A 138,693-nucleotide genomic window follows, 5' to 3' on the forward strand; every position below is an offset into this window, starting at 1 on the left:
GTGTGGGGAGCCAGGCCTAGAGTAACAGGGGTACTGCAGATCAGAAATGGTACATCTGTAGAAAAGGGACGCTTACACTACATGTGCTTGTAACCAGTGTTATTTGCCCCACCTTCATGTGCATCAAATAAACATCAAAGTTTCTTACTTTACTGAGTGGACAAAAAGCTGCTTCAGCAGGTCTTATGCTTTAATATCTTTTGATACCCACATGCAGGCGAATCATAGTATCTCTGCACCATTGTTAGTACAGGTGTTGCAAACATCAGCTGCAGATTTTGTTCTGATTCTGGGGAGGGACTCACAGGGAAAGAACAGCAAAGGATCCCAAGTGGAGAGGGAGGAGATGGGGGATGCCTTGTCAATCACAACTGGGGACAAGTTCCCTCTATTTGTTGCACAGGCCAGTGGTGCAGCAAAAGGCCCTCAGAGATGGGTGTCCCGCTGTCACTGACTCACAGGCCCTGTGGTCTCTTGGCTCTGTATGGTACCTGGGAGGAACTCCTCTTCAATGTGACAGCCCTTCTCAGGGGTCCTCTCTCTCTCTCTCTCTCTCTCTCTCTCTCGGGGTGGGGTTGGGGGGTAAACCCTGGGCTCCACCACCTCCTGGAACTGCACTTCTCTGAGCCCGCAGCACACCTGTCTCTCGTTGTGGGACCCCTCCGGAAGTCCGCTCGCTCTGGACTCTCACGGGCGTCACAGTCTGGGTGCTCTTGAACTTCTCTGGAAGAAGCTTCGCCAGGACTCTGGTGCAGCGTGACTCCCCTCGGGACACATTGTCCAGGGCAAGAAGGCTCCTCGGCTTCGTCACTTCCTGGCTCCAGCCTCAGAGCATTCAGCATCCTCCGTTCACACTGTGAGCTCCCCACAGCGGGTACACCTGGATGGGATGCCTGGGGAAGCCTTACACGCCCCCAAAGGGCCATGCACCCCCACTTCACAGTCAGCAGCAACTCTCAGCCCATGTTGTAAAGGTTTATTAGTTGACAGGAATACAGCATAGAACAGAGCTTGCTAGCACACGAATCAGGAACTTTCAGCAAAGTCCATCTTGAGCGGATACAGGACCTGGTGCTCTGGACTCCCCCTGACGAGTCCCAAACCTGGAGACTGAGACCATTTTCCACCAGCCCAGCCTCTGACCCCCTGTAGCCCCTCCTCTGTCCTTTGTCCCTTTCCCAGACAAAAAGTCACCTGATCTCTTTGTTCCCAACACCTTGCAGTGGGGGTGGCCATTGGTTGCTAGGTTACAGGGTGTCAGCCATTCTCTGTGCCTACGGTACTTATACCTGCCCTCTAGGAGACTCTGCAGACTCACGCACTCTTATTGCACCACCTACATATTTAAGCAAGACATAGGGGAAACTGAGGCGCACACATACTATTCAGAGAAAACATTAAGAACATTCCCACTTCATCACACCCACAGCATTCAAAGTGTTGTGCTTGTACGGGCTTGGGCATAGCTTCCCAAAGCTCCTGAGAGATTTAAGATTAGAAGGATAACTGCCAGGGTTCTCTGACTGGGCATCACAGGATGAGGGCAACTACTCTGAGGAGAATCCCCAGGGATTGTTACCTGCAATACATTAAGGCAGAAGAAGGGAGTGGGGGGGAGAGAAGGAGGAGGAGGGAACATTTGGGAACGGTTGATTGTGGGCAGGCTGTGGGGGGAGGGGGGAAGGGAATTTTCCACCCTGCACCTCTCCCTTCTCTAATCCCTTTTCATTCTTCCCTTCTTCTGTTCCTCCTCCAACTTCTCTTCTGCTCCCTTTTTCTTTCCCCCTTCTTCCTTTCCCCATTTTCTTTCTCTACTTCTTCCCCTTTCTTTCCCTATCTCTATTTTTTTTCTTTATCATTGTCACAGTTCAAGTAACTGCATCTGAATCCCCCTTCTATGGTCCAGCAAGAGCACCCACTCTAGGCTTCCGGCTCCCCAAGCCATCACCACTTTTGAGTGGAGACTTGCGTCTCACTCCCTTCTGACTGGGGTATTTCCAGGCTGCACAGACCCCTGACTATGCTGTGATATCCCAGCAAGAGATTTTGCCTAAGTAGGTCTGCTTACTCTTATTAGTCTCTGAAGAAAATTCCCCACCTTTTATAAGGTACCACACTGCACTTCCTATGTCAGCCTATTTTATTAAAGTAAAAGCCCTACTGAGAAGACATCTTAAAAACAATAAACCTACATGCATGTTAATAAGCTTACTAGAGATCACCCCAACTGTAAACTCTGGCAGGAACAGTCCTTCAACCCCACCCTCCCCAGGTTTCTGTTTGGTTTCATGTTTGTCACAGCTTCAGCTCAGAACAAGCTCCAGTCTTATGGGACCTCTGTAGGTTTTTTTCTCCTGCTGATAATAGCTCACTTTAATTGATCACTCTCCTTATAGTGTGTGTGGCAACACCCATTTTTTCATGTTCTCTGTGTATATATATATATATCTTCCTACTGTATTTTCCACTGCGTGCATCCAATGAAGTGGGTTTTAGCCCACAAAAGCTTATGCTCAAATAAATTTGTTAGTCTCTAAGGTGCCACAAGTTCTCCTCGTTCTTTTTGCTGATACAGACTAACACGGCTACCACTCTGAAACCTGTCAGTAGGCTCAGTCCCTCCAACCCTTCCCAAAGGATTGAGGCCTTCTGTGGACCAGAGCTTCTGCCTGTTGGCTGGAACAAGACAAAGGCCCTGAGCTATTACCCCAAATCTTTCTTTGTTTGGTCCCTGAAGAATCCAGTTTGAACCAGTGGTGCAAGCAGAAATAATTTCTTGCCGGTGCACTGCACTCATGGGAGGGACACAAAGTGGGGGGGGGCATGTGACCCCCCCCATGTGACTCTGCCCCAGCCCGGGGCCCCTGCACTCCCTCATCCCCTCACCATGAAACATATTCATTCCACGTTGCTGGGGAGGGGCTCTGTCCTCTTCCCACTGCGCCGCAGACTTCTGCTGTACAGACCCCAGATAGGAGGACTCAGGAGACGCAGCTGCACTGAAGGGCTGGGGGGCGGTAGAGCCGCACCCGTGGAGCTGCCAGTGTGGGGCTGCCCCAGCGGCCCCACGTTCTGCTCCTTTCGCCGCTGTGGTGGCTGGGAGATCAGGGCTCTGCGGAACCACAGCGGCGAAAGGAGCAGAAGAACGTGGGGCTGCCGGCAGCTCCTCTGGTGCGGCTACTGTACCACCCCAACCCCAGCCCCAGCCCTTCCACGCAGCTGCGTCGCCTGAGTTGTTCTGCCTGGGGTCTGTAGAGCAGCCACGCCGGAGGACAGGACTGTGGGGGGGGGGGGTCCCGGAAGTGCAGCAGGGAAAGGAGCAGAATGTGGGGCCGTCAGGCAGCCCCACGCTGGCAGCCCCTCCCACGCGACTTTACCACCCCCAGCCCTGCACCCCCACCCTGCCCTGTCCTCCGGTGGCATGGCAGCAAAGAAATAAAAGGCGATGCAATTAGGGTTACCATGTCCCAAGAGGCTGCATGTCCAGAGGAAGCACATCTCTTACCTCCATGCCTCTTACTACGCAGTTCTGGCCCTGCCATCCTGGAACCCTGTGTCCCCCACCATCTGTAGATAACTGAAGGGTATAAACACCAAGGAGGTAGAGGTAGTCTGTTGGTGGGGACTTAAGGGAGCATAAGAAGCCGTGATGGGAAGGACTGAGCAAAAAGGAAATTTCAGCTGGATACACACTTATTAGTTATTTGTACTATGCTATAAAGGCCTGATTCTCCGCTGCTTACAGCTTGTATAGTTATTTACACCGTTGCAAAGTGGGAGTAAAATGCTATGAGGTGAGAATGGCAGCTTTTTATATTCACTGTCCTTATTTTGCACAAGTGTAAGTGGCTACCTACGCGGTAGAGAATCAGGCCCATAGAAGTGCTACATTCATGCATTTGTTTTCCTAATGCTGAGACCTGTTGCATTGTGCCTCAGCTCACTGCTGAAAGAAATGCAGGTGTATTTAATGCTGGGATTAGACAAAAGGCTAGAATTTGGGCTCAAATCTATGCCCGTTATCCATTTAGTGTCACTAGAGAGCTACAGAAAGCTGGTTTATAGAACCTGCTGGGAATTAATTGTGCATAAGTGATTCCCATGGCAACACACAGCTAGTGTAGATAACTCTTCCCCATCCTCTCTTGCCCTATTCAGAAGAAATGAGTCCACTAGGTTCTGGTGATCCTCACTTATGAAGCCTCTTGGGGGCTGCTATTCTAGCCCAAGTTAGATCAGCTCTGTGGCTGCTTTAACTTGGAATGTCAGTTGCCTTCATGCTCAGGATGGGTGGAAAACTACCTATTCCTCCCTCTTCTCAGATGCAGAGAGCATAGGCACGTGTGAGGTTCTGTCCCAATATGTGCATTACATGACATGTTCATGTATGGCTTGGTGCTTCAGACAGTGGAATTTTAAATCCTATGGTGCATTTCAAAACACAAAAACTTTGCCCCAAGAATTGAGTCTAGTTAGAGAGATTAAGGCAGAGGGCAAACTCTTCTGCTGTATACAACTGTTCCCCTCTTTCCTAAACTAAATCATCAAAACTGAACAATAGTACAGCATTTCTTCAAGGACAGTACGCTGCTCACAAGCTGGGAAAAAGAACTTGTAAAACGATGGGTAACAGCACCATCTGGTGATTCCTGCCATAACAGCAATCATTTTAAAAGCATGCATTAAATAGGTGCTGCTCTGACGGTGCACCTCCACCTCCTCCGCCTGTGCACTACGGCCTACTCTGCAAATCTGGGAATCTAAAATGAGGCACTTAAACAGGTGGTCTGATTTTTCTGAGCTGTTGTGTACCCACCGCACACATTGAAATCAGTAGTAATTGTGGTTGCCCAGCACCTCTAAAAATTGGGCCACTTTTATTTTCCACTGAATGCATCCGATGAAGTCAGCTGTCGCTCACGAAAGCTTATGCTCAAATAAATTGGTTAGTCTCTAAGGTGCCACAAGTCCTCCTTTTCTTTTATTGAAGTTGTTAGAGACTTAAGTACTGAACTTTAAGCACCCATGTGTGAAAACTTTAGCCTGTGTCTTGAACTGTTCTGTCAATACCATTCTGGGAGGGACCATGTTCTCATCTACAATAGGTATTTAGTACCCAGGCATGCTCTGGGTGCTAAATAAGGTAAAATTGAGAATATAAGTGAACATACATTTTACCGAAGTCTTAGGAGACCATGGACACCCAAAACAAGTAAAATCAGAATGTGGTAAAAATGGGAAACATACAATATCTTATCAACAGACTGAGTTACAAAAGAATGTTAGAAGATTATTTTAAACGGGAATTTGTCAAACTGGAGCTTAGTTTATGTAATTATTTTCATTCTTTTTTTACTATGTGCAAGAAAAATCTCTTATCTGATTTGTAGTTGAGGTGCAGGAGGTTCTGTTATGGGTTGGTTTATACCTTCTGCTCTCCCCTTACTTCTACCCTAACTATCTCTCAGAACATGTGCATATTTCCTCAGTGATTGATTTGGTTTCACAATCTGTCTTGTGTCTGAACATCAAAAATAGAGAAAGAACACCAGGGCCAGCCCTAGACTTTTTCACAAAATAACCTTCTTGCTTTGAAAATGGTGTTTGATGTCTTCTGGCTGATTTTCCGAAAAGCCCTGGAAAAATATTTTTAAAAATGAATATTTCAAACAATCAATTAAAAAAAAACATTTTGCTAAAGTACTTGCACAAACTAAATGTAGATTGTGCACTGATCAACACCCTAAAAGTGACTTAGGTGAAAGTGGCATTGAAGGAAAAATAATGCTAGATTTGTGACTTTAACATACTTTCATTCCTCACTTTCTGCGTTCGGTTTTATTTTCAGATACATACCCAATGTCAGTATTACAGTCATACATTGGAATCCCATGAGTTTAGTGGGTCATGGCTATTAAACATACCAAGATTTTTTCCATTTGTGAAATGAGCCTTAAAAAGCTGCAGAGTCAAAAGAGATGTACATTTCCTCTGGAAAAAAACAACAAGGAGTCCTTGTGGCACCTTAGAGACTAACAAAGTCTAACAGCTAACACGGCAACCACTCTGATTTCGTCTGGAGACCGTCCTATTTTGGGCTGAAAAGCTCTTTGCCTAAGCCTTGCAAGGTGCTGCATATCATCACCATTCACTGACTTCTGTGAGAGCTGGGAGTGCTCAGCCCTATGGATTGGGACCTTTCCTGGATAAAACTTGATCTTAATCCAAATGAGCCAGGTTTTGGATATCAGAGTTCAGGACTTCAGACTTTACTATGGTTGATATTCCAGAAATGTTTGCTAATCTTCTGGCGTTTGCCGGGAAATGAAAGTACTCATATCAAACAGAAATGCAACCCTTACCCAGTACAAAGTAAGAAATAGTCCAGTAAGATTAAGAATGCCCTTGCAGCTGGAGATAAAAATAACTGAGCCCAATGAGAGCTATTGGAAGTGGCATCATTAACAGCACTAGAACAAGATTATGGATATATAGAATCTGAAGACTCATGGCTTAGCAGGCCAGTGGATTGCCATTCTTTATCAAAAATAAATGAAATGCTCACCAGCCTGAATGGGCCAGTGAGCACAATCTTGGATTTATCTGTATTTCATTGGATACTTTTGAATTCTACCTCCTTTCTTCATCAATGTGGATAACAACACCGTCCTGCCTGTCACTCAGGCCTGAAACCTGGTAGTCATTTCTGACTCGGATCTCTCTCTAAGTCCTTGCAACCAGGCTATGTCTTGCTGATTCTCTCTGCATAACAGATATGGCCTTTCTTATTTATCCACACAGCTAAGACTCTCCTTCAGGCTCTCATCTCCTTGCTGGCCTTCACAGATACAATCTTGGTCTTCATATCCATTCAAAATGCTGCTGCAAAGATCACTTTGCCCATGTCACCCCTCTCTTTGCATCCTTCCACTAGCTCCCCCTTCTCTAGCACACCGAACATCAGCTACTTTGTCTTCACTTTCAAGGCCCTTCACAGTCTATCCCCACTTTACTTACCTCCTTTTTACTATTGAGCTGTCAGTGTTTACCTCCGATTAGGCCATGATATCAGCCTCCATCACCCACCTATTAAACTTTCTAACAAGCTCCTTCATGCTGCCTCTCACACTTGGGAGGCACTCCCTGTAAACATCCCCAAAGCTACCTCGTTATTCACCTTCAAATCCCTCCTTAAACCTCTCCTTTGCTGGGATGCCTACAAAAAACTTGACAATGGTTAGGCTGATGGTGGGCTGAGCTCGCTGCCTGTCATGCCAACCAATATTGTCTCATTGTTTTCTTGTACTCCCCCCTCCGTCTGTATCCCTATGTCTTTTACTTAAATTGTAAGCTCTGTGGGTCAGAGACCATCTTTTTGTTCTGTTTCTACAGTCCCTTGCACAATGGAGTACTGGCCTATGACCAGGGCTCTTAGGCACTGTGATAATAGAAAGAGATCATAAGACTGTCAAAGATATTAGCATTTATAACCGCTGAAGATGTATACATGTGCCCCATGTGGGACTTGCTTCAGAAGTTTCTGTGCGTCAAGAAACCATGCCTGCAATTTTCAAGGGGATGTCAGAGATATATTGTTTGAAGGACAACATGGTTTTGTATGGATCAATTTCAGAAGAACGTTAAAGGTAATATGTATGCTGAAGTATCACGGCTTTACTGTGAAACATGAACACAGTATTGCCAATACCAAATGTGCAAAAATCAGTCAGACAGCAAAATCATGAGTAGCTTAATAATCATGAGGTTTAAAAAAAACCACGTTCGTTTCCTTTGTCTTTTGGTTTATGGTCCTCTGAGGTGCACTTGATGTATATGTTCAAGCTTTTCTCTACGATGATGAGGGCTAGTAACTTACTTTCTCTTTCTATAAAACAAAAGCTCAGATTCTCCTGAAATAACATGACTCCAGGAACTGGCACCTTCAGAAAAAACATGAAACAGTGTGACCTGCAATAAAAATCATGCGCTGGCAACACGCTGAAAATGCCAGTTAAGTGCATGCTTGCTAGCGTTAATGGAGTCCACGTAATCACACGGGGGGCAATGAACCTCAAATGTGACTTTACTAAAAACCAGTGAGGAAACACCTAGGTCTTGTGATAATGAGAAACTACACTCCACCTTGAGTTTCTGTAAATATTATTCCACGTTACTCTTCCAGAAAGGCAGAGCTATTAGCTTTTAAAGACAAAAACACAATCAGCAAAACACCAAGATTGAACTGTTACTCACACCTGGATCCCCCCACACTAAGCCCCTCCACACTTGGATTCTGCCAAGCTGAGTCTGCCTGCCCGACATCTGGATTGGAGTTGGGGGCAGGGCTGGGCACTTCCTTTTCCCTGTTATATAATTCCTCACTACCAGGCAGCCAGCATTGCAACAGCCTGGTTTGTGCTAGTTTTTTCATAGATTCACAGATACTAAGGTCAGAAGGGACCATTATGATCATCTAGTCCGACCTCCTGAACAACACAGGCCACAGAGTCTCACCCACCCACTCCTGCGAAAAACCTCTCACCTATGTCTGAGCTATTGAAGTCCTCAAATCGTGGTTTAAAGACTTCAAGGAGCAGAGAATCCTCCAGCAAGTGACCCATGCCCCATGCTACAGAGGAAGGCGAAAAACCTCCAGGGCCTCTTCCAATCTGCCCTGGAGGAAAATTCCTTCCCGACCCCAAATATGGCAATCAGCTAAACCCTGAGCATGTGGGCAAAATTCACCAGCCAGATACCCAGGAAAGAATTCTCTGTAGTAACTCAGATCCCACCCCATCTAACATCCCATCACAGGCCATTGTGCCTATTTACCACAAATAGTTAAAGATCAATTAATTGCCAAAATCATGTTATCCCATCATACCATCTCCTCCATAAGCTTATCGAGTTTAATCTTAAAGCCAGATAGGTCTTCTGCCCCCACTGCTTCCCTTGGAAGGCTATTCCAAAACTTCACTCCTCTGATGGTTAGAAACCTTCATCTAATTTCAAGTCTAAACTTCCCAATGACCAGTTTATATCCATTTGTTCTTGTGTCCACATTGGTACTGAGCTTAAATAATTCCTCTCCCTCTCTATTTATCCCTCTGATATATTTATAGAGAGCAATCATATCGCCCCTCAACCTTCCTTTAGTTAGGCTAAACAAGCCAAGCTCCTTGAGTTTCCTTTCATGAGAGAGTTTTTTCATTCCTTGGATCATCCTAGTAGCCCTTCTCTGTACCTGTTTCAGTTTTAATTCATCCTTCTTAAACATGGGAGTCCAGAACTGCACACAGTATTCCAGCTGAGGTCTCACCAGTGCCTTGTATATCGGTACTAAAACCTCCTTATCTCTACAGGAAATACCTCGCCTGATGCATCCCAAGACCACATTAGCTTTTTTTCACGGCCATATCATATTCAATCAGGTCAGACAGGATATGGCCCACGAGTGAAGCTTTTCTGGTGCATCTTGTCAAATCTATAAATCTGGGGTATGCGGAAGTCATAAAGCATTAGCTAATCCTGTTGAAACAGGGACTTTATTTAGGGACAGCTGACTACCCTTTGTATTCAGCCACCCTGTGCCCTGAAAGAATACTGCACTATCCCTATATACCCTGCAGAAAATCTGGTTACATCTGCACTGAATTATAAATCCAATCTGTGGGACCCAGGCTTGTGGACTCAGTGATTCCAAGCCTGCACTTGAGCATCCATGCTCCACTGCAAACCGGGGTTTATAATTGCTGGACCCAGGTCTCCCAGCTGTGCTAACTCATCCACACTGCACTACACAGACCTTCTGACTCAGGTCTGCAAGTAGAACTGCGCCCACACTGCAAAATGACAGGGCTTGGACCCAAGTCACAGCAGGACTCAGGGCACATCTTCGCTACTGCACTAAATTGACTCTAAGCGCTGAGCACTATTTAAATTTTTCGTGGTGGTTTGATGAAAAAGGGATTCATAACAGAGGCAATAATCATAGTTCAAACGTCACTCCTTTTTGGTGACTCTTCACACTGGATTGTCTCTTTTCCTTATGCAAGCAGCCTACAGACGCCCCTGGGACCTCTCCTCTGACCACATTGTTGCTACTTATGGCCCAATTCCAAGAATGTCGGTTATACAGTTTGTTTTTGTTTACCGTGTTTTATAAATTCTTAGCCCGAATAGAAAATGTGGGTGTCAGTCTGAAGTTGCTCAGAAATGTGCTGTGGTGCAAATGCTGTCACTCACATTAACTCCTGTAGCAAACACTTGTTAAAATACCCTGGAAGCTGAGGGAAAAGTTCCTGAAGCTGTGAAAGAGATGATTGGTTCAAATCTCACCTCCTGATGGATGTTTAGATTCCCAAGCAACTGACTAAGGTAATCAACCCCACTCTGGAAGGCAGGTGGAGAAGAGCTGTTGAACTCCCCCCCTCGTCTCCTTCCCCTCCCACCCACATAAATAAACAGAAAATTGAAGAACTTTCATGACATCATTGCAGGCACAAAACTTGGCTTTCTAAAAGGACAAACCCAATGCTATCCACTGCACCCCACTGCCTTTCAGAGTGACTAAACCCATTTGGTTCATCCTATCTCTACTCCCTCTCCCAAGGGTTCCTAGGCTCTACTGTAATATAATGCAAAACTTCAGTTTACATGTGCTGTATTGGTGTAAAGATGTTAAACAAGTAACTTATTCCATTTTCAAAGACAGATCTCCATCTTCCCTTTTGAGGTGTGTTAGAATGATCTCAGTAACATCGATTTAGCAGATGAATTTATAATGAGTTTAAGACTACTACATGACTTCTAGAATTGCCACAATTCCACAATTCCCCCAGCACCCTTAGTTCCAGCACCTATGAATTCCAGGTCAGAGCCATGAAATGCATGCAAAACTGTCATGTGGTGACATCCCTCTGCTGGCCTCCCCCGAGTGTCTACTTCACTGGAAAATTTCATTTGGCTTCAGTTGGCAGCTATGTTTTGGAACAAATGAAAAGGTCTGATGTACTGGTTCCTTGGGGTCCCAGACCTCCAACTGAAGCCAACACACCCCAACAAAACAAATTCAAGGAGTAAGGCAGTTCAGAAAAACAGTTTCCACTGAACTTTTATTTTTCTTTTCTGAAAAACCAAACATTTCACCTACATATTTTGGTCAAAACTATAAATATTCTGATTTGGATATGTTGCCACAATGCCTCATGTAAATTGTAGTTTAGTTCCAGGTTCCCATTCTTTTCTACAGGCCAGACTATATCTCCCACATGCACTGTGGCCAGGGCCTCCAACCACACACAGCCTTCGCTCTCCAAAAGGGAAGTTTTGGTGCATCATGGGAGATGTAGTCTGGTCACAGAGTAGAATGGTGATACGAGGCAGCTGAATTAAAACTCACATGAGATAGTGTGGCAATTTTTTTTTTCCTGAAATACTTCAGTATTTGATTTTTCTCCCAAAAATTTAATTTTTCCACAGTGTAATCCCCCCACTTTCCAACCAGGTCTAGCTCTGACACAGTCCTTTTTGGTGTTTCTACTGAGTGTCTCTGAAAACCCATACCTATCTCCCTGATGCTGGTCCTCTCAGGAGCTATTCCAAGTTGAGATGGTCTCCTGCCTGATAGGAGTCCAGATTTATTTCTACATGCACTAATCTGCAGTACTTTCTCCAAAGTATTTTCAGTCTGAAAATCTTTCTTTAAATTCCTCAGTGACAATGAGCCTCTTCCCTCCACACACCCTTCCACCTTCCACTCAGGAGCAACGTACTCGTTTGCCAAAATTCCCCCAAGATTCTAGTAATGAGACAGCACTCTCCCTTCTGCTGTGCAGTTGTTCTTTTACTCAATGAAAAAGACACTCAAGAATATTCAATGTCTTCTAATTTAATGTTTTTGTTAGGAACCAAAATAAAAATTGATGCAAAGCAAAAATGACAACTTAATCTTCATCTCTGCTGCCACTCAGGATGTGAAGGGCTTGGAAAGTCTGTGTGTCAAAGTAATTAATTCTGTACTGGGACTGCACAGAGTAGATTATTTGCAATTATTGAAAAGGATGGTTAAATCAGCATCTCTGTGGTTTTTATATGCCTGGTCTGTGACTCATTCCACCACAAAACTTGCAAAGTATATTCAGTATCCGAAGAATGTCAAGCAAGGAATTTGTCAGCAGATAGGAGGTTTCAGTGTTCGCCATGCATTCCTGGTATGACACTTTACTTTTCCTCCTTCCCAAACAATTTTAAATGTGGGATGGCAGAGTGAAGGAGTGACAGCTAAGAGGAGACTAGGGCAATCTGAGCTGAGCCACTTGGGCACCACAAGAGGCTCTGTGCAGGCAGGATCAGGGTCTTGGGTTTAAGTTAGCCCCACTGTAATTCATAGGTTCATTTGTGTTGGATGAGAATGTTTACTAGGATATTTACTCTGTCTCTGTCAACATCATGGTAGGATTGGTTTTTATCATCGCTAAACAATTCTTGATAGACAGGTGGCTAGCCAATAAACTGATGAATTGGAGGAAGCTAGGAAAAGAGCAATAAAGAAGAATGTGGTGGGATATATTTTTAAGGGTTGTCTTCTGGTCAGCCCCTTTGTGACGTCAACAAAGCTCAAATGGCTAGCAAACAATTGTACATCTACAAACGATACAATTTCACTTACAAGAACAATTCTGGGGTTTGGAGATTATTTTTTTCATCCTCGATTTCCCCCATAGAAATACTGATTCCACAAATGTGATTTAATCGTTTGGTTTTTTTGCAAGTTTAAAGGCTAAATTTTGGCTGGAACTGCATGGGCGTGACAGAAGTAAAGAGGGTGGAGAGGTATCCTCAATCCCAATCCCTAGCCACCTGTGTTGTTGGGGAGAGAGTAGATATCACAGCACTGACGGTAGCATCAGGCTTCCCAAAAGGGTCTTTGGTTCCATTCCCCTGCTATGCCAGCTGTCAGACCAAGGCCACCCTGAGTTATCTGAGAAGAAGGCGTGTTGCACCGAGCAAAAAGATGTAGCACTGGCCATTCTGGCATGCTCTACCTCTCCCCCGGATAGAGGTATTCCACCCTATGACCCTGATCCGTTGGTGTCAAAGGGCTTTGGGCAGACTATAAGGCTGGCAGAATGCCTCCACAACTTGTTACTTCATTAAAGCCTCTCCACACCTTAGGAGTGCAGGCTGTGAGATTCAAAACCACCATATAAACCAACATGTACTGCAAGAATTTTAATTAATGGCGGGATGTCCATTATGATATACACAGATGAGGTTTCCCTTTGCTGTTATAAGCTTTAACAAGTAAAAAGGCTTCAGAAGCAGGAAACTATTAACTGTTCTTCACTACTCTTCAGATTTTGGCATAGGACACAAAGCCCCATAGCATTGCATGAGACATGGAGAATGACTATTGTTTGGTAAATGAAATCAGCAGCCTTAGTTTTGTGGCAGTAGAGGTGGAGTGCGTAGCAATATCCTTCAGTAAAGGGCCAAACACAATAACATTTTCTCACAGAAAAATGTTAACCTGGAGTTAAAGCTGGTGACATCTACTCCTAAACAACACAAATATTAAGACTGTGTTTACTTTAATGCCTAATATAACGGAGACTGACCTTGGCTGGGGACTCCAGGCTCTACCGTGATATAAATAACATACCTTAGGCCTTTTCTACACCTAAAACTTAAGTTGACCTAGCTACATACCTCAGGGCTGGGAAAAACTTCCCATCCCTTGAGTGCCATAGTTAGATTGACCTAATCCCCACCATAGATGCAGGGAGGAGGAGAACAGAAGGATTTTTTTCCATCTACCTACCTACCACCTCTCTAAGAGGTGGCTTACCTGCACCAATGGAAAAACCCCTTCCGTCGATGTAGGAAGTGTCTCCATTACGGTGCTACAGCTGCAGAGCCATAGCTGTGCTGCTGTAGTGTAGACATGTCCTTAGGCTCTTTAACAACAACAACCAAAAGGTTTCCCACTATTGCTACTGCCAGTGCAGCTTCATTGCCAGTAGCAATGGTGGGAGTGTAGACTGGTGATGTGGTACAATGCCAACAGCATAACTTTACCTGGTGTATGCCTGCACTTCATGCTGAGGGGGTGATTCCCGGCTCAAGAAGACGTTCCCACACAAGCTCTGAGCTAGCACACTGAAAATAGAGCATAGCTACAGCCGCACAATCAGCAGGATGGCTAGGCACTTGCACCACCATGGCTATGCTCTATGTGTAGTGTTCAAGCTCACTCACAGCTAGGGCAGGTATGGCTCCTTGGTCTGGGATTCGCAGCCCGAGCTTGAAGCGTAGACGTACCCTTAGAATAGATTGAGATGGCGGAGTGACTGTAATACCAGAGGCCAGTCTCCACTAGCGATTCCAGTGTTACTAGAGGTGACACGTGGGGGCGGAGGGTGTGTAGGGTCACGTGCCCCCCCCAGATTTGATGCTTTTCTTGTACTGAGCGTGCTCAGTAACACTGCTGAAGCCGGCTGCCCTCACTCTGCCCACACCACTATCATCAGGCACGGGTCGTCTCTGAGAGTTATTACCAATGGTGGAAGCAAAAGTCGAGAATTTTAAGAAAGAAAATCTAGTTTAGAAAAGACCTAAAATACAGATAACCCTGAGTTAGTAGGAAGACTGGTTTAGTATTTGAAGCAGTGGATTAAGACACAAGAGATATGAGTGGTTCATTCCTGGCTTGGTCACAAGCACTCTGCGTGGCTTTGGGCAAGTCACATAATCTCTCTGTGATCCAGCTCCCCATCTGGAACATGCAGATATTAGTCATTACTTTTCCCTACCCCTCTTTCTCAAGGGCATCGTTTCAGGATAATTTGAGGATGGGGGGCAAAAATAGATGAATGACTGCCGATGGGTGGCACAAAGGGGGAAGAGCATGTGTGATTACATCCCATTGCAATTGACTGCATTCTGTAGGGTTAGATCATAAAAGAATGATGTACTGTACTTTTATATGTTTGAAGAAAACTTTATAATTGATTATATAGTTTGGGAAATTAGATTATATTAGCCTGCAAAGTCTGTGGTGGAGAGGGGCAAAAAGTGGAAGACCTAATGGAGCATGTAGACCTATGAAAAGTTTGTGGGAGTGGGGTGGGGCTCAAACCAAGACAGGGTGGGTCTGCTGGGGCAACTGCCCCCTTTGCATCATGGCAACTGAGGCCACCGCTTTGTCTCTTGTCTATTTAGTTTTGAAGCTCTTTACAGCAAAGAGTGTCTTATGCGTGTTGTATGGTGCTTAGCACTGTGGGATGCTGATATCAGTTGAGGTCTGTAATACAAATAAATACTCATAATGGGTAATATTCTGTCACCGATTTTTAGAAGTCACTTCTTCATTCATATTATTTAAATCAGTACATACACATGCAAGTACAAATAAGAAATACAAGCTAGCAGATTTCGGTATGAGGTTGGAGTAGGAAGTTCCAGCTCCAGGGCATGCTCTCCAGCTTTACAGAAGCCAGTTACTGTTCACAGTATTGTCTTCCTCCTGCAAGGATTAACATATTGGCCATACTGTGTCAGACTAATGGTCTATGTAGCCCAGTATCCTGTCTTCTGACAGTGGCCAGTGCCAGGTGCTTCACAGGGGATGAACACAACAGAGAAATTACTGCGTGATCCATTCCCTGTTGTCCAGTCCCAGCTTCTGGCAAACAGAGGCTAGAGACACCGAGAGCATGGGGTTGCATCCCTGACCATTTTAGCTAATAGCCATTGATGGACCTGTCGTCCAGGAACTTCTCATTCTTTTCTGAACCCAGCTATACTTTTGACCTTCATGACATTCCCTGGCAATGAGTTCTGCAGGTTGACTGTGCTTTGTGTGAAGAAGTACTTTTGTCTGGTTTTTAAACATGCTGCCTATTAATTTCATTGAGTGACCCCTACTGGTTGTGCTTTTATGTGAAAGGATAAATAACACTCACTTTCTCCACACCAGTCATGATTTTATAGACCTCCATCATATCCCACCCTTAGTCATCTTTTTTTCCAAGCAGAACAGTTCCAGTCTTTTAAATCTCTCCTCATATGGAAGCTGTTTGATACCCTTCTCTGTACCTTTTCCAACTCTAATATATCTTTTTGGGGGATGGGATGACCAGAAATACTGGCCGTATACAAGGTATGGGCATACCATGGATTTATATAATGGCATTATGATATTTACTGTCTTACTATCTGTCCCTTTCCTACTGGTTCCTAATATTCTGTTTGCTTTTTTGACAGCTGCTGCACATCGAGTGGATGTGTTCAGAGAACTATCCACAATAACTTCAAGATCTCTCTCTTGAGTGATAACAGCTAATTTAGATCTCATCATTTTGTATGTATAATTGGAATTATGTTTTCCAATGTGCATTATTTGCACTTATCAATCTTGAATTTCATCTGTCATTCTCTTGCCCAGTCACCCAGTTTAGTAAGATCCTTTTGTAACTCTTCACAATCTTTGGACTTAAGTATCTTGAGTAATTTTGTATTGTTTGCAAATTTTGCCACCTCACCGTCTACCCTTTTTCCAGATCATTTATGAATATGTTGAACAGCACTCATCCCACTACAGATCCCTGGGAGACCCCACTATTTACTTCTCTCCATTATGAAAATTGATCACTTATTCCTACACTTTGTGTCCTGTCTTTTAACCAGTTACTGATCTATGAGAGGACTTTGCTTAAGAGCCTTTGGTAAGAGACCTTGTCAAAGGTTTTCTGAAAGTCCAGGTACACTATATGCACTGGATCTCCCTTGTCCACATGTTTGTTGGCCTCCTCAAAGAATTCTAAGAGATTGGTGAGGCATGATTTCCCTTTACAAAAGCTGTGCTGTCTCTTCTCCAACAAATGGTGTTCATCTACATTTCTGATACTTCTGTTCTTTACTATAGTTTCAACCAATTTGCCTGGTACTGAAGTTATGCTTACTGGCCTGTAAGTTGCCAGGATTGCCTCTGGAGCCTTTTTAAAAAATTGGTGTCACATTAGCTATCCTCCAGTCATCAGGTGTCCAGAAGCTTATATAAGTGGTAGGTTATATACCACGCTTAGGAGTTCTACAATTTCACATTTGAGTTCTTTGAGAAATCTTCGGTGAATACCATCTGCTCCTGGTGACCTATTATTGTTAAATTTATCAGTTTGTTCCAAAACCACCTCTACTGACGCCTCAATCTGGAACAGTTACTCAGATTTCTAGCATACGTTTCTGTGAGAAGGTAAAGCAGCAGGGCTAAAGGGAGTCCAGCCTATCAAATGACTGTAGGGGATATATAAGGAAGAGGAAGTTGGGTCTAGGGGAAAAGAGGGGAAGAGTATGCCCTTTTTTCTTCTGGCTGGTGGAGGAAAGGGACTTGGGTGTGAAACAGCCTACCAGCCTAAAGTTCCCCCAGAATTCTCTGAAGCTTCACTTAATGGGAATTTAAAACCCAATCAGCAAGGAAGCAATGGTAGAACAATCCCTGCTGCATTACTAAGATGCCATGGGAGCCAGAGGACAAAGGATCCATCTGGCTCAACCCCTCCATCCCCTCCACATGTTCCACTGAGATAATCATTCCCAACATTTGCATGGGGCAGAAATCTGAAGGCCCAAAAGTCCAATGTATGGAGTTTTTACAAGAAAAATACCTGTGTAATGGGACAACTAAACACATTGCTTTGGTGATAATGTGCATTGTTGTTCTCTCCTTCTGCACTTTCACTGAAATGTGTTCTGTGTAATACAGTCACCTGCTAATCAAAACCTGCTCTGCAATAATGAACTATTGTGTCAGCTGTAAAGGTCACAACATATTGCTCTCTTGCACAATAATTTAGTGTCTTTTCGCAGGTCACTGACATGGCTTTTCTTGCCATTTGCTTCTTCTGTTTTCTTAAGAAGAACAACTGTACTTCATTAAAATATTTAGTCTGCATTCCCTACTGGCACTTGTACAAATATGACTTCAACATCTGCTTCAAGCCTCCCTGGCCTCCTATCTGAGTCTCCTTTTTATTTTTGTGATACCCAAAGGCCTTATTATATTCCCACAGAAGCCAATGGACATGTTACCATTGACTTCAACGGAGATTGGATTAGAGTCTTCTTGAGTTTTGTCATATTTCCATTACAAATTGTTTTCTGGTTTCTAATTTGTCCATTTCAAACTGTACTGAGCTGGAGCTTGGCATGTACAGACCCTTGGCAACGCTATACTTAAATTAGTTCTGATGTTTTTCATTTATAGATGGGCCAAGAAACGGTAAAGAGCCAGTGTGTGTTAAATCCTTGTTTGTATAACTCAAGAGACAAGTACCTTAGTTTTTAATAAAATTACGCAGTCTGCTTCTACTGTGGTTGGATCACTTTAGTGATTTTTTAAAAATGAGGCATTATCTACATCCCATCATATTAAAAGCCCAGAGGTAAGTGGGGAAGTGGGATACCCGGGAGGAAACACAAGGAGCAGGGTACAAGACAGGAGGCCTCCTGATTCATACTGAGAAAGTACGGCAATCAGCTAGTTTTCTTAAGTGCATGTACATGAATGCAAGAAGCCTGGGAAATAAACAGGAAGAATTGGAAGTCCTGGCACAATCAAGGATCTATGATATGATTTAGAATAACAGAGACTTGACGGGGTAACTCACATGACTGGAGCACTGTCATGGATGGGTATAAACTGTTCAGGAAAGACTGGTATGGGAGAGAAGGTGGAGGAGTTGCACTGTATGTAAGAAAGCAGTATGATTGCTCAGAACTCCCGTTTGAAACTGGAGAAAAGCCTGTTGAGAGTCTTTGGGTTAAGTTTAGAGGCGAGAGCAACAACGGAGATGCCGTGGTGGGCATGTGCTATAGACCACCGGATCAGAAGGATGAGGTAGACGAGGCCTTCTTTGGACAACTAACTGAAGTCTCCAGATCACAGGCCCTGGTTCTAATGGGGAACGTCAATCTCCCTGACATGTGCTGGGAGAGCAATACAGCAGTGCACAGACAATCCAGGAAGTTTTTGGAGAGTGTTGGGGACAACTTCCTGGTGCAAGTGCTGGAGGAAACAACTAGGGATGGTGCTCTTCTTGACCTGCTGCTCACAAACAGGGAAGAATTGGTAGGGGAAATAGAAGTGGGTGGCAACCTAGGCAGCAGTGACCATGAGGTGGTTGAGTTCAGGATCCTGAAAAAAGGAAGAAAGGAAAGTAGCAAAATATGGACCCTGGACTTCAGAAAAGCAGACCTAGACTCATTTAGGGAACTGATGGACAGGATCCCCTGGGAGGCTAATATGAGGGGGAAAGGAGTCCAGGAGAGCTGGCTGTATTTTAAAGAAGCCTTATTGAGGGAGCAGGAACAAACCATCCCGAAGTGAAGAAAGAATAGCAAATATGGCAGGCGACCAGCTTGGCTTAACAGTGAAATCTTTGGTGAGCTTAAACTCAAAAAGGAAGCTTACAAGAAGTGGAAATTTGGACAGATGACTAGGGAGGAGTATAAAAATATTGCTAGGGCATGCAGGGGGTAATCAGGAAGGCCAAGGCACAATTGGAGTTGCAGCTATTAAGGGATGTGACGGGTAACAAGAAGGGTTTCTCCAGATATGTGAGCAACAAGAAGAAGGTCAGGGAAAGTGTGGGACCCTTAATGAATGGGGGAGGCAACATAGTGACAGATGATGTGGAAAAAGCTGAAATACTCAATGCTTTTTTTGCCTCGGTCTTCACAGACAAGGTCAGCTCACAGACTGCTGCACTGGACAGCACAGCATGGGGAGGAGGTGATCAGCCCTCAGTGGTGAAAGAACTGGTTAAGGACTATTTAGAAAAGCTGAACATGCACTAGTCCATGGGTCCAGATCTAATGCATCTGAGGGTGCTAAGGGGGTTGGCTGATGTGATTGCAGAGCCATTGGCCATTATCTTTGAAAACACGTGGCGATCCGGGGAGGTCCTGGACGATTGGAAAAAGGCAAATATAGTGCCCATCTTTAAAAAAGGAAAAAAGAGGACCCGGGGAACTACAGACTGGTCAGCCTCACTTCAGTCCCCAGTAAAATCATGGAACAGGTCCTCAGGGAATCCATTTTGAAGCACTTGGCGGAGAGGAAGATGATCAGGAACAGTCAACATGGATTCACCAAGGGCAAGTCATGCCTGACCAACCTAATTGCCTTCAAAAATGAGATAACTGGCTCTGTGGATATGGGGAAAGTGGTGGATGTGATACATCTTGACTTTAGCAAAACTTTTGATATGGTCTCCCACAGTATTCTTGCCAGAAGTTAAAAAAGTATGGATTGGATGAATGGACTATAAGGTGGATAGAAAGCTGGCTAGATTGTGGGGCTCAACGGGTAGTGATCAACGGCTCGATGTCTAATTGGCAGCCAGTATCAAGCAGAGTGCCCAGGGATCGGTCCTGGGGCTGGTTTTGTTCAACATCTTTATTAATGATCTGGATGATGGGATTAATTTCACCCTCAGCAAGTTCGCAGATGACATTAAGCTGTGGGGAGAGGTAGATATGATAGAGGGTAGGGATAGGGTCCAGAGTGACCTAGACAAATTGCAGGTTTCAGAGTAGCAGCCGTGTTTGTCTGTATCCGCAAAAAGAAAAGGAGTTCTTGTGTCACCTTAGAGACTAACAAATTTATTTGAGCATAAGCTTTCGTGAGCTACAGCTCACTTCATCAGATGCATTCCAAATTGGAGGATTGGGCCAAAAGAAATCTGATGAGGTTCAACAAGGACAAGTGCGGAGTTCTGCACTTAGGAAGGAAGAATCCCATGCACTTCTACAAGCTGGGGACCGACTGGCTAAGCAGCAGTTCTGCAGAAAAGGACCTGGGGATTACAGTGGACGAGAAGCTGGATATGAGTCAGCAGTGTGCCCTTGTTGCCAAGAAGGCCAATGACATATTGGGCTATATTAGTAGAAGCATTGCAAGCAGATCTAGAGACGTGATTATTCCCCTCTATTCAGCACTGGTGAGGCCACACCTGGAGTATTGCGTCCAGTTTTGGTCCCATCACTACAGAAGGGATGTGGACAAATTGGAGAGAGTACAGTGGAGGGCAATGAAAATTATTAGGGGGCTGGGGCACATGACTTACAAGGAGAGGCTGAGGGAACTGGGGTTATTTCGTCTGCAGAAGAGAAGAATGAGGGGGGATTTGATAGCAGCCTTCAATTTCACTTGACGGGTGGTGAAGCACTGGAATGGGTTAATTAGGGAGGTGGTGGAATCTCCATCCTTCTAGGTTTTTAAGGCCCGGCTTGACAAAGCCTTCGCTGGAATGATTTCCGTTGCGGGTTGGTCTTGCTTTAAGCTGGGGGTTGGACTAGATGACCTCCTGAGGTCTCTTCCAACCCTAATCTTCTATGACTCTATGATTCTAAAAACCAAAATATGTTTCACCATTTCATTCTGTAGATTCTGCACCCTCAAATTACACAGGGTTTCTTTGATGGCAATGGGAGTATTATACTGCAAAATATGAGACCAGTCAGTGCATAGTTTACATGAAAAAATACTATCCAAAATAAGGACCAACAGAGACTTGTTGCCAGCTTGCAGTGCCACCCATCCCCTATGGCAGTGCAGCTTCATGATCTATCTCCCACAGTGGCTGTATGGTAGCAGTTCTGGAGGGGACTACGACCTAGATAGTTGCTGGGCTCTACTCCTTCCTGCCCCAGGCCAATGCCTATGAAGATTCCAGCTCCCCAAGTTTTTCTGTGGAAGAGCTTCTGTAGGATGAGAAGAAACCAATGCTCCTCCCTTTCTGTTTGTCCATGCTAGTTTCTGATGATTGTGGCTCGGGTCAAAGAAGGCCTATTCATCATTATCCAGGAATGGGCTAACATTCAAGGACTTTAATTCATATATAAATTGTAGATGGAAAATTCCTATTAGGTCCCATCTAGTCCATCTTCAGAGACAGGGGTGTTTCCTACAGCATACTCTCTAGGGCTTGTCTGCCCTTGATGCAAATGATTCAAGTGATGGGTCTTTCTCCGTTCCCACCAATAATCGGGGTTCCCAGGTTGCACTACACTGGCTGAAAATCACTCTATTTCAGATAATGTTGGTGAGTGTTATACAGTGAAAAAAATTACATTAATAATGCAATTAGATGAGCAGCTCTGTCACTTCAGATGTGCATATTATGTATCAGGCTCAGATTTTTTCTACTGTGAAACAATATTTCCTCCCTGCTCAAACTTGACTAAGAAAATTACATCAGAAAAGAAGTGAATTATGTAAAGATATGTCCTGGCCATCTGACAATCTCATCATCTTCCCACTAGGCACAGTGCCAACGTTATCACAGAACAGAACTCAGGCTAATATGAGTCATCTGATAACCTCCTCATTGTTCATTGACCTCAACCTTGGACCAAAATAAACATACATTAAATGACAAACCTATACTTGGCGCACGCTCACTCGCTCATGTCTCTGAAGCTCTGAACAGTGTAGCAGACTCAATAGCTTCACTGTGTTTCTATCCTGTTGTTGTGGGTTATGGAATGGGAGCGGAGTCACACAATATTCTTGCTGCTTGTTCTTTAGCTTGGGTCTGATTCTGCTTTCACTGCAGTTCTATGCTGCTGTAACTCCCCTGAAGTCAATGGAGCTGCTCTTGATTGACACAGGCGTAAGTGAGAGCAGGAGTCAGGCCCACTTTGTCCATTCCTGTGGTGTAACAGACATTTCAAATCTATTCTTTCTCTGAAGGCAGCATACCTCTCTTCCACACTGTCTACTTATAGTTCCCCCAGCCATTAGTAATGGATGCAAAGAGCATTGTAATTCATATACAGGATTGTAGAGTACAATTAAACTCCAGGGTCAAATGGCACATGTACCTTGGTGATCTCCAAGATGAGCATGTGTAACTCATGGCAGAGTGTGTGTGTGTTATGGATTTCCCTCTCCTCCCACTCTACCTGATGCACAGAGGATATAAGTCTCTTATGACTCTTTAGGTAGGGCAGTATCAGCTCATGCTTTTAGCTCTGGAGGTCTCTGGTTCAATCCTTAGTGTGTCGGCCAAGATGGTGGCTGTCGCATGTGAAGGGAGCCTGAGTACAGTCCATAGATTAAAGCACAGGACTGGGATGAAGGAGACCAGAGAGCTATTTTTTAGCTCTGACACTGATGTGCTGTGTGTTCTTGGGCATGTTACCTAAATGCTGCCTTTCCCCCGCCCCCCCCTCCATACATAAAACAGGGATGAGATTTACCAAGGGCAAGATCTTGAAGATCTTGAATGCTCAGCCTGAGATAATTTAAAGGGCCCTGATTTTCAAAAATTGCTGAGAATTTACCCTCTCAAGATCACTGGCCATCTTTCAAAGCCTTGGTCTACATCTGATTGAATTATTCATTGTAGATAAACTCATTAATTTAGCTCCTTTTGTTTTGGGATTCACTTGCAAACTGATCCTGACTTCTTTGAGTGAATTCATTATTTGTAACTATTCACTGAATTATTTGTGAACTAGTGTCATCCCATGGAGTGTTCATGAACTGTTCACTCTGACTTTCACTATTCACCATTTATGCTTTGTGATTGATCACCTATGTCACATGGCACTGTTTCTGCTCATGGACTGGATGACTGAAACTTTTTAAGCAGAGTAATAGTGACTGAGGAATAGTGAATAACACACTGTCTGGTATGAATTTTTGGATAAATAAACAGGCAGAGTTCAAATTATTATGAACAATGAATTAATATGACTAAGACTAGTAGTTACTGTAATAATAATTACTGTGTGAAGAAGGCCACATAAAAATATACATAGATGGATATTTGCAAATTGCTTTTTGCATGACTTGAGCAGCTCTAATATTTATCTGATTCTTTGGCATGGTTGGAAGATTAATCCATCAGTGTTTCCAAAGTGCTTTCAGAGTCTTAGAGAGAAGATGCTATTGAAATGCAAAGTAGTGGTAGTATATTATTTCTGGAACATTTTTTCCAGAAAATGTTTGCAGACTGTCCCAGCAAACTTGCAATGCTGAGTCCAACTTTCTTGAGCATAAAGGACACATGGTATTGGAGAGAAAATGGATATGTTCAGGGAATCATACTTCCAGCCCACTCACTTTATTTGTGCCTCCTGAACTGTGTTGGGAAATGAGCCTTATTTGTGAAACTTACTGCACATCTTATTCCACACGCAGTTTGAGAGATTCATCCGCAAGTCACTTTGCCAATAATGTACAAATTCTCAATTTCTTAGGGTGGGATCACAAGTTCATTGAAGTCAATGGAGCAACTCTTATTAACTTCTGGTTTTGGATCAGGCTCTTGAGCTTAAATTTAGAAAAGTAACTAGTGATTCTGAGTGCCTTAACTTTTGAGTCCCCAAATAAAGACAACTCGAAGGGGCCTGATCTTTAGAAGTGGTAAACACTCACACTCTGAAAATCAGGCCTCTAAGCGTGAGACAAAAAGTGAGACAAGCAAAATCACTTTTGAAAATGTCCATTAGGCCTTAATGCAAAAGGCTTTCCCAACCTACTCCCCGCCCCCTCCACACACACACACACACACAATTCCCTGGAAATAAACTCTCTCTCTGGGATTTATATGTGTGTAAGATTATGACCATAGTGCCTCAGATAGAAATTCTGAAGGAAAAGAAATTCAGCACTTTGATTTTGCTCATTAGACATTAAAACACATCCTAACAAACCAATGAGACAGGTGGGTAATCCTTACTTCTTGTAAACCCTTAATTAATTCCCTGGTACAGTTCTTCTTTTTCAGTTAATGACAATCAGTTGGGGCCTGAGGAGAAAGCCCTTCATAATGATTCTTGCTTTCTCCTCCCCATCCCTGTGTCTGATTTGCTAGATTAGTTTGTTTAATCTCATTTATTTTGTGCTAATCACTGCGGTATTTAGGCACCAAATGCCAAATTTACAAAGGTATATAGGTACCTAGATGAATTTTCAAAAGCACCTAGGAAGATTAAGTGCCTCACTCCCATTGACTTCAAGAATTTCACTCTGGGTATTGCTAGCTACAGTGTCCCTGTCAAACATAGCTGATGGGGAGCATTGGAGTGAGAGAGAGCCAGGGTCCAATCAACTGAGGACATTAAATGGATGTAAATCTAAATTGTTCTGCTTGCCCAAGTTGGTCTACGTGAACAGCCTAGCCCATCTCATCTCACTTCTAATCTAACCCAGGGATCAAATTCTGCACACAGTTACACCCACCCAACCCCATTGATGTCACGGGAGTTTGCTGAAGTGCAATTTAGGCAGATTTTTATTTGTTATCCTAATGTAACATTGGCTTCTGTGGAGTTTTGCCAGATTTACACTGGTGTAACAGAGCATAGTTTGGCCCTAAATATTTTGAATGTACCCATCGACATAGTGTCTAGATGCTGAGTTAGACAGAAAACCATCTTAGAAGAAAACCAAGCAAATACTTTTTTGCTGGAGGCTTTGATTCCTTTACATTCCTATTTGTAAGAAGCTGGGGACCAGAGCTGCCACAGATCTTTTAAAAGATGGTATAAACCAAGAAAAGAGTCATCTCTGTGATGGATTTGGGTCTGATATGATTTTAACTAGAGCTGGTCAGGAACTTTGCACTGGAATAATTTTCTGATTGGAAAAAGGTCTTTTCATAAAATTGACAATAGCCTTCCAGGCAGACAGAAGTCATTTCAAGTTTCCTTATAGGAAGAGTGAATTTTTTTGGTAAAATTGAAATTTTCCTATGGAAAAGGCCCATTTCACTTTGTGCCTGCCTGGAGAACGTGAAATTGACAAGAGCCCCACAGGCAGGCAGCCTGCATGGGCAGGGAGGCAGAAATACTGAGAAGAGCTCAGCCTCTGGCAGCCTGCTTGGAAGGCTTTTATCAATTTCCCTTTCTCCCTTCAGGCAGGAAGTGAAACTAACAAGAGTCTTCCGGTGAGTATCTGGCAAGCCAAAAAACTCCATTTCAGTTATCCCAAAATTGAATTTTGGTGGAAATCCCTTACTGTGCTCAGGATGGAAAATGTTTTAAAAGTTTGAAATTGTTTGTGGAAAGGGATTTCCATTTTCCAGGCTGCTCTCATGTTAACCTTACAAGATATGATTTTGGCAGGTACATGGAGGACTCCAGAGAACGCCACAGACTAGAGTCACCCAGATAGGTACCCCCAAAGTAACTACCTTAGTATCATTATGAAGCAGAGCACACAGAAAACCCTGGGGTAATGAATCTGGGAGTGGTGTTTCTCAGGGATATGATTTGGTCAGGTCTATAAGGCCAGATGATTTCACCAGCAGGGAGCAGTCCATGTAGGGTGATACAGCAAAGCCTCACCAATAAGGCTGGTCACTGTCAACTGGCTCCACCCATGGTCTTCTGTATAATTTAGGAATAAACTGCAGATGGGCCTTCCCTTACACAAGTAAATGGAATGGCAGCTGCTATCTCTAAAACAATCAGTAACTTATCTCTAAAACAATCAGACTTACAGATAACATTGGAGAAACATCAGTAGCAAAACAATTTGAGTGGTAGTGATGTTCTTTTAATAAATCAGGGAAACCAATGAGTCCACCAGAAGGTAAATGAATGATTTGTCATATGAGCATGTGAAGAAGATTAGAAAGAGAACATTCCAGTTTCAGAAGATGGAAACCTGCCAGAAGCACATATCAAGAGGGTTATAAGAAGTGATTGCTTTTCTGAAAGAAGCCTGGCTTCCATTCTCTTTCATTGATGGACAATTAAGCATGTATTGTGGATGATATAGAATGTCAGAGTTGTTAATAGGAAAGTTTCATATCTTTAAAAGTTTCTAAGAGGGGTGATAAATGAATGTCAGCCTTTGTTAGTTCATTTTAGTGTTTTAAATTTTTGGATAAAGCAAAGATTCTGCTCTCTCTCTATGTATTTGGTGCAACCCCATTGAATGCCTACATAGTCTCAACTATGTATCTTTTGTTGCAAAAGAATCCTTGCAACAAAGCCCGTTGCCAACTATGCCCACATATCTATTCAGGGGACACCATCACAGGGCCTAATCACATCAGCCACGCTATCAGAGGCTCGTTCACCTGCACATCCACCAATGTGATATATGCCATCATGTGCCAGCAATGCCCCTCTGCCATGTACATTGGTCAAACTGGACAGTCTCTACGTAAAAGAATAAATGGACACAAATCAGATGTCAAGAATTATAACATTCATAAACCAGTCGGAGAACACTTCAATCTCTCTGGTCACGCGATTACAGACATGAAAGTTGCGATATTACAACAAAAAAACTTCAAAACCAGACTCCAGCGAGAGACTGTTGAACTGGAATTCATTTGCAAATTGGATACAATTAACTTAGGCTTGAATAGAGACTGGGAGTGGCTAAGTCATTATGCAAGGTAACCTATTTCCCCTTGTTTTTTCCTACCTCCCCCCCCCCCCCCCACGTTCTTGTTAAACCCTGGATTTGTGCTGGAAATGGCCCACCTTGATTATCATACACATTGTAAGGAGAGTGATCACTTTAGATAAGCTATTACCAACAGGAGAGTGGGGTGGGGGGAGAGAAAACCTTTTGTAGTGGTAAACACCCATTTTTTCATGCTTTGTGTGCATAAAAAGATCTTCTATACTTTCCACAGTATGCATCCAATGAAGTGAGCTGTAGCTCACAAAAGCTTATGCTCAAATAAATTGGTTAGTCTCTAAGGTGCCACAAGTACTCCTTTTCTTTTTGCGAATACAGACTAACATGGCTGTTACTCTGAAACCAACCAAATGTATAATGTCATCAAAAGAAGATATTCCATTAGTTTGACAGGATCTATTTTCCATAAACTCATGTTGATTTTTATTAATTACATTAATAATGAACTAAAGGACGGTAATCAAGTTAGGAGCCTAGGCTCCTCAAACAATGAATGGGGAGAGATCGGCACCTAGGAATATGATCCACAAAAGCCAGCACACTTGGCAGGGAGATGCCTAAGATAGCAAATGGCAGACGCCAACCAGAGTGGTGTGTACTGTGTCCCACCTCTCTCAAAGAGAGAGGTGCCTTAGTTTGTGCTACTCAGAGGCACCTATCTCTGCTAGTGATCCATGACCTGAGGGAAAATGAAGGAGTGGCCACCTATGTGGTGTGCAGACCTGAAATAAAACAGCCAGGGGTGGTGGTGGGGCTCCCTCCATCTCTCCTGTTGAAGCTGTTCCACTTTAATTAAACAAAGGGAAATTTAAAAGTTGGGCCAGTGAAAGACTCTACCGCCTAGCTGAAAGGTGGCAGAGCCATGTTCAAATCTCTTCTCCCCATCAAGAGGTGGGGTTGAAGTGGGGTTCTCCCACATAGTAGGTGAGTACCCAAGCCACTAGGTTAAGGGTTATACGGTGGAAGTAGCTGCTGCAGCATCTTGCCTGAGGGGCCTGTTCTGGCAGCCATGTTCAGAGGTCACCTACCAGATTGGGCCCCTGCATGTGGTTTAGGCAGCTGAATGCCTGTCTCTCCCAGTGTGTATACAGCTATGGGTTTAGGTGTCTGGACACCAATCATGAGGCAGTAGTGCACATGCTCAGGTGCTGGGATGCCTCGTGTGATGCTGCAGTGCACATGTCCACAGGAAAAAACATAGGTGCCTACAGGGTTTGGTGGCAGCCATTGGGGAATTTTATGGGTTGCAGTGGTGCCTAAAAATGGGACTTTAGGTACTGAAGTACCTTTGTGGATCCCATCCTAGATGTCCACATGGTTTAATTTTTGCCCACAAAATTGTATCTGCTAATTTGTGCCTGCAGAAACGATGCCTGTTTGAGGGCCCTTTCAATATTTGGCTGTTTAAATTCAGTAATGCATTATATTCCACCTTAAGTGATATTCACTGCATTTCATCTTTATTGGATCTTCTTTAACTATTTATATAGCAGCTTCTGTACTAAAAGACTGATGAGAATTTCACATCTATCAATCACCTGGTTAAGGAATCGTTCACCCCCTTACCACTGTCTTAGTACATCCCCATTAAGTGTAATTTATGCTTATATGATTTCAATGGGACTACTCAAATGAGTAAAGTCTGGATGTTTAGGCCCACTTGTAATTGAGTGTAATAATTTTCCCTGGGAGAAGTCCTGATCCTGTGAAACTGCTAAAAACATGTTTAGCTTTTGTTTCTTTTAAAAAGTTGAGAGACTTTTTGTAGCATCTTTAGATGCCTGAATAGTGTTATAGTCAGGTAGGCTTGCTATTTTTCAGGTCACATAAAATTTCCCACTGTGGTTTTGATTACACAGATTTGCTAGTCAGACTATGGCTATGTCTACACCACAGCCTATGTTGCCATAACTTATCAGCGACATAAATTACACCTACGTGAGCTCTTGTGTGCACAGCACTATATTGACAGGAGAGTTTGAGGGTGGGTTTTTTTATTTTTTAAGGTTCAGATCATTCCCCAAATCTGGGGTGGTTGAATTCATGGTTTTACTAAAGGCTTATATATACTGTATTCTACAAACAAAATTTGGAAGTTCAGTTTTCCAGTTATTTATTAGGAAAACATGATACTGGACCCATGTTTAGGCCTGAAAGGTAGTTTCCATTAAAAGCCCCTTTGTTTTTGAAAAATGTAAATCTAAGGCCTAATCCTGCTCTCATTGAAGTCCATGGCAAAACTTCATTTGCTTTGTAGCAGCAGTTTCAAGTGTCGCTAAAGAGATTTGCTATGGGAGAGGTGATATGTATTTTTCATAAAAAGCAATAAAATATGTATTCCTTTTAGTGCCTTAGAGTACTGTAAAAAAAAAAACAACCTTTGTTAAAGCTGCATTATTTAACTACACAGCTATTTTATTACACAGTATTAAAAATATGAATCTTACTTTCTGATTTTTTTTCCCCCAAGGACAGATTTCTTTTTAATAGTTTTCATGTTTATTGCAATGTTATTTCACAGCAAAAATTCTGCCTTGAGAAAGCAAATAAAATCCACCATTTTGATTAAATGAACATTAAAAAATCATGTTAACCCAAGTTCTCTGTCAAAACCTTTTATGAAACCGCCGTTGTATGAAACAGGAGTTTGCAGGGTTGATCAGAATAAATGGCGCCACAAAAATCTGGGCCCAATTCTGCAAACATTTATGCATATGAATAATTTTGCTTCTCTTGTGTAGTTGCACTGACTTCAGTGAGACTACTCAAAATGAGTTAAGTCACCTGTATAACTGTTTGCTGAATCTTAGTTATTACAATAAGATTTTTCATGAATGCAGAATTGGGCACACCTGTTTGTAGGGTTGTTCATGGGTGCTGAGCTCTGCACCCCAAGGCCCTAGTCCTGCAAAATGCTTACATATGAGCTTAACTTTATACATGACTCACTGAGCTCAATGAGAAACTCGTAGTGTAGACCAGGCCTCAGTAATGAAGCTAATCATGTGTGGTTGCAGGATTGGGGCTTTAGCCCTGAGGCCCCAGTCCTGCAAAGACTAACACACAGGCTTAATTTTTTTGTACGTGTATTCCCCTTGTGTTCAGTGGGGCAACTCATGTCCCTAGAGTTAAGCATGGTTGTAAGTCTTTGCAGAGGATTGGGGCCTTAAGCACTGATCCTGCAACCATACAGTACATGTGATTTAAGTCTTTGCAGGTTTTTTAGTGTTTTCACGGGGGGGAAAAGGCAGGGAAACATTTATTTTACAAAGAAAACACAATTTACGTGATTCTTGCAAACCACTATAAGGGAGGAGGTTAGATCTCATTTGAATTGACAGACTTATTGTACTCCTTTTAAGGAACATTACAGCTGGGGTATCTCTGCTTTCTTTAATGGTCTTTTAAGGAGTTTTTAAAAATTGGGCTTATGGCCTTTTTTGCTTTGTTCCCCTTTACTGAAGGGCCCATCTGTGCAACTAATGCTTTGTTTGGCATCCAGTAAGAGCTCATTGGATGTAAATGGAGTAGACCTCTCTGATGGGAGGTATGTCCTGGATGGAGTGGAATTCACTACCGAGAGTTGCACAAAGAGCTCAGCACTTGGTTTCATCGAGCATTAGGCGCCAAACCAAATCTCTGTGGTTTGATGCTTGCAGGAGAATGAGAAGAGAGTGAGCTTTTCTTGCTTTTGCCACTAATGAAACCCCCTCTCCCCAGGGCCGGCTCTACCTTTTTTGCCGCCCCAAGCGGCGAAAGAAAATGCCGCCGAAGAGGGAGCTGGAGGAGCTGCTGCAGGCCTGCCGCCGAGCAGAAAATGGGAGGAGGACCTGCCGCAGGCGTACCGCCCTTTCCCGTTTGCCACCCCAGGCACCTGCTGGCTAGGCTGGTGCCTAGAGCCGGCCCTGCCTCTCCCAGCAGCAACTAGCAAGTTTTGTTCATTGCGTCAGGTGGCTTGTGTCTCAGGTGGGTATTTGTACACCTGTGTTGGCAGCACATCTCTGTAAGAGGGGCTTTGGCTAGTAAAGTATCCTCTGATCTTGGGAAACTTTATCAAAAGACTGTACCTGATCCACTCTTTCAAATTAAGCTGGCAATAGTTCCACTTTGACGCTAACATGGATACAAAGCCTTTGGGCCATGCCTTAAAACTCTGATTTCCCTCCCTCCCCACAGAAACGTTTCAGAGAAAAACAATAGGATTGCAATGTATACACAGGATAGATATAACATTTGGCCCTGTATTAATCTCTCTGATTAATTTTATTCTTAATTTTATTCAATGTTGTTCTGAATTTGGAGGACAATTGTGGAGTCTGTGGCAATGAAACTGTGGTGCCTTTGTTTTCTATGTACTGCCCCTTTAAATGTGAGCAGTGTCAGGCAGCCATGTTAGCAGTCAGGGTGGCTGTAACTGATTATTGTGGAGATAAATATGCTGTTCTCCCACCATGGAGACTTTGATTTTGCTTTCTCTTGCTCTCCCTCCTCCCGCTTTAATCTAAACTGGATTGAAAGCATATGGTTGCTCTTAGGGTATGAAAAACCATAACAGCTGTAGATGGTGTTTCTTTTGGGTGCTTGTTCCTGGCAGATGGTCCACCCTTGTCCTGCAAAATGATCCTTACACGTTTAAACCCTTACACCCATGCAGAGTCCCAATGGTTTTGGTCAGGTTCCATCGGGGGAGAAGGGACCTGCCCACACAGACCATTTTGCAGGGTCGGCACTTTAATTTGGTTCGGGTGACTTCAAACTCAAAAGCTGTCTTAGCGTTCCAATGATGAGCAGAGTGAGTCAAAGAATTTGGAGGAGAGAGAGAAGAGAAAAGAGATTCCCACGTTGCAAGTCTTTATAGGGTAGCCATGTCAGGAGGGATGTACCAATGTATTACAGTCTGCACGAGGAATCCCTACTCTGTAATGCTACTGTTGCCTTCCAGGGGACCTGCTGAAGCGGTGCCCTAAATTGTTTCTTTATATTATATAAACACAGCATGAAACCCTTTCAGTTAACAGGCAGGTGTGTGGGGGAGGAGGCGGGAGGCAGCCTTGATGTAGGGCTGTGGAGTGCAAAATGAACTGATGAGCTGGGGGCCCATCAACATTAATTGGAATTTTGGTGTCTGGGGAGAAGCTGTAAGCTCGCCGCAGCATCAGGCACTACATAATAAAAACTTGTGCAATCTGATTTTAGCTGGCACTTCTAGCAAGAGCACCTGTAGTGAGGGCTGACATTGCATTCCTCACTAAAGGTCTGTGAGAGCTGACAGCACTGTCACTGTCACACATGCATTGCAGGGAGAGAATACAGACCCAAACACACGAGAGAATCCTTTTTATAAAAGCCTCATGATTTGGGGGCCGTTTTGAACCTTTGGGGTTGGCAGGATTGGGGGAGGGCAATTAGGAGCTGGGGATGAGGGAAGATGAGTGATATGGGGGAAAAACAGGATCCTGTGGTTGAATGGGCAGAAACTGAGGAATAGGGTAGGCATTTGGGAGTGGGGAGGAGTTGGGAAGGATATGAGCAGGGGCGACGGGCAGCAGTTGGGTTGAGGGGTCAGAGGTAGGAGCTGGGAAAGGGGGTATAGGAGTGGAATGGGTTAGGGGGGCAGGGCAGAAGGTCCAGCCACTCAGCACACTCCTCTACAGGCCCTGGAATTTAACCCATTATTCCTGAGTCTCCACATTCCTTTGCTGTCTAACAAATACCTATGAAACCTACTGGCAAAGGATGTCTCTCTAACCTCCTCTAGTGGCAGGTGCACATAAAAGAGAACTCCCTTCTATTGCTAGCAGTGACTGTTTGTTTGTTCAGGCGCTAGGGGACTGTGCGGTGGATCCAAAGATCCCAACCTGGCTGCTGACCCATATGTAGGGCCCTTAGTTTTCAGTTTTTATTTTATTTTTCCTGGGAATTTGTCAGTGTTTATTACCAGAACAATAAAAACAGGTGAAAATCAGTGCAAAAACTATTAATTTTTCTGAGTAAATAGCAAGGTTTGTTTTGGTAGATGGAAAGATGGGGGGCGGGGGGGAGTATTCAGTAGATTAATGCTTTGAGTTCCATTCATCAATGTGGTTTGCTGCAGAACTAAAATAGATCTCACAACACAATGCCACCTCTGAGTTTAAGAAAACAATATTTCTCTAATCCCCAAATAAAACTTTTCATTTGAATAAACAGTTTACTGTTGTAGACTTAGAACTATTAGCCCATAAATATTTACATTTAATAATTGGGCCACTCCATTTGCAGTGCATACACTCAACTTCATCCTTTTCTCCTCTTTTTGTAAAACTTTCGAATACTTCCTTGTGTTCTGAAACATATTCTGATACAGATTTTTTGTGTTCTTCCCATTTTAGTGTGTCAAATCTTTAAACCGTTATCTGCTAACAGCTTGAAATGTGTATGTGGTGAGTGTGAGATTCATCAGTACATTCAGATGCGCATGCACTACAGAGCTTGCATGCATGCTTGTTTTGTTTATTGTGTGCATCTTCTAGACCAGTGTTTCCCAAACTTGGGACGCCGCTTGTTCAGGGAAAACCCCTGGTGGGCCGGACCAGTTTGTTTACCTGCCATGTCCGCAGGTTCGGCTGATCGCGGCTCCCACTGGCCGCTGTTCACTGTGCCCGGCCAATGGGGATGCGGGAAGTGGCATGGGCCGAGGGACGTACTGGCCGCCACTTCCCGCAGCCCCCATTGGCCGGGCACAGCGGCCAGTGGGAGCCGCAATAGGCTGAACCTGCGGACACGGCAGGTAAACAACCTGGACTGGCCTGCCGGGGCTTTCCCTGCACAAGCGGCGGAACAAGTTTGGGGAACACTGGTCTAGACTAACACACAGCCTTACTTCAACAAACAGCTTTGCATATACACACAGACTAATGTAGTATCAGAATACATTGCATGAGACAGATGTATTTTTCCTAATAAAACAAGTTATTTTTTATATATTTGAATGATACAAAAGTAGGATGAAAATCAGAAAAAAACTGAAAAATGCTTTTTGTAAAACCCAGAAATTTTTTTGGTAAAAATCAGTTTAAATTGAAAATGAAAGGGCTTACCCAGTTGTGATGCTGATATGGTTCCATAGGATGGAATTTTCTTTTTTTTTCATCTTTTAAGTTTTATAAATATGTAGGCAGTTACATACAAAGAAACTACATTAAGGTTCCAAAGTCAGGGTGTAGCAGGGTGGTGACCCTGCTCCGGTGTGGAAGGGGTTAAAAACAGCCCTGGGAAAGGGCTACCTCGGGGAGCCAATCAGGAGCAGGCTTGAGGCTGCAAATCAGGATGGGGCTGGGAATATAAGAAGGCCTAAGGGATGAGCTGGGTCAGAGTCTTTCTCTCTCTCCACAGCTAGAGAAGGACCTAGCTGCTGGGGAATATGGTACCTGGAGTTGCGCTGCTCCAGCCTATCAAGGCCCCAGCCTGGGGAGTTGCCAAAGGCCTATGCAGGTACTGGGGCTGGGAGGTGCAGCCCAGGGTTAGGCAGAGGCAGCTGGTCCAACCTCCTTGTCAATGATGAGTGGCCAGGACAGACTGCAGTTTGCCTCAGTGAAGGGGGGCTAGATGATGATTGCTAGTAGCCACTGAGGCAAGGTGAGCATAGAGGGTTGGGGGTTCACCTGGGAGGGGAGACCCAGAGTATGCTGGGGTACTGCTGGGGCAGAACCCTGAGGTAAAGGGGCACCAGGGTCTGGGAGGGACATGGGGGGCCTAAGGCAGGTGAGACATCGGCCACCAGGAGGTGCTCTGGAGCTGGAGTTGAGCTAATTCCCAAGATGACCAGCAAGAGGCAACACACCAGTGAGTCTTTGCGCTGCTACACAAGGGCACAGAATTAAGGTTATCTCTGCAAACTTTCATTCCTATCCTCTCCCCGACCCTGTTATATGTATACATTCTGATTACGTCTTTAGGTACGTGGTCACATACTATCTTTCTATACGACCCCTGCCTCATTCAGTGCACAGGTTGGACAATGCTCTGGGAATCAGTCAGGGGTGAAGAAGGCTGTTGTCTGTGACATATGATGTAGTAGCTACCACACCCTCCATAGTTAACATTGCAGCTGAGTTTCTGTGTAATGTGATGACAGACTGCATTGTAAAGCATGCTGTTGTGGAGAAACTATTCTCTGCATGTTCTAACTATTTTGAAATTAAAATCGGAGCCTTGATGTTGCAGTGACATAGTTTTTGCATATAAGCATTTTTTGCTTAAAAAAACAAAACAAAAAACAACTTCCCCTTGTTTTAGTAATCATTTTATACGCCAACAGACCAGCGAACAGAAGGCTATAGCTGTGGCACACCAGTTAACGTTTCCAGCGAACTTGCAAGGTAGACCAGTCTTCCATTACTTCTACAAACATGTAACAACATTTCAGGGGGGAAGAAAGAAATATCCTACTGCTAGTAAACCATACTGCATTTTGATCTGTTAACTTAAGGCTGTAGGCCTTAAAATATCTGTCTAGTAATTGCTACAATATCTCATCAAAAGGAGGGAACAACATGATTCCCTTCCATTACTCACAATATAGATTCCTTCAAATTCACATCTTGAAAGAAACCAATATTTCGATCTCTTGAAATAAGGCTAAGTGTTATGAACATTCTTTTGCTCTGTGAGGCTCATAGCTATGCTTGAACCCTGATGTTTGGGGAATGGTCAGAGGATTGAGGGGTGCTGAAAGACCTATGCCTTATGAAAGGACCTAATTTTCAGAGGTGGCTGCGCAGCAATTCCTGAAATTCAGGACCATTTAAGGTGTTTCTATTCTATATAGGTTCTCATACCATGCTCCTCCTCATAGTCTCTGAGCACCTTCCAGTAGTGCATTAAGCATGACTTCACATCTGCCACGTTTGTTCTCTCATCCTTCCCCACTACCTCCTACCCCAGAGGAAGAAGCATGCAGAATGTCTTCTTTTGGTAGGAATTTTGTTAAACAGACCATTTGCTATCTTCTTATACTAGAGAAGGCAAGATCAAAGAAATGCACCTTGCACTTGTATCAGAAGTGGTGAGATTTATAATGGTCCGCAGTTCCTGGGGGAGTTTATTCCACAGTCTGCAGACCACCCCTGCAGAAAGTTCTGTCTCCCATGCAGATAAGCTTTGCTCTTATTGTTGGGAGTTCCATTGTGCCAGAGGAGTGCACCTGTCAACCGTGGGCTTTATCCCAGAGCTTTAAGCAATTTTTCAGATATCTTGAGCCCAGGTCATGGAGCGCTTTGAAGATCAGGACCCACACCTTGAACTAGATTCAAAATTCAATGGGAAGCCAGTTTAGAGAGTGGAGGACAGGTGTGCTGTGTTCATGGTAGCCTGTGCTGTTGAGGAAATGTGTTCCAATGTTTTGTACTGATTGGTATTTCCTAAGTGCTGAAGGCTTCATGCCCAGATGTATGGCATTGCTGCAGTCCAGCTAAGAGGTGATGAAGCCATGAATAACTGAGGCCAGGTCTTTGTTTGCCAGAATGGAATGGAGTTTCCTCACCAACTGGAGATGGTAGAAAGTATTATTTGTGGCTGGTGCTATGTGGGAGCTCAACATCGGTGAGGAATCCAAGAGTTCTCCTAGACTACAGACTGAATTAACCAATTGCGGATGTGAACTTTCAATCAAAGATGACTGCACCGTGACTGCAAACTCCTCAGAAATACTTTTCTTTGCCCACCAGCATCACCTCTATTTTTGCTCAAGTTTAGCTTTAGCCAGTTGTTTTTCATCCATGACCTCATCCCATCACAGCGCTGGGCCAACTTGATGGTAGTGGCATGGTCATATGGTGTTGGACAGGTAGAGCTGTATATCACCTGCATACTGCTGGCACTTCAGTCCATGTCTTCTGGCCAGTTCACCTAGTGATTGGATGTAAATATTGAAAAGGCCCAGAGAGAGAATTGATCCTTATGGAAACCCACAAATGAGGGGTCAAGCGGTGGAGGTGCAGTTTCCAGTTGCTACTATTTGGGTGCATCTGTCCAGAAAAGACTCAAACCATTAAACATAAGAACGGCCAAACTGAGTCAGACCAATGGTCCATCTAGCCCAGTATCCTGTCTTCTGACAGTGGCCAATGCTTCAGAGGAAACTAACAGTACAGGGCAATTGTCAAGTGGTCCATCCCTTGTCATCCAGTCCTAGGTTCTGGCAGTCAGAGGCTTAGGGACACCCAGAGCATGGGTTTGCATACCTGATCATCTTGGCTAAAAGCCAATTGAGGGGCCTATCCTCCATGAACTTATGTAATGCTTTTTTGAGCCCAGTATTAGTTTTGGACTTCACAACATCCCCTGGCAATGAGTTCCACAGGTTGACTATGTGTTGCGTGAAAAAATACTTTCTTTTGTTTTAAACCTGCTGCCTATTAATTTCATTGGATGACTCCTGGTTCTTGTGGTGTTTGAAGGAGTAAGTAACACTTCCCTATTCACTTTCTCCTCACCATTCATGACTTTATAGACCTCTATCATCCCCCCCTCCCCATAATCATACCTTCTAAGGTGAACAGTCCCAATCTTAATCTCTCCTCATACAGAAGCTGTTCCATACCCTTAATCATTTTTGTTGCCCTTCTTTGTACCTTTTCCAATTCTATTTTTTTGTTTTGGAATGGAGTGACCAGAAATATTGGCAGTATTCATGGTGTGGGCATACCGTGGATTTATAGAATGGCAGTATGACATTTATTTTTATCTATCTCTTTCCTAATGATTCCTAACATTCGGCTAGACTTTTGGACTGAGTGGATGTTCTCAGAGAACTATCTACAACTCCAAGATCTTTCTTGAGTGGTAACAGCTAATTTTGACCCCATCATTTTATGTCTATTTGGGATTCTGTTTTCCAATATGCATTACTTTGCATTTATCAACATTGAATTTCATCTGTCATTTTCTTGTCCAGTCACCCAGTTTTGTGAGATCCCTTTGTAACTCTTTGCAATTAGCTTTGGACTTAATTATCCTGAGTAATTTTAGTATCGTCTGCAAATTTTGCCACCACACTATTTACAACCTTTTTCCACATCACTTATGAATGTTAAACAGCACTGGTCCCACTACTGATCCTTGGGGGACCCCACTATTTGCCTCTCTCCACTGTGAAAACTGACCATTTATTCCTACCCTTTGTTTCCTGTCTTTTAACTAGGTACTGATCCATGAGAGGACCTTCTCTCTTATCCCATGACTGCTTGCTGAAGAGCCTTTGGTGAGGGACCTTGTCAAGACTTTCTGAAAGTTTTTAAGTAGATTATATCCACTGGATCACCCTTGTCCACACCTTTGTTGACCCTCTCAGAGAATTCTAATAGATTGGTGAGACATGATTTCCCTTTACAAAAGCCATGTTGACTCTTCCCCAGCAAATCGTGTTCATCTGTGTCTGATAATTCTGTTCTTTACTATAGCTTCAACCAATTTGCCTGAAACTGAGGTTAGGCTAACTGATCTGTAATTGCCAGGATCACCTCTGGAACCTTTTTTAAAAATTGGTGTCACATTAGCTATCCTAGTCGTCAGGTGTACAGAAGCTTATTTAGGTGATAGGTTACATAGCACAACTAGTTCTGCAATTTCACATGAATTCCTTCAGAACTCTTGGGTTACTACCATCTGGTCCTGGTGACTTATTACTGTTAATTTTTATTTGTTCCATAAGCTCCTCTACTGACACTTCAGTTTGGGACAGTTCCTCAGATTTGTTACCTAAAAGAGTGACTCGGGTGTGGAAATCTCCCTCTCATCCTCTGCAGTGAAGACTCATGAAAAGAATTAATTTAGCTTCTCTGCAATGGTCTTGTCTTCCTTGAGTGGTCTTTTAACACCTCAATTGTCCAGTGGCCCAGCTGATTGTTCAGCAGGCTTCCTGCTTCTGTTGTACTTCAAAAATTTGTTTGCTGTTAGGTTTTGTGGGTTTTTTTAGTTGCTCTTCAAATTGTGTTTTGCCTGCCTAATTATACTTTGACTTTCCAGGGTTTGTAGTTCTTTCTATTTTCCTCAGTAGGATTTGATTTCCATTTATTAAAGGAAGCCTGTTTACCTCTAACTGCCTATTTTATTCTGTTTAGCCGTGGTGGCATTTTGGTCCTCTTACAATTTTTTTTTAAAAAATTGGGATATACATTTAATTTGAGCCTCTGTTGCGGTGGCTTTAAAAAACTTGTCCTGTACCTTGCAGGCATTTCATTCTTGAGACTGTTCCTTTAATTTCCATTTAACTAGCTTCCTCATTTTTGTGTAGTTTTCATTTTTGAAGTTAAATGCTACTGTTGAGGGCATCTTTGGTATATTCCCTCCCCCAAGGAATGTTAAATTTAATTGCATTATGGTTGTTACTGAGTGGTTCAGCTATAGTCACCTCTTGGACCAGAGCCTGTGTGCCACTTAGGACTAAGTCAAGAATTGTCTCTCCCCTTGTGGGTTCCAGGACTAGCTGGTACAAGAATCAGTCATTAATAGTGTCTAGAAATTTTATCTCTGCATCCCATCCTGAGGTGATATGTACTACCCAGTCACTATGTATAGTTTTAGCACATTACCCTGGACTCCTGCCAACTCTCTCCAATGAGACAGCAAAACCTCATGGTCAACAGTATCCAAATACTGCAGGCTGAGAATGGATGTCTGCCCTCTATCCATTGACAGGAGATGATCATCCATCAGTGCCACTAAAGTGCTAACATTCCCTGTCCTAGCCTAAATCCAGATTGTTCTGGGTCTAGGACAGTTGCTTCAGTTAGATGAGCTTGTAGTCAGCTTTTGGCTAGCTTCTCTATGAGCTTGCTCAGGAATGACAGGTTTGACACTTGGCAATAATTGGTTAGGACTGAAGTATCTAGAGTGGGTTTGTTCAATGTAGGTCAGGACTATTGCATGTTTGGAGGAGGAAGGAAGATTCCTTCTCTGAATAAGGTGTTTGCTATTTTGGCCAGGAGTGACTCTTTCTTTTTTTTTCACAGCCATTAAGGGCGTTGGTTGGATTCACAAGTCTTGGATCAGGATTCCTCTAGGGTGTCCAGAACTTCTTGATGAGTGAATGTATTCAGCTCATGGAATGCAAGTGAGCTGTCAGTTGGTGAGTGCAGATGAAGCAGATCCATCCTGTTTGAGAAGGCTCCCTGAATGTGCATGGTCTTTTCAGCCAAGTAGGATAATAGTTCTTCACAGTGGTAGGCACTCGGCTCTGATGCAAGTTGTGGGCATTTAAGATTGATTAAGCATTTATCACTCTGGATAGTTCCTCGGTGGGATTTGGCAGCCTGAGTGGAGGCTGATAGGAAGGTTCTCTTGGCCAGTATAGTTGTCATGCTGTCTAGAGTGGCTCACAACTGTGAGTGCCAATTTCAGGTCAGACCATCAGAAAGCAGGGCAGATACCTCAACTTGGTGGTATATTCTATAATTAGATTTCACCAAGGCAATAACAAATGTGAACTCCTGGATCACTGTTAGTCTTACCATGGGGTCACAGGCAGTCCCCTTAGGCTCTCCAGCCTACCTTGCCATCCAGACAAACTGGACTTTGTATTAATGATCCCTTATGCCAAATATCGCATTACATTAGGCTACTCCCAACCCCAGAGGGTCAGTCACTTACCCCAGGTCAATGGATACTCTCAATCTCACACCAAAGAGAATGCTGGCAGCCAGTTTCTCTAGCAAACTAACTAAAAGTTTATTAGCTAAAGAAAAAAATGATTTATTGAGAGGTTAAAGCAGATAAAATACATTAACAGGCGAGATAAAGATCGTAAGTCCAAAATGATAGCAGAGGTGTGGTGATCTGCTAGTTTTCCATAAGTAATTTCAGGGTTACACAAAATAAACTTTGGGGATCTGTGTCCACTTGTTCAGTATTCCACCCTGTTAGAATTCAAAACCGTTCAGTGAGACGGGATCAACCTCTGTTTTCCAGGGAAGACAGCTATAAGAATGAATCCAATTTGGCAAGTGTCTATTACAGCATGGGTGTTTCCTCTCTCGACTAAACGCAGACTGGGTCTGTGGATTTCCCGTTGTCGAACACAATGACCCCATGCTTTGAGGTTAGTATGCTTCTTCATTTACAGATCCAAGGCTCCAGTCCCATTTGGTGGGCAATCCAATTACAGAGATATACACAATGCATTTAGTTACAGCAATCCAAACAATCTTTCATTAGTTTTCATGCAGTTTACACATCAAGTAAATTCTCATTAACATACACTTTTTGATCTAGGATTAATTAAGTACAGGGATATACATAATGTAAGGCAATAGCAACCAACAGATAAATTTAGTGTAAATGTAATTACTGAAGCATATGCCATATAAATGTAATACGATAACATCCTCCTTTGTTCTTTTCTAACAGGTGAATTGGCCTATACCTACTGGACTACTTAACATTTCTTTGCCATTCAAATACAAGAGAATTGGCCCATGGCTTTGATTTGAGCTGGTCTGTCAGCATCACACTGAGCTGGCCTGTCTGAGTTACAATCCAGTGAAGTGAGCTGTAGCTCACGAAAGCTTATGCTCAAATTTGTTAGTCTCTAAGGTGCCACAAGTACTCCTTTTTCTTTTTGCGAATAGTTTTTAAGGAATTCATTATATTTCATCCAGTCAGAATCAGCCTTTGTTTTCTGCCATCAGTGCTCATATAATTTAGGATGACCAGACATCCCATTTTTAAAGGGACAGTCCTGTATTTGACCTGCAGGTGTCCTGACTTTTTCATGAAAACGGGCAAATTGTCCCGTATTTTCTGTCTTCACACCCATCAGTACTGGCGGGTCCTGCTGCTGGCTGCCCACCAGCAGTGATTTGGGGGTGGGGGTGTCCAGTGGGTAAGAATGGGGGTGGATGTGCAAAGCTGGTGGTGGGACAAAGATGCAGAGCCCAGGGCCAGCTGCTCCCCCTGTGATCCATCAGCACAGCCCCCATTGTGTGCTAGTTCTTGATCAGCAGAGCCCCGCCCCCTGCCCCGTTTCTGGCTGGCACTTGCTGAGCATTGCGAGCTGCAGAGGCCAGTGTATACGGGCAGACACCAGGCAGCGGCCGGTTACATGTCACCTCTGCTGCCCACCCATCGGCCCTTTATGTGCTCCCCCTCTTGCTGTCCTCTCCCTGCTTTGTCCCTTTGCCCCCACCCCGAGCCCCGCTGCTCCTCCGTATCCCCTCCAGTGAGGCACGTCCCGCTCCCAGCACTGTGTGGAGAACCAGCCCCTGGTCGGAGTGCTCAGCTCACCAACAGCTGTCTGGCAGGCTTCTTCCTTTCCCCACTGCCTCTGGCTGGGCCCGCACCCCAGGAAAGTCCAAGGCCCTCTGGCCCGGGGCCCTGGTCAGGAGTAGCAAAGCCCTCCACAGTGCTGCATGAGGAAGCCTATCCACCTCTTAGTTAAGCTCTGGAGTGGTGGGGGAGGAAAGCGATTTTCAGCCTGTTTGCACCCCAAACCTGCAGGCTCCACAGCAGTTCTTCACTTATCCCCACCCACACTCTCCACCCCCCGGCCTGGGTCCTTTGCCAAGGAGACATGGGGCTGTTCTGTCCCCTAGGCACCCTCCCCTGCTGTGCCAGTGTTCTCACAGTGTTCGCTGAAGCCTCTTGTCAGGGTTCCTTCTCCACTCTGAACTCTAGGGTACAGATGTGGGGACTCACATGAAAGACCCCATAATTTTTACCAGCTTAGGTTAAAAACTTCCCCAAGGTACAAATCCTTCCTTGTCCTTGGATAGGTACTGTTGCCACCACCAAGTGAGTTAAACAAAAATTCAGGAAAAGGACCACTTGGAGTTCCTGTTTCCCTGAAATATCCCCCCAAGCCCTTCACCCCCTTTCCTGGGGAGGCTTGAGAATAATCTACCAACCAGATAGGTAAACAAGGTGAGCAGAAACCAGCCCCTTGTTTTTTTAGGACCCTAAAAACCAATCAGGTTCTTAACAACAGAATTTTATTATAAAATTCAAAAAGAAGCACCTCTGTAAAATCAGGATGGAAGGTAATTTTACAGGGTAATCAAATTCAAAACACAGAGTATTCCCCTCTAGGCAAAACTTTAAAGTTACAAAAAACAGGGATAAACCTCCCTTTTAGCACAGGGAAAATTCCCAAGCCAAAGCAAAAGATACTCTAACGCATTTCCTTGCTGTTATTTACTATTTCTGTAAGTTTAGATGATCATTCAGTAGAAGCTAGATTACTTGTTTGTCCCCCAAGAGAACACACACACAAAGCCAAAGCAAAACCCTTCCCCCCACAGATTTGAAAGTATCTTCTCCCCTTATTGGTCCTTTTGGTCAGGTGCCAACCAGGTTATCTGAGCTTCTTAACCCTTTACAGGTAAAGGAGGGATTTTATGCTACTCTTAGCTGTATGTTTATGACACCCCTGGAGTCAGATTCCCTGGGCCCTGGTGCACAATGCATCCTTAGGGCTTAACCCCTTCCTGCCCACGCTGTAAGAGACAGGAGGCAGCTAGGTTATGTCGGTGGCCAGCAGCAGCCTGGAAGTACTAGCTGCTTTTCAACACTGTGTGCAGGCAGGAATGGGCAAGCTGCCTGCATGGTGAAAGGGGACAAAGAGATGAGCTCTGCAAAGATAGGGGTCAGGTCACCCCTTCCCCGCTCCTTCTCCCCTGTGGCTGGAAGCAGCTCCTGTCCCTTCCTTCCCACACAGTGCTGAAAGGCTGCTGCTGGCCACATTCTGATGTGAACCCTGGCAGAAAACTGGAATCTGAGGGGTGGGAGCATGTGACCCTGTTTGCCCCCCGTGTGTTGCCTCAGGAAGACACAGTGCCAGGTACCAAAAGAGGTGAGTCTGTCCCAGGGGCCCAGCCAGGCATGCTGGGCAGAGAGGACCGGGCAGGGTGAGTCAGGTTGGTTGGTCGCCCCCCTGTGTGAGACAGGAGTACAGGTGTGTGCGTGACCTCTCCCTAGATCTGGGGGGCAGGTAGGGTGGGTGGGTGTGTGTGTGTGTCACCCCTCCCTGTGTGAACCCTAAAGCCTTAAAGATAAGAAGGTAAATTAAAAGAATCCAACTATGCACTATTTCTTTTTGAGAGGGGTCAGTCAACTTGATGTTAGTTTGAACATCTGTACTGCATAGTTCTGATTGATTGCTGTTGAACTTGCTTGAATACAAGTAATTTTACCAAGTGTCCCATAATCAGCATAGGGAAATTTTGGTCACCCTACTCAAATTTCCATCCCGTCTCTCTTCATCCAGCGTCAAAAACCTGAGAAGATCTGTGTGGGCAAGGGGAAGGAAGGGGTTGTTTGAGGGCCAGCATGTCCATGGCCCAGGCCACTGTAAGGCCTCAACTCCTTATCCTGTGAGTGGGGTGCTGTTGTCCTTTAGCAGGCTTTGGAGTTAATATCCATGAGCCTTCATGGTCAAATTGGGATAATTGATCTTGTTGCCTGAGGTCTCGCACTGCTTTAATGAGGTAATAGCCTGTCCAAAACAGTGGCTGGTTGTAATTCCTCTATCTTGATACTAGGCAGAAGATATGGTTCAGGGTATGACCAGCTGTGTGGGTTGGACCAGACATTTCAAGTTGGGCATCCAAAGTCACTAGTCACATTTGAAACTCTTGGCTTTGGGGGCCATTGTAGGGCACTGGGCTGGAGCCATAGTGTTTAGTTCACAGTGACAATGTTGAAACTCTGGTACATGAAAGCTTCACAATTTTCTGAGGACAACTTGGATTAGATGGAGCCATGGACTCTGTCAGCATCTCAAAGGGGAATTTGGACAGAGATTTTCAGTTTAGTGACCACTCAGGGCATTTCTGTATTAGGAAAATTTTGACCTGTAAATTTTCTGACACAGCTCCATCAGTGGTAGTAATGGTGGAAGCTGTAATGTGGACAAGGTGCAAGCATCTTTATATGGGGTCATCAAATACCTGTGGTCTATTTTACCTTATACCATCCACTGTTTCTAGCACCGGTGGAGCTGCACTGATTGAGAATTTTATATATGATTTACACACACACACCCCAATTCAGAGAGCTCCAGACAGAACCAGAATTGGAACCAAGGGCTAATTCTTCACTGTCTACATTGTGTATGGTTATTTAGGTGTGTGGAAAAGTCAGGTCAGAATGGTTGTATATTACACCCACTTTGCCCAGGAGTAAAAAGAAAATGGGAAATCTGGCCACTAGTTTTTAGTGCCACTTCAGGCTGGTGCTCTGGTGAGTGGAGGCTGTTTACTAGTGGTCCAGGCTGGATCCTGTAGCTGCTTTTCGGGGGTGGGGTGGGGAACTGGTGTTACGGCTGAAAGCATGAGCTAATTTTTGCTTCCCATCTCAATTTAGCACTCCCCACTTCCCAGCAGTCATAAATCCACAGATGGGAGGGGTCAAGTTGGCTGTAACTGAGTTCTGTGTGTAAATGGAAGAGACTGACCCTTTTCTAACCTGGCCATTTTCCCAGCTAGCAAACTTTTCGGTGGCTGTTACTGCTTTTAGGCCATCTGGATTAATTTTACATGTGAAATATTTTGGCTCCTTGTGGGTGAATTTCACCTTGGTGCAGAATAAAAGCTAAAGTCTATATGCACTTAAACCCTGCATTAAGACTTGAAGCAGGGCTTATATTTGGTGCACAGTGCATTAAAGATTTGGCAGACATGAGTGCTGGTAAGATTCTTCTTTTCATTACCTGGTGCCAGTCACCTGATGCAGGGCAGGATTACAAAAGATCATAGGGCAAGGAGCTGTATCCACTGACTACTGTTAGGCAAAGCACCCGCAACTTAGGGTGAAATTCACCCCATGTGTGCATGCATAGTTGCCAGCGGCCCTGGTTTGGCAGGGGGCACTTCTGAGAGCTTGTAGTCCTGCCTAAGGATCTATGTAGCCTTTTAAAAAACTAAACAGCTGTTTTCCTGGCTGCTCAGTAGCTCCCTCTTCTGTCCCCTGCCAACTTCTTCTCTCAGCTCTAGGCAGCCAGCTGCCACCTCCAGCCCTTGCTAAGATGAGCCCAGCTCCAGAAGCAGTTGCAGGGGTGTGGGGGACTTGCTATATTGGGAGACAGCTATCTGCAGTTCAGAGAAGAAGCCACTAGGGGCCAGAGGAGAGGGCTGCTCAGCAGCCGGAAGAGGTACCTTAATATGGGCACAGAGGCCAATCCTAGGACAGAAAGGGAAAGCAGGAGGAAAGAAAACAACCCAGGAAGGATGAGAAGAGGAAAGTGGAGTTGTAGAACTATATTTCAGTCTCTGTCTTCATTATTTAGACTAGGGCCAGTTCTCCTTTTACCTAATATCCCTTTATGCAACTCTCATAGTGAAAAAGCCTCCTCAAAATACTCCCATGGAAGAGTGCTCCCTCAATGGCACAGAGTCCCACTTCTAGCCTCCAGTGAAGGGGAGCAGTCAGGTGTGAGCTGGGGGTTGGAACTGGGAGGGAGGGAGAAGTGCTAGAGTAGTATGCTGGCTATTCTCCCTTTGCCCAAGACCACAGAAGGCCAGGGAAGGTAGAGCTTAAGTTAGAGCAAGCTGAATGCTGCTCTAATTGAGGCCAGGGCCAAGCTTGCCTCAAAACAGGGGGTGTTCAAACCCAGTTTCACTCCCTTTCTCCAACCATTCTTGTGTCAAGCATAGGAGTGGACTGATTAAGAATCAGGGTCCCTTTTGAGGCTACCGAATTGTCTCAAGGGTGAGTGAGATACCTGTCCACTAGAACTGTACTGCGCTCCATTAGTCCATTCCACACAGACTGTTGAACCCCTGTCCTGTACTAGTGACTTTTGATCCCTACTGACCTGAGTCTGAGTCAACCCACCAGCCTTAGAGGTGAACGGCTGTGTATCCAGTTGCAAACTGCAGGAGCCTGCCTATCCTTCCCAAAAGAATTAAAAAAAAAAAAATCCTGACTGGGTAATGACATGAATGAATAAATCATAATAATGATGATTCAAGTAACCATATGAATGAATAATTCATCGTAAGATTTGAAAAATGAATCATAGTAAATTGCTTTTTACCATCACAAGATAAATGATTTTTTTTAAAAGGATCTATTTTTTGGGGGTCATGTGATGCATAAATTGCCTAATTTTGCATGATGTAAACAGTAACGGCAGCCCCTTGTGCATAGAAAACAAGAGGAGGGAAAAAACTACGGAAAGTTAAAATAATTTAATAGCTGATTCTCATCTCCTTTCTGAAGACAGAAACAGGAAGAAGAAAAGGAGTACTTGGGGCACCTTAGAGACTAACCAATTTATTTGAGCATAAGCTTTCGTGAGCTACAGCTTGCTTCTTGGTTAGTCTCTAAGGTGCCCCAAGTACTCATTTTCTTTTTGCGAATACAGACTAACACGGCTGTTACTCTAGAACCAGGAAGAGCAGCAAACAACTGGTCAGAAATGTTCCAGGCGTTAACAAAAAAGAATTTTGCCAGGTAACTAGACTGGAAAGGGAGAGAGGTCAGGGAATGCTTTGCTTCTACACTGTATGCTGTTTAGGGATGGTGTGGGCTGAGGAGATGGCTGGAAGCCAACAAAGGCATCAGATGCTACAACGATAAAAGCCTAGATAATAATACATAGCACTGGTAAAGTACTCTTCATCAAATGACCAAATGGTTCTTTGCAAGGAGGGGAAGGAGCATTAGCCCCTTTTACAGACGGAGAAACTGAGCCACAGTGAGATTAAGTGATAGCAGGAGCTGGTAAGAGATGTTAAGACCAGAAAAGGACTGTTAGTGTTAAATCATCTAGTGTGCTCTCCTGTAGTACACAGGACACAACATTTCACTCGGTTACCCCGACTGAGCTCAGGTCTCCTGACTCCCCGTAGATTACCCAAGTAATTTCCATTCACAAAGCCGGTTTCCTAAAGGGTAACACATTTTGTTCTTTTTACTATATGTGATCAGATCATACATATAAAGTGAGGCTCTGGAGGCTGTTTAAAACCAGCCTGTGACTTCCTCAAGGTCAGATAGTCATGAGCAAAAAAAGGGAGCACGCTCCAGGTCTCCTGGAGCCGCGTTTCCCAGCCCTGAACACTGGATCATGCTGCCTTGTTTTCTGTCGTTCGCCAGGGCTTAGGTTAACAAAACTGTTTTCATTTCGAGTAGGGGGAGCTGCTAGCTCCAGAGCAAGTCCCTGAGTTGGAAGCATCTGGCTGCAAAGCAATTCGCGTGGGGGAAGGTCATGCATCCATCCGTTGGGATGGGAGGGCTGTAGCGAACTACACCTTCCTGCTGGGAGCTCGTAGGGCCGCTGGTGGGGAGGGTAGTGCGGACACAGATTTCCCCCCCCTCTCCCCTCGGGAGTTTACTGTTGCTGCATCCTCCGGCTGGGTGGGAGGGGGGTATGGGGAGTAAGGCGGAGGCAGGCACCAGTCTCCGCTCCACGCCTAGCTGTGTGTGTAGGGAGTAGAGAGGACGGAGCTCGAGGAGCTGCGGCAGCAGCGAGAGGCCAGGGCGAGGGGCAGGCGCCCAGACACCCAGCCGGTGCCCGGCGAGGAGAAGCGGGGCGCAGCCCGCGCTGCAGCGAGAGAGCGAGAGCCAGGCACCGCCAGAGGCTGAGCCGGTGCGCGGAAGGAGCAACAGGCGGAGGGGAGGCGGGGCCGGGCAGGAAGGACAGACTGAGCGGCCCCGGTCCCCCGAGAGGCGCGAGGGACAGACAGACCTAGATCCCCCGCCCCGGAGAAGAGAGAAACTGGCAAGCGGGAGCGACAGACACACCCCGGCTCCTGAAGGAGAGGGAAGGACAGCCAGCGAGCCGGCCTCCGGGAGGTGAAACAGGGACAGCCGGACAGACCGCTAGCTCCAGCCCCCAGCGTGGGGAAGGGCGGACAGACAGACGCAGACCCCAGCAGCAGCGGGTAGAGGGACAGACGGACCCAGACCCCAGTCGGGGGGGAAGGGAGGACAGACGGACCCAGACCCCAGTCGGGGGGGGAAGGGAGGACAGACAGACCCAGACCCCAGTCGGGGGCGAAGGGAGGACAGACGGACCCAGACCCCAGTCGGGAGAGCGGAGGACAGACGGACCCAGACCCCAGTCGGGGGGGAAGGGAGGACAGACGGACCCAGACCCCAGTCGGGAGAGCGGAGGACAGACGGACCCAGACCCCAGTCGGGGGGGAAGGGAGGACAGACGGACCCAGACCCCAGTCGGGAGAGCGGAGGACTGACAGACCCAGACCCCAGCGGGGGGAGGGGAGGACAGACAGACCCAGACCCCAGGCAGCAGCAGCGGGTGGAGGGAGCGCGCAGCTTGCTCTGGGCAGAGCCGCAGACCCAGGGCTGCCCCGCCACCTCCCCGCCGGGCCCGGCTCCCCTGGCCGGGCAGTGCAGCTGGCATGAGGGCGGAGGAGCCCCTGTCTCTCGCAGGGGCCGGGGGCGGCTGCGGAGAGGCGGAGGCGGCCGGGGAGGAGCGGAGCGGCAGCGGCAGTTGCTGCAGCAGCGAGCGCCTGGTGATCAACATCTCCGGGCTGCGCTTCGAGACCCAGCTGCGGACCCTGTCGCTCTTCCCGGACACGCTGCTGGGCGACCCGAGCCGCCGGGTGCGCTTCTTCGACCCGCTGCGCAACGAGTACTTCTTCGATCGGAACCGGCCCAGCTTCGACGCCATCCTCTATTACTACCAGTCCGGGGGCCGGCTCCGCAGGCCGGTCCATGTGCCCCTGGACGTCTTCATGGAGGAGATCCGCTTCTACCAGCTGGGCGAGGAGGCCATCGAGACTTTCCGGGAGGACGAGGGCTTCATCCAGGAGGAGGAGAAGCCCCTGCCTCAGCAGCACTTCCAGCGCCAGGTGTGGCTCCTTTTCGAGTACCCGGAGAGCTCTGGGCCGGCCCGGGGCATCGCCATCGTCTCGGTGCTGGTGATCCTCATCTCCATAGTCATCTTCTGCCTGGAGACCCTGCCCGAGTTCCGCCAGGAGAGCAAGGGCGCACCGCCGGGCTTTGCGGAGGGCGCGCACCGGGAGGACGGGCAGTTCTTGCTTCCTGAGCAGCCAAATGGCACCCCGTCCCCGATGCACCCCTCTCCCAGGGCAAGCCCCTTCTTCACTGACCCCTTCTTCCTCATCGAGACCCTCTGCATCATCTGGTTCTCCTTCGAGCTGCTGGTGCGCTTCTTCGCCTGCCCCAGCAAGCCCGAGTTCTCCAGGAACATCATGAACATCATCGACATCGTGGCCATCATCCCCTACTTCATCACCCTGGGCACCGAGCTGGCTCAGGAGCAGCAGCAAAAACAGCAGCCTAGGAACAACATTAACAACAACGGGGGCCAGCAGCAAGCCATGTCCCTGGCCATCCTCAGGGTCATCCGCCTGGTCAGGGTCTTCAGGATCTTCAAGCTCTCCAGACACTCCAAGGGGCTGCAGATCCTGGGGAAAACCCTCCAGGCGAGCATGAGGGAGCTTGGTCTCCTCATCTTTTTCCTTTTCATCGGTGTGATCCTCTTCTCTAGCGCCGTGTATTTTGCTGAGACTGATGACCCAGAATCGTTGTTCACCAGTATCCCAGATGCTTTCTGGTGGGCAGTAGTGACCATGACCACTGTGGGCTATGGGGACATGTACCCTATGACAATCGGGGGCAAGATCGTGGGCTCCTTGTGTGCCATCGCTGGCGTGCTGACCATAGCCCTGCCCGTACCTGTCATCGTGTCCAACTTCAACTACTTCTACCACCGAGAAACTGAGCAGGAGGAGCAGTGCCAGTACACCCATGTCACCTGTGGCCAGCAGCAATCTCCTTTCTCAGCGCCTAAAAAGAGGGACAGTAATCAGTCCCTCAGTAAATTAGAATTTCTGGAGGCAGAAGATTTAGAATCTATGAAATATCCCAACTTCATTCCAACCAGCAACCCGGGCTACAGAGGGAAGAAAATGCTGACAGAAGTGTGATCAGCTTCTCTAACAGGGTGTGGAATAAGACTGGACTTTTACAGTTCTTCTACCCTCGCCCCATTCTCCTGGATCCCAAATGCATAGCCACAAGCTGCTGCACATTCTCTCTCCCAGTAGTAGCTGCATATGTTCAAGACAAAACACCAAACTGCGAATTGTGATGCCGAAAACAAATTGCTTGTGATTTGGACACTCCTGTCCTTGATTGCTATGTCTCATTAGCTTGTGCAATTGGACATTCTTTTGCCTTACTCTATAGACCAAGGGAGCCCACCTGTTGTCCCCTTCCCCTTCCATTTTATTTTTGGCATGGAGTGGAGCTTTATTCCAGTTGTAACTCTGAAGACTAATTATTCTAGTACATCGACAAAAGAAAAGCCCAGGCCACGTTTGTTGCTAAAAGATCAGGCAGGGAATAGATCAAATGGGCTACTAAGAGCTGTCTCAAGCTGTGGCGGTGAATTCCTGTGCTGGTGCAGTGACCTTGGTTGGGGGATCAGTCATGCCTGCCTTGCGGTTGCCTTGGGAGAATGGAAATGTTGGATCCAGCATTGCATTGTGTTCTGCAGATGTAGGGAAAGTCAACGAGTGCCCTACCTCTGACACTTTCCCCTGGGTTTGCACTGCAGTACACATGTAAGGGCCTGTTTGTTATAAGATTTTCAGATCTAAAAGCACTTTAATTTTTAACTAATTGCGACGATAGAAGTTGTGACCAATATTCGCCATCTGTGGCATGGCAGAAACAGTTGTTTTTTTAAATTTATAGTAATTATTTTCTTATTCTTTGTGTTTTGAACAAATTTCACCTTTGTTTCCATCGGTGCCCTAGTGTTAATTAGCATTTATCATAGCAACACCATCTTTGTGCCTGTAAGTGACTTCCTATGCAAGGCACGTTTGGGCTAATTCCTTTGTCTTCCGACACGTACCACATAAGTGTTTTAATGAAATGTACTTTATGCTACAAGTATCCAGTTCTGTACTTAGAACCATGGGAGCCGTTGACTTCACTGGGGTGTGTCGTTCTGAATTTAAGGGCTTGTATAGATTAGGGAGATTTGCAATGGTGTAGTTACACTGCTGCAGACCCCTGGTGTAGACCACTGCGTCAGTGCAAAATGGGGCTTACATTGGTATGACCAACCCACCGGGGTCAGTCACCCCAGTATAGCTATGTCATTGCCACCAGTGCAAATTTCCCTAATCTATCTAGATAAACTCTAAAGGCATAACTGGGATCTTTTGAATGAGGACCAAGACCTAAAGGCCTAATCTTGGAAAGATGCTGCTGTCTTAACAAGAAATACCCAAAATGTAAGTTTAGATGGAAGGTGCACCAAGATCATTCACATACTCCAGGTTCTTATGAGAGCACCATTTGTCAGCAGTGCAAAAGGCACACGCCGGTCTGAAGCATTATGCTTATCAGTGAGCACATTTTACATCTCAAGGTGCATCTACTGCATCTCAGATCATCTCACTATTTAAAATAACTCTGCCTTTTTTCTGATTTTTAAAAAAAATTGCTCAACACCTTTCCGTGTTGGAGAGCAAGTGGGGAGGAAAGGGAAATTGATGGTTAAGCCTCGACAGACTTTATCATGGTCTTTCCTCATTTAAGCCCTGATCCTGCACTGAGAACTGCATGGGCAAACCTCAACACTTTTGTGCTCACCCTGAGTCCCACTGACTTCAAAGGGGCTCTGTATTGGGTGCAGTGATCTCTCTGCACAGTTCTTAGTGGAGGATCAAAGCATTAGGCCTTGATCCTTCTCCTACTGAAGTCAGTAGCAAAAACTACCGTGGATTTCCATGGTGCAAGATCAGGTCCTTAGGCCTGATTGTGAGATGTGATGAGTACTATCAAATCCCATTGAAACTGATGGTAGCTGATAGTTCAGCACAAAGCTATTTTGTTTGGTTGTATTTCAGGAAGACTGTTTTACATAATGAATTATTATGATTTTTTTTTCTATGGCGGAGACTGTTTGTGCTTAGACTCTTTGTGATACCAGCAGGTGTGCAGTAGCTCTGCTGAATGGCCTTTTTGAGAGACACCGCTTGAGGTATCCAGGGCACTGCTGTCTCTCAGCACAATGCCTGTGCTATTTTGGGGGTTGTTTTTATGTACGTGTATTCTAGCTGCTAAAAGTTTCCCTAAACTGAGATATAAAAAACTCAGATTAAACAAAAGTTCAGGAGGAGAGACAAGACATACTGTTATCTGCTTCAGAAGCTTAAATTCCTTAGCCCATTTCTTCCCTGGGTCCTGACACCGGCATCATTGATTGGCAGAAACCCTTGTCTTCTAAGACATTTAGATTCAGACCAAATTGCTGGCAGGGACAATCTCCATAACCTAACTCCAGCACGAAGGTGTGGTCCAGGTGTCCTAGAATTGTTTGTTTAAGGGATGCTCTCTACTTAAATGTGGGGCTTTTGTGGTGTGTGTAGGTTTTATGGTCAATAGAAATATCTCTACAAAACAAAGAAACATGCTAGTGAAAGCAGTCTGCTGCAAACAACTCCCTGCAGTGTTTGCCACCCAGACTTTTCAACACTGAGAAGAACTTGCAGATGAAACTGTCTATGAAAAATATGTGAAATTGACTTTATGGATTTCCTTTGCCATAACTGAGAGGCAAAAAGGAAACAAGGATCCAAATATGCAAACTTTAGGCACCCAAAATCAATATTTTAAGCACTTTAGTGAACGTGGGCTGATTTTTCAGGGTTGTTGAGCATTTGCAATTATTGTGGGTGCTCAGCACTTCTCAGCAGAGGGCCACTTTTATTTAGGAATTATGGGTGGGAGTTAAGAAAATCCCCGAGTGATTTAGCTGCACACATCCCACTGGCTTTCAATAGAACTTGTGCTCTCACATCACTTAGAGTGGGATTTTTGAAAACACCTAAGTTCCTGACTTTAGGCATTCATTTGGGATATAAGAGGCTGTTTTGCTATCTATCTAGCTATTTTCCTTCTTAAGTCAGAGCACATCTTTGTGAAGCATTTGTGGAAACTAGGAATCTCTAGGGACTTGTTTCCATAACAACCTCACAGACTGTTTCTCTGTAGCCAAAGTCACAAGGTACAAGCAAAAACACTGGCTAAATATTCCAAGTTCCCAGACACAAACATCCCATTATTACAGCTGTTTGGAAAAGGCTATAGTGTGGGGGGTGGGGGTAGGAGTGATGGGGGGGGGGCGGTTGGGTTCCCTGTGCTTGCCAAAGAAGTCTGCTCCCCACCCAAACACATCAAGCTCAAGACTGATTCGTGTTGCAAATATTTGAAGGCAACATTTGAAAGCAGACAATACAGCAAATAGGAAGACATTCAGTCTGTATATCTTTGCAAACAGAGAGGTCGGTAGCCATGGAAGGGCATCCTGAGGCTGTCAGTCCAATGGCTGGAGGGACAAAAGGCCTGTGAATTTGAAATCAACTGGATGCCCCATGACAGGAACCCTGAAACCTAAAGCCGTGAATTAAATAAGAATCACAAATATTTCAATTCTCAGCAGAAAAAGAATCTTGCTGTTGAAGAGACTATTGATTCTTTCCAAGCCCTTTTGCTGAAGAGAATACTGTAGCCCTGGCTATTTCCCTAAGGGATATTTTGTACAAAATCAAGCCAAGGCAGAGTGTCTGGAGGAGGGGTGGAAGAATTCTAATGACAATTTTTTTTTTTTTTTTGGCCTCCTTTTGCCCTGCAGCAGTTTGGAAATGCCCAAAGGATTGTCTTGTAATGTTCCAAAGACATTGCATTCTTGGGAGCTAATGCACAGACACCCCCCTGAGATGAAAATTTTATTTCTTTCGTATTGAAAGTGTTGCAACTCAGGCTTTTCAAGCATTTTCCCCTGTGCCCTGCTCTTTGAGTGTCTACAGCTGAAGAAGATTTGCTGCTGCTGTGGTGGTGAAAGTGAATTGACTGGAAGCTTCTGCCAGGGGCCCATCAGTTTAATGTAGAAAGATTCCTGTGGCAACAAAGAAGAGTGAGTCAAAGGAAATTCAGTGCAGCAAGAAGCAGGGCAGGGGGGAAAGTGTCTCTCCAGTGTGCTGGACGGAACACAGAGTCCTCCCCAAAAGGAAAGGTGCAGAAACAGCTACCTCACCTGCTGTTGCAGAAGAAGTCGGTAAGATTTTTCCCTTTCCATCTATGAAATTAACCCCTGATTTCTTTGCAGTTAAAGAGAATGATTTTCCAATTAAGATTTGAAGCCTGCTGGGAGAATCTTATCCTAGGTGAAGAGAGAGAGAGAGAGAGATTATAGAATACAAAAATAAACTATGGGACAGATCCTCAGCTGGTGTAAATTGTCATAACTCCATTAACTTCAGTGCAGCTACACTGATTTGCACCTGAATCTGTCCCTATCTTTTTAATCAAGGAAAAAATATTCTTTGTTTAAAATGTAGGATTCCCCCTACCCCAAACCTATAGTATAAATGCTCTGTTTACATCAGGGAAATAATGTGTGGTTTGCAACAGGTGTCAGCCACCAGTTTCCCACAGGCCCTCTTCTCAGTTACACTTATGTAAATCTGAAGCAATTCCATTGCATTCAGTGGAATCTCCCCAGATTTAAACTGGCATGAATAAGAAAAGAATTATTAATACAATGCCAGAAATGTGCCTGACAGTTTACAACCAAGTTAAAGACAGTGGAACAGCTTCTGATCTCAGTTACATCAGTGTAAATCCAGAGAAACTCTGTTTACACTACTGTAACTGTGATCAGATTCTGATCTCTGTCCTTTCTCTTAGGAGTTTACAGTCTAAGGTCTGTATCTAGGAAACACTTATGTATGTGTTTGACTTTACACATGAGAGAAATCCCCTGAAAGTCAAAGTTAAGCATGGAAGCAGGTGTTTGCAGGATCATGGCTTAAGGTCCTGATCCTGTGACATAATGAACACCTCCCAGAGTGTGCTGTGTACCCTCATCTACTGCCAAAGTCAATGTGAGATGAAGCCATTTCCAGGAGGAGCTCAGTCCTGTGAAGGATTATGTACTAAATTAAATTGACACGACTAAGGGAAAGTAACAAACATGGGAGAGGTCATGGGGAAGGTGTACAATGGCTCCAGCAGTAAGGTCATGCCCTTGCTTTTGTGATCCAGGCACACATCTTGACAGTTATGTAAGGCTTGGCTGTACTTTGAATTTTGCTTGTTTGTTTCAAAGGCCATACTGGGGTTTGTTAGGTGGGCAGAAGGGCCTGGATGTTTTAGGTCAGTCTTTTTTTTTTTTTTTTTTTAACAATTTTGTGAACAAATAACCATGATGTTAACTGTGGGTTTAGAATTGCTATGACACAAGCATTTTGCTGGTTCCTGCAGGTTAAAGGGAATGTCCACATCTTCTCTAGTCTGAGTTAGAGAAGGGGAAGAAATAGATTTAGCTTTGCTAAATGTGCTTTTTTGGGGGGTGATTTCTGAGGAGAGATTTGGGCACACATGTTTCCATGAACAACTTAGCTTACTTAAGCAGCCAGAGGCAATGGTGTCTAGTGGTTAGAAAACAGGACTGACGGCGAGAGGAGATCTCTGTTCTTGCCCCAACTGCCACTGAATTGTAGCATGGCCTTGAGCAAGTCACTTCACCAATTTTCTCCTGTTTCCTCATCTGTTAAATGGGCATAAAGTCCTGTGTGAAGACAGCTAAAAAGTACCAGAGATACACAAAACACTTATTATTATGGCCCACATGCATTTCAAGATTCTGCTGTCACCCCAGTTTTGTACAGGTGTAATTTCACTGATTTAAATTAAATTACTCCTGATTTAACTGGGTGTGAGAGGAGAATCAGGCCCAATATCTCTTTAAGCTTAGCTGTTATTTTCTATGCATAAACTTATGCAGGGTTCTAAACACAAGTATTTAGAATACAGCTCCTTAGCTGGTGTGAATCAGCACAGCAGCTATGCTGATTTTCACCAGCTGAGGATCTGGTCCTTAGAGTACAGCTTGGCTAATTCTCTTACATGCTCAGCAGAGAAATGAAATGGCATTTTACAAGAAAATTGCTACATCAGCGTCTCCTCTTGCTGCTTTTCAATGTGTCTGTTGTTTTCAATTAGCGTGATGGCATCCATTTTCAGGAAACAGAGACTGGGCCAGATGCTGCACTCACCTTACACTGGTACAGTTTTGGAATAATTCCTCTGAATGTTAGTGAAATTACTCCAGATTTACACCAATGTAACTGAAAGCAGAATCTGACCCAGGATCTTTTCCTCTGAACAAATGCCGCTGTGCTTTTTGTACGGAGCAGCTTTCCAATGCTTCACCTGCAGCATAGGGGTGCCTCACACCAGTCAAACTTAGGGCCATGTTGTACTCTGAACTCGGCTACACCCTGACCCCTTCCATTGAAATCACAGCTCATAGTTTAACTGAGGGCAGAATTTGGTCTGTTCTGGGCAATGCAGTGTTATCAGGTGCCCTGGTCTTATTTTTTTTTTTTCAGGATGGAATAATAATGGCCAGTCCTGATCCTCCAGATTGCCTTAAAATCTTTCCCATTGCCATTTTCACTAGCTTCAATCTCTCCTGCTCTGCTCAGTTTGCATTTCCTGAGACAGCAGTACCCCTCTGAGGCATCACGTTGCCCATATTCTCAAATTCATTATTGAGAACACAACCCACATGGAGAATTTCCATACAAAATGTCTGATCATGCCATCCGTTTTGGGCAAAACTCCTATTGACTTCAACAGGTGTTTTGTGGGCAGAAATTAGGTCAGGATCTGGAGCAAAGGGAATATGACCCCAAGCTTAGCACAGTTGGTTGGGTAGCAGGGAAAGTAGGTCACTGATCTGATACCCCAACATTGGATGTCAGGGACCAGACCAGCTAGGACCAGCTGCTGGCCTGCTCCCTCACTAACTTCGCTACTAGGCAACCAGGCTCTGCCTCTCTGGTTTTTGATTCTGATCGACTCTCCAGTTCTGGCATTTGGCTTCTGTCCCTCTGGCACTGACCCTCAGCTCATTTCCTGAACTCTGCCCACCCTGGATCCAACTCTAACCAGTAGGACAAACTCTTGTTTCCCCCCTAGGCATGACTGCCCAAGGCCCGATTGGCTACAGTGGAGAATAATTGTAACTATACTGTGTCAAATTAACTCCTGCTGTAACTCCACTGACTTCAGGAAGAATTTGGAGTGTCGAAGCATTGCTTAGTATGTTGCCTTTCTGCTTTAGTTCGAGTCACAGTAAGAAGTGGCTCTGATGAGTTTTTGGTGTTTGATCCCTTGAGGGACATACGTACATGCCATAGAAATTAGATGTGGGAAAAGGCCTATTAATTTCCACCTGGTCCATCAGTCTGAAGGAGCCAATGCAGGACTGTTCCCTACATTTTACCAAGCAAACACAGAACGCTTTGTTACTCTCTAAGGGCACATTCCTGCTCCCACTGACTTCATTCATGCAGGATAATCTTATTGTTAAGGCTAAGATTTAATTATGGGTATTTTTAGTAAAAGTCATGGACAGGTCACGGGCAGTAAACAAAAATTCATGGCCCGTGAGCTGTCAGTGACTTGTACTACATACCCTTGACTAAATCTTGGGTGTCCTGGAGGGGGGACTTCGGGGCACCTCTGAGGCTGGGTGCGGCCCTGGGGTGCCACTGGTGCTCTGAGGTGGAAGGTGGCCCAGGGGCTCAGTTGTTGTTCGAGCGGTGGGGGGGCATGCGCAGCTGGGGACCGCTGCTGGTGCTCCGGGGGTGTGTGGCCCGAGACAGCCTCGGGGGTGAGGGGCGGCCCGAGACAACCACTGGTGCTCGGTCGGGGATGGGAGGCGGATGGCCTGAGACTGCTGCTGGTGCTCCGTGAAGGGGGTGGGAGGGCTGCTCAAGACTGTTGCTGCTGGAGGTGGGGCAGGGGAAACACGGGGTGGCCTTAGAGTGCCCCAGCAGTGGCCAGTGTGGCTGGCCCGGGAGTCAGTTGTGCTGGCCGCTGCAGAAGTCACAGAGGTCCCGGAAAGTCACAGAATCCGTGACCTCTGTGACAGACTCACAGCCTTACTTGTTGTCCTTTCCATTGCTCTTTCCTTCTCTTACCTTACCTCAGGGTTGTTGTTTCCTCTGGTTTGTTTTTATCTTCATGTATTGTCCAGTCTTGCAACCCTTATTACCAGGTGTAGTTTCTACTAATTTGAGCAATCCCATTGGATTTAAGGGGTGCAGCATCTTGTATGTCTTTCTAAAAGAGATGTTCCAGCTCAACCAGATATATATGGGCTTGATGCAGAAATTAATGGTGATAGGTGAAATTCTGTGGCTTCTATGTGTTAAGCAAGAGGTCCGACTAGATGATCATAATGGGTCCCTCTGAGCTTAAAATCTGTGAATCTATATTCTCTCCCAAACACCCTTCTGTGGCACAGAGAGGATGCAGCCATGACTCCTTCTGCTTTCTGCCCTCCCCACCTCCTTTGGGACAGTGTGATCCTGTGGGCAGGTAACAAAGCAATCCCCTAAGCTCAGAGAGCGCCCTTCTGCCCACCACTAACGTAGACTATGTGAACTGTGGGAGGCTCCTTTCTCCTGACCTTACCCCAGCTCTATGTACCCACGTAAGAGCTGGGAGGAATTTAGTCCTTTGTCTGTAAAAGGATATGCTCCTTGCAGCTCATTTGCACTCCCTGTTTGATCCTGCGGTGAAGCCATCACCTTGTGTTTGGGTCTGGAGTGGCTTGCGAGAACTTGTTACATTTTTAAATTTTGCGAATGAGAAACTTAAACAAAATCCTTTTCAGGCTGATCACATCAATATACATCCCAATTCAGGGAAGCCCTTAAGCACATGCTGAAGTTCCACTGGAGTGAACAGGATTTAGCACATAAATCTAATTGAGTTCAATGGGACTGAAGCACGTGCTTAAAGTTGAGCAGGTGCTTAAGAGTGGTCCTGAATGGGGGCCATAAGCAGCACTTATAGTTCTATAGCACTTATAGGATAGTTCTGCTATAACAATTATTTAGACAGCCAAGGAATGTGGTTCTTCCAAACATATACTAGGAAAATGGTATTGAATTTATTTCTGGTCCTGTTCTTGCTCCCATCGACATCAGTGGAAGCAGGAGCAAATGTGGGTGTAATTCTTAATTTTTATTTGTATCTCAGGAGCACATAGGAGCCCCAAACATGGACAAAAATCCCATTGTGCTAGGCACTCTCCAAACACAGAACAAAAAGATGTTTTGAATTTTATTGAAACAAAACATTTCAATTGACCTGAAACATTGTTTTTTTAATTTCATTTTTGTAAAAAAGTTTGGTTTCTGCATCCCAGTTTGGGACCATTCGCCAGCCCTCCTCCACCCCCACTCCTCCAATCTTGAAATTTTGTACAGGCTGGAAAATCCATTTTTCAACCAGCTCTAGTTATAACTGTTTGTCCATGACAACAACCAGAGTAGCCCCTGGATGTCTCCGTCTTCCTCACACATCACCATGACATTCTAATGGTCTGAGATGGATGAAGTGGTAGGGGAGGTGGCTGGATGTGGGCGGTGAAGGACAAACTCTGAGTATGACTGCAGAGAATTTGTACATTCTGATGCTGTCTCATTCTTGGCCACAGCTCCTGTAAAATCCATACTGAGTAAGAAGGCTGGTTAATTAATCCAGACTGCTTTGCAGTGCAGTGTGCCTTAATGGAATATATAATGCCCATGAATTCTGTAGGCTCCCTGTCTTCACTCAGCAGGTGATCTTTCAGCATTTTGCTAGTAATGTGTGTTAACAAGAAGGGTTTTTTTTGAAAAATACAGTCCCAATGATTTCCTGGTTGTTACAGGGGAAAGGATCGTGCCTCTAGTAGGAAAGGTGGCATTTGTCGTGCTATTCAGTCTCCCACTACTGTTTATCTCCTGTAAAAAAGGATGGTCCAGTGGTTAGAGTGCTAGACTGGGCTGTAGGGTACCTCCGTTTGATTTCTGGTCCGCCACAAACACAGTGTGTGACCTTGCGTAAGTCAGTTAGGGCTGATTGCTCAGAAGGAGTTAGGAGCCGAACTTCCGTTGAAATCAGTGGAAGTGTCAGTGTAAGTAACAAGAAGAAAAGGAGGACTTGTGGCACCTTAGAGACTAACCAATTTATTTGAGCATAAGCTTTCGTGAGCTACAGCTCACTTCATCGGATGCATACTGTGGAAAGTATAGAAGATCTTATTATATACACACAAAAAGCATGAAAAAATACCTCCTCCCACCCCACTCTCCTGCTGGTAATAGCTTATCTAAAGTGATCACTCTCCTTACAATGGGTATGATAATCAAGTTGGGCCATTTCCAGCACAAATCCAGGTTTTCTCACCCTCCCCCCCCCCCCCCGCACAAACCCACTCTCCTGCTCGTAATAGCTTATCTAAAGTGATCACTCTCCTTACAATGTGTATGATAATCAAGGTGGGCCAAGTAACATGTAAGTAACGTCCTTTTGAACGTTCAACCCTAAGTGATTCTGTGTCTCGGTTCCCCATCTGTGCAGTGGGGATAACAGCAGTGTCCCACCGCAGCGGGGTGTTCTGAGGGTAAATACAATAATGATTGTGAAACCCTCAGATAGTAAGGGGGTCCGTATGAGTTCCTTAGATAGATATGTCCTTATGTCTGGTTCAGAGCAGGAGGTTCAAATAGGCCCCAAAGGGACCCACCTACCTGGGTATTATAGAAGACAAGTAGTAATTCTTCCAAGCATATTGACCATGTTTGCTGAGGGTTGGAGTGTAGAAAATGTCTGAGTTGGTGTTTACCATCAGGAAAATGCATCAGTATCCTCAGAGCGTGGTTCCCCCTCAGTCTAAGAGACTATAGGTGACTAATAAGAAGGATGGTCTTATAGTTAAGATATTGGACTAGGAGTTCTGGCTTCAGTTTCTGGCTCTAGCTTGGGAAAGTTCCTGAATCTCTGTGCCTCAGTGCCCCATCTGTAAAACGGGGGGAATAACCTTCCTTTCTCTCATCTGTTGTCTTTTTTTCTATTTAAGCAATAAGTTCCTTGGGTCAGGGACTGTCCCTTACCAATATCTGTACAATCCCAAGCAGAATGGTTGGAGCCTCTAGGTACTACTCTGCTACAAATCATTAATATGTGGGGAGCAAGGCTGTGAAGGTCAGAGCTGTTGCATAACTAACTGTCCAGTCCAAGTTCTGGTAACTGCTGGCTTTGTGTTGGCGAGGGACCTGTTCCTTAGATGTGCTGAAGTCAATGGGAGTCTGTCTCACAGGTTCAGCCCCAACGGATGTAGGCTGCAGCCTACTCTCTTGTGACCTCCCATTCCTTGTGCAAACTCTCCTGTGATTAAGGGCTAGTGAACAAAGCCCAAAGCTGACTTATTGCTGGGGTAAATTGAAAGCTGGCAGGACGTACAATGAAGGTAAGCAAAAGATTGTTGATTTTTTTTCACAGCTTGTCTGGAAGAAGTAAATCAAAGTCCATGAAGGGTTTTTCACTCTGGGATAAAGACTTAAAAGTGAGAAGGAATACAACCATACAAGACAGGAGCATAGCTTACCAGTTATTTCTGTCACAGATTTGTATTTGCTCTTCAAGCATTCAGATGCCTGCATCACACCAGTACTGAGCACTTCAAATCTGGCAGGATTATTTTTTCATGTATTTTAATGGCATTAAAAAACCTAGCGTCTGATCCTCCATAATGTTCTGCTGGTGTTCATGCCTTTATACTCTTTTCAGGAGTACAAGCTACAGTACAGACAATTATGGCTCCTTGTACCTTATATTTAGCCACATATTAGTGATTCAGCAACAAATATACATGAAAGGGATAAACTGCAACAGATGACAGATTCCTGGCTATGATAATATACCAAGATCTATGGGCCTGATTCGGCTAAATCTTTTTATTAGTTTGGAGGGGGGGCAGGGTGGTATTACACAGTTTTGTGCCAGACGTGATATGTCAAGCATAAGTTCAAAAAGACTTATGCACACAGTTGTCTGGTTTTAGGGGCCAGATCCTCATCTGGTGTACATCAGCATAGCTCCACTGACACCAGAGGAATTATGCTGATGTACTCTGGCCAATGGCCATTTGCCTACTGAAGTTCCCATTAGTAGTACTAGTCGGAAATGTTTTGATTAAATGTTCTTTCATTGGAAAATGCTGATTTGTCAAAACCAAAATGTTTTGCAGTAATATACTGGTTAAATGAAATTTTCATCAAGAATTTTCTCAGCTCCAAGTTGGAATTTCTGGTCAACAAGAGAGAGACCCACCCCCAGAATAGTCAATACCCCAGTGGTTAGGGCACTCTTTCTGGCCCACTCAAAATTTAGTTAGTTATACAAAGTGGAACAGTTCTTATAGGTGAGACTGATTCTATAGCCCAGTTGTTAGGCCTCACCTCACCTCAGACATGGGACACCTAGGTTCAGGTGTGTCAAGCAGCATGGCTGACATCTGTCACATGTTCTCTCACATCTCTGCAGAAGGAGAAGCGTATGAAGTGGAGAGTCTTGCTTTGGTTGCGAGTGGGTTTTTGTTTGGTTCATATACCCGTTGCAATGTGTTTATGGTAAAGAAGGTAAAGGCTACATTTTAGCCCAACAATACAGCATATACCTGACTCTCAGGCACTGTTTATGGATTAGTTTGTTGAGCTTTGTAAAGTGCATTGGAAATTTAGAGTGAGGTTTTCAAAAGCACTCAGTGTTGGCCTAACCCTGATCCCTTTGAAGTCAGTGGTAAAACTTCTGTTGACTACAGTGCAAGCAGAATTAGGTTAACTCTGAGCACTTCTGAAAATCCCCCTTTTACATGCTAAGTTTTCTTAGCAGTTTATACAAAACAAACAGCAAGAAGGAAAGAAGGCCTCTGTGCTTCAACACCATCCACCTCTTAGTGGCCCCACCATTTCATAGTTGGTGTCAGGAATCAGGGCCTGTAGCAGAGCTAATATCCAGGCAGTCTCATCACTAAAGCTGGCCTGCAGCAGACTGTCTGATTGGCCATGCCACCTGATCGGCTGCAGGGGCAAGCAGGCTGGTTCTTAAGCCATAGGCAGCAGCAGCTCGCTGGCTGCTCAGTGCTGATGCCCAGCACTGTGTTTGCTCCTGCATTACCTAATTCCTGCTGCTCCTGACTCTGGCTCTGTCCCTGGTCTTTGGTTCCTGATGCCAGCTCTGGCCACTAGGCCTGATGCCTGCTCCGACCAGCATACTAGACCACCTTCATCCCAGTCAGCTGAGAGATTGAGCAGCCCTTAAAATTAGGGCCCGGGGTCCTCAGCGCTAGCATGGACTGTACTAAGGCCCCAGTTGAAGTAATGGATGGCATCCAGAACCTGCAGGTGCAAGTAACTGCCCTGCAATCGCAAAATGCAGCCTTTTCAGACGCAGGTTGCTCTGCTGGCTCCTCCTACTCCGCCTTTCCCAGAGCCGAAGATTCTTCTGCCTGACCCATTTGACAGAGGTGGGGGCAAGTTTTGTCAGCTCCTGTTCCTCCTACGCCCTCAATCATTCCCTATGGACCAGGCCTGTCTGGTGCTTAGCTTGTTTGTTGCCTGGGGAGGCCTTGGCTTTCCCCACTCCTGCAATAGTCCAGCCTCCTCTTGGACATAGTTTGAATGAATTCCTCTAATTGTCGCTTCACCTTTGATGACCCCAACCAGGTGTGGAATGCTGAGACAGCCCTTCAGGCTTTACTGCCAGGATGCCGGCCCGGTGCCAAATACACTGCTGAATTTCATTGTTTTGGCTTCTGACACCAGGTGGAATGAGGTGGCACAGCAACATTTCTACTGGGGGTTAAACGAGGGTATAAAGGATGAGCTTGCGTGCATGGAGCCTCTGTCCATTTTGAACAATCTGATTGACCTGTGTATCAGAACTGATGATCGCCTCATGGATTGTCATCATGAGTGTACCTTGATTTTTCCGGAGGTCGTCATTTACCCTGCTCATGACACCCCTAACGCGCAGGTCTTCCCTGGCATCAGAGCTCTTGCAAGCCAGCCAGGTTCACCTGTACCTCTCTGACTTGGAGAAATACTGATGCTGGGAGTTAGGCTTATGCTTATATTGTGGGGAAACCAGTCACGTTGCCTTGACATGTCCAGTGAAGCTGAGGGCAGAAATGGAGCTGGGAAATGCCAGGTGCATAGCCTGTAGGAGTGATTCTGGGCAGAGCTGGTAATCTCCCCTGTCTGGGAGTTCCCAGCACCTATGGATCACAGTCATCAAAGAAGGACCCCTGAGTGAGCTACCTGTGGAGCTCTAAATACCTCGATTGATTCAACTACTGGTAAAATTCACCTAAAGGCCCTAGTTGACTCTGGGGCCTCAGCTAACTTTATGGACTTGAACTTTGCTAAGACCTATGCAGTTCCCACCATATGCAAGGACTTTTTAGATCTGGTCGACACTATTGATGGGTCTCTTCTCTTCTTGGGAGCAGTAACCCACCAGACCTTGCCAGTTATGGTTATTACCCTTGAGGATACCAGGAAACCCTCCAATTTGGATTAATCTGAGCCCTTCATGCTTCTGTCATCTTAGATATGCCCTCTCTTACCACATTCCCACATTCACTGGCAGGAGTGAACCCTACACTTTAACTCCTAGTATTGCCAGCTATCCTGACTCCCAGGATCTGGTTCACTCTGAGGTTCACACCACCCACTGGAAGACCAGGACCCTCAGTATTCCCCACAGCTCTGTGTGCTTTGTCCAAGATCCCCCACAAATACCGTGACTTCACTGTTATATTTGACAAAGTGAAGGTGGACATCCTGCCCCAGTATCCGACTTACGATTGCCTGATTGATCTCCAGGTTGAAACCGAGATCCCATTCCATCAGATATACGCCCTCTCCGAACCTGAATTTCAGACTCTACACCTGTACTTGCAAGGGAACCTTCAGAAGGGTTTCATCCATGTCCCCAGCAGGCCCTCTCATCTTTTTGTCAAGAAGGACAGCTCTTTGTGGCCATGTATTGACTATCAAGCCCTGAACAAGATGACTGTATGAAGCTGCTCCCCGGTTCCCTTAATAGGTGAGTTCTTAAACTGCCCACCTACACCCTGTATTTTCACAAAGTTAGATCTGTGCATAGCCTATAAGCTGGTCTGCTTGCATGAGAGAGACAAGTAGAAGACTACCTTTCATACTCGATAAGGCCATCTAATTACGCCATGCAGTCTAGGTAATGCTCCAGCAACCTTTCAACATGTTATGAATGGTATATTCCATGATATGCTGGACCACTTGGTCATTATTTACCTTAATGACATTCTGATTTTCTCTGAAGACTCAGCTCTTCACGACCAGCATGTGTGTAGCATTCTTGAAATCTATGCCAGAATCACCTCTGTGTCAAATTAGAGAAATGCAAGTTTGCCCAGGACACTCCTGAATTTCTTGGATATGTCATCTCACCCAAGGGACTGACAATGGATCCCCACAAAGTGGCCATCATGGATTGGGTAGCACCAAAGGATGTCTCTGGAATCCAACACTTCTTGACTTTGCTGTTTTTTATAGAGTATTTACTCCAGGATTCTCTGCTTTGGCCAGTCCTCTCAGCCAACTTTGCTGTGAAAAGGAGTCTGTTTTTCATGATTCCCAGAAGAACAGGCTGCCTTTGATAATTTGAAACAGAAATTCATCACAACTCCCACCTTGATCCACCCAGACCCCACCAGACTGTTTACGGTAGAGGTGGAGACTTCAAATTTTGTCCCAACCCACTGCTCCCGATCACCTTCATCTGCATGTTTTTTACTTGCAAAAAGCTAACTCTTGCTGAGATGAATTATGATATTTTGGATAAGGAACTGTGGCCATCAAAGCACCCTTTGAAGAATGGTGCCATCTTCTGGAGCGTGGTAGGTTCCCAGTCCCCAAGTTCTGACAGTAAAAATGACCAGGTACCTGAACCAGTGGCAGCCATGCAAGTCCCTCTTCATGAGATTAGAGTTTGTGGTCATCTATTGGCTGGATATAAGGAACGGGAAGGTGGATGCATTGCCGTGTAGGATGAGTACTACAATCCTGATGAGGAGACTATGTCCATGATTCTTAAGCCCTAAGACTTCATTTCTGGCACCATAGCTTCTGACATGTTATCCTCCATCTGCTCTCAGTTACCTAGCGATCCAAACCTATCAAGCCTTAGACCTCAGTCAGGACCAGACCTCCACAGTCTTCACATTCCAGGATGGGATCCTATACCGCAAGGGACACATCTCTGTGCCCGAAGAGGCCACTTGGATTTGAGTCCTACAGTTCTGCACAATGCTGTCCTAGCAGGCCACTTCAGTCATTCCGAGACCTAGTTTCCAGGAGTGAGATGGGAGGGCTTCAAAATCTGCATCACAAACCAGATCTGAATTTTAAGGCTTGGGTCCATCTGTACCATGTAGTTGTAGTTAAATGAATTATTTTAATCTTCTAAAATAGAATGCAAGTGATATGGTAATTGGCTAATTAGTAATCTAATTAATTAGATTAATTATTGTTTATACAACATTTAGAACATAAAAAGCCCTTTATAAATTCCAAGTATTCTTAATTAGTTTGAAATCTACCAGCTGCAATTTCTTAGCAATACGAAGACACAGTCACTCCATACACTCCAGGGTAACTACCATCTTCACCCTTTTTAGCTAGACTTGTCCACATCCTACCATGCTTATTCAAGCAAAATGCTCTTAGAAATTGGTGTTTTTCCCCCCAGGAATGCAGACAGCAGAATCGGGACTTATGTAGGTAAAAGGAAACAGGGAGAACATGCAGAATTCAGTTGAATGGTAATTTAACAAAGGAGAAAATGTGACTCAGCTAAACTACTGAGGAATTTCTCTGATGCTGACAGAGTGCATCTCATCCCAGTATGGGCAGAAGACACAGGGTGTGGCATAATGCCATCTTGTGGACCACGTAGATATCGAGTGAGTGAGAGAGAGGGAAAAGGGGCAGTGTAAGCCCTCTCTGAACAAGACGTTGCATCCAGTCACATCCATTTAATTGCTGATGGTAACAATTAAATAAAATCTCTTACTGAAACCAAAGATTCCTTGCTTCCTCAAGAGTACTACACAGGGCTCCCATGAAGGTCAGAGGGAGCCACACAAGCACAGCTGAGGACAGAATGTGGCCACCTAGGGAAGTTAAATTCAGCAACGCACATGGAATAGTAAGGTCTTCCCCACAGATTGTTATTCGCCCAATCTGACAAAACCTACCGTTCCTTCTCTGGGCAAGACTGCAGTTGGGCATTTGTGCTGTAATGTCATGTCCACAGATTCCCCGTTCCTATTAATTTCACTCTGCCTATGCCAGCCACCAATGGAAAAGTGGTAATGGGATTTACAGCTTCAAAAACTCATTTGAGACAGAGTTAATAATCCAAAAATTGCATCTCATTAAAGGCTGCATCACTCTTTCTAATCTGAAGATTACAGGAATCCTTCATGGATTGATATCTTTCTAGCTATCTGATCAGAAAGCTGGATCTGATTCATCTATCTGGTCACTTCTCTTTCATTCTCTCACAGCATAGCAGACTAGCTGTCACATTTGCATGTTTTTATGTTATATGGAAGAATTAAAGTTTACCATGAAGACTTTTGTTTTCAGCACAGTTCATGTAACTTCTCTTCATCTTTCCAGTGTTCTTCAGCAGCCCTGATCCACAAATATACTCAGGTGCCTAAGTCTCGAGTTAGGCACTTATGTCCCAGTTTTAGTCTCCTCTGTGATCTACAGAACTCCCGCTGGACCTTGTATGTGTCTATGTTTCTGCATCTGGGTGTGCATGCAGCTGCCTCACTGTAGGCATCCAAACACCTGTCTCCTGCCTAAGTCCCAGAATGAGTCATGAACTGGGGGAAGATGGCATTCATCCATCTAAGTCCTGTCTGGGGCCTGATCTGGTAGGCATGGTCAGGGATTGCCTACCGCATCAGGTTCCATTCAGAATCCATCCGGCCAGAGGTGGAGGAGGCAGTGGTGGTGCCCACCCTATAACTTTTATCCCAGTGATAAGAGCGTTCTCCTGAGAGGTGGTAGAACCCTGTTCAAAAATTCCTTCTCCCCGTCTGGTAGATTAGGGGGAATTGTAAGTGAGCCTCCCACATCCTAGGCAAGTGCTCTAACCACTGGGCTACAAGTTATAAGATGTGCCATTTTTGGGTGGAACGAGGCAGGCGCCTAACTTGTTCCTGCAAGACACCTTAGGTGCCTGAGCCACCTTATTCCAAGAAAGGTATTCTCCTTCCTGGCTAACTAAGCAAAAATAGGTTCCTCCCTGCAGCCCAGACTTAGATGTTTATCTCTGTGAGGGGGTGGGACTTTGGACACATCACTCTCATCAGCATCTCCCTTGCTAGCTAGCTGGCTCCTTGCCTAGCATGCTGGCTTTTGTGGATCTCATTCTAACGTGCCTGTTTTCCCCCATTGATTGTATAGGGAGCCTAGGTGCCCCACTCAGGCTTTGTGGATCACAGTTTTGTTCCTGTGATTTTTCTAGGTGCTTAAAAGTCAGGGGCTGTGATGCTGAGTGTTGCAACGTAAATCCCTTTGTGTATCCATGCCTCAGTGCCTTAAATTTCCTCACTCCCAAGTGACTTCATATCTGTAGACTTACCACTTAGCTGAACTATTTGAAAGTGACTGAACATAATCTCTTTCTGAGCGACTCATGGCTCTTCTTGCGGTCAGGAAGAAGTAGCTCCTTTCAGCTATAAGAACATTTAACATTTTTAAGGTTGCTCTTTTGTAAACGTAGAATGTGCTTGATTTTTTTTAGTGTTATTCCAAAAAACACTGCAGTCCAAGGGTCAGAATGAGGGGTCCTTGCTCACGTGGAACAGTACTTTCCTCCATCTAGAGCCCCCCGACTTCAGTGAGACTTCTTGAGGAGTAAGGATCCACTCAAGCCCATGTCTTCATTTACAAGCTTTGGTTGATGTAAGTTATGTCTGTCTATGACTGCCACAATTCGTAAATCAGCTGTGCACGGGCATGCTTGGCTGCATGTGTTGGCGTTGCACATACTCACCAGAAGTGCTTGTGTCAATGTGCAGTGTGCCATGGGTAGGTTTTCCAGCATGCCATGCACCACCATCCGGTGCAGTGGCTTCTGGGAAACTTTCACAGCGAATCATGGGGTAGAAATTAGTTGCTCAGGGATGACTGGGAGTAAGGGGTCAAGTTCCCATCATGCAACTCTCTCCACCCCATGATGCCATCCATATCCCATAATTTTCGTGCCTTTTTTAAAATCCCACAAACTCACATGGCACTTTTCTCTGTCCACCATCTCTGACAGAAATGTGGTGCCCACAGAGATCAGCACTGTTGTCATGAATCTTGCAAATACCGGATGCACAATCCTCTGGTATTTGAAAAACTTCAACAACAGGGGACATGACAGCTTCTTTGAGGACAGATTGCTGACGTACGTAGCGAAAAACAATCAAAGGTTGTTGGTGGCATTCAAAGGATGGCTGCAGACAGTTGAGTGCCACTTCTGGGCCTGAAAAACAAGCTCTGACTGGTGAGAGTGCCTCGTATTGCAGGCTTGCGATGACGAGTAGCAGCTGCGGAATTTCTGGATGCGAAAGGCCACGTTTCTGGATCTGTGTGCCAAGCTCCCCCCAGTTCTCCAGCGCAGGGACACCAGAGTGAGAGCTGTACTGACGGTAGAGAAGTGAGTGGCAGTCGCACTATGGAAGTTTGCCATGCTGGACTGCACTGGTCGGTGGAAAATCATTTTGGAGCTGGAAAATCCACAGTGGGGCATGTTGCCAGGCAAGTGCGTAGGGTCATTCATCATATCCTGCTATGCAAGACCGTGACTCTTGGCAATGTGCAGGACATAGTGGATGGATTTGCTGCAGGGGGGTTCATGAACTGAGGTGGGGCAATAGACACGCATCCCTGTTGTGGCACCAGCCTATCTTGCCGCAGAGTAAATCAATAGCATGGCTACTTTTCTATGGTTATGTAAGTGTTGGTGGATTACTGGAGATGCTTCACTGACATCAGTGTGGGCTGGTCAGGGAAAGTGCATGATGCTCTCTTCTTTCAAGAGGGAAATTCTTTCCTGACCAGCGGATTACCATTGGCAATACTGAAATGCCAGTAGTGATTTTGGAGGACCCAGCCTACCACTGCTTCCCGGGCTCATGAGGCCGTATACCAGCCATCTAAACAGCACTAAGGAAAGCATCAACGACCAGCTTAGCCGGTATAGAATGAATGTGCGTTTGGTACATGGATGGGACATTGGCAATGTTTATTCACAAAACTGGATCTCAGAAAAATAGCTGCCTGTTGTGTCCTGCATAATATCTGTGCAGTAACGGGGCGGGGGAAAGACAGGATTTCTGTTCGCTAATTCCAAAAGCTACGTTTAGATTTGCAGCGTATTATAGGATATATACCTCTTGGTATAGGTGAGCAAAAATGTTAAGGTAACTGCGCACATGCTGGAAGTAATACACGATGAATATGGTGCGGGCCTACCAAGATACACGTGACGCCATACCCTTCACGTGACACGGAATCCTTGGACCAGTTTGGCTACCGTTTAGAATTCCTCTTCAATTCATTTTTTGAAATGTCTGCCAAAATTTTCAAAAGTGGCCAGTGGCCTTGGAGGCGCAATCTGAGACACTTTTTAAAGGAGCTCCCTTAAAGCCTCTCAAGTTAGGCACCCCAAAAAACTCAGGCATCCCAAACCATAGGACATTTTTAAGAATCTTGGCCTAATTTTTTGTTTCATTAAACATGATTTATAAAACAGTGGCTAGGATATCGGCCATAACACTCACAAACAGCAAATTCTTTTTTTCCTGTGCCTCATATTTCAGCAGTAGCTTTCTTACTAGACAGGCCTTTTTAGATCTTTTATTTCTTATGGAATCACAGAGGTTAGAGATTAAAAAAATACTTTTAGTTGGTACAGTCTATCATTCATTCTCCCCGGCCCCATCCAAATATATTCCATTGCATTGTCGGGTGTATCATTCCACTGCAACATTTAAAAAACCAAGATCATAGGCTGGTGTTAATCAGCATAACTCCGTTGCTACAGTGATTTGCACCAGCTGAGGATCTAGCCCCTTGTTTATAATGGTGCTTTAAAAGTGACTTTAGTAGAGGTACACTGGTTTATACCAGTTGAATACCTGATGGCAGCGTTCCTGCTCTCTTGTTCGAGGATGCAAGTAATTTCCCCCACTGAAATCAGTGAGAGTTTATTCATATTCTGCTGTGTTAGAAGAGGGCCTTAGGTATTTAAACCTAGGAGGCAAATCAGAGAACATACATGGTGGCACTTTGCCATGTGAAATGCACATTTATCATGAAGCAATGATAACCCTACCTGTACACTGCTCACTAATCCACCTCTGTCTGGACTATGTCTAACACATGCCTCTCAGTTTGTCGAGGCCCAAATGTGGGACACAATGGGTGACAAAGATGCAGAAATGAGGGACCCTTCCTCCCTCCCCCAAATATTCATGTGATAAGCTTAACATGCTGTGGGATTGATTCCTTCGGTGTAAATGGCTCTCGAACCTGAGCTTCACAAGTCTTTATTTCTGATGTAAATAGTTTAAGACTGAAAGCGAGGTGACATCAAATTTGTAGGAATGTAGGTAACTTTGGGACCAAAATGAGTGACAACCCTTGAAATGAAAGACAGTTGAAAGGTATGTTCTAAACCTCTGAGCAACTTTAGTACCGTTGCTGCTTACTTTAAAACAACCAGCCACAAAAATGTTTCATTCCCCCACATAGATATAGAATTTGCTCCAAAGTCACACTGGTCTGAGCTGTGCCACGAACAGTAGTCTGTCCAGGACTAGTGACAGGTTTAAGCTCTTGGGAACCATTAGGGCCACAAAAGGAAGGATGGTCCAGTGGTTAGGGTTCAAACCTGGGATTTGGAAAATCTGGGTCAGTTCCCCACTCTGCCACAGACTCTGTGTGAGCTTGGGCTTGTCACCTACTGAAAACTGAGGGGGAATTTGGAAAAGCATTTGGTGCTTGCTCTGTAGAGGTCACTCCCCCACATTTGGTCAGTCACAGTTAATATCAATGGCTTGCCATTAAAATTAATAATGTTATGCTAGAAAAGTAAAAAAAATCACTGAAAATTATTGGTCACCTATAACCAAAAGAATCGAGTGCTTTAGGGGCTGATTCTCATCTGGACGGAGTTCCATTGCACCACATCCTGGAGCTACGTCAGTTTACACCAGCTGAGGATCTGGCCTGCTGACTTCTGTGCAGTTACCCTTGGTTTACACTAGTGTAAGTGAGAGGGGAAGCAGGCACTCTGTTTTTTTGTGTGCAACTGCTAGGCATGCTCATATTATGCTGGATAGCAGGGTATACCTAGATAAATCAGATGTTTTCCTGAAGCTCCCTTTGGTTCTAGAAAAGGGAGAACAGGCCTCTCTCATTTCGTCAGAAGGGTCTTGTGAGGCTTTTAGAAAGACACGCTGGGTTAAGAACCAATATTTCAATAATGCAGCAAATAATAAACCAATAATTCAACAAGGGACATCAGAAATAGGGCACCACTTTTTAACAGTGATGGGAATGAACCACTGGAACAATTTACCGTGGGTTTTGGTGGATTCTCCATCACTGGCAATTTTTAAATCAAGATTGGATTTTTTCTGAAAGATGTTCTGTAGTCAAAACAGGAATCAATTCAGGGAAGTTCTGCGGCCTGTGTTACGCAGACTAGATGATCACAGTGGTTCCTTTAGGCTCTGAATCTATAAATATGCCTAACTTAAAGGGCTACTTAAAGTCAGGCATGTACTTAAGTACCATACCAAATGTGGCCCAGGATTATTAAATATGAAAGAATTAGAAAACAGATTTGTTTTCCTATGTTTATGCATTTTGGGGGCTGTGTTCAGTTTGGATGATGGTAGACTGGGCTGTTTCACTTTTGGCAAGGTCTGAGCTCAGTCCTGCAGGATGAAAAACTCTGATCAAAGTCAAGAAGAGACCCCTTTGGGCTCTTTGGTTTGAAAACAGTTAAATGAAATGTTTACAAGACTAAACCAAAAAACCAACCAAACAAAAGCTGTTTTCATTGGATTTTTATGTGTAATTAATGCAAACATTCCTATTAATATTTGCACATCTGAATTTTGGCCCTACAGATAAAAAACACTCCTGCAATCTGCTCCATGCAAGTGAACCTTTATGCTGTTGTGGAATCTCATTGAAGGAAGTCCATATAGATGCCTGGGAGTCACCCTCATAGATCAGATTGCAGGAGTAGGCCCATAATTGTTTAGTATATTTTACTATTTAAAAAAAATATTTTGGGGGTTATAAATATATAGTATTGAAAAGGAGATGCCAGGTAGCAAATATGTAGGATCTGATCCTCCTCTAACTTACATTACTTTTACACGGGTGGGACTCTATTGATTTCAGTAGATGTATTCCTGATTTACACCATTTTAAAAGTGAGAGCAGCATCAGGCTCATGATCAAACTATAACCCCCTACTACTTTACTGAATAGTGAAATCCAGTCCCCAATCACTCAGTCCACTTACTGTGGGTCTTCTGGGTTTTTTGTCTTCTCCCCCCTGAAATAAACTGAAACCTGTGAAATGCCTGATAGCAGTTCTTTGACTTGCCAAACTCTGGGAAATCACTTGTATCCCATGATTATCTCCTGAGTTGTAGGAACATACAAAAGTCAGTGTTGGTACCTCTAGTCTCAGTTTACCCTCTGAGATTCCTGGGCCAGATTTCCCCTTCGCACTGAAAAAGCTGCAGGAAGGGACCTATGGGAAGGAAAACCTCAGTGAGGGAACCTTATGGAAATTGTCCCATATTGTTTCCTGGGAGTCATCAGACGTTCAGCCCACAAGATCAGAGATCCGTGCCGGTTGGGTAAACTGAAAGCCAGAGAAGGGAGTAGGTTAGATCTTCTGGAGGGGTAAATTCACATAGCTCCATTACATTGAGCCAGATCCTCAGCTACTGAAAAACAATGTGTTGCACACACAACCATATTTGATTGGGCAATGACATTTTTCTGGAGAGTTTTTTGAAGTGTAAATACATTTTAAAATTGTTACATCAGTAATTTAAAAAATGTAACCTCTAATTTCCATCCCCTCCATCTCTCCCAGCATGGACTTGTTAGCCGGTTTTCTCTCTCCTCTGTGTTCTCCTGCACTGCCTTCTCCATTGTTGATTATGTCAGTGTTTGGAACCATCTTCCTGGACAAGGAGGATTCACCTCACACTCTCCATAGCTCACTGTTGCTGTTCCTTTACTGGCCAGATGGATCACCTTGAGCAATACTGGTCGAGGGAGCTTGAGGGCCTGGAACTGGGTGTTTTGCACAGTAGGCTACTCCAAACTGCTTATAATTGGTGGACAATATGGAAGTAGGACAATCTGATTGAAAAATATATAAAAATAAAAAAAAGTGAAAATTATCTACAAACTGAATCTCCAATCCAGTAAAGCTCTTAAGCACGTGCTTAACTTCAAGCATGTGAGCAGTCCCATTGGCTTAATAGGACTACTGATGTGTTTAAGTATCGGCCTAAGAGTTTTGCTGGATCAGCGTTGGGGTATTCATAATCTTGCAGGATTGAGCCCCAAGTCTATTAATTTAACATCACAGTTGAGCAGTCATGGACCATACATACTACAAACCCGCTCCAATGTAAGGGATAGTTCAGTAAGAGAAATTCTAGGTGCATGCTAGACTAGTAGAAATCAAGTTACATACCATGTACTTGCAGTATGCAATAACAACACCCTTTGCTTTATATGTGACCTTTTTGAGGCTCTTCAGATTGAAATCTCTGATCCAATCAAGAGGTCACAAAGTGTCAGGAATGCTGCTTTCATTCTGTTCACTTTGTGCTGTTCCTTTCTTTCATTTGTAACTAGTCACTGGAAATATTTTTGAAATCATGGAAATGGTTCTTTAAAATTTGTCTGTGGCACTGAGGCACAAGACCTGTTCCGTAACCTGTGCAGTTAGAGGTGACTGCATCAGCATGCAAAAAATGTAGATATCTGTGGGTGAAAAAGAACACTTAAGCGTCTCTTCAGTTGTACTAGGTCCAAAGATATTTACTTGTCCCTTCTTCAGATTTATTCTTTTAAACATGTTTTCAGTTCTGATCAAAAGTACCACCAGCTCTGACTAGGGTGAGCAGATGTCCTGATTTTATAGCGACAGTCCCGATATTTGGGGCTTTGTGTTATATAGGCACCTATTACCCCCCACCCCCGTCCCGATTTTTCACATTTGCTGTCTGGTTACCCTAGCTCTGACAGATATTCCCGCTCAAAGCAGAATGTCTATTGTCAAAAACAGAACTTAATTTAGACAGGATAGAAAATAGATGAAAAGTAAGTGATTAAAAGCCCTGGGCCTGATTATATTTACTCTCAGTCGGTCAGTGCCCTCACTCACTGTGAGCTTTGGAGAATCCGAATCCTCTACAGCAACACAATGCTGGAAAGTACCCTGCCAAACTATGCATCACTAAAACATACAGAATTCACCTTTCACAAGTGATCCGTTGTAAGTATCAGCAGATGTCAGGAAAGGTGGCGCTTGCCCCCAAACGTTGACAAACAAATGCCAGTAGGTGTTCCGGTAAGGAATATGAGGAACACTTTCCAGTTAATCTGAGTACAAATCAGATAGATCCAGTTGCAGAGTTACATTGGCTAAGCATTCATGATTCCACACTATGCAAACATTTTTATTAGAAGCCTGTAAGTCAACACATCACAGCTGTGCAGTTGATTCATGAAAATAAAACTTTTTTTAAACACTTACCATGTTTTTCTCGCTAGCAGGGGTGCTGGATGCTGGTTCTTAGCCACTGCAAGGCTGTTGTGTCAGAATCCTTATCCTGCAGTGGGTTTTGTTGCAGCCTCTCAGTATATAGTGGGTGTGGTTTTACTGTATGCAGCATGAATGCAGCACTTAATGATGGGAACAGGCTTTTATTTTGTTGGTGTTTGTTTTTTTTTTTTAAAGGGTTGCTCTAGCGCGTTTCTTTTTCTTGGATTCCAGGAAACAGGAGCAAAATGTGTGTGAAAAAATCCCTTACAATTTGTACTTAAATCTTGCCGATTTCTATGTGAGGCACAAGAAAACCAACCAGAACAACACTCAAATTCTAGTAATGAAATCTGAGAACAGTGGCAGCTTGTAAGCTGTTCATTGAACAGGCATAACTGGGGCCTGAAATCCAACTGGACCATTGAAACAGACACCCCTTCACCGCCACAAGACTCTGATAACTACCCTTCTCTTAAGCCCTCCTTGAAGTGAAGAGCCCCGGGCTGGCAAATGCTTAAGGTCAGCCATAATAGTACAGCTGTTCTCTAGAAAACTGGCATGTCAGCCTCTCTCTCTCTCTCTCTTTTGGATCACTGTGCATTTATAAACTATGTTTTCATAACTCAGTTAAACAGTAACAAAAACCACCCTATAAATTGTTTTAAAACTCTGATGAATAGCTGTGATATCTAGGGGATGTGTACAGTGTACAGGCACTTCACATCCCTTCTGCAAGTTGTGCCACTTACTCTATGTGTAGTCCATGCCCATTATATATGTGTAGTCCAGTGCCTGTTTCAAAGGAATTGGGTTCTAGTGGGCTTCAGTGAATTTGGAGAGTTCCACCGATATAACACCATTTATTGCACATCTTGAAAGCACACTATCCAAATACTTTACAAAAGTAATTTAATTACATGCAGTCCATCTGGGAACCCCCTTTCAGTGTTCAGCTGAGATGGAAGCTGTCATGGCTTTTCAAACCCCAGGAGTCACAAAGGGTCATGATTGTGATTATACGGTAGGCTGGGCCTACTCAGACAATCCAAATAGCACTAAAGGGAGTAGGGTGGAAAACGAGCCTCTGGTCCATAGTGCTCTGTTCTTTGGCAATTGCAAACTCCTCGATGTAGCCATGCAGCTAAAGGTTTGTGGCCAAGGCTGGTATGAACGTCCTGTGTCAGTAGAGGTGGGTGTGAGTGCAGTGGCAGGCTTACAATGGCGCACTGGCTCCATGGAACCGGGCCCATGCTCAGAAGGGGCCCTGGCCAGCTCCGCTTGCACTGCGCCCCGAGACCCCGCTGGCTCCCTCCACCCCCACTTGCTCCTCTTGGTCTGCCCGCTGGCTGGCCGAGGCCTCCTCTCTGCCCCCTAGCCTCTCTGCCCCCTGCTCCTCTCTGCCCCCTGGCTGGACCCCAGTGCACCTCTGGCTCCAGGCAGTCTCTGCTTCCCACCAGCTGTGGGGCCGCAACTGTCTCCCCAGAGCTGAGCCGCCTGGGACTGGTGCAGAAGCCTGGCCAGACTCAGCTGGGGACAGGGGGAGGAGGGGTGACAGTAGAGGGGGTGGGGGTGGGGGGGGCCCTTGGCTGGGCCCCTCCAGGCAAATGCATCTTGAGGGATCCTGGCTGGGGTAGGCCCTGGCCTGGCTGATCGTGCCACTCCCGAGGGGCTGGAGCAATTCCCGGCCCCGGGACCAGCCCTGTCTATGCTGCTGGCTCAGCCCGGCAGACACAGTCGCCTCCCAGCAGGGATGGTGAGTGGGTCTCCAGGGGGCCTGGGTGGGATGTTGGGCTGTGGGGAGGCGGCGAAGATTTGTGTGTTGGGGCACTAGGCAGTGGGCGTTCTATGTGGGGTGCTGGGCAGTTGTGATGGGGCTGTGAGCAGGGGGGCGCTGGGCAGGGGGGTGTTGGTGTGCAGGGTGCTGTGCATTTGTGGGGGAGGTCTAGGGGAGCACTGGGCATAGTGGGTCTGGGAGGGGGCTCTGGCCATAGGGAGTTGGGAGGTATTGGGCAGGGGAGGCTGTGTGGTGTGGCATGGCATGGGTCTACCCCCGAGGGGAAGGAGCAGGCTGGCAGCACAGGGCCAGGCCAGCCACTGTGCATCTGGCAACTGCCAGTTCGTAAATAGTGCCCTTGCAGTGGGCTGGGTGGAGTGGGGCTGCCCCTGCCATGCCATGCCCCATTGACTCTGGCGGGCCCCTCACTCTGGGGACTGACCTCCCTGCGCCATGCTCCATTGCCTCCATTGCTCACCCCTTCCCTCTGCCAGCCCCACCCTACACTATGGAACTTGAAAACCCTAGAGAGCTTTTCACCAAGGTTTGAAATAGCTCAGGAAATATTTATCTGGCAATCACAGAAAGCATTTATTCAGAAATAATGTTTTTTAAAGTGAAAAAAAAGTCACTGAATATTCAGTTCAGGCCTCCACCCCAATTCTGAGTTCTCTCTCTCAGGGGCTCAACTCAGGTGGGGTGGACAATGTGAGATACCTTTAAGCCACGTTTGCATCTGCCGGGTCCTGCTGGAGAGCTGTCTGTTCCCTGGCACAACTTACAGCCACCTCAGGGACAGCTCTAAGTTATACCAGCTTCCGATATTCACCTCTGGGTTACTTCACCAGCCTAGGATAGCCGGAATGCACCATGCCCTCTCCCGCTCTGTGATGGGGTATAGAAACCCCAGACTGGACAATATGGGGTTAATGAGCTAATGTAGGCTCAGATGGCTGTGCATCCTTGCACCTGTGAGCAGTGTCAGGCTTAGAGGGAGGAGCTTAAGAGAGAGACCCCCCAGCTCAGTGGGTGGTAGACCAGGGAGGGGAGCACATCAGATTTTTAACCTTCAGCTCTTGAAGAGAGGACTGGCTGAAGGTGTCCCCTCCCCAGTTGACTGATGGCCCCTTCCTGAAGAAAGGGATGGCCAGGTGCTCATGCACCTTGTGAGAGACCCATTCTCCACTATTACCTGTAAACTCAGTTCATTTCCATTAATTCCCCTTGTTTTTTGTTCGTTGACTACCGCGAGAGGGGAGAGACTTTAAAGTGATCTGGTTGGAGGGCCAAGTCAAAGGAAGAGGCAGACAACTGCAGGCCTGGAGCAATCATTGGCTAGAGCAGGGGTGGCCAACCTGTGACTCCGGAGCCACACGCAGCTCTTCAGAAGTTAATATGCGGCTCCTTGTACAGGCACCGACTCCGGGGCTGGAGCTACAGGCGCCAACTTTCTCATGGGGCGGGAGGGCTCACTGCTCAACCCCTGGCTCTGCCACAGGCCCTGCCCCCACTCCACCCCCTCCCCTGAGCTTGCCATGCCCTCGCTCCACCCTCTCTACACACCCCTAGAGCCTCCTGCACGCCATAAAACAGCTGATCGGGAGGTGCGGGGAGGGAGGGGGAGGTGCTGATTGGCGGGGCTGCCGGTGGGCAGGAGGCGCTGGGACCGGGGGGTGGAGGGGAGCTGATGGGGGGCCTGCTGATGTATTACTGCGGCTCTTTGGCAATGTACATTGGTAAATTCTGGCTCCTTCTCAGGCTCAGGTTGGCCGCCCCTGGGCTAGAGATATCTGACAAGGAGAGAGCTGCTATGCCATGCCTGGCCACATAGAGGTGCTAGTGGTGAGTCAGCCCCTTCACATACACTCCTAATCCATCCCTTACTTGCCCCTGAACTGAGGGCTGCAAAAGGAACATGATGCAAGATGTAGCCTCACGCTCCCAGGGTTTATTCCCAGGGGCCATTCTGCCTCCTTTATGGCCTTTACATGCTGCTGACATGCAGTGAAGAGGCCACAAAAGGGGAGAGACTAGGGACCCATTTCCCTCACTAAATAGATTAGTTTATAACTTGTAAGAAATAAAGCAAAGGTGATTTTATATGTGCTATGCTATAAGCAAGGTCAGATTTCCTGAAGCTGGACGCTTGACACAGCTGTCTTGCCAGGATTGCATCATCTGTGTGTTGATCCAGCATTCCTCTCTTCTCCCAATTCCCCCTCACTCCCCAAAGATTGTCTCTGCTCCAGGCCTCATTCTCTTTGCATGAAATCTTGGCAATATCTCGCTTGCTTTAAGTCTGGCCTCTGCTTCTTCTCACACTGCTGCTGGTTTACACGTCCCCTCCCTCTCTCTCACAAAGCCCCCATTCTTTCAGATGCAGAACTAGAGCACTATTTCTACTTCAAACCACAAACCTTTCCCCCCACGCCCATCATCTCCCACCCCCTCCTTTTCTTTTACAGTCCGTGGCCCCGAATGGCTCTTCTTTTGCAAAAGATCATGCAAGGCAAAAAAATCACCCTCAAAAGTGCACACATGGCAAGCTGCATAAGCAATATGTGATCAACGCCCCAAATGCCTTCTGCAGAGTTAGGAAGGAATAGAGTTCAACCACTAGTCACATAAATTCATAGCACTGATTACATCCCTGCTGCAAACACCCATCAGTGCTGGTGAAATGCTGGATTTAGGTGCAGAAACAGGCTGGTTACCAGGGAGCAACTCACTGGCTGATATAGTCTAGGTAGAGCTGGTCAAGAAACATATGGTTTTGTGTTTTTTCTTTCTTCTGCCAAAACTTTGGATAAAAAAGGTTTTTTTGTTTTGATCCAATTTTGCAAGGGGGGTGTTTGTCAAATAACTGAAAACCAAAAAGTTTTAGGTTTGGGGGCTTTTAAAAAATGAAAATCCAACATTTAAAAAAAAAAACACAACTTTTCTGTCTTCCTGGACATTTTCCATTTGGTCGAAAATAATTTTTCATCAAACTGAAGTTCTGACAAAAAATTTTCAGCCTGCTCTCGTTGGTAAAAATGATCCCCCCAACAACAGGGGCACTGGCCAAATACTGTAGTCTCAGTGCTAACCACAGGGTATTTGCCCCACAGACACGATTACAAAACTAGATATATAGGTGAGTACATACAGGAAATCTTTCAAATTGGTATCAAAGCCAATCACGCTACAGGCACAGCCCTGCCCTGCCACTGTAGTTATTAACACTTGTACTATAAACAGCCCCCAATACTTTACCCTACAAGCGCAATCCCCTCACATGCACACTCATGCCTGCAGCCATCCTCTCACAACACCCACAAGTCCTACCCACATCACCACACACACTTCCCCATCCCTGTTCACACATCTTGACACATACTATACTAAGCACATGCAATCACACATTTGTGGAGACAACTGCGGATGTGGAAGTTGATACATAGACTGTGAGGAGCAGCCCTGATGCAACTCAGTCATGTCAGAGGAGAATATGTGTCCCTACACATGGGTTGACCATACTTTGAGCATATGATGCTAGGGATATTTTTTACTAAAACGATTTTTTTTTTTTTTTGCATCTGCTCCAAGATCAACCATGGTGAACTATGCACCACTCAAGCCACTGACATCAGTGTGGACTCAGGATGCTATGTCCTCCCCAATCTCTTTTCTGTGATGCAATGTATGGCTGTACGCATCTATGACCCGACTTTTCCGAAGTGCTCGCCCTTCAAACCTCCAGTTGAATCTCATTGGAGCTGCAGGGGCTCAGCGCCTTTGAAGATCAGGCCTAAAATGGGAACATAGTGTTTTTGGAATGTCTGGATCAGCAGCTCAAGGAGCGCTGACAGGTCTGGTGTATGGGAATGGAATGGTTGGTGTGACAGGCCAATGTCCTACATTCTAACTGACTGCTACCCCTACCCAGAAATAGTAAGTTCTTCTGGGTCGTTCAGTTGAGGTCCAAGTGAGACATACAATGGAGCAGTGATAGGTGCCCTGTCTACAGAGCATGTTGTCTCCATGGGGATTGATTCGCCTTTCACGCTGGCGAGCACTGGTGTAATTCGAGATTTGTGAGAGTTAGTTCTGGTGCTCACTAGAGCAAGTCAGAGTAAAATCAAGTCCCATGTCTCCAGGGAAAGCAATTGCGGAAAGGTAGGTGCAAGTGCAAGGGCCAGCGTGAACAGCAGCAGACTAGGAAAGGGGAGAGGAACTTTGGATCATTTCCAACTGTTCCGAGCCACACCTATGCTCAACCCCAAGTCAGGCAGGGGTAGATCTATTAGGGATTTAGCAGTGAATCGTCTTGAAGAAGGAAACCAAATAGCGATATCTTGCAATACCACATGCACAGAAAGGGGGAGAGACGAAGGGGCCAGGCTGCAAAGAGGAGGAAATGGAAGGAGACCTGTGCAGCTATAAATGCCATTGGTAGTTGTGACCACTCTGCTGAAGTACGAGCTGGTTTGGGAGGAAAAAGGGTTTGCCCAACTCTTACAAGGACTTAGAAGCAACTTGTGAGAGACCAGTTCCATGCCAACCACTTACATCTCAAAAGGGGGCCATTGTCATGAAGCATCCTGTCATAGTGGGAGTCCTCTGTGGCCTGGAAACACTGTCTGGTAAGTAAAGACTTGTCACCAGTGCTGTTCCTTTCCGCTCACTGTGCGGCCATGTGCAGATAAGGACACACGTAATGCAGCTCTACCTCCCTTATACTGTTGTCAAGCTGCACTGTCTGCCCTGCACGCTGCCACTTATTTTGTTTCTGGCCACTAGTTACATGGGGCTGCTATGATTAACATGACTTGTTCATCTGGTGTTCTCTGACCTCACTTTCCTAGTGGTATGGTATGGCCTTAGATTCATCCATACTGTATTAACTCCCTTTGGTTGTGTATCCATAATCCGTTGCTGCATGATGGGAGTGAAGGGGAACAGCAAGGTATTGGCATGTTTCCTGCAATCTGGCCTGCAGTTCAGTGTCTACATGTGGTAAATTAGTCCCCTGAAGCTCCTGGAATCCTATTACGCCCAGTACTCCAATAATTTTTTCTGAAGCATGCCACCACTTTCTCACATTGCATTTAATTTGTGTTTCTCATCTAGGTGGTACTCATGCTGTGACTGGTCCATGAGCTACATCCAGCAGTTGTCTCATATCCATTTCAACACAGTTTTCTGGATGCCAGAGAAGACATCACCAGAACTATGAAAGCCTCCTCTTGCACGTGACACCATCCAGTGCTGATGGCAGAGAAGGAATCAGGTGGGACAACTTGTATTGAGATAGTTGGTAGAAACATGCCTAGGAGCAAGTCTGAACATGTTTCACCTTTATCCTCCTGCATATGGCTCTCATACTCGGAGTTCTCAATCGGTTAATACAGTAGTGTGTCCGGACATGGTAGAATTCCATTGTTAGATCTGCTTTTAATAGTAGGTAGTAATCTGGGAGTAGAATAATGAACCCACTTGGAATGATTCTTACAAAAGAAGAGTTATGTCTTCATGTGCCTTGAGGGATGCCCTACTATGGATGCTACTTCTCACACCTTGCCTTCAGGTCATGCCAGCAAACAGCCAGGGTCAATAGCCCTGACAGCAATAACCTGAGTGCTGTTCCATGATAGCGTTAGTGCAGGGGTTCTCAAACTGGGGGTCGGGACCCCTCAGGCAGTCGGGAGGTTATTACATGGGGGGTTGCGAGCTGTCAGTCTCCACCCCAAACCCCGCTTTGCCTCCAGCATTTATAATGGTGTTAAATATATTAAAAAGTGTTTTTAATTTATAAGGCGGGGGGGTTGCACTCAGAGGCCTGCTATGTTAAGGGGATCACCAGTAAAAAAGTCTGAGAGCCACTATGTTAGTGGGTGTCATTATCTATACAGGCCAATATGGGATCTGATCTCCTTGGTAGCATTACAGGGACACATGCTTTACAGGAGGGATCAGGCATACAACACTTGTGCTGGGTGAAGATAAGGTTTGGGGTAACATTTTTGATGGCAGGAATGGTGCTGGCACCATTGATGATGTCTCCTTGGAATTGTACCAGACAGATGGCACATCTCGCTCCACCAAGAAGTGCCAGAACCCTGGCAGCAACACTAGGTCTGATGATCAGGGAGAGGATGAAGCAATCTGGCTGTGATGGGGGCACATGGCACCCTGCTAACAGCAGCGTTGTGACTGTAGAGTCTAACTTCTGGGAGAAAAACCTAATAAATGGGGCCTGGTAAGCTGAGAAACCCCACCAGGAAGGTGATCATGCTGCTGTGGGTGACTTTCATGTGTTGAATGTATATAGCTTGACTGATACCTGGCAACACAAACAGCAACTGAAGGAGAACCTTACAAGTGTGCATGTCTCCTTAAGGGCTCGCCAAGAGGAGCTGCTGTCAAGTCTGCTAGCATTTGAAGACCCAGATCTCAGGAAGATTAACGTTCCCCAGTTCACAGGAGATGTCACTGACTCATTTTGCCATAGTGCTGTTGCACAAGCTGCACTCGTACCACTGAATGTTACTGCTGATCCATGGAGGGCATTGCCATGCCTTCTGGCTTAGACATGGCCAAGGTAGGCACCACTGGTCTGGAAACACTCTGTGTCTGATAAAGCCACAGAACTGAGGCAGGAGATCAGGGAAAAGGCCAGGCCAGGGTCTCCTGGTGGATTTTCCAGCACTTAACAGATGAATGGAGCTGCTATTGCTCTCCCAATGTTGTTGAATCTCCTCCTCCACCAGAGAGGTTAAGTGACTTGAATGAGCTGCACTCAGGCATGCTGCATAAAAACAGTTGGGGATGAATGGTGCGGACACTTGTGCAACTCAGTTTATGACCACATAGGCGTGGGATGGCATCACTGTCCTTAAAGTAATTCATGCATCATTCCCACCCTTTGAATTCCATTCTCCTGCAGAAGCATGTCTGCTGTTCTGCATGTGTAGAATTGTCCTATTTGTGCTGTGTGTGTGTGTGGCCAGTGGGCCACAGTGGCACCTCTGTGTAAACAGCAGCTGAATTAACCTCGTTTCCCCTGAAGTAGGGTAGTGAGTGTGCCCGTTTCCTTCTGCTTCAGCATGTGTCTGGAAACTTGGGTCCATAATCATTGATGTTCTCCGCCTGGTTTTTGCTGCTCTGTTGATGCAAAACAGCTGTAAAGCAAGGTTAAGTGGCCAGCTGAGCGAGTTTTGTGACACCAGAGTGGCGCAAAGCAATTAGGGCATACTTTGAATCTGGCCCATGGTTTCATAGTCATTGGTGTCCAGAAGAAAATAAAAAAAAACTATTGCATGGGACCAACTTCCTTTTGCAATTGCCGGGTCAGGTGCTCCTGGCATTGAGTGTAACAGCTACATTGTGATTCTGTCCATGGGGCCCATGTATCTGTCTGCCCATGTTTGTAGGGTTCTCATGCACCAAGGTTAGCTTTGTGGTTGTGACAGCACCTGCAGAACATGACCAATAAGCTGGTTTAGAACAAGCCCCTCTCTGACACTGCAGCTGGGACTGGATTCAGTGTTCGGATCTGGATTCCGATTGGGATTAGGTTTAGGGTAAAGTTCAGGGTTTGGGTGTGAGGCAGGTTTGGATTTGACAACACTGAAATCTCATGAACTGTCCTTGCAGTATTTCACCCCAAATGGTAGAAATGTTGCAATAAGAGCTGATTTAAGCCAATGGGAATTTTGCTTGTGTCAGAACTGCAGGATTAAGGCTGCTATTTGCAAGCTTTTATAACCCTCCACTGCCCCCATAAATCTTGCTGGACATTGCAAATTAAACTTATCATATTCCATCTCCAAGTAAATCAGTGTCCACTAAACTTTGTAAACATTTCTGCATTTCTTTCAGTGTAGCCTAATAGCTTAAAAATATTCAACATTTGAATGGTCCTTATTCAGCTTTCTATTTTAGGTATTTCTGAGGCACCAGTCGCCCTGGTCTGTGTATGCATGTAGCTGTTGGTGAACTTCTTGTAATGAAGAAACCATCTAATTGTGCCGAGATTGCAGTACTGGGATATATTGTATGTCAATGACGTTACTATGGATTTACTCAATATTTGCATTTTTATATACTTTATATTTTTAATAACACTCTGTGACCAGATGTATTAATTCATAAAGGGCATGAGATAGCAACCCTTATATGGAGTAATTCCATTGACCAAGAAACATATCTAAATACTCATGCTTCCTTTTATTCCTCAGACATAAGTGGCTTGTTTTGGATGATTTTTATTAATAAATAATAGATCAGCCTTGCAATACTCTATTCACCGACTGACCCTGGGCAAATTTTGAGGAGTGGATAAAATACCCTGGTCCAAATACACAGCTATTTATGGTATTTATATGGCCATTATTACCATAGTATCTGGGTATCTCACCATCTTTAATGCATTTACTCTCACACTCCCCTTTAGAGTAGAGAAGATCTGTTAGCTCCATTGTGAAAATGGAGAACTGAAGCACAGAGCGACAAAGGGACAGATTTTTTTAAAGAGATATTTAGACAAGTGAAGATGCAGATAGGCACTTAGTGGGATTTTCAAAAGCATTGTAGGTGCCTCACTCCCACAATAGGAATCGGTCACCTAGGTGCTTTTGAAAATCCTACCAAGTGCCTATGTACCTCTTTAGGTGCTTAAATACCTTTAAAAATCTGCCCCTACGTGACTTGCCCAAGATCACACAAGGCATCTGTGGCAGTGCAGGGAATTGGATATGGATCTTCTAGCCCTAACTCAGGGCTAACACCCTAACCACTGGGCCATCTTTCCTTCTGTCTTTGATTTCAATGGAGCAGTTTATACCTGCTGAGGATCTATCCCTTTATATGCATGAGACTATCACTAATGTGACATCCTCAGAACCCATGAGAATGGTGATCAAGGACAGTTACATACAGATCTCTCAGACCATAGCACAGAGATATCCCTTATGGAACAGTCCTATAGAATTGAATAGAGAACAATCACCTTTCTGCAGAATGTTTAAACCAACCTTTAGAATTCTACAGCAGGGATAAATTCCCTATTACTTTTGATGGGGTGGTTTTAAAATTCTGTATTTGGATTCATTATTTTTCCTCAAGCTTTTGCCAAAATTTCAGTCTTAGGATCAGACCAAGCATGATAACATTTTAATCCAAAAAGCAAAATATAGGCAACTAAAAAGTGGATTTAGGTTGGAATGCCTATCTCAATCTTAATTACTATGGCCCAGATCCACAAAGGGATTTAGGCACCTACACCCCAGATTTTAGGCACCATTATGATCCATAAAACTGCTGCATGGCTGCCACCTAACCCTATAGGCACCAAGTGAATTTAGGAACTTAAGTTTTCACTGTATAAGTTCTCTAGGTGTCTTAAGTTCCTGCCTCTGGGCATGTGCACTGCTGCCTCACTGTAGGCCTCTGGAAGCCTGTCTCATACCTAAACTCCAGTGCAGTTCACAAAATGGAAGAAGATATGTGTTCCTCTCTTTGGAAAAGACAGAAAATATCATGTTGCCTCTATATATATATCCTTGGTACGCCCACATCTTGAATACTGGATGCAGTATTTGTGTGGGCTGGCTAGCTCAGCTGGGTAGAGCGTGGTGCTAATAACGCCAAGGTCATGGGTTCAAGCCCCATGCTGGCCACTCCGTGTGCTGGATGGAGAGTGTGGCTTCTGCTCTTTAGGGGGGAGGGATAGCTCAGTGGTTTGAGCATTGGCCTGCTAAACCCAGGGTTGTGAGATCAATCCTTGAGGGGGCCATTTAGGGATCTGGGGCAAAAATTGGGGATTGGTCCTGCTTTGAGCAGGGGGTTGGACTAGATGATCTCCTGACGTCCCTTCCAACCCTAACCTTCTATGATTCTATGTGGTTGCCCCATCTCAAAAAAGATATATTGGAATTGGAAAAGGTTCAGAAAAGGGCAACCAAAATGATTAGGGAGATGGAACTGCTTCCATATGAGCAGGGATTAATAAGACTGAGACTTTTCAGCTTGGAAAAGAGATGGCTAAGGGGAGATATGATTGAGGTCTATAAAATCATGACTGGTGTGGAGAAAGTAAATAAGGGAGTATTATTTACTCCTTCTCATAACACAAGAAGTAGGGGTCACCAAATGAAATGAATAGGCAGCAGATTTAAAACAAATAAAAGGAAGTATTTTTTCATACCATGTACAGTCAACCTGTGGAACTCTTTGCCAGAGGATTTGTGAAGGCCAAGACTATAACAGGGTTCAAAAAAGAGCTAGATAAGTTCATGGAGGATAGGTCCATCATGGCTGGTTAGCCAGATTAGGCAGGGATGGTGTCCCTAGCCTGTGTTTGCCATAAGTTGGGAATGGGTGACAGGGGATGGATCGCTTGATGATTACCTACATAGGCACTGACTCCATGGGTGCTTCAGGGTGGGGGTGGGGGCATGGAGGAAGGGGTGGAGTGTGGGCAGGGCCTGAGGCTGAGCGGGGGTTGAGCACACCCATGGAAAAGAGGAAGCTGGTGCCTGAGATCACCGGCTCTGGGCTAAATGGACCTTTAGTCTGACCCAGTATGGCCATTTTTATATTATGTTCTTAAGTTCCTGTGTTCTGCCTAACTCATCTGTGGCCTGATCCAAGAAACGTGCTCTGAGCACATCTGCCAAATCAGGCCCCGTTCAAAATCTGGCTGCCGGAGGAGGCTACTTAAATCGACACAGGCAAAAGAGCATGTGAGAATGGCGCTGTAGCCTGGTGGTTATGGTATCAACGTGGGACACCTGGAGTTCAGTCCCCCTGCTCCATTGACCGTTACTGTAGATTGTGCTGGCTTTTGTGAATTGCATTCTGAGGCACAAGTCTCTCCCCATGCATTGTATAGAGAACTTAGGTGTCTAACACAGGCTTTGTGGATCTCAGTGTTGTTTCTTTGACCTTCCTAGGTGCCTAAAAGTTAGGCCCTGTGACACTCAGCATCACATGCCACATGTAGATCACTCGGGTTACCAGCCCGAGTGAAAGCCTTACTTGGGTTTTAGCTTGTAGCCTAAAAATGGGGCTTAGATGCCCAAGTACATTTATGGATCCAGGCCCCACCGACTCTGCTATGAGGGCACAGGCTAAACCTTTTGAGTGCTGATAGTTCTTCACAATCCACCCCTACTCGTGTGCCCAAAAGGACTAATAAGTTCTCCCACAGCACACAGGGAAAGAATCACAGCGGCTCATCTCGCTGTGGCACATAGAAACATGGGATACGACACCAGAAGTCCAGGTGACTGGTGGGGGAAGCACAAGTCAGGACCCGATAATTCAGGCAGTGCTTTGCAGTGTGGCTGCTCACATCTAGGCTAGGCTAACCCCGCTGCTGATCACCATGTTAACTCTGCAGTGAAGACATGCCCTTATTTCCCCATTTTACTCATGGGGATACGAGGTCTCCTTACCTCAAAGAGGTTGTTGTGAGACCATTACTACAGTTATGAGGGACTTAGATCTACCTTAGATAGAAATACCAGGTGCAATGTTGAAAGAGTTTACATTTGTTTATTGTTGAGTAAGTTATTTTTATTTGGACTATGATGGTGCTTATTATAATGAATTTCTCTAGCAGAAAATTGCTGATCCCATTAGAAAATACAGTCATTAACTCGGAGAGTCATCAAATGAGAAGAACTGAAATCAAGGCTAGAGCATGCTGTAGCCGGTTTTTGAAAAGGCTGTGCCAGACTGTGATCTCAAACCAGTCTAAACCAGAAGTCCTTGGAGTAAGGTGTAAATCAGGAATAAGTCAATGGGCCAGATACTCTGCCAATGTAAAAAGCCAAAGCTCCTCAAACTCAATGCACCTGCACTCTTTTACACCAGCACAGAGTTTACTTCAGTGGAGTAGCAGCAGTGTAAGTGAGAACAGATTCAGACAAACGGCCACATGCTGAGCTGGTGTGTTTTGGCATAACTCCCCTGAAATCAAAGGGACTATATACCAGTTTATATCAGCTGAGGACCTAGCCCATTCTGTGTAACAGTTATTGTGTACACTCATTCTTCACAAGTGTCTAATGCTGGTATTATGCTAAGGATGAGCTGAACGACAAAATTCAGATTTAGCCCAGGATCAAGCATGTTTGAATCTGAGTTCTTGGGTTTTAGCTTTTTATAGAGATCTGAATCTGAACTTCACCTGTGTTCAGGTGTGTTTAAACATGGGCCTAAAACAAAAGCCTAGATCTAATTCTTCAAATTCAAGATAATCACTCTCAAGGAAATAACCACTCTTGTAAAATTAACTTGAATGGACCCAATGTCCTGTGTTGGCCTGGATTTTGTCTATTAATGCGCGCGCGGGGGCGGGGGAGGGTTAGGGTATACTCTCAAGTGAAAGGAGGAGCGCTATTTATAATTGCATTTGTGACTGCGCCAGCGCTATGTCCATTAATGCTCAAATCCAAACAATGTAATTGAAATGATAGCTTTTGGAGACACCATCAGATTACTGGAGTCTCTTGGCAGCATTTGCTCCTTCCTTTAAAAGCACAGAAGTTGCATGCTATCAGCCAGAACAGGATGAACCAGCTCTGCTGGAGTGACTGCCTCTGAATGAAGCAGGCAAACTTCCAGATATCGGTTTCCCTCATATTACTAGATTCTAATAACCCAGGCTCTCTCCTGGCTATAGACTTGTGTGCTCCTAGGAGAATTATTTCTTTGTTCACAAAGAGTCTGGGCGTCAATCCGAATATTACCTTTTCAAATCATTTGGCAAAGGTCAAAGAGTCACTAATGTAATGACTTCCACTCAACCCACATTCACCTTTCAAAAACTCCAGAGGTTACAGGTGACCCTGGGAGCATGTCCCAAAAGTCAGCAGACTCAGACTCCATCAGCCCAGCAGGGGATGCAAACTCTGGCGTCAAGGGCTCTCCACTGATAATACCTTTTGCCTACAGTTCAGTTGAAAGTATTGGCAACAGGAGGGCCCCTACTAATCTCGGTTGTTGAGACGGTGTGTAGAGAGTGACTCTGTGACAGGCAGGACCTACATCCTGAAGGAATTTATCGATCAGAATGAATGCTTTGACTTGCACCGGAAAATGAACTAGGAGCCAGTGACATCTATGGAGAATAGGACTATGCATTCCACATACCAAGGAAGGGTTATATTGTGGCACATAGCCACAGCACTGAGCTTGGGGCAGAGCAGACACACCTCACCCTAGGGGACAACCAAGGAAAGACTGTCTCCAAAGGCACAGTCCTTTCTCAAATTTCTTTATGCAGCACGGTCTTCAGTCAGCTACATCTTGGCCATCTCCTGCAGCTGCTTCTTCCCTATCCCCTGATGGGCAACTTGTACTCTTAAGGGTGAACATTGCGAGACTTTCTGTTCTTCTCTATATGCCAATAATGCAACTAAACCTGGCCATCACATGAGGCATGCAAGATGGGGATGAAGCCTGCTTGCACCGTCCTTCCTATTGCACCCACATAATATGGCCAGTGAATAGTCACATGTTGCGCTAGCTAATGTCGTCAAGGCTATCCCCTTGTCCAGCCATGCAGTTATCCAGGCTAGAGGTAGCAAAGGACAAGTTCTTCTTTTGATTACACCAATGGTAGTCCAGGGAAACCCCAATGAAGTCAGCTGAGTTACTCCAGATTTACACTAGGTTAAGCGACGGCACAGTTGGGGCCCTACTCTGCAATTTACACAGGAGCCAAAGAACTAATCCCGAATGATATTGTGACAGGCCAGGTGAGAGACTGATAGTCATACTAAGGCCTTTTAGAGCCCAATTAATGCAAACAACTCCCCTTGAAGTACATTGAACGGCGTGTTTACAACAGACAAAGTGATCAGACCCTAAGCCCTGGTCTACACCATAGATTTATGTTGGTGTAACTACGTCGCTCAGGGGCATGGAAAATCCACACCCCTGAGCAACACAGTTATATAGGCCAAACTCCCAGTGTAGACAGAGCTATAGTGACAGGAGGGCTTCTCCCATCAGTATAGCTACCACCTCTTGGGGATTTCTCCTGTCAGCATAGGCATCGACTCTGTGGGTGCACCGGGGCTGGAGCACCCATTGGAAAAAAATAGTGGCTTTGGGAGAGGGCGGAGTGAGGGCAGGAAGAGGCGGAGTGAGGGCAGGGCCTTGGGGGAGGAGGCAGAGTGGGGGTGGGGCCTCGGGCAGAGCAGGGGTGGTGTACCCCTGGGGAAAAATAAAAGTCAGCGCCTATGCCCGTCGGCATTTGTAGTATCTTTACTAAGCGCTGCCGTGGCACAGCTGCACCTGTGTAAGTGCAGACAAGCCCGAAGAGTTTAAATTAAGAGCTTCAAAAGAGGCTCCCATGGCCCAGTTTCTTAAAAGGGCTCCTATGCACTGTACAATTTCTAGTGCAGACAGCTCAGAGCACTTCTCTCTTATAGTGCATTGGGAGGATGCCCTAATTCACTGCAGCTGGCCTCAGCCTGGTTTCCCTCATGGATAGGGCCTGACAGTTCCTGCACTACAAACTTTTGTCTGCTCGGGAGAGAGAAATAACCATCGCCCTGTTGATTTCTGGATAACTCCTCACAGAAACATTCATTGGGACCCAGCTATAGGTTAAAAAAAAAAAAAAAAGGACAGTAAGCTAATGTCTTGTGCATGGATTAAACAGGGATTCATCCTACGACCTGGAAGGAAAGGAGAGTGAGAAGCGTCAGTGCCTCTGGACTTCTGGAAAAGCCTTCTGGAATTTAATAGGGATGAAACTAATAGAGGGCTAGAGAAATGTAATGGAGCCTTATAGCATTTAATAGCAAATGAGACTCTCTGTAGATTTTAAAACCAGCCCAGCAGAATGTTAAGCACGTATCCCTGCTGTAGAATTCTGTGGCTTGGTTCGATCACTTTTCTTTAGAATGTGTATTCTTTACTAAACTCCACAGGCCTTTCCTGCATGGGATACCTCTGTGCTCAAGGTAACTGCTCAAGATCAGAACACTTTAGATGGGTCTGAGGCTGTCACTCTAGCAATAGCCTTGTGAACATAAAGAGTCAGATCCTCAGCTGGCGTAAATTGATGTAGTTTCCCTGGCATCAATGGAGTTACATTGACTTACATCAGCTGAGGATCTTTCCCAAGAAGTGCTATTGTAATGAATTCAGAGAACCAGCCTGGATCTGCTATCAGCTATTTCAGGACTCACTTATTTTAGAAGCTATAATGAGGCTTGTATTGATCTCAGCTGCATTAGAACCATGGGTAATCTCATCAAAATATTAAAATGCATTCTCTCCAGCCAGCTAGTGGTGATGTTCCCACAGTACAATGCACTAGGCTGTGACCATGGAGGGGGAAGGAAGCTTATGAAAGCACTTGGGCTTCCAAGAAACATTGTGTCATACACAATGAGAGAAACACTCAGTAAGTACCATCAATAAATACTGACCAAGCCTCCTCTCTACTAGTGAGATGTCTTTGTATCATAGCTGGGATGAGAGAGTGAGTCAGGGGGATGTAGAGGATGTAAATTACATATTGGGACAAAGCTCTGTCCTTTCCTCCGTGGGTCCCACTTTTCCTGGCAGATTTCGCTAGCCTCAGAGGCTCACATTGACCCTCTATGTAACCCTTCTCTCTCTAGAGACAAGGGTCACAGTCTACTGAGCCATTTTCATCATAAGCCAGCGAGGGAAGTGAGGAGAAGTTATCCTTCCTTGCACAGTCTCTGTTGTCTCCCAGTCTCAGTGATTAATCAGGGGGCAAAGGTGCAGGGGGGGAGCCTGGGCCCACCCTCTACTCCGGGCTCCAGCCCAGGGACCCTAATAGTACCAGCTATGGTAGCTGACCTTTTACATGTACAATTCCCTGGGCTACTCCCCCCACAGCAGCCCTCATTTCCTCAAGCTCCACTTCACCCTTACCTCAGGGCCTCCTTCCTTGTGCCTGATATGGTGTGTACTCCTCAGTCTCTCCAACAGCACAACTTCCTCCCACAGCTCCTGACATCCACACCCACCTGACTGGCTGGGAGGCTTTTAACTAGTTTCAGCCAGCCCCTGATTGGCTTCAGGTGTCCCAATCAAGTTAGCCTTCTCCCTGCCTTCTGGAAAGTTCTTAATTGCCCCCAGGTGTCTTAATTGACCTGGAGCAGCTGCCATTTCACTTATCCTGGTACCAGGGATTTGTTTAGCCTGGAGCTAATATATCTATCTCCCACTACATTTCTATAGCCAGCTGGCCTTGCCCTGTCACAATATGGATTAGAGAGAGTAAAAACGGTTGCAATTTAGTGTAATTTACACATCAAGGGGATGGAAAGGTGGATCTGTAGCTGCAAAACTACAAAGGTAAGAAGGAATTCTGCTGACAGTTATATTGGTATAAATCTGGAGTAATTCAGTCGATGTCAGGGATTCCACATTTAGCTGAGAGCAGAATTTGACTGTGTGTTGGGTGGAGGGCAGGCTCTTTTATCTGACACCTTCTTACATCCTATTGTTGACTGCAACAGCCCTGCCCCTTCTAGTTTTAATTCTTCACCTCCTTGAAGCTTGTGAAGTCCCTTAAACCTGCAAGAAGTGGGTGTAAACTGATATCAGATCAGATCTTCCATCTCCTTTGCACAAGTGTAACTGACTGCACAAAGTACAAGAAAGTGGAGAATCAAGCTCTTAGTCTGTAATTTGCCCCAGTTTACACCCTCACTTTCGTACCTTGCTGTGACTTAAGCTATGTCATGTCTGAATTTGCTCCAAGAGCAAGATAATTTTTGTGGCTCATCTAATCCAGTCTCCTACATGGCAACAGGAATGACTTCATCATCCTTAAACCACCTCTTTAAAGCAATGGTCTGCAACCTTTTTATGCACAAGATCACTTTTTGAATTTAAGTACAACCCAGGATCTACCCCACTCTTTCCATGAGGCCCCACCCCACTCACTCCATCCCCCCTCCCTCCATCGCTTACTCTCCCCCACCCTCACTCACTTTCACTGTGCTAGAGCAGGGGGTTGGGGTGCGTCAGGGGGTGCAGGCTCTGGACTGGGGCTGAGGGGTTCAGAGCGTGGGAGGGGGCTCCGGGCTGAGACTGGGGCAGGGAGTTGGGGTGCAGGATGTAGTGGGGGTGCAAGCTGTGGGAGGGAGTTTGGGTGCAGGAGGGGGCTCTGGGCTGGGGAAGAGTGTTGGGGTGCGGGGAAGAGGTTTGGGGTGCAGGAGTGGGTATGGGATGTTGGCTCTGGGAGGGGGCTCAGGGCTGGGGCAGGGGATTGGAGTTGGGGTACGGGAGGGGGTTCAGGGTGTGGGAGGGGGTACTGGGTGCTGGCTCTGGGAAGGGGCTCAGAGCTGGGGGTAGGCGTTTGGGGGGGTGCAGACTTCCGCCGGGCAGCACTTATTTACCTCAGGCGGCTCCTAGTCGGCAGCACAGCGGGGCTAAGTAAAGCAGGCTCCCTGCCTGCCCCAACCCCGTGCTACTCCCAGATGCGGCCATCATGCCCCTGCAGCCCCTGGCGGGGGGCGGCACATGGCTCTGCATGCTGCCCCTCTCTGCAGACTCCACCCCCACAACTCCCATGGGCCCACTGGAGATTAAATTTAACAGCTCAGCAGTGAAATCTTGAGTGCCTTGAAATCAATGCGAGCTTTTCCAGTGACTTCAATGGGACCCCAGATCCTGGGGTATGGTACATTCCTATCTTTGTCATGCCCCTGGACATAGGTGCTGGAACTAGGGGTGCTGAGGGTGCTGCTGTACCCGCTGCCTTGAAGTGTTTTCCATTATATACAGGGTTTACAGTTTGGTTCAATGGCTATGAGCACCCCTACGATAAAAACTGCCCCTGGATTTAGTTTGGCAGTGACTTTTGAAAAAAAAAAACTTCAAAAACAGACTCCAACGAGAAACTGCAGAATTGGAATTAATTTGCAAACTGGACACCATCAAATTAGGCCTGAATAAAGACTGGGAGTGGATGGGTCACTACAAAAAGTAATTTCCCCCTGCTGATACTCACACCTTCTTGTCAACTGTTTGAAATGGGCCACTTTGTTTACATTGGCCTCATTAGCACTACAGAAGTGATTTCCACCCCTTCTTTTCAACTGTTGAGAATAGCCCACTTCCACCTTAATTGAATTGGCTCGTTAGCACTGCCCCCTCCACTTGGTAAGGCAACTCCCATCTTTTCATATACTGTGTATTTATACCTCCCTACTGTATGTTCACTCCATGCATCTGATGAAGTGGGTTTTAGCCCACGAATAAATAAATAAATTTGTTAGTCTCTAAGGTGTCACCAGGACTCCTTGTTGTTTTTGCTGATACAGACTAACATGGCTACCACTCTGAAACGTGATAATTATTGTTTTCCTTAAAGCCCCAGCTCCTGGAGTCAGGTGGATATGGGATGATTTCAGCCTTCATTCTTAAAGAAAAAGTAAGTTTCTAGCCCTTGTGACTGTGGCAAAATCTTCAAAATGTGACCCCAGTGAAGCCTAAAGACTCAAAAAGCAGAAGGCCACCTCAAAAAACACCAAATCTATTATTTTTAAATAATCTCATTATTTTTAAGCCAATCTCACGATTTTTCATGAGCCTGACTCATGACTTTTGAACATTTGGGGTTGACGATACTGCGAAAGTAACTTGAAATTGTCAGTCTCACTCCTGTTTAAGGTCAGTTTCTAGTCTATTATTTGCAGTATGGTAACACCCCTAGAGCCCCAGGCAGGTGCAGTATAAACTCATGGGACTTTCCCCTAAATAGGATGTTTTCAAAAGTTGAATGATCTATTCCATGCTTGGTGAACTGCAGAAAGATAAGTAGCCTAAATGATAGAAAGTCATCTAGATTTTTCTACAACTGTTTCAATTGTTGTATTCAAGAGTAAGAACATGCACTAAAATTTTAAGCCTAACTGGGTGTCCCTTAAGTGACTTGACACAAGATGTCAGAACATGTTAATATTAGAGCTGAGTGGGTCTAATATTTATTTAATTTTCTTTATTTATATAAGAATTAGATACAGTGCTCCTGGCAGCTAATTTCTAAGTTATTATCTGCAAAAAAAAAAAAAACATAGAGTTTTCAGGTGCCTAAGTAGCCCCTGGAATCACAGTTAAAGTTGCTCCCCGCCACACACAATCTGAAATGGTGCCTCTGGCTCCTCTCATTGTCTGTTGGGGGACATGGAGGGGATTGGTGAAGGAGAAGTTGTGTTGGGGGTAGATGGGAGTATCCGACACACACAGCACTCCAGTGAATTGTTGGCTGGCAGAGTTCATAGAATCTCAGGGTGGGAAGGGACCTCAGGAGATCATCTAGTCCAACCCCCTGCTCAAAGCAGGACCAATCCCCAATTTTTGCCCCAGATCCCTAAATGGCCCCCTCAAGGATTGAACTCACACCCCTGGGTTTAGCAGGCCAATGCTCAAACCACTGAGCTATCCTCCCCCTGTGTCATCCATGTGGCAGCCCCAGGCTTTGGAAACTGCTTTCTGTCCATGACAGTGCCAGGATTGAGGGAGCAGAAATGTGGCTTAAAACCATTCTTCCTCTCCACTCTGCTGTACTGTGCATAAACTCAGCCCAGTCCAAGCTTTGGCCCTGGGCTGCTAAGGGTCAGATTAGAATGGTTAGATTTCAGCCTTTCTTCCATCTCACTTTTCCCTCTTTCTCTCTCTTTCTTGCTCTCTCTCACTTGCACATGTTTTAGTTCTCTAAATTGCTGAGGATGTGTTGGAGAACCGCTGTGTTTATTAGGAGCCTGCAGAGCCCAATTTTTTTTCCTTTGCATGCTCTTGTGGTGGCATTGATCTGACCTGTATTTCGAGAATATATTGACATGGCTACGTTTGATGCCTTAAATGTTGTTATTACACCTCTGTAGTTCTGGCTGCAGGGCCATTCCCTGACTCAACTGCTACAAAATAAAATCTAGATTCTGAAGCCTGCTTCTTAACCCTGCTGTTGGGGAGTTCAGGCAATCAGCTTCCCCTCACTACCCCTCCATGCATACTATAGCTAGGGACCCCTTCCACATTTGTTATCTTACATATCACGATCATGTCCCCTCTGGTGTTTCTTCTTTCTAAACAGTCCTCGTCTCTCCATGCCTGTAATCATTTTCATTTTCCTCCTCTGAGTCCCTTCTATTTCTGCTATGTGCTGACTGAAATGAACACAGTTTTCCAGGAGAGGGCATCCCATTGATTCATAGAACAGGTTCAGTATTGTTTTCTATTAGAGCCGTGCAAATAATGGATTTTTTCAGTTCACTGGCAATTCTGAAAAGTTACCAAAAAGAAATGTTCAGGTCCACACAAAATGTTTTGTATTGATTGAGTATTTTTTGTTTGTAATTTTTTTAAAATGTGAAGTAAACACTGAAGCAAAAAGTTGTCGCTGACCAAAGAATTTAAATGTTTCGTTTCAATTTTTTGAATGTATCCAGTATGGCAAAAAAGACATGAATTCACCAAATGTTTCCATGTTGCCAAATCTCATTCTGTCGCCAAAAGAAGATTTGGCTGACAAATGTCACCCAGCTCTATTCTCTCTCCCTTACTTAATACGTCCAAATGATTCACTTCTTTGCCCCCTGCTTGTGAATTAAGCAGAGGTTTAGACTGAGCTGCCCAGTTTTTTCTTGAGTGGTTACAGTTAACTGAGAACTCATCAGTGCGTACGAGTAGGTCAGTTTGGTCCTTCCAGTGTACGAGACTTTGCACTTGTCTACACTGACCTTGAGCTGTATGGCACATTCCTTCCCCCCTCTATTAATTCAATTGAAAAATGTCCAATAGCTCCATTGGCGCAGGTTAAAACCCTTGGCTCACTGGCTTGGAGCTGTTTAGATCTGGCTGCTGACTGGATGGAAGGGACTTTGCCTTTGAGGAAAACTCCAACAAGGATCTCATGGCTTGTGATGAAGAGCATGGTGGAAAGGAAAATGGCAGGAGGAGGGAGGAAGGCTTACTATTTTGTGGAGGTTACTTTACCAGAGGATGGAACATCACTAGCTTGTTCTGTTGGGTTCAACAGGCTTAGATTATTCTGTTGGGTCTATCAGGAAGGTTCCTCTTCTCCTCTGCATCTGGTTAGGTGTTTGGAATCATCTCTTTCTGATCTGGAATACCTCTCAGCAAGCCGTGCCTTTGTCCCTTCTAAGTGGGCTCTCCATTGGGCTACTTGTGGTGTGTTGGAAACTGTTACAAATGACAAGCCATCACTTTAACTGTGAGGACCTTCCAGGACTTGTTATAGACAAGGGCACTCTGAGGGAAGACATGTGATCTGGGTTGTCCGAGTCAGTCAGCAGACAGTTTGGATGGATCCAGTTTAAAGCAAGGTGGGGTGAGTTGTCTCTCTGCTTTAGGGAGCAGACTCTTTCCTCTGTCTCTCTGTTTTTGGATTCTTATATATTATCATTCTGACTTCTAAGAAAGAAAGTAGTCTTACGCTGCAACCATCCAGCAAGAGTATTTATGTCTTTTTATCTAACTTCTCTGAGTGTGTACACTGTGAACATAATTCTTGGAACCAGCTGGAAGCCACAGCTGGTGCAGAATGAATTGGCCCACCTGTCAGGCAGCAGTAGCCAACGGAGACCTATTACCCCAGTTCAACAACTGCACTGGCATTGATTTTGATTTGTAATTCACTATAAGGCATGGGCCTTGGCTGCCTGTGAAGCTGTCTCATTCCCTGCTCCAGGCCTCCTCGGGGAGCCTTGGAAATATTTTGAAAAGTTTGAAATAAAATGTGGTTTCAACTTTTTCAAAGTAAAATTTCAGAATTCCTTTTCCACAGGAAATTTTGTCTTTAGTTCTGTTTCAGAACAATTCTTCTTTTGATTTCAGAATTTCACAGTTTTCAGACAGTTCTAATTTTAACGCTTTGGCTATAGGCCTTTCCTCAGACCCTGTGAGTGGGATAGAGCCATTGCAATGAACTGGGATGCTATCGCTCATCTGGCATGTTCAGCAGGCTCATTCTGTCTGCATAGGCTTGGTGCATTCAGAAAAAACATCAGGTAGAAATCCTGACCCTGCTGAAGTCAATGGGAGTTTTGCCACCGATTTTGGTGGGGCTAAGATTTCACACCGTGTGTCTTCTACCTTGAGGTTGCTTTTCAGCAGTACATCAGGCATGTTCTGCTATGATTCAGCAGCATGGCGTGTGGGTATTCTAGCTGGATCTTGCTGGTACGTGTGGCAGCAGCCAAGTGTTAAAGACATAATGTTACCACACAAGGTTTCAAGTGGTGAGGTCTGTAATGGGCTAATGCTACAGTAAGAAGACTTGTTTATGCACCTTTGGTTCAAGATTTGAAAGGACAGTGGAAGTGATGGTACAGGTGGAGGCATACCAGCCCTTTCTCTAAGACAACCATAGTGAAACACAACTTTACAATAAGAAGACAATGGCATGTGCCAAGAAGCAGAGAGTAATTTAATTACTTCTGTAGATGTCATAAATACAAGGGATGATTTATCCTCCTTCCCTCCTGGGGATTTTGGACAGGAAGGAATTTACCTGAAGCCATTGAGAAAGATGCATTGAAAAGAAAATTACAAAACATAAGAAGAGAATAGAGATTGCTTCAACTATTATTGATTCTTATTTGTCCTGGGGTAGTGCCTAAAGGCCCTATTAAAAATCAAGGTCCATTGTGTTAAGTGCTGTGCACACATGTGATACAAAGTTGGTTCTTGCCCCAAAGAGTTTATAATCTAAGTAAGAGACAATGAACCACATTGTCCCCTGAATTTTGACGGCTTAGGCCAAGGATTAATTTGGCCTACTGCATTACATAGGAGACTGCATCTGTGGAAAGGTGTCTTGTAGTGGACTCAGAGAGACCCACATTAAATGATGCATCACTACACAAGTCCCAGAACTCTCACATAGTGACTCCAATGTGTTTAGGTCAGAGAGCACATAGCACACTGGAGTGCTGTTCCTTGACTGGGGCCTTAGGAATTACTAAATACAAATAATAACACAATTCCAGTGAAGAATCCGTGGCTTCCCCCTAAAGTCCTGTGAAGCTGAAGCTGATCAGCAGCAGGTTCTTCACTGATATCTTGCAAGAAGACATTTCCTTTATGTTTTCAAGCACGTCAGGAAGCTATAGGCTCAATCTGTAGCAACATTCATGGAACGTGGAGGGAGGAGCATAGATTGCGGGATGGAAGAGTTTGAAGGAGGCACCAGGAAGTCAGTTCATGTGCACATGGCATGCTGGCTGCAGTTGCAGCATCTCTGTAAATAGGTCTCTTAATAAAGAGCCCAGTTTAGTCTTAGAAATATGGAGTCTTCTCATGTTGTTAGCCAGCATACAGTACATGAAACCCAATCCAACTCCCATTCAGGTCTACAGAAAGGCTCCCACTGAAATCAGTGGGAGTTCGATCAGGCCCTGTATACAGTAGTGGACCTTAAATTGAAAACCTTTTTGGAAAGTCTTTAGAATTTAACAGGGATGTAATCAGTAAGATTCTATAGAAATGTATTAGGTTCTATGAAGTGACAATGACAAAAGAAAGGATGCTAAAAAATTGAAGAGAAGAATGATTTGAGGACTGGAAGACATTCCATAGAGAGAGACTTAAGTCTCTCAGTCTCTTTAGCTTATCAAAGGCTAAGAGATGGCTTGATCACAATCTATAAGTATCTACACAAGGAACAGATAGATATCTGATACAAAAGGGCTCTTTAATTTAGCTGGCAAAGGCAAAACAAGATCCAATGGCTAGAATTTGAAGCGAGGCAACTTCAGTTAGCCCCACACTTTTAGCAGTGGGGGCAACTAACCATTGGAACAGATCACCAAGGGATGCGGTAGATTCTCCATTGCTTTAAGGATGGATGGGGGATTTTAAAATTGAAATCCATGGGAGCAGAATTAGGTGAACACTTGGCATTTTTGAAAACTCCACTCAGAGTTTTTAAATCCAAATTGGATGTCTTTCTAAAGAGATGCTCTAGTTCCAACAGAAGTTAATGAGGTGGATGCAGGTATCAAAAGGTGAAATTCTATGCTATGGTACATGTTATAAATGAGGTCAGATTAAATAACCATAATGGTCCATTCTGGCCTTAACATCTAGAAATCTATGAAAAAATACTCAAAACTTACTCTACAGAAAACGAGAGCCTTTCTTTAGTGTATGGATAGGTGGGTAGGTTTTTTTTTTTTAACTGCACAATAGAACTCTATGGCAGGGAAACAAATCCATGTTAAAAACTACAGGACGGTTCAAAATCTATAGAAACGTTGTCATTTTCTACTTAGTTCTCTAACTATGGCCCTGATCCTGCCAACATTTAAGCACATGCTTCTTTGATTAAGGTGGAGCACTATGGATAGATGAGGCAGAAAGTGGGAAGAGAACAGAATATATGAAAGTTGAGGTCTGCTGTGGAAGAAGAGTGTCCTAAAGGTTGGACAGCTGGTTCTAGTTTCTTCTTGTGGCGGAGATGAAACTCTTGAAAACCGTGATGGATTTTTTTTTTCAACAAAAACAATTTTCCATTCAGTTTCACTTAACATAAAATTTGAATGTTATTTCTTAGGGCTTGTCTTCACTATGGGGGTAAATTAGCCTAAGTAATGCTACTCCAGCAACGTGAATAACGTAGCTGGAGTCGACATAACTTAGGTCGACTTACCCCGGTGTCTTCACTATGCTGTGTTGATGGGAGATGCTCTCCGGTTGACTTCCCTTACTCTTCTCAGAGAGCTGGAGTACCGGGGTCGACCGGAGAGCACTCTGCCGGCGATTTGGCGGGTCTTCACTAGACCCACTAAATCAATCCCTGCTGCATTGATTGCAGCACCGTCGATCTCCCCATAGTGAAGACCAGCTCTAAATAGCCAATTATCATTGTTAATAAAAATCCCAGTGAATTATTTTTATTATAAATGTTAATAGCAAAATAACATTACCAACAATGTTTTAGTTTACTGTTAATTATTACACTATCATAAATATGTACAGTTTGCTTATAAGACAAACACATTCTTTCTGAAAGATACCCTATAGTTCATCCACAAGTTGATGGGCTGAATGCAGGGATTACTAGCTTGAAGTTCTACGTCCTCTGTTCTGAAGGAGGCCAGAGTAGTTCAGAGTAGGTGATCATAATGGACCCTTCTGGCCTTAACCTTTATGAAACAGAGAGTTGCCTTCCTACCTCGTGGGGTTTACAATCTAAATTAGACAGCACTTGGGACAATAAGGTCCTAGTCCATAACTCCTAGGCACTACCTAAGTATGAATAAATAATAATAATAGCACATCCAAGGAGGATGAACAAAGCTGGGACTGGACTGTTTGGGAAAGATGTGTGTTAGACTTGGCCTACATTTAAAACTTATACCAGAGTAGATATGTTGGTTAGGGGTATGTGTTTGTGTATATGTATATATATATAATTTTAACTAACATAGCTATGCCGCTATAAGCCCCATTGTAGATTCACTTATACCTGCATAAAAGTGCCATTGCTTGTATAGCTTATGTCTTTCGGGGAAGTGGTGAAATCTATGCCAGAGGAAGCACTCTTTTGCCAGTATAAACTGTGTCTTTTGTAGGAGAGTCAGCTATACTGCCAATCTGGTATAGCTATGCCCCGAAAACTTTTCTGCAGTAGCCAAGTCCTAATTACAGTGGAAGAACAGGAGACATATGCTTTGTTAAATGGAATTCCACACAGTGCCACTAGAGAGAGCCTAAACAGCTGCCAGGCTGCTTGAAACAGCTGCTCTGTTTAACTCCCATTGAAATAAATGAAGGGGAAGGGAGGGGTGCAAGTATGAATATATCTCAAAACCTTTTCCTCTTACCATAAGTCTAATCAATAGTATCTTGTATACATGCTTTCAAATGTACATATAAAGCAAACAGATATACAAATTAAAAAAAAAACAAGCTGAAGAACATTTTGTAAGTAACAATTGCAGCTTTCTTGGTAAAATCAGGAGTCTGTTTTGAGACATGCTCTGTGAAACACACAATTTGTGTCACAACTTCATGTGTAAGTAGCTTCACTGTGTTGCAATGCAATATCAGCTGGATGTGACATCGCAGTGGAGTTTTATTCCCAGTGTCAATTGTTCGCTTTTTTAAGGGTATTTTTAAAGGCCTGTAAACATTTAAAGTTTATATTGTGGCTGGTGAGCTGCAGGACGTATCTGAATGTGTATATGGAGCAATCCATGCACATGGGAGCCCCTGAGGCAGTCTGGCTGAGGGAGAGCATGGCAAACTAGGGGTGCAATGCCCTTAAATGGGGCCCAGTATGCCCTCCCTACCATGATGGCTCAGGTCAGTCGACCAGAGGCAGACTGTGGCTAGATCTAGTCTAGTTAGGGTTGCCAATTTTGGTTGGATGAATTCCTGGGAGATTTAATCACACGACATAATCTTTAATAAAGATTAATTTTTAATTCCTGGAGACTCCAGGACAATCCTGGAGGGTTGGCAACTCCTAAGTCTAGTGCCCCTCAAGCTAGACTCTCCCAGCTTTACATTCAGACCATTTAATACACTGTTGTGTTATTGCATTGTGCACTTCTGTATGGTCAATGGAATTACATGGGAACAAAACTAGAGTGAGGCAGTGGTGAATCAGGACCAGAGAGTGGAAGGAGTGTGTTACAGGGTCACTGGCCCCTTTAAAAGGAGGTGGGCTCAGCCTGACTGATCTGCTACCTCCCAGATGAAGCTGTGGGGCTAGCAGCCAAGCGATAGCCTGAGGAGCACCTGGTCTTTCTGAAGACCAGCAGGAGCTCAGAGGAGCTAGAGAACTGCAGGGAGGCTCCTGTAATAGGTCTTGGAGCAGGGGGAAAACCCCAGCAAAAACTGCAGGGATCAGGAAGGCTCCTGCGTATGGGTCAGGGCAAGGACAAGGTGAGGGGCTGAGAGAAGTGAAGGAAAAGCAGCTGTGAACTGTAGCCCATGCTGAGCAGAGGAACTATTTTATTTGGACATTTTGCTTAATTTGCAGTTAATCAATAAATTGTGCCCTGAGGCCAGACCTGAAATAGACTCTTATGTGGCATTGGTCTTTCCTCAGCTGGTGAGGGAGCATGGCTGTGTAGAGACTGGCATTGTGAGTGGCCCTTTCTTGGGTCACACGTGATGGGGGAAAGAGATCAGGACACAAAGGCCAGGGCAAATCTGTTCAAAAAAAATTGGCAGAACCCTTCAATGTTGGGGACAGGCAGCGGCCACTCTGATGGCAATCACATGGCCCTTATCAAGAACGTATGTCACAGGGCACAGAATCTGTGAACTAAAGCTTACAGTGCATCTATGTGCCTGGGACATAAGAAACTACGTCAGTTCCTCTCCTGCCACGATTGCATCACACTACTTTATGTTGTAAACTTAGTTTGTTAGCTCAGTCACATGTGTACATGTATGCAGCTGTCTGTCTGTGCATCTGATACTGCATGTCTCTGTGCACGTGTCTGTCTTTGTCTACCTGGGTGTTTTGTGTTTGTTCTGTTAGCATGTATATCTGTATGTCATCATAGTCCTCTGTGCATGAGAGTGTGTGTACATGTCACTCGCTTCTGTTACTGTTTGTATATATGTCTCTGACAGTACATGTGTGTAACTGTGTGCATGTGAGACTGTACTCTGTGTCACTACTCTAGTTTGTGTGTGGGAGGCATGTGTATCTGTCTTTATAGGTATGTATATGTCACTTTGTGTGCTAACACATGTCTGTGTATGTGTCATTGTACTGTATTTCTCTCAGTATGTGCATGCATGTTTACAGACCTCCCAATGGTCCCAGGTTTCGTGGGACTGCCCACTTTGACCCACAATCCCTCCTGTCTCAGTTGAAGCCTCTCCTGTCCCACGGGGCGTTGTGGCCTGCTCCTCCGTCTCCCTTGCAGCCCATCCCCTCCTTGTTCTCCCATTTTTTCCTCATTCCCAACCCAGCCCCAAACAGGCCTTTCCAACCCCTCCTCTCTCTAAGTCCAGCATGCACTCAGACTGTTCCAGCCGAGTCCAGCCAGTCCTGTGGGACAGGAGCTGCCGCTGCAGGGTGAGTGCTGGGTGGGCTCGCTCTGCAGCCCCCACCCCGGGCATCTGTTATATTAATTTATGGGCCAGGGGTGTTAACATAACCCAGTCACTGGCCAACATTAAACAGTGTTAAACAAGGTTCAGGGTTTGATATACAGAGACCTCCACCTGCTTAGTGCCATGACAAACACACCATTAAACATCATTTTCACCTTTTATTAAAGATAAAGAAAAGAAGGAAGAACAGTTAAAGTATTTGAAATACAAGGTATTAAGTATGTCTTTCATTTTAATAACATCCCTTGTTCCCTTTCCTTTTAGCCCGGGAGCGTTTTTAGAAGGAAACCCCCCCTTATTTGGCAGTGTCTTAGATGGCAATAATGTCCTTTCAAGGAAAAGAAAAGTTAGATGGGATTGGATGTAGTTGTTGTTGTTGTTGTTAAAGTCTTATCTTGTTTCATCCAGGTGGTGTTTGGGATTCAGCTAGAGCCGGTAGAAGTGGCAATGTCATCTGGATCCCTCTCTCTGGCCTGGTCTGGTCAGGACATCTCTCTGGATCATGATGATAAAGGCCTGGGGTCCCAGGAGACTGTGGGTATAAGAGCTATGATGGTGATGTGCATTCCAGTAGCCATTTTTTCTCCCAAAACTCTTTCTTTAAGGACCCACAAAGGGAATAATCCCCTCATTATTTTGTCTGCCAGTTAGGTCTAATATCTGAGCAGGGGTGCTGGAACAGGAGGTGGGGGCAGGGGGCTATGGCCCCATCACTTTTTACTGGCTGTAAGGGCAAGTGATGGGTGGAGAGGAGTGAGATGGGGGCGGGACCTTGGGGGGAAGGTCTGGTGTGAGGGTGGGGTCTCGGGGGAAGTGGCAGTATCAGGAGGGACCATAGTTCATGAACCGGTGCCCCCGCACACACTTTTAGGGAGCTTCCAGCGCTCCTGTATCTGACACACCAATTTGGTTCATTAATTTCCAATCTTGTGGTTTTTTGTTTACCAAGCATGACCTTAACACAGTCCTTGAGTTATATCAATAGGCCTTTTTGTTTGGACTAATTTAGCCTGTCTCCTCTTCGTACTTTTTCCTGACAACATTTATTATTATAGCTAATTGTGACGTCTCATGAACTTTCATGTACTCTTTACAGTTGACCTCACAATTAGGTTAAATTTGTAGGCCCAGTTATGAAACCACCTCCCTTCCCTTAGAGCAGGAACTATCCCACTTCGACCACTGGAAATGTTGGGAGGTATGTGTTTGTACATAGGGTGATTGGAGTTTTGAAACAGGAATATATTCCTTAATGGCATGGGGAAGAAGTGTGAGGAGACTTGGTAGCTAGGATATCAGGTTGAGGGTTGTAAGATGTGGTGGTTTGAGGTGTGGTGTATTAAAAACTGCATTACCATTACAAGCTATTATTTCAACCTGTAAGTTCTTGCAGGATAGGGGGCTCTGTAGAGAAGCATGTGATCTGGGTCTTCAGCAGTCACTTTGAAAAGAGCCAGTCTAGAGCAAGCTGGGGTGAGTTGTGTCTCTTTGCCTTTGGGAGCAGCCTGCTTTGTCTCTCTGTTTTTGGTACTTGTTGTGTTAGGGTTCTGGCTTCTAAGAAATAAAATAGTGTTACATTGCAACCTTCTAGCAAGACTATTTGATGGGCTTTTTATCTAACTTTGCTGCACGTATTCTGTGAACATAACATGAAGAAACTTGTCCTGGAGATTGTGTGAGAGGTTTGGCAGAATTTTTTGGGTGGAATGGCTGCCTGCCTTTGTGGCCAGGTGAGCTGGCAGGAAAGCTGGCAGGCTGGTTCCGAACCTGCATATCAGGCTGCCTTCCACCGGAATCCTGCCTGGTTACCATTGGAATTTGGTCAAAATTGTCATGTTCCATTGGAATATTCAGATGTCTACAAATCAGCATTTTCCAACAAAAGTTCTATCAAAAAACTTCTGACTCACTCAAGTCATTATCCTCACAATGCTCCTGTGAGGTAGGGAAATACTATTATCCCCAATTTACATCTGAGGAGTTGAGGGAAAGTGACCAAAGGCCAGATTTTTAAAGGTGTTTAGGTGCCTGACTCCCACTGAAGTCACTTCACCTCTTTGTGCCTTGATTTCCCCATCTATACAATGGGGACAATGATGCTTACCTCCTTTGTAAAGCCCTTTGTGTTCTAATGAAGAAAAGAGCTCTGTAATATTATTATTTATCATTACTCACAGAAGTAATCATCTTGGCCTAAATGGGGTACTTGTACAAGTGAGGCTTACTAACCTAATGAAGGGTTGCAAGCTTAGGCCTTAATTCCCATATTATGAGAACAAGGGATACTCGTTAAAATTAACACCTAGTAAATGTAAAAACCAGTTAAGGGAAATATTTTTCTAGGTAGCAAATAGTCAATCTGTGAAACACATTGCTGGAGGAAGATGTCAAGAAAAATGCAGCAACAGGATTTGGAAGAATGTTAGATAATGTTATGGTAGTGGTAACTGTGACAACCCTTACTCACATGGATAAGGCTTACTCCCATGAATAGTACCACAGATATTGATTACTTACTCATGTAAATTAAAGGTTGTAGCATCAGGTTCAAAGAAAATATGAGTCATCACCTCTATTATTAACCTGCAAGAAACATTCCTTTAGGTCCAGGGGCATTATGAGGAATTTTTGCCTGCACCTGCAACATTTGACACTGACTGCTATCAGAATCAAGGAAACAGACTTGATTGATGATAACTGTGCATCTTACTTTTCTATATATTTTTCTGCTATATTTCCAAAAGGGCTGATTCCTTCCAGACTAATCAGTATTTTTCAAGAGTTGCCTGGGACTCATTTTGGAATTGGGATCTTCTGGCTTTGCCCCATCTCTGGGGCCAAATTTTCCCCTCTGTTACAAGCATCTTTTAACTTCAGTGGGGTTGCCAAGAAATAATTCAGCCTATGCATTTTATGTTGTAATTTATATCTATACAACCCCATTTGACTTCAAAGGAGTTGCCGAGTTATAAGAGAATTTGGTGCATAACTGATTTCTGTCATCTTTCACCTTTTCCTTCCTTTCTTTGTGGAGTTCACTGTCCAAGGAACTGGGCCAGTAAATTCAGTAAGAATACAGTAGTCCAATAAAGTTTGTGCTGTTGCATTGCAGAGAACCAGTGTTAGGGGATCCCACAGCCTGGAGCACCCCAGATGCTGGGCCCAGCTTCTGCTGAGTCCACCCCCTGGTGAATATTGTATTATAGAAAGAAAAGTGTGTTAAGTGCTTAAGTAAACAAAACTTATACACAGAACAGATGTTTGTAAAACAGCTGCCAAAAAGAAAAGCAGTCTCCTTGGATTGCATTTTGCAGCTACCTTAGGAGAAGATTAACCACAGGAAACTGCTAATTATTCAATGGCTTTTCCAGAGAGATGTTGGATTTCAGCTAAGGTGCCACAAGGACTCCTCGTTGTTTTTGCTGATACAGACTAACACGGCTACTACTCCGAAAAGTATTTTTTGGCCACCAGAGGGCTCCAGTATTGTTTCCCAAGCATGACATATTGACAGTGAGAAATATGAATAAATAATAGAATTGGAATATAAGGGATATACAATTAAACAAAAGCCTGGTTCTTACCGAAGTATATTTGCATGCAAAATTAGACTTGATATGATGTATATTTTGCTCTGTTGCCAAAAGTAAAGAGGAGTGGGAATCAAGAATTTGGATCCTACATTGCTCTGTAAAAGGGCATCTATTAAAATTATCTTTATATGTGATCTTTTGTCGTATGTCAGGGTGGGTTATGTATTTGTCTTTAGGTACTTACCTTCTTTCCATATGAGCATTGGACCTGTGGGTGGTTTTTATTCTTCAGTTCCAGTGACATTTTGTTGTTTTATCTGTTATTTGTATGTATTTGCCATTCTCCATTATCTGATCCCTTAAATAAATTACTGCAGCTATTTTATTAAACTATTTTTAGCAACCTAACAGAGTGCAATTCAAAATATATTTTCATTTGACTCCTTTGTTACAGCCCAATCCTGCAAACTCCTATTAATAAGTACACAAGAATAATGCTTTGCACCAACAGAGTATCTTTAATCCAAGTTTCTCAGAGCACTTCAAAAAGATGGGTAAGAATCTTTCCTCCTGTTTTACACATGGCTAAACTGAAGCACAGAATGGTTTTAGACCTGTGGTCACATTCAGCAGTGCCTTACACTATGGGGAGCCCCATTAAAGTCCACAAGATGCTGGGTGGAATAACAGGCTACTAAGGTTAAGTGAGAGCATCAGAAGATGGCCCTGGGTGACTAGCCCAAGGTCACACAGTGCAGTCTCTAGTAGGACTGGGACTAGAACTCAGGCTGTCTGATTCCCAACTTCATGCTATTGTGTTGCCTCCACATTGAACTTGTATTGAGTTTATCAGGTCTAGTTGCATGAGTGTGGGTTTGTAGGCTCATACCCGTATGTGGTACTCTATTTATCCTGGGCTAGACTGGGTCCTGATGGCACAGCCCATACTAAGGGTAGGGGTAGGGGTCACATTGCTGTGCCATCCCAGGGAAGGGACTTTGCCTCAGGAAGCCACGCTTCTCTCACTGATCTCCCCTTGCTCCAGGGGGCAGTAATTTCCTGCTGACCTACCCCAGCAGTAAATGACTACTCCCAGTGTGACTGCTCAGCTCCGCTGGCTCATTTGTCAGGAAAGCGGAGCCAAGGTTCTGCTCATTCCCTGCTTCTTCCATTCCAGTTCCCACCCCATTTGCTCAGGGTGGGGAAGTAATCAGGCACATAACACCTTTTAGCTCACTGTGCCTGCGTAGGGGAATAGGATGCGTTCTTGCACAGTGGGTAAAACTTAGGCCCAGTGGCAGAGACATCTAGGTGCTCAGTCCTGCAGGGTCCTGAACACTCAGTGGGAAACGAGGCTGTCGTGCACCTCACAAGAGATGCTCAACAACGTACAGGGCTGGGCCTCTAGACGTTTGAGAGATTCAGAGGGTGGGAGGAGGAAGATTTCACAGAAAGGAGTGCCAGGTATCAAGTGTCAAGCCTCTGTTTTGTGACTCAGTAAGGGGCAAATCCTGCCCCAGGCTTCTCCATGGACACGAAGGACCCCCTAACGGTAGAAATGGTGTTGGTTCTGCTACACAGTGCCAGAGACTAGCCTTGCACTCACTTCAATGGGGGTTTCCTGTGTGCCAGTTCACATAAGGTGCTTTTGTGGAGAGATGAGCTCAGAAGATCCCCGGCTACATGGGAGCCTGATAAAGTTGTGGAGGAACAATCCTCAGATTCAACCAAGCTCACGTTCAGCACAGCTGAAGGGTGGTGGAAGTCAAAGGCAGATCTATGCCATTGTTATGCCTCCCCAATCCCACGGGGAGCTGTGACTTAAATTGATCCCTAGTGCCATTTAGAGCAGCCACAGGCTGCTCTAACTTGTACCAGCTAAGATGGTTCCCTAGGCACTGTATCCTGACCCCGCAATCCCATCAAACACCCCCTTTTCACCTCTGAGTTTCCCCAGACATTCCCCCTAGACTTGGGCGGTAGGAGGTGTTATGCCACCTTTACACCAATCCAGGATTCCTGCACACTTGGAACAATCTTCATCAGCCCCTCTAGGGCCCATTGGTCTGGTAGCACAAAGGGACTTAAGTCAGGGCAGAAGATGTGGCCTATGGTGATTACTTTAGCCAATGGACTGGAGTAACTTTCACAGAACAGCTCTGCACCCTTTGAGGGAAGATTCCACCCCACTTCCCCTCATGGAGCTCATCTGCCGCAACCTCTAACACTTGATCTGCATCATAGAGGATAGATTTTGGCCAAATGTGGTAAAAGGTGTTAGTCTATCTGCAATGTGCTGTAGCTCAACCTGCATTGTGCCCTTCTAATTAATGCTGCTGTCTTTGCAAGACACGGTGCATAGAATGAAAAAATACATCCAGCTTTTCCTCTCTCATTAGAATTCTGCTATTCCTTCTCCCCCATTTTCCATTACCTTGTGTGTGTGTGGGGGGGGGGGCGCGTGTGTGTGTGCATTTTTCTGCCCTCTAAGATGATCTGGTTTCAGAGTAGCAGCCGTGTTAGTCTGTATTCGCAAAAAGAAAAGGAGGACTTGTGGCACCTTAGAGACTAACAAATTTATTTAAGCATAAGCTTTTGTGAGCTACAGCTCACGGAAGCTTATGCTTAAATAAATTTGTTAGTCTCTAAGGTGCCACAAGTCCTCCTTTTCTTTTTAAGATGATCTGGTGACTGTCAGCATGAATTGGCGACAGAGAAGAAGCTTTTATTGATTGCAGAGTGTTGTAATTTCTTGATTGTCCTTGAAGGAACCCCGGGTTTTGCAGCTGACCCTGAGCTGTAGCATCAAGAAAGCATGTATTTTTTTCCTGCCAGCTTTGCTACTATTTTTAGCCCTGGCCATTTTCTCAGGGGCTCCACAATCTATTTTTGAAAGCGTTGGCAGGCAGCCAAACCACTTTTAATTTCTAGAGGGGGGTGGCGGTAGAGGAAAAGGAGCGACTTGGTGTCTGCATTACCAACACCAGACATGATTAACGTGTGTCATTTGAAACCCACCAGCATGCTGCATAGTGTGACTGACTTTTGCCGATGCAGGCCGAGTATGCAGTACCTTTTTTTGAAGGAGGATCTTTGTGCTTCTTTCATTTCCCCCCTTTTGTGAAACAAGCTTTGGTCTGACCTCCCAATTGCTTACTGCTGCATGAACTTGATTTGCACGTTATTTGATCATCTAGAGGGACTAAATCAGATTTGGTCCAAGTGTTGCAGCTTCACACAAGCTTTTTCTTTTCTTTGGGATTTTAATGTTACCTTAATATTGGGCACTAGTTAATAATAATGTAACTTTGAACATTAGTAACGAGAGCTTAAAAGGCTTTACATCTGTGAAGTGGCCTTGTAAATGTTTATTATTCTTTTCAGTGGAATTTCCCTATCAGGTACAGAATATTTCACAGATTTAAAAGGAGCCAGGCTAAGAAAAATGCCAGGGGAAAAAAAACAGAGAACAGCTACATGAAGATGTGGGGCCAGATCCTCAGCTGATGTAAATGAGCACAGCTCCATTGATGTGAATCATGGAATCTGTAGAAGGTGCCTGTTGGAAAAGAGCTAGATATTTAAATAGTCAAGTAAAACTATGTACACATAAGGCAAAGGTGGCCTATTCTCACTAAGTTCTTATATCACACCCCTCACCATGGTATCTGAACACTTTTCACACATCCCCACTCAAAGCTCCAATATGTTAATTTATTAACCCTAGGATAGGAGCCAGCTTCATCATTGTCTGTTGTTTCACTTGCCCATCTAACCGGCTTCCTCACTTCTAATAGCGTTGGGCTCTATGCTACCCTCTTATTTGATGAGATTAATTTTGGTGGTGTTGGGGGGGGTGGAAGTGCGTTGCGCTGCCGCTGTTAGTCTTGGCCAGATTTCTTGGCCAAGGAATAGTCAAGATTCAGACTCCGGAGAAAATAATTTAAAAAACCCCAAAATTATAATAAGTAAATACAAAGGTTTAGGGTTTTGTTCAAAAGCGTCTGGCGAGACGGATTTGGCCCGCAGTCCGCCTATTTACCATCCCTCTAACTCCATGGTTCTCAACCTCTGAGGGTATGCAGAGGTCTTCTGGGGGTACATCAACTCATCTAGCTATTTGCCTAGTTTTACAAGAGGCTACATAAAGAGCACTAGCAAAGTCAGTGCAAACCAAAATTTCATACAGACAATGGCTTGTTTATACTGCTCTATATACTATTGTGATGAGGTGGAGTAGCTTCCTGCTGAGCCGGAGGGGGAGGAGCCAACTGCTAAACCAGGGTGGGTGGAGCCTGAGGAGACTGAGACCTGCTCCCAGAGGTAGAGCCCGAAGAGAGCTTTTCCTCAGCTGAAGCCTGGCCAGAGCTGCAGCCGCCGCCAACTGACCTGGAGCCTGAGGAGTGGCTGGGGCTGCCGCTGGACACCTACCCCCAGGAGACAGAGGACACCACGGACCGAGGTACACACCTGGAGGAAGGTAGGAAGTGGCCCAGGGTCAGCCGACTCCGGTACGGCTTTAGGGCGACTTAAAAGCAGTTGTCGTGTGGCAGATGGATTCCCCGCTGACCCAGGGGTGGGACACCCCGCCACCGTTAGGGCCTTGGGCTGGGACACAGTGGAGTCGCGGGGGCCTGTGTCTTCCTGCCCCCTGCCGTCTCACCCCTAGGGTGGAAGCCTCCCCACCGAAGGCCAAGAGGCCTGCATTTGTCTGCTGTCTACCGGAGCCAAGACGTCAGGCAACAGACTGCCTACTCCTCTGCCCCGCCTCAGAGGCCAGAGAAGCACCCCGGCCTGAGCCCCTAGGCTATGTTGGGTGCTCACACCTACCTGAGCCCCTAGGGTGTGTTGGGTGCTCACCCCGGCCTGAGCCCCTAGGCTGACTATTGCTCTGCCCTAATGCTAGGGCAGAGCCTATTAACTGGTTGGTGCCCCATCTTGCCTGAGGACCCAGGGCGTTCCTAGACTGCTTCACTGCTCTGCCCTAACGGGGCCAGAGCCCCTTAACTGTTGATGCCCTGCCGTGCCTGAGAGTGTGGAGCTCCAGACTGCTATTGCCCTAACTATTTGCTCTGCCCCGCCTCAGGGCTAGAGCCTCAGACTATGTATCCCGTTGCTAATTCCCTGACTGTGGACAGAGCCCTGTGATATGGTGAGCGCCTCCCACTGAGCCAGAAGGGGTGGAGCCAACACTAAACCACTACAACTATGCACTGAAATGTAAATACATTTATATTCCAAACTAGTTTATTTACAATTATATAGTAAAAATGAGAAAGTCAGCAATTTTTCCGTAACAGTCTGCTGTGACACTTCTGTATTTTTATGTCTGATTTTGTAAGCAAGTAGTTTTTAAGTGAGGTGAAACTTGGAGTGCGCATGACAAATCAGACTCCTGAAAGGGGTACGGTAGTCTGGAAAGGTTGAGAGCCACTGGTCTAACCTATCCCAAATTCATTATTGCTTAATCTCATTCCTACCTCCCCCTTTAGAAAAAACCTCCCAACATTCCAAGCCAGATTCTCAGCGGGTGTAAATCAGCATAGCCCCAAAGAAGTCAGTGGAGCTTCGCTGACTTCCTCGGTACAGCTATGAGTCTGGCCCGTCATCTTCAGCTCATTCTGGGCTCTCTGGAAGAATGCTGACTTTCTCTGGCTTCTTACTATTCTCTTTACTAAATTCTTCTCTGTGAAGTACCCAGATTTTGCAAACTGCTTTTTATGGTGTATCCTGAAAACACTAGTTGCTTTTCACTGATGAAAGTCTTAAGAGATATTCTAAATGGTAACTCCAGGATGGATTTTGATAATTTAAATACTAAGTTGAATCTAGCTGACTCCAGAACCTGTTTTGTTCCCAGCTAAACTATGTTATGTTTTTTTCTGAAAGAAAACAACCTTTACCCCATGTCTCCTTAATACAGGAGTCTATCAAAATGGTCACTCTTTGTATAAAGGATACATTTTTAAATAGTTTATATAGGATTAATAAATTGTTATAGAGTCCAGAAGCTTAATAGGGTGCTTATAGCTGCCTATAACATCTTCTACGGACATGCTTAAAACCACCAGAAACATGCTACACATTTCTGTAACATGCTTGTGACATCTATTAGTCATTTATTAGTGTGACCAGGAAAACTGTACAGAAAGCAGCCAGGCCACTGCCATCAATAGCTAAATTGTTTTTTCTATAAGAATCTCATTCCTACCCACAATCCCTTGCATCCTGCATTGATACAAAAATGGAGTGATGAAAATAATTTTAAAATCACAAAAGATCCTCTGCCTCATTCAATGCAAAATCTGCTGCAAGTTTAACTGAGTTTCTTGCAGTAAGTTTGCCTGATGGAGCCTGCACTCAGCTAACAGTGGAGTTGCCATAATTCCCCAGCTAATCTTTCATATGTTATATGATCTTGAGAAAAATTCTGATTGTCTCAGACATTACTTAGGCACCAGTTTAGTAAGGTGTTGAAGCATGTACCTAATTTTAAACATACGAGTTGTCCTGCTGGAGTCAATGGGATTACTCACATGCTTAAAGTTAGACATATGCTTAACACCTTGCTGAACTGGGTCTCAATTAGGACTCAGAATTACTCCCATTGAAGTCAATGGCAAAATTTTCATTGGAACAGGATTGGATTCTTAATTCTCACAACACCGCGTGAGATAGGTAAGAAGTATGCTAATACCCGGTTTACAGATTGGGCAAATGAAGCACAGACAAGTTGAGCAAGTAAGTCACTAGGGCTAAAATTTTCACATCTGGATCCTAGACCCTCAAAGATATTTAGGCACCTAACTCCCATGGCATCTAAATACCTTTAGGGATCTGGGCCTAGGTGCCTAAATTTAGGCTCCTAAATACATATTTAGGTTCCTGGCTAGTGCAGGACTGCTAGTCCCATGAAAGCCAATGGTCTGTGTTGAATTTGACGCCAAAGCCATTCTATGCAATGCATTTCACTAACATTAATTTCCCATGTAAAAAGTGTGCATATTATAATATCAGCTCAGATAAGCTCAAAACTTGGCCAAAATTTGGCTCAGAATTGCTTGAAATCCAGGCCAGGTTCACACAGTGCTCAGCTCAAGTTCACAAACCTTTTGGTGAACTTCAGTGAACCTTTTGATGAACCGAACCTGAGATTCAGGTGTGTAACCAAACCAAACCTGAAACCAGATGAGCTTTGCCTGGGTTTGGGTTTCATTATAAATACTTTGCGTGCCTCTACTTATGTTCCTGTTGGCAGGGCATAAGTGTTCAGGGACCCTCCTGGCAAGATGGTTATAGATGGCCAGTAACTCTCTAGCTGTAGCCCTAAGACTATTTATCTCGGCACTAACCCACATTCTCACAGATCCCACTTAACCTGAGTAGTGTTCCCTGTGGCTGACGTGGTTGGCTGTGTTCAGAGGAATGACTCTCACTCCAGATGGTTGCAAGACTAACAAGGAATTTATTCAGAGTTATGTACAAATCATGCTGTCTTCCCTTAGATGGAATGGAATCAACAACAACCTCAACAACATAATTGCAAATGCACCCACAATAGGTTCATTTCTCCTCTGAGTCATGCTGGTCCCATTCAGGAGTAACTCCACTGAAGTTAAATAAGTGTAAAACAGGTGTAAGTGATGAGAGAAGAATTCAGGCCCAATAATTCTTTGAGAACAAGTTACTTAGACAGTGGAAGCCAAGGATGCTCCACAGTCACAGGAAGTAATTAACATCTCGCAGGAGTGGGCCCAAAATGAGGATGACTCAAACTGATCTAGAATTACCTGATTTCCTTTGAGTCATGGTCCCTGGATCGAATTTGGAGGACAGATTTATGTCGCCTTCCAATGGGAAATGTAAAAGATTTAGAGAAAGAAGTATTCTATTTTCTATATAGATTCTTATTCTGCCCTTATCACCATAATATTTGTATGTCTTCCTGTAACACATTAAATGACATGACTAATGTCTGTCACATATGGCTTGTTCTTTGTCATGCCCCAGGGGGAGATTTGCACATGCAATGGAGTGCTTTGGTTTGGTAGGATTTTTGTTTTTAAAATGGAGATACGCTCAGTGTTTATGCTAGAGAAGGCAGGTTGAAAAAATATGCCTTAAGAACGGCCATACTGGGTCAGACCAATGGTCCATCTACTCCATATCCTGTCTTCCAACAGTGGTCAGTGCCAGGTGCTTCAGAGGGAATGAACAGGCAATCATGGAGTGATCCATCCCCCATCATCCACTCCCAGCTTCTGGCAGTCAGAGGCTATGGACAACCAGAGCATGGGTTTGCATCCCTGGCCATCTTAGCTAGGGTGACTAGACGTATCGGGACTGTCCCAATTTTTAGTTCTTTGTCCCGCGTCCCGACCAATGCACGGTTGGGACGCCATTTGTCCCGATAGTGAGGCTTTGGCCGCTCCGGCCGCTGTTTTTTTTTTTTTTTTGGCTTCCCCCATGTGTCCCGATATTTTGTCCGTTTCATCTGGTCACCCTAATCTTGGCTAATAGCCATTGATGGACCTATCCTCCAGGAACTTATCTCATTCTTTTTTGAAGCTGTTATAGATTTCGCCTTCACAATATCGCCAACAACAAGTTCCACAAGATGACTGTGCATTGTGTGAAGAAGTACTTCCTTTTGTTTGTTTTACACTTGCTGCATATTGATTTCATTGGGTGACCCCTGGTTCTTGTGTTATGTGAAGGGGTAAATAATGCTTCCTTATTTACTTTCTCCAGACCAGTCATTAATTTCTAAACCTCTGTCATCTTCCCCCTTAGTCGTCTCTTTTCCAAACTGAAAAGTCCCAGTCTTTTTAATCTCTCCTCAGATGGAAGCTGTTCCATCCCCCTAATCACTTTCTAATTCTAATGTATCTTTTTTTGAGATGAGATGACCAGAACTGCATTCAGTATTCCAGGTTTTGGAATACCATGGCTTTATATAGTGCATTATGATATTTACTGTCTTGTTATCTATTCCTTTCCTAATGCTGCCTAACATTTTAACTTTTTTGACTGCTGCTGCACAATGAGCAGATGTGTTCAGAGAACTGTCCACAATGACTCCCAAGATCTTTTTTGAGTGGTAACAGCTAATTTAAATCCCATCATTTTGTACATATAGTTGGGATTGTTTTCCAATATGCATTTTCTATTTATCAACGTTGAATTTCATTTATCATTTTGTTGGCCAGTCACCCAGTTTTCTGAGATCCCTTTGTAACTGTTCACACTCTGCTTTGGGCTTAACTATCTTGAGCAATTTTGTACCATCTGCAAATTTTGCCACTTCACTTGTTACCCCCTTTTCCAGATCATTTACAAATATGTTGAATAGGACTGGTCCCAGTACAGATCCCTGGAGACTCCGCTTTTAACCTCTCTCCATTCTGAAAACTGATTATTTATTCCTACCCTTTGTTTCTTGTCTTTTAACTAGTTACTGATCCATAAGAGAACCTTTCCTCTTACCCCATGACTGCTTGCTGAGTAACCTATGGTGAGGGACCTTGTCAAAAGTTTTCTTGAAGTCCGAGTACACTATATCCACTGGATCACCCTTCCCCATATCCTCTCGAATAATTCTAATAGGTTGGTGAGGCATGATTTCCTTTAAAAAAATCATGTTAATCTCTGTGTCTGATAATTCTGTTCTTTACCATAGTTTCAACCAATTTTCCTGGTAGTGAAGTTAGGCTTACCAGCCAGTAATTGCCAGGCTCACTTCTGGAGCCTTTTAAAAAAATCGATGTCACATTAGCTATCCTCCAGTCATCTGGTACAGAAGCTGATTTAAATGGTTATATACCCACGCTTTGTAGGTCTCAGTGGATTTGCATTTGGAGTGGCAAGTGGTGATGGTCCTTCGTTCCTGTGGTCATTCATTCCACAGCCTTGCACTGGCCCCTGAGAATGCTCTGTCTTCAGCACAGATGGATTTTTATCTGTATGGTAGCGAGTTCCATTCTGCCAGGGGAGTAGAGCTGCTGAATCATAATAACAAAGAAATAGTACTGAAAGGAGTCACATAATTTAGACATATGTTGTTTCCTGTGTGTTAGTTTATTATAAAGCAATGCCAAGTGTCAGATCATTGCTCTCTGCCTGTCCTGTTCTGGTATAATGTCTCTTTCTAACATGTGCCTGAATGTAACCCACAAACCCGTTTGCTCCTATGATAGGAACTACAGCGGAGGAACACTTAATTCAGCTTCTAACCAGATTCTTTTCTGGGTCTCTAAAAGTAACCGTTGGGTTTCAAACTGTAGTTGTGGGGGGGAGGCTGATATTCTGCTGAGCCTTACCAGTGGTCTGGGGGAAGCTGGCTGGCCACAATGTGATGACTTTCCACGTTGTTTCCAGCTGATAAATAGCACAAAAGTAAACCAAAAATACATTTAAACACCTTCCTAATATTGCTGTTCCATGTGAGCAATTTGCTGCAGTTGCCACAGGGTTGTTATGCAATTGCACATGGGAGGGGAGGTTGGTCCATGCTTTTGTGAATGGGAAGGGAGGGTGTACACGAGATAATCTCTCTATGAAAAGGATTGAGAACCCCTGCTTTGATGTGCGTGCAGCTGAATACTCGTGGCTTTATCACAACCAATCCTGTGTGGATGCTATTTTTGGAAAGCACAGCATGGAAATATGGCACATGTAGCACGTGAATTAGGGAAGTGTCGTCTATTTTTGGAACTTATTTGCATATGTGCTGAGTCAACGTTTGTGAAACTCAGGAATAGCCTGCACCTAACAAAACTTGCTGAAGCAGATTTCAGAAACAATGTCAACTTTAAACCATTTTTGGCTTTATGTAACTCCTTTTCCCACTGATTTCAGTAGCTTGTGGCTCTGGAGAGCGGCTAGTTGAAAAGCCAAAATATGCTGCAGATGGAGGGGAGGAGGCAGAGAAAAGGAGAGGCACAGTAGAAAACAAAAAGGAAAATGAACAGCCAAGGGTTGGAACTCCAAAAAGGCATTAAAAGCATGCACAGGGAAAGGCAAGCACCAAACTGTGCACGGCAGGACCACTGTAGTCTGCATCCTATTGTACCCCCGCAACAGCAATCCTGTTTCTGGCGTGCAGCCATTAGAGAGAATGCAGCAGAGCCAGATATGGAGAGTGGGATGGTGAGAGGAGAGTCACAAACCACCCTGTCTCTTATGGGTCCAATCAGCAACCCCCACACCCAGTGCAAACAAATAGATTACCAGACCATACTCCTAGTGAGAAAAAGATGCTGGCTGTGGTCAGAAAAGTAGCTGAATGGGGTCAGTCACTATGAATGAACTCTGTGAGCACAGAACATTTGGGCCTCCTCACACCCCTGTGATGGGGCCCCACCCCCTGCTCCTCCCCTCCCCACAAGGCCCTGCCTCTTGGCCTGGCTGGAAGCCAGGCCATGGTAAGAGCTGCCTGGGGAGCCCAGGCCACTGTGGGGAGCCTGGACCTTCCACCTGCCCTGGGCGGCGCACCCTGGGGGCAGAAACATGGGTCGGGGGTTGCTCTTGGGCCTCCGCAGGAGCTCTCCACAGCAGCACAGCAGCCCAGGCTCCCTGAATGGCTCTTACTACAGCCTAGGTGACCATACATCCCATTTTGGCTGGGACCATCCCCTTTTTAAGCCCTGACCTTTTTGGCAAAATTGGACATTTGTCCCATTTGCTCTTGCCAACTGGTCACCAGGGGGGCCAAAAAGGGGTTGGGGGGGGGGATGGAGGTAGGCAGCGGGGCTTGGACGGAGGGAGTCGGGGGTAGAGGCTTGTGCCAGCTCTGCGGAGGGGTGGGGAGGGGGAAGGCTTGGGCCAGCTCCGCACAGGGGATGGAGGCTCGGGCCAGCTCCGTGTAGGGGAGCAGGGAGCAAAGGGCTGGGGCCAGCTCCACATGGAGGAGGGGGGAAGTGAGGGGAATATCTTGACTTTAGCAAAGCTTTTGATACGGTGTCCCGCAGTATTCTTGCCAGCAAGTTAAAGAAGTATGGATTGGATGAATGGACTATAAGGTGGATAGAAAGCTGGCTAGATTGTCAGGCTCAACGGCTAGTGATCAATGGCTCGATGTCTGGTTGGCAGCCAGTATCAAGCGGAGTGCCCCAGGGGTCGGTCCTGGGGCCAGTTTTGTTCAACATCTTTATTAATGATCTGGATGATGGGATGAATTGTACCCTCAGCGAGTTTGCAGATGACACTAAGTTGTGGGAGAGGTAGATATACTGGAGTGTAGGGGTAGGGTCCAGAGTGACCTAGACAAATTGGAGGATTGGGCCAAAAGAAATCTGAATAGGTTCAACAAGGACAAGTGCAGAGTCCTGCATTTAGGAAGGAAGAATCCCATGCACCTCTACAGGCTGGGGACCGACTGGCTAAGCAGCAGTTCTGCAGAAAAGGACCTGGGGATTACAGTGGATGAGAAGCTGGATATTAGTCAGCCGTGTGCCCTGGTTGCCAAGAAGGCCAATGGCATATTGGGTTGTATTAGTAGGAGCATTGCCAGCAGATTGAGGGAAGTGATTATTCCCTTCTATTCGGCACTGGTGAGGCCACACCTGGAGTATTGTGTCCAGTTTTGGGCGCCCCACTGCAGAAGGGATATGGACAAATTGGAGAGAGTCCAGCGGAGGGCAACAAAAACAATTACGGGGCTGGGGCACATGACTTACGAGGAGAGGCTGAGGGAACTGGGGTTATTTAGTCTGCAGAAAAGAGGAATGAGGGGGGATTTGATAGCAGCCTTCAATTATTTGAAGGGGACTTCCAAAGAGGATGGAGCTAGGCTGTTCTCATTGGTGGCAGATGACAGAACAAGAAGAAATGGTCTCAAGTTGCAGTGGGGGAGGTCTAGGTTGGATATTAGGAAACACTATTTCACTAGGAGGGTGGTGAAGCACTGGAATGGGTTACCCAGGGTGGTGGTGGAATCTCCATCCTTAGGGGTTTTTAAGGCCTGGCTTGACAAAGCCCTGGCTGGGATTATTTAGTTGGGTGTTGGTCCTGCCTTGAGCAGGGGGTTGGACTAGATGACCTCCTGAGGTCTCTTCCAACCCTAATATTCTGTGATTCTATGAGGGGCCAGGACCAGCTCCATATGGGAGTGGGGGAATATGTTCACCCTATTACAGCTGGGATCTGGCTTCCAGGTTGGCCAGGGGGCAGGACCTCAGAGGGAAGAGGAGGAGCAGGGGTGGGGTCCCCCAAATTGGCCGGGGTCCCCCAAACTGCCCAGGGCCCCCGGCACAGGCTTTGTGGGCCCATGCAGTAATCCACCACTGTCTGTGAAGGTCATGGGGCATATCATCATGCACGACTGAGGATGAGTAAGAGCACAAGAGATGGGAAGGCTGAACCGATACTGTGTGCTGAAATTGCCTCAGTCTGTCCACTGTAGTTCAGGCTTTTTACAACATGGCCAGCATGCATGTAAATTGGGTGGAATGTTCCACACAGGTGGTTAGCTCCACAGCCACACCTTCTATTGGGCTATCCACGTCTATTTTCCAGCAAGTGTGATAACTTAGAGTGCAGCTGTGGTGTGGTTCCACAATACTTTTCAAGTTCCCTCATAAACTCTTGCTTCAGGGAACTGTTCCAGGAACTGTGGGATAATACCCACAATGTACTTATACCACATAAGCTGAGAACTGTGTATGGAGAAGCTAACTGGCTAGTATGGACATATGTTTTTCTCAGATAGAAAAATGGGAGCTGAAAGGAGAAGGAGTCCACTTCAAGTTCAGGGTGGGTAGGGTCTTCCATTCATTCACTGTGGGAGGAGAGAATATTGGCTCTGGTAAGGACCCATGTAGCAACCTGTATGGAAGCTGGAGGGAGAAGCACAGGTTGCAGGAGGGAAGAGTTTGGAGGAGGCATGAAGAAGTCAGTCTGTGTGCACATGGCTTCAGTGCTAGGTGCAGTTGCAAGCTCTGTGTAAATAATTTCCTTAGTAAAGAGCCAGTTTAGTTTCACAAGCACAGAGTCCTCTCATTTTATTACCCAGCACACAGTACATGAAACAACCCTTGTCCCTGGCATATATGTGTATGTATGTGTGCGTATGTATCGTAGTACATTTTACCATCGGATTGAGCACTGGCCACAGACTCACTTGTGGAAGCAGCAGATGAAGCCCGGGGTGAAAATGTCTCGCAAGCGTCACATCAAAACCAGCACCTCTACAGTGGTGTTCTTTGTGTCAACATTATGCAACATCTGCCCTGGCTGAGTTGACTGTGGTGATGGAACCTGGTACCACTAGATCTAAATGCATGCGTAATTAGCACTTGGGCCAAATGACCAAGTCAAGTTGCTTGAAGGAAGTAAAAGACTCTTTATGTGGCCCAGCCACTAAAGGAGGAGAAAGAGCCACACTCTCAGTGTGGATTTACAAATACGTAGAAGGAAAGAACCCTAACACTCCCTGATGGGCGGCCTCCTTAAGGCCCTGATCCAGCAAAGCAAATCTCTTATATACATGCCTAACTTCAAGTGCACAAATAGTCCCATTGACGTAAATGGAGCTGCATTGATTTATACTAACTGAGGGTGTAATTTATTGTATAAAGAGGTTTTATTTCTCCAGCTTTAGACAACAAATGGAAGAGAATCTATCTGCTAGTGCATGTAGAAATGTATGCTCTGTAAACCAAGCACATGGCCTTCTTTTGGGGAATGTATACTATCCCAGTAAGCCTGAGCACAGGTACAGAAAGGCATGTTGACTAATATTCCACTGTCCCAGTCTTAGGTTGCTAGGCTATACTAGAGGTTGCTTTTTTAGAAGATTAGAGCTTGGAAGCCTATTTCTGTTGGCACTGACTTGACTTGGACAGCTGTCATGGCTCCGGTGCTCACAACATGCTTCCATTTAGCAAGAGAATTCAAAACAAGTTTCCTGTAATGACATGCAGAAATTACCTGACATATGAAAAATGGGACAATAGTCTGGATTTCTTGAAACAAAGTAAGATCTGTTAGCAGGTTGTGGTAAAAAAAAAATTATGCTGACTCCCCTAATAATGTATCTCTAAGGCTACATCTACATCATATTCTTCTTTTTGTGGCATGTAGAGCATATATTGGGGTAGCCCTCTTAGCGTTAGCATCAATTTAAATAGCAATGTAGATGGTGTGGCACAACTTAAGCTCTCTACTTGCCTCTTCTAGGCTGCTATTTTTAGCCATTTAGTGCCCCACTGCCTCTTAGCTGTGGGAAAGGACTCCAGCAGCTCCCCACAGCCAGAGCCTTTCACTGACACATGTAGCTCCACACTGCAGTGTGGATACAACTTGCTCTCCATTGCAGCAGGTAGCTCCGCATACCCTACGTGTGACTGAAAATGGTGTGTAGTATAGATATGGTTTAAGAGTAGCATTCACCCCCGAGGGGAGGATCAACACAACTGCATTTTGAGGTTGGGTAGGAGTATCAAGACTGCCATCCACCTCAAGTCTAGGCCCATTTTACAGAGTTGGAAGGCCCAAGGTCACACAGGAAGTCCATGGCAGAGCGGAGAGTTGAACCCAGATCTCACATATGCTAGGTAAGTGCTGGTAACCACCAGACCATACTTCCTCTCAGTTTGAGGGCATCAGTGGGATCTAAATGTATGCCTGGTGCTAGCCCTCTGCATAGGCTGAATTTTTGAGTGCCCTGCTGTTTGTTTGGACATTTGGGAATGTTTACCAATCACTCTTGAAAACCCTTAATCATATGAGTAGCCCTTCTTTACTCATGGGAAGTCAATAGGACTACTCAAATGAGTAAGAACTACTCACGTAAATCAGGGTTGCTGGATTTAGCCCCCTGTGCCATTGCTCACTTGTTCTGTGTTATATCAATCACTTGTTGCTTGATTAAACAAAATGTCTTAAAAAAGGTGAGCATTGAATGATTGTGAAGCCAACCCCCACAGGGAATATGGCTGGAGAATAGAGGAAGTTCAAGTGGTGATTTCTGATCTATTTAATGGCTACAGTGTTGGACAGGAAAAGCCACAGAAGTTTGTGTTCATTGTTCCTGCATGTGGTGGAAGAAGTGTCACTGGATTGTCATGTAACGTATTTATCTTTGAGAATTAGGGCCTTGCAGAAGTGTAGTGGGTAAAGGTTTGTCATTAGCAACTTGGTGACCGTGGGCAAGTCTCGTCACTGCTCTGTGCCTCAGTTTCCCCATCTGTAAAAAATGGGGGTAATGACACTGTCTTCCCTTGTAAAGCACTTTGAGATCTACAGATGAACAGTCCTATATAGGAGCTAGATATGATTGTTATGCACCCAAAGAAAGTGTGCCCCCATGCCACCTCTTTCTGTACCCTCCCCTGAGCCTGCAGTGCCCTCACTCCTCCCCACCCCCATCCTGAGCCTTCTGTACGCCACGAAACAGCTGATTGGTAGGTGCGGTGAGGGAGGAGGAGGCACTGATCGGCAAGGCTGCCAATGGGTGGGAGGCACTGGGAGCAGGGGGTGGGGGACTGCTGATGTATTACTGTGGCTTTTGGCAATGTACTTTGGTAAATTCTGGCTCCCTCTCAGGCTCAGGTTGGCCACCCCTGTCTTACTGTCTTCAGTAGAACTATGTTGACTTACATGAGTTGAAGATTGGTCCCTAAAAAAAAGTAAGTGAGGAGAACTAACACATTTTCTGATAAAGGCCAGGAGTAATACCTATTTAATCTATCTAAAACACTTACAAAGTGCCAATCATTGTCGTGCCTGGGTGTACAGGACAATGTTAAAGGTAAATATAATAGATGCACATGGCTCTGTGGCGGCTTAACATGAAATCCCCTTTCCCCACTCTTGTTATTGCAGGTAGGCTACTGTGAAACAGTGGGGCTTGTACTCGACTCTGCAAATGATAATATTAAGGCACATTTAAATCTCTTCCAGTATTTGGATACTACAGTCATGGGTGCCAAGATAAGAAATTAGATGGATAGAAGGATACATAAATTGGGCTCTCACTTCTCTAGGAGCTAGCATTGAGGGTACCTGGCCTCAAGGTCCTCAAACTTTGACCACAGATCCTTCTAGTGTCCATGTTGCTGAGGAAGGGATAAAATGACCATGTGTGATTTGGGGGATCTGTCTGTACAACTTATGAATTCTGATTGAATCTATTAAGTTGTTACTATGAAAACTACTGTATCACTGAATGCCCCCATATAAATGTGGAATCCACCATGGGCTGACAGGGGCTGGGTCACATCTTCCCTAACCTAGGAACAATGGGAGTCAACAACCTTACGAAGAAGCGTGCCTGAGCCTGGAAACCCATATGACCAAGTTGGTCCAGAGAGAAGTGTTAGAGCAGTGGAAAGTTACCAAAGGCAGAACAAAGAAGCCAGGTGTTTGAATGAGGGGATGGGGGCAGTATATAAACTGGCTAAGACCCACAGAGAAGCACACATGAAGTTTGGGCAAAAAAGAGGAAGGGGATGGACTGGCCAAGGTCAGAGGAAGCCAGCTGTGGCAGAAGACTCCATATTTCAGAACACAAACCTTGCACAACAACAGGAGGATGCTGGATGGCCCTAGCAGACTCTGACCCCAGCTCAAAGAATGCTCTAGAGTGATGAGGAAATGGAGGCAGGGAAAGGCATATGGTGTTTGTTGTTTTTGAATCGAGCTGTGTAATTTCCTGTGTGATTAAGAGCACTGCTGTGTTCGAGTCGCGTGTAAAGTCTGTATGTGTTATGTGCTACACCTTATCAAATGGCCCCTGAGAGAGTTAAACCATAATCCAGAAGGTGCACACCTTCAGGTGGACTTCTGGGAGAGCGGGTGTTTAAGTGACAGGAGTCTAATGGGACAGCACTGGTTCCAGAGGGCTTGCCAGTGGTCTGTGTGGTCTAAACTCTTGAGACAGGGTGCTAAAGAGATGATCTACACCCTATGTGTGTCTCATAAGCCCAAGACAGAGGCACTGCATTGGCTCTGTTCAGATTCCAGAGGCTTAAAACACATGGGATCTAGCAGCTGGGTCCCCTCCCCGCAGTCTGGTGAGTGACCAAGAGTGGGGACTCATCTGGACCTGTGATACCATGCATAAGAATGGATGACCCAAGTGGTCTTTCCTGGGCCCTTCTGTCTATAGTTTTATACGTAGGCAGGGGTAGATGAAAAGAGACAAGAGAAATTGAATGAGAATCCACATTCCTTCTTGGAATTAGAGGGGGAGATAAAAGAGAGACATGCTCTTGTCAAAAAGGAGCAAAGAGGGGAAACAATGAATTAAATTCAAAATTAATTCAGTGTTGGGGACTGTATATATGGAGACCGAAACCAGATTAGAAGTGAAAAAGGAGATCTTTTATTCTGATACAAGTTCACATAGACAACTAAGCAGCCTCCATCTTGAAAAACTTCCTCCTCCCCTCCCCCCAGCAGCATGCTTACTGTAGCCTTCGGGCTCCTAACTGGAAATAGTTATTTTCACATTTGCAACCAGGCGGTAATAAGCATAATAAAAATACCTACAACATTACAGGGACCCTCAGGGCTTCATTTCCAGGTGTAGGTAACTCATCTGTTCACATCCGCAGGAAAACCTGAGATGGTTGATTGTTTTCAAATTTTGATGGAATTTGAAATTTTGCGATTCAAAAAACAAACATGAAAAATATCATTTCAGAAGTTATTTCTCCCATTTTTCAACCAAATACACAGCTGGTCAACATGTTGAAAAAGTGGAGGAATGTTGGAATTGTTTTTATTTACCCCCTCTTTTCAACCAGCTCTAATACAGCCCTTCCCCCTCCCCTATTTAGATTCATGTGAATGTACACCTTTTGAGCTTTGACTGTGTTGTGAGTTTGAGTGACACCTAAAACTGAAAGCAAAGCTCATTCAAAACCTCCTGGTTTTGCCTGATTTCTGAATAAAACCACTACATTTCATAAACTTTCTCTCCGAAACCATAAATCAGCCCCAGACTCCATATTTACTCTAAATTTAACTCAGAATTTCTGGAAATGTGAGCCCATTTCCTTCACTACTGAGCTCAAGTTCCTCAGAAAATACAAGACCTTCAGTGAACCTAACTTGAGATTCAAGCTTGTAACTAAATCTGAACAAAGATGAATTTTGTCTGGTTTTGAGTTTTATTCTGAGGCTGCTCCCATCTCTACTTATATTTACCTTGGTCAAGGCACTAGAGTTCAGGTCTCTCTTAACTAGCCTCTTATAGTCTATATGGATTATCAGCAGTTCCTTAGTTATTTAGCCAGGTTATTTGTCTTGATACCAACAACCCACACCCTCATGCTTCAGTCTCATAAACCCCACTGATCATGTGGCTGACGTGGTCTGCTGTGTTCAGAGCAATGACTCTCAATCCAGATGGTTGCAAGTTTAACAAGGAACTTATTCAGAGCTATGTACAAATCATGTTGTTGTCTCTTAGATGGAATGGAATCAACAACAGCGTAATTGCAAACCCACCCACCTACATTCCAGCGCTGCATGGTCACCAGGGAGGATCACAGAATGCCCACCTGTCACACACAGCTCTGCCATGCTACCTAATTTTATAGCCTGTAGCAAATAGAGATAAGATGTTATTATTTTATGTAATAATACCTAGCTCTTATATAGTTCTTCTTATCAGCAGATCTCAAAGCAGGTCAGGAGGCCAGTATCAATAGCCCCATCTCAAAGATGGGGAAACTAAGGCACAGAGAAACAAAGTGACTTGCCTAAAGTCACACAGCAAGCCAATGGCAGGAGCTAGGAATAGAACTCAAGTCTTCTGAGTACCAGTCCAGGGCGACAGCTGCTAGGCCAGTGGTTTTCAAACTTTTTTTCTGGGGACCCAGTGGAAGAAAATTGTTGATGTCCGTGACCCAACGGAGCTAGGAATGAGGGATTTGGAGTGTGGGAGGGGCTCAGGGCTGGGACAGAGGGTTGGGCTGAGGGCTGCAGGGTGGGGCCAGGAATGAGGGGTTCAGGGTGTGGAACAGGGCTCAGGGCTGGGGCAGGGCATTAGGGTGCAGGAGGGGGTCAGGGCTCTGGGCTGGGGGTGCAGGCTCTGGGGTGGGGCCAGGGATTAGGGTGCTGGGGTGCAGGAAGGGATTCTGGGTTGGGGGGGTTCAGGGCTGGGGCAGGCGGTTGGGGTGCAGGAGGGGGTCAGGGGTCTGGGCTGGGGGTGCAGGCTCTGGGGTGGGGACAGGAATGAGGGGTTCAGGGTGTGGAACGGGGCTCAGGGCTGGGGCAGGGCATTAGGATGCAGGAGGGGGTCAGGGCTCTGGGGTGGGGCCAGGGATGAGGGATTTGGGGTGCAGGAAGAGGTTGCAGGTTTGGGAGGGCTCAGGCCTGGGGCAGGGGATTGGGGCACAGGGTTGGGGTGTGGACTTACCTCTGGTGGCTCCTGGTCAGCAGCGAGCCATGGTTCAGCGGCAGGCTTCCTGCCTCTCCTGGCATTGCGGACCGCACTGCGCCACGGAAGCGGCCAACAGTGGGTCCCATTCCTAGGCAGAGGCGCGCAAGTGGCTTTGCATGACTCTCACCTGCAGGCACCGCCCCCCACACCCCAGCTCCCATTAGCCAGTTCCCAGCCAATGGGAGTGCGGAGGCAGTGCTTGGGGCAGAGGCAGCGCAAGGAGCCCCGTGGCCCTCCTGCCTGGAAGCAAGACCCACTGCTGGCCACTTCCAGGGTGCAGCGCGGTGTTGGAACAGGTAAGCACTAGCCTGCCTTAGCTGGGCAGCACTGCTGACAAGACTTTTAACATCCTGGTCGGTGGTGCTGACCAGAGCAAGGTGACCCAGTGCCTGACATGCCGCAACCCAGTACTGGTTTGCAACCCACGGATTGAAAAACACTTTGCTAGGCAGCACTGACTTCCCATGTAGCAGTTTTTCAACATAGATCTCCAAGCCCTTTACAAAGGTGGACAAGTATCATTATTTCCATTTTCCAGTTGTGGAAACTGAGGGACAGAAAACTAAAATAACTTTCCCAAGGTCTGTGATCAGAGCCAGGAATACAACCCAAATCTCTTGACTCTTAACCCCAATACCCTCCCCACTGGACCATGCTGCAAAAATAATTTGAGATAATAATTCCATTACTTATTTTTTTCCTCTTTTTCATTCTCAACAAAGTTGTCATGAGTTGCTTCAGGTTTTCTCAGGTGTGTTATTTATTTTATTTGAAATTTAGTTACTGAAGGATTTTTCTGCATTATTTTTGAGCTCTGAGATGCTCATCAATAGGTAACTATGTGCCTCCAACATGTGGTGTACCTCATCCCGGGCACTAAATGCCCCAGTAACAACTATCTGGGTGAAAGCAGACAATCACTACATTCTCAAATGAACTCACACAGGAAAGCGTTAAAGGACAAAAGTACGCCATCACCTGTGGGTGAACACTTTTCACAAATGACAGGTTTCAGAGTAGCAGCCATGTTAGTCTGTATTCACAGAACGAAAAGGAGTACTAGTGGCGCCTTAGAGACTAACCAATTTATTTGAGCAAATAAATTGGTTAGCCTCTAAGGTGCCACGAGTACTCCTTTACTTTTCACAAAACAATCACTCCATATCTGAGACCTCTGTCCTCATTCTCAAAGGAAACCTGAACAACACCTTCAAAAGTCAAGCCGGGGAGCTTAAATTCATAACTTTGCTAGACACTAAAAATCATGGACTAAGAGATATACAGGATTTATGGCTTATTCCATGAATCTATAACTAACCCTCCCCCACCCCGCCTCCCTCTTCCCCCCATGACTGGAGAGGTGTTAACGAGCCACTTTGCCTTGAATGGGCCCTTGAAATGTGTAACTACTTATGTCAATTCCAATCTATTCCACCTTGTATTTAACTGTGACACAGAGTACATTTGCCAGACCTGAAGAAGAGCTCTGTGTAAGCTTGGAAGCTTCTCTCTTTCACCAACAAAAATTGATCCAATAAAAGATATTACCTCATCCACTTTCTTTACCATGTTGTGTTTCTGATGCCCAACTATAAGTCTAAGGCCACGTCTACACTACCGCTTATATCGGCAAAACTTATGTCGCTCAGGGGTGTGAAAAAACACACCCCCTGAGCAACATAACTGATGCCGGCATAAATGGTAGTGTGCACAGTGCTGTTGGGGGGAGAGCTTCTACCCCCGATATAGCTACCGCAACTCATGGAGGTGGTCTTATTATGTCGACGGGAGAGCTCTCTCCCATCGGTATAGAGCGGCTACACGGGTGAGCTTAGAGCAGCATCGGTATAGCTGTGCCGCTGTAAGCTGGCTAGTGTAGACATAGCCTTAGACTTTGATTTTTCTGGAATGAACAGCCTCATATAGGTTTAAAATGTACTTTCGGTCAATGTTCTGTAATATTCACTTTGCATACACTCCGTCTCTGAACACTAAATGTGGTGTTTTTAATAAATGAGCTAATTTATAAAGGCTAGAAGCAGAGAGCCTGATCCAAACCCATTGAAGTCAATGGCAGGCTTTCTAATGACTTTAATGAATTTTGGATCAGACCCATTTTCAAAGCAAATGTCCTTTTTATACAGGTGAATATTTGTGAGAAATGGTTTGTGGTAGGAACCCAGCTCTGGCAAGAACTCATCTGTTGTTCGGTAAACCGTGATATTTCAGCGGTGTCCATAACAAAATCATCTACTCTTTGGAAACCAGTGTCTGTCCGCAGTAAGGAGGGGTTGAAAAAATAAAGAGTGAACAGCTTGTAAGTGCTGCTGGCCCGCTTTGGAACATGGGCAAAAATTGTCTAGGCCTGAGTTCATCATCTCCATTGAGCTGCCTGGGTAGAGAAGCGAATGCCAAGTTGTGTATGCATCCCACTCACCAGACTGAAATTCTCTTGGGACCCGGTACACCAGCATCAATTATTTTTTCAGAGAAATTCTATTTTCCTACTGTTGAAAACAAAACCAAGAATTCTGTGGGAAAAGGTTAATTGCACATAGCAGGAAGAAAATTTGGAGTTACCTGGCACTTGTTTAGTCAATTTCAAATTCTGAGGGCAGTTCTGTGTTACCTTCCAATGAGGAATTTGAAGGATTTAAAGAAATAATAATAGTGTGTGGAATCACATAGAGAGAATGCGAAATGCAGAATTGTACTGTGCTATGAATTCTGTTGAGAAACTTAGACCATATCCTTTACTGTGGTATAGAGGCCCAGATCCTGAAAGGTATTTAGGCTCCTAACGCTCATTGATTTCCATGGGAGTTAGGCACCTGAATATCTGTCAGGATCTGGGCCAGAGCACTTTTCAGTAATGCATTAGATGATGTGGCGTTCACCCCACGCTAGCCCTGAGTGTGTTTCATGTGGGCCAGAAGGGGACAATTAACCTTATATGCTGTACCTGGAGGGCAGCCAAAGATTGATCAGGCCTAATTTCAGATGAAGCCCACCTGTGGGAGACCTGGGACAGGAATATAAAGTCAGGAAATGCTAGCAGGAGGAGACTAAAATAATGCAAGCAGGTATCTATGTAACGATAGAATGGATTCTGGCACATATTGGAATACCTGGAAATGAGATGGCTGACAAAGCAGCACAACGTGCTCTAAAACATGAGGAGGTGGATATTAAGATACCCTTAAGTGGACAGGAAGTTAAATGTGTGAGCACCAGGGAGCTAGCAAAGGAATAGCGGGACTAAGGAAAGAAAAGGGCAAAGGTTCTATGATGTATGCTCAACAATCGGAGGTAATACTATACTCCACAGTCATGAGAAAAAAAGTGAAGTAGTCATTTTCAGAGTGTTAGAAGGTCATTGTGCCTTAAATGACAAATTAAACCTTCTAAAAAGACATAAAGATGGGCTGTGTACTATGTGGAAAACCAAAGAAACTGTTGATCACGTTTTTATGGCATTGTGGGAATATTCTTTGTGGGAATATTCATTGTGGGAAAGAAAGCTTCGGCTCGGAATTGAAGATTATTGAAGATTATTTTTTTCCCCCCTAACGGGCCTACTGACAATGTCAGGGAAATGGAATAGTTGAAAACAGCCTTGCTATGTTTCCTTAAGGATACTAGACTGAGTGAAAAACAAAAACAAAAAACTTGGCTAAAAATTAATGAAGTGGCAGTCATAGCCTCGTATGATGAGTCTGCTGTGCCAAAACCAAAGACAAAGGAGGAGACTATGGGAAACGGAGGCAGTCCAGGACAAAGAGGAAGTCCAGGGGGAGATCCTGCCCTAGATTAGGGTATCTGGCAAGATGCCAAGAGGGGTGAAGTAGTCACTGAGAACAGAAGAAGTTCTAGTAGCAAACCCAGAGATATACTGGGAGATAGAGAGGTGGGGTAGAAAGGAGCCCAAGGAAACAGCAAGCAGGACTGAGGCAGAGCAGACCTGGATTGCTAGTCATATAGTCCCTGAGCTGAAACCCGCAGTAGGGGGCCTGTCTTCAGGACCTAGAGGTGGGACGGAAGACTGTCTGAGGTGGCATCTGGACTGCTTGTCCAGTGGGACTTTGATACACTGGAACGGGAGATTTGATACACTGGCCAAAGGACTGTGTCTTGAAGAGGGAGCACTTCGAGTCACAAAGAGAGAGGGATCACAGTATGAGCAACCGATAGCAGGGGGAGCCATAAGGGGTGAAAAGTAATTCCCAGACCTAACCACAAGGAGGTGCACCTGTGCTGTGTGGAGCCCTCAAAAGATACTACCTTGTCCTCACTCGCCTTGTGTGACTATCATTTGACTCCTTTCTTCCTTCCTTCCCCTGGATGAAAATGGCATGAGTAGTTAACAAAGAAACAAACTATGCTTGTTGTGCTATGTGTTTTTATCCGTGAAAGCAGGTCCAAGTGGTGCAACTTTTCTCATACAGACCAAGCCTTACCAATGTTACTTTTTAGTCTTATTATAAAGCTCACACAATAGATTTTTGTCACTACAGACATGACTCTGAATACACACATGGAGCAGTAAGTTTTCATTTTTACATAATAAAGCTTTTAATTTTGTTTAAAGGAGGGGGATTACTATTTATTTATTTTTTTTTTAAGGTTTCCTCTTTTGTTTTTTTTTTTTAAACTTCGAAATGTCATGGACCCCATTCTGTTATATACTCACATTTCAGACCAGAACCATTTGAGTTTCACAAGATGCCTGTGAGATAGGTACGTATTATTACACCCATTTTAAAATGGCTAAACTGAGGCACAAGTGGTTGCTACCCCACAACGGAGTCACATAAGTGGCTGACCAAGGCAGGTCTAAATGTACACCCAGTCAGGAGCACAGATGTGAGTAGGGCCAGGTCTTGGGATTAACACAAGGGCAGGTGAGCTCTGTGAGCATGTGAAACCAGGTCAATCTTGCAATAGGCTACTTCTGATCAAAACAATACTGGGGGAGGGGAAGCAACAGCAGCCCTTGCAGCATACACAAAGTTAGATGAACTTAGCGTGGAACCTAGACAAAGTGATGGGCCAGGAGCAGCACCACAGGTTGTGCTTGACCCATAATATGTGACATACATTCTTCCCCTCCCTCCCTCCATTACAGATTATGTACGGTGGAAATACTGCCATATTTTCTGAAGGAAGGTGTTTTGTGTCCTCCTCAATGTGACTGGTGGCCGTCTCCTCACTTGTGTATATGGCAGCTGTTCCTTCGTTGCACGTTTGTGGATGGTTATTAAACGCTGTCTCTGGGTATTTTGTGCAGGGCGTCTCTATGTATTTCTGTTTCCATAACACTGTGGCAGGATGTTCTGCTCTAGGTAAAAGTCTTCAGAATATGTTTATACAGCTCGTGCACTAATGGTACTTGAACCCACAGTGCATTCAGCTATTGCCCTGTTGTTGTCATGGTTCTGTGCCAATAACAATGGCGTGAGCCACACTTCAGTGAGGTGTGAATTTAAGTTGCTGTGACTGGCCTCCAGCTGTCATGCTTTCTCAGCCCCCTTTCTCACCTGACCGACTGCATTCTCTTTGATACCCGTCTGTGTCTGGTTCTCTGTGACAAGTACATAACTTTACATGGATCATCACTCTGGATGTCCGTTTGCAAGTACATTGCTTGGCCCTAGAGCTATATCCCACCCTGGCTCTGCAAGTTAGCTGATGTCACAATTTTTGCTTGGATCAGCATCACTAGCCATCAATAAACATGGTTTTACGTTGTTAGTGCTGTCAATCTATGCCCTTTTTTCAGCAGTGGCATTCTTCCTTAAAGTCCCCCTATATTATCTGCCTTACATGACCGAGCACATTTTCAGGGGACAGTAGGGTTTAAGACGCATTCCCCTCTCTTGTGTTTTGGAGTGACTCTGTTTGCCTTATGCCTTTTTTTGTGTTACAGGACATAAGCTAACAGTTTACATATTCCCAGATATCAGGGATGCGTGCAAGTGCACACTTGTGCTCTCTCACACTCTCACGCACCCTAATTTAAATGGTGTTAGTAAGTCACACACCATTCCTCACACACCATTCTGAACTAGCATTGTTTTAGCTCATCTCTAGGTCTGATTAGCTGGAAAACAAAGCTGATAATTAGTTGAAAATCAGAAAACAAATGAAGCCAGAAGGAAGTTATGTATAGATTCATTGTTTGTTTAATACATTTTCATTTGAATCCTTTGACAGCTGTAGCCATATGGGTTTGGATTCAGCACTGAGACTGGTATTAATTGGGAGTAACTTCACTGAAACCAATCGAAATGTGAATGGAAGCTGAATCAAGCACCTGTTTATGCGCCTAAACATTCAAGCACCAATCCTGCCACCCTTATTCACTCTGAGTAGCACCCACCTCTGAAAGTAGCCCCATTAATGTCTTTGTGATAGGGCGGTAGAGCTGAGCCCTCATATAGGCCTTGATCCAGAAAAGTAGGTGCTTATCTTTAAGCCTGGCAGCAGTCCCATTGACTTCAGCGGATGGCTCATATGCTTAATGTTAAGCACCTGCTTAGGAGCTCTGCAGTAGTTGGACCAGTGTTTATATGGAAATAAAGAGCTCTACAACTGGAGGTTCAAATTTCAGTGTAAGTATATATGTTTTAAACCATCACATTAAAACAATACCCTGGCCCTTTAGGTAAACAGGATTGTTTTATGATTATGTGTAATATTTTCCCTCTTTCCTAACAGTGCCTTCTATATATAATATATGCTGAGTCCCCTGTCTCCTCAAGCAGAGTAAATGCTCTTGTGTGTCAGCCTTACCCGATGGGTTTGGATTGTTTATACAGATAACATTGCTGGGATGGTGAAAATGGCTGAACTGTAAAGGGATAAGGATCAGCCTGCAGAAGTCCTCTTCCAAGAAGCACGTTGACGGGCTGATGCAGAACAGGAACTTGTTGTTTACACAGTTCACCATCTGTATCACAATGGCAGAATCCCACGGTATGTGTACGTAAACAGGGAGGCTGCTGCCTTGGTTAGCTATGCACTCTCCTTATTAACGAGTTGTGCCCTTTGAAAATCTTCCACTATATTTTCCCCCACAAGCTGAAACCCTGAAGGATTTTTTCCCCAGGGAAAGTGACTTAACCTGGCAGAGCTGGTTGCAATAACTAACGCTTAAAGGATCAGGAGAAGAAAGAATATATAGAAGTGAAGGGCCATTCAGGATACATAGGGAAGAACTAGGGAAATTAAATATTGCATGTGGCAATTGCCTCATGCTGAAAGCACACACCTCCAAGAGTATCAGTGGCACAACTGGGCAGCAGTTCCCAACAGCTTGGAGTAGAGAGAGAGGCTTGTCAGTAATTGGCAGGCCTGTTAAATTGCTTCTCAACCCTGACCAAGCTGAGTTCAAGCTCACTGCTCTCTTTGGGGTAGCTTCCTTGCCAGTCTCTGGGATTCAATCACAAGGTCAACCGCCTGCAGGTTATGTAATTTGGGATTTGCCACCCCAGGGTACACAGAGTCCCATGCTAGCGTGGGTCATCTTGTACTGTTGCCATGATAGGTGCACTGCAGCTGCTGATAGAGCTGGCCTCCCCACTTCTTCGATAGGGAAGGTGCTGGTGAGGAGATTAAAACCCTGCATTTCCTTGTTGTTGTTCAGGCTGGGGAGCTGGGATTCATGAGTGAGAGGCAAGTA

The 138,693-nt window shown here is 45.1% G+C and overlaps 1 protein-coding gene, 3 long non-coding RNA genes and 1 other non-coding gene across 6 annotated transcripts; 4 read left to right on the forward strand and 1 right to left on the reverse strand.

Moving 5' to 3' along the window:
- The first annotated feature begins 40,368 nt into the window (after window positions 1–40,368).
- Window positions 40,369–41,905, forward strand: LOC122462943. Its single transcript, XR_006285845.1, has 3 exons — window positions 40,369–40,562; window positions 41,402–41,531; window positions 41,840–41,905. It is a non-coding gene; the product is annotated as an uncharacterized LOC122462943 (long non-coding RNA).
- A 6,919-nt stretch (window positions 41,906–48,824) lies between these two features.
- LOC102938309 (potassium voltage-gated channel subfamily A member 6) lies at window positions 48,825–54,543 on the forward strand. The gene has a single exon (XM_037913560.2). It carries the CDS (start codon window positions 49,795–49,797, stop codon window positions 51,346–51,348), a length of 1,554 nt encoding a protein of 517 aa, XP_037769488.1. The 5' UTR covers window positions 48,825–49,794; the 3' UTR covers window positions 51,349–54,543.
- Window positions 54,544–54,556: 13 nt separating this feature from the next.
- Window positions 54,557–111,026, forward strand: LOC114018789. 2 transcript variants are annotated; one of them, XR_006285831.1, is made up of 5 exons: window positions 54,557–55,496; window positions 84,105–84,264; window positions 85,375–85,575; window positions 86,919–87,030; window positions 107,496–111,026. It is a non-coding gene; the product is annotated as an uncharacterized LOC114018789 (long non-coding RNA). The 2 variants fall into 2 exon arrangements; XR_003564025.3 differs by lacking the exon at window positions 107,496–111,026 and having other exon boundaries at window positions 54,558–55,496; window positions 86,919–87,267.
- LOC122462949 lies at window positions 72,183–77,536 on the reverse strand. The gene is made up of 3 exons (XR_006285856.1): window positions 77,210–77,536; window positions 76,930–77,055; window positions 72,183–76,434 (listed from the first exon to the last, which is right to left on the reverse strand). It is a non-coding gene; the product is annotated as an uncharacterized LOC122462949 (long non-coding RNA).
- TRNAI-AAU lies at window positions 88,581–88,654 on the forward strand. Its single transcript has one exon. It is a non-coding gene; the product is annotated as a tRNA-Ile (tRNA).
- Window positions 111,027–138,693: the final 27,667 nt, after the last annotated feature.

This window comes from Chelonia mydas, chromosome 1 (assembly GCF_015237465.2).
Source record: "Chelonia mydas isolate rCheMyd1 chromosome 1, rCheMyd1.pri.v2, whole genome shotgun sequence".
In the NCBI taxonomy this organism is placed as follows: Eukaryota; Metazoa; Chordata; order Testudines; family Cheloniidae; genus Chelonia; species Chelonia mydas.

Coding starts and splice junctions, on each gene's coding strand:
- LOC102938309 (XM_037913560.2), top strand. CDS start 49,795: ATGAGGGCGGAGGAGCCCCTGTCTCTCGCAGGGGCCGGGGGCGGCTGC.